Source organism: Mustela nivalis (assembly GCF_964662115.1).
Source record: "Mustela nivalis genome assembly, chromosome: 3".
Lineage (NCBI taxonomy): Eukaryota > Metazoa > Chordata > Mammalia > Carnivora > Mustelidae > Mustela > Mustela nivalis.
The window spans coordinates 40,295,920-40,440,098 of record NC_139022.1 but is presented as its reverse complement, the minus strand read 5'-3'; the positions used below and the strand labels follow the sequence as shown (position 1 = coordinate 40,440,098).

The 144,179-nt window shown below is 38.4% G+C and overlaps 1 long non-coding RNA gene across 1 annotated transcript; it reads right to left on the bottom strand.

The window, feature by feature from the left end:
- Positions 1–57,141: 57,141 nt before the first annotated feature.
- On the bottom strand, positions 57,142–139,038 carry LOC309860992. The gene is made up of 2 exons (XR_014309716.1): positions 138,874–139,038; positions 57,142–57,434 (listed from the first exon to the last, which is right to left on the bottom strand). It is a non-coding gene; the product is annotated as an uncharacterized lncRNA (long non-coding RNA).
- Between the last annotated feature and the right edge of the window lie 5,141 nt (positions 139,039–144,179).

The window sequence follows — 144,179 nt, the reverse complement described above, 5'->3', positions numbered from 1 at the left end:
AGTTTTATTGATAGTTGCCTTTGCTGTGCAGAAGCTTTTTATTTTGATGAAGTCCCAACAGTTCATTTTTGCTTCAGTTTCCCTTTCCTTTGGAGACATTTCTAGCAAGAAGTTGCTGCAGCCAAGGTCACAGAGGTTTCTGCCTGTGATCTCCTCTAGGATTTTGAGGGATTCCTATCTCATATTGAGGTTTTTCATCCCTTGTATATCTTTGTGTATGGTGTAAGAATGTGGTCCAGTTTCATTCTTTTACATTTGGCTGTGCAATTTTTCCAGAACCATTTATTGAAGAGATTGTCCTTTTTCCATTGGATATTCTTTCCTACTTTGTAGAAGATTAGTGGACTACAGAATTGAGGGTCCATTTCTGGATTCTCTATTCTGCTCCATTGATCCATGTAGTCTGTTCTGTTTCACTACCATAATGTCTTGATGATTACCTCAAGCTCTATTTTAAAAGAGAGCTTGAGGTCCAGCATTGTGATGTCCTCATCTTTTGTTCTCCTTTTCAACATTCCTCTGGCTATTCAGGGTCATTTTTTGTTTCATACAAATTTTAGGATTATTTGTTCCAGCTCTGGAAAAAAGTTGATGGTATTTTGATAGGGATTGCAATGAATATATAGACTGTTAGGTAGCACAGGCATTTTAATAATATTTGTTCTTCCAATCCATGAGCGTTGAATGCTTTTCCATTTCTTTGTGTCTTCCTCAATTTCTTTCCTAAGTGTAGTGTTTAGAGTACAGATCCTTTTCCCCTTTGGTAAGGTTTATTCCTAGGTATCTTATTGTAAATGGGTACAATTGTAAATGGGATTAATTCCTCCATTTCTCTTTCTTCTGTCTCAGTGTTAGTGTATGGAAATGCAACTGACTTCTGTTCATTGATTTTCTATGCTGCTACATTGCTGAATTCCTGTACAATTTCTAGAGATTTGAGGGTAGAGTCTTTTGGGTTTTCCACATGGAATATCATGTAATCTGCAAAGACAGAGAGTTTGACTTCTGTTGGCCAATATGAGTGCCTTTTAGTACTTTTTGTTGTCTGATTGCTGATGCTAGGACTTCTACTACTATGTTGAGTAATAGTGGTGAGAGTAGATATAACCTGCCATATTCCTGATCTAAGGGGAAAAGCTCTCAGAATTCCACCCCCCCCCCCGAGAATATTATTCACTGTGCGCTTTTCAAAGATGGCTTTTATGCTATTGAGGTATGTTCTGTTTATCCCAACACTGGAAAGTTTTAATCAAGAAAGGATGTTTGACTTTGTCAAATGCTTTTTCTGCATTAATTGAGAGGATCCTAAGGGTCCTGTCCTATTACTGAGATGTATCACACTGGTTGATTTGCAAATGTTGAACCAACCCTTGCAGCTCAGGAATAAATCCTACTTGGTTGTGGTAAATAATCCTTTGAATGTACTGCTGGATCCTACTGGCTAGTGACTTGGTGAGAATGTTGGCATCCATGTTCATCAGGAATATTAGTCTGTAATTCTCCTTTTTGGTGCAATCTTTCTCTGGTTTGGCCCCATAGAGAGGAAGTTTTCCTTCCATTTCTATTTTTTAAATAGTTTCAGAAGAATAGGTGTTAGTTTTTCTTTAAATGTTTAGTAGAGTTCCCCTCGCAAGTCAACCAGCTCTGGACTCTTATTTATTGGGAAATTTTTGATTACTGCTTCAATTTCCTTGTGGGTTATCAGTTTGTCCAGGTTTTCCATTCCTGCCTATCTCTGCTTTAATAGTTTGTAAGTTTCTAGTAATGCATCCATTTCTTCCACATTACCTAATCTGTTAACATACAGTTGCTCATAATATGTCCTTAAATTTGTTTTTATTTTCCTGGTGTTGATGGCTTAGGCTTCACAAATTCTTTTAGTTTCTGTTTGTCCTGAAAGCTCTTCATCTCTCCTGCCATTCTGAATGACAGTTTTACTGAATAAAGTATTCTTGGCAACATGTTTTTTTAATTTAGTACCTTGAATATATCATTCCAGCCCTTTCTGACCTGCCAGATCTCTGTGGATAGGTCTGCTGACAGTCTATTGTTCCTACTCTTGTACCTTAAGGATCTCTTGTTCCAAACTGCCTTCATGATTTTTTCTTTATCTCTGAAACAGATAAAGTTTCACTATTATATGTCAGGGTGTTGATCTAGTCTTATTGATTATGAGGAGGGTTCTCTGTAACTTGAATGCCTGTTTCCTTCCCCAGAGTAGGAAAGCTCTCAGCTTTGATTTGGTCAATTAATCTTTTCTTTCTCTAGTAATTCTAATGTTATTTCACTTTATGGCATCACTGATTTCTTGAAGCCTCCTATCATGGTTCTCTAATTGTTTTTCTCTCTTTTCCTCAGTTTCCTTCCTTTCCATCACCTTGTTTTCTTATGTGACTGACTCTCTTTTACCCTAACTGTTAGAGGATCCATTTTAGACTACACCTCAGTTAAAGCATTTTTAATTTAGGACTGGTTAGACTTTTTTTCTGCACTAAAATATTCTCTAGTGTCTTTTATGCTTTTTTTTTTTTCAAACCCAGCTAGTAATTTTATAACCATTATCCTGAATTCCAGCTCTGATATTTTACTTATGTGCATATTGATTAGATCTGTGGCCTAGAGTATATTTTTTAAAGATTTTTTTATTTATCTGAGAGAACAGAGGAAGCGGGAGAAACTAGCTCCTCACTGAGCAGGGATATGGAGCTCAAACCTAGGATCCTAGGATCATGACCTGATGTGGCAGGGAGTATTACCATTGGTTCTTTCCTTTGCTGTGAATTTCATTTTGCCCAGAGAAGAATGGATCAATGAGAGAACAAAATAAAAAATATCAATCACAACCTAGGGAAAATACACACTAGACAAGAGGTCAGAAACCAAAAAAGGAAAGAAAAAGAAAAAAGGAGAGGGGAAGAATATAATCTCCTAGGGAGACAAAACAGGATGATCTACATGATCCTGGGTATATTTTCATTTGTTTTTAGAAGATACTAAATCCCCAAATTGTAAAGAAAGTAAAACCTATATATTACAAAAATAAAATGAAGAATATATCTATTAAATGTAAATGTAAAAATTAAAGTAAAAGACTCAACAACAAAGAGGTGATAAAACAGGAAACTAGTTGAAAAGGAAAAAAAGGAAAAACAAAAGGAAAATTTTAAGCTGAGAGATTAAAAAATCTTGAGAAAGAAATCTCAAATTCTACATTCCTTTTTGCCCTAGCACTGGAGCTTTGCAGTTCTATGTGCTCAGTGAAGTTGGTATTCCCCTGATGTTCAAGCTGTTCATCTGTGGGAGAGGCCTGCTGTGCTCTCAGGCCTCGCTGCCTGGATGGAGCTGCACTGTCCCTTGCTATGGGGCTGGGCTCAGTGTAAGCTGCTTGGGGTTGTTCTGTGTGGCTTTTGTTCCCTGAAGGCTTTCGGTGCTGCTTTAGAGACTGAAAATAAAAATGGCCTGCTCTGATCTCCAATCCTGGAGCTGAAAAAATGGAACCCCTTCTCTTCAGTAAACCCTCAGGGAAGAGCAACCTTCACTTTTGTGTGCACCAAACTCTGCAGACTCCTTTGGTGCACACCCACGCCACTCCTCCTGGGGGAAGGCAAAGGTTGCCAGGTTTCCGCCTTTGCAGGGTCTCTGCACAGACAGCCGTCACCGGATGGAGCCACAGCTTGCAGTTTATGGCAAACTGAGCTGAGAGCCCCCTCCCAGGCTCACTGACCTTAGCTGGTTTCCTTGCTCCAATTTCCCTGCTCCAGAGTTGGGAACTCTGCTGTTTCAGGCACCCCCACTCTTTCTGTGACCCCATGGATCCTCAGACCACACTGAACCACCTAGGAGTCTGCCTTGCTTCACCATCTCAGTACCTTTCAGGCAAGGACTTCTATCACTGGAGCGGACGTGGAAAAGTTCTTATTTTGTGCTCTGCTGCTCAATCACTTTCTGGTAGCCAGCTTATGGAGGCTCCGTCCACCCCCATTTAGCTTCCCATATATCCCCTCCAATTCACTTCACACCACCTACCTTGCAAAAAGTGGCCGCTTTTCTATTCATAGAATTTCAACAATTTTTTCTTAGATCTCAGGTTGAATTCATAGTTGTTCAGAATGATCTGATAGTTATCCAGCCAAATTCAAGGGACCAGATAAAACAAGATCCTCTACTCTTCCACCATCTTGCCTTCCTATTCTCTACTCTTATACAGTCTTAATGAAATTTTAAAATTAGAAATATGGACCTACTGGGAAGCTGAGGATAGTACTATGCCTCTGTGCCTCAACAGTTCTTGTGTTGTTGAGGCACTATTAATTCAAGTTCCTCAAAAAAGAAAATCAAGACTCCACTAAAAACATCTCGTTAAAGAGAATTCTGCTGGGTAGCAAGGAAATGCCTCAAATGATATTGTTTGTTCATTTGTTTTTTCTTAAATGATATTGTTGCCTACATCTAGGACTTAACAATAGCAAGGCAAAGGAAAAAAGGAAATTTGTGCCAAGAAGTAATCTAGATTGCTTGTGCTTACGAGCACTTATCTGCCTTTCTTCACACAACTTGCTTCCAAAAAAATCCATTCATGATGATTACTAAAGAAGCAAGAATATAAGAACATGGTGGCAATATTGCATAATTTCATAATCAATAATGTTAGTAATTGGTGCTGAATATATTTTCATAGTAACTACATATCACATTCTTTTTTAGGGGCTTAATTTTTAATTTTTAAGCAATTAAATACAATACAAAATAATGTAAAGCATTCAGTGAATTAAAAATATTATCTTATTTTAATAATAGCTCCTTTAATAACCCTTTAAATACTAAATTTATTAAGAATATAATTTACATTTGGTATGATCCTTAAACATCCTGAGAAGTGGATTTTTCAGTAAAATATTTTACATTTTTTTAAAGTTTTTGTCTTTCTCTTTAACCGTGATTGGTGGTGGAGTGAATACTTAGTTTTTGTTTTTACCTACAATGTAAACCTTACAGGGGAATATTTTATTACTTGTGTAAATTATTCAGAGAGTACTTCATGAGTAGCTATGTAAAACTTTTCAAACAGGGTTCTGTTACATGAAATCTTGGAGTACACCCCAGGTGTATGTGAATAAGCTCTTACAGGACAAACAAAGCAGATTTAATAGGAACACCCAACTTATTCAAAGATTTACAGAAGAAAAGTTAGTTAATATACTTCATAAAAAACTCTTGATGGATCTTTTCAGTTAATAAAAATGTGGTACTCTTTGGAGAAAAATGCAAAGATCAATGTGATTTTTAAAGTGTAAATATAGAAATGTAAAGAAATCTTGAAGCAGGCCACTTCTGACCCCAGACCAAGCCCCTGGCTGACCTTAAAGGTAGGCAGGGAGAACATCTGAGAAACTCAGGTCTAATTAAAGTGGGTATCAGTATGCTGGTATGGTAAGAATAATGTTACTGTTACCCTGTCCCCACAACGAAACCTTAAAAAAAATGAGATCACAGCTTCTAGCATTAAGAAAGGATGATAAAAGTGAATTTATGCCTTCAATCCTTTATGTGTACGGCCACTACATAGGTATTGAGGCTACTATGTGTCTCAAAGAGTCAGTAATGAACAAAATAATCTCAGCTTCTCCTTCCATGGAATTTACATTGTAGATGGCAAATGCTTGGCATAAATGGACTTGCCCACAGAAGACTTTTAGGCAATGAAACAGCATTTCAGTATATACAGCCTGGAAAGACTGATGAGCATGAATACCACAAAGATGGCGGTCTCTTATGCTATTTATTATTAGAATTTTTTTGCAAAATCTTTTTCTGCTTAGACACATGGAATGCACAAACTCAGCTATACCCAGAAACCCATCATCTCGGAACAAAGCAGCTGAAAGGCTACAAACTCAAGCCCACTGCTTACTGGGGTTCAGATTTTTCCTCCTGCTAGCTATACATTCCATAATTTATGAGCAAGGGTCTACTGGGAAATAGTTAATAACTGGCTCTCTAGAAAATAATATATGCTATAGATCTAGATATGGAATTATATAAACAGAAGTTTATCATAAATTTCATTAATATAAACAATGGCACAAAATTTATAAATAATAATGAAATGTAAATACTCACCCCTGTCATTCCATATAGCCTATTAATTCTCACCAAATGTTTTAGTAGATTTTTGCCAAACTCTTGTATTTGTTGTCCACTTACAGTTTCAGCTGATGAGGTGCTGTATTTGCAGCATGAATGGTGCTTAATATTTTGTTTCCTTTAAGGAGTACGATGTAAGTGAAACAAAGAAGACTTAAACTAAAACTGCTCATTTGTTAATTCTGTGAGCTATGTTTTAATTGAGAAAGTTAACAGTTCCCAAAGACTGAAGAATATTTCCTCTTTATTGAGTGTGCTATACACAATGCACCAGCTACAGACATCATACACCTTGAAGCTTAACCTGCATTGTTAACATTTTCCTTATCGCTTTCTGGACCAATAGCAAAACACCTTCCCTCCTATTTCAAGCTACCAGCACAATGCCCCTGAACATATAGCCGGGAAGAGATATGCAGTAGCCCATCATTTGTAGTATTTCTACCATATGGATTAACACAATAAACATAAATAACCTCAAATCATAGGCGTGAGAAAACTACTTCGAAATTAGAAAGTGGTGATTTTTGAATTTTTATTAATATTTTAATATAATTAATTGGATACTTATATAACTGATTCTTAATAATGGTTAACCAATGGCTTGAAGAATTCCTAAAAACATGCCATTCAGTTTTTGTGCACAGTTGTGAACCAGCTTTGGCATAGGGTGGCTCATGAGCTTCTCATAAGCCCTGAACACCTAAATATCCATAAGTCTCCCTGTTTGCTAGGAGGATTCTGGATTTTAGCACTGAAAGTCCACGTTCCAAGGAAAAGGTCAGTCTGAGGCCATCTGGGGCATTCTATAACCCTAATTCATGGATTCTCCCAAATACTTCTAGAACTGCCTAGCTGCTGATAGAGCTGCCATCTTTCTCAGAACATAGAGTTCTTGCAGTGACCTTTCCCCCTCAGAGTCCTTGACCTCTGCTCCAGCTGTGGGCCAGGAGATAGACTCCATAAGATAAACACTGCCATGTTGCCAGTCACTGTCAGACTGAAGAGCACACTGGAATTCACATTCCGAATTTGTTGTAATTCAGGTAGATACCACCTAAACTCATCATCTTTTGTTTTATTGTAACCAAGGCTTTGGCATCATTGAGCTCTCTTTTCTTCACGTAATGGGGGCTCCCAAGATTTACTTCAAAGAGTAACTCTGAAGATTAAATGAGATTATGTTCACACAATGTCTACTTTAGACATTCAGTACGTAGTATTCTTGTAAGTAGTCCTAGTTCCTTTTAAAACCAACCATTTGCTGTCCCTGGTGGTCTCTGCAGAGAACCAGCCTGCCTGCTAGCCTGTATCCAATCATATCTGCCTAAGGATATGAGTCCTATCCCTGGCACTTCACACCACAGCAGTATCAGCCATGACCTTGTACCAATGATTCAGTCCTTAGTTCTGTACCTTTTGTCTAAGCCAGCTCTAAGCATAGCTAATTCTTAGAGTCAACCTCTTTGAACCACATTTTACTTCAAGTGATTCATCTCACAGTTGTTTCTCAAACTGAACTCACGTTCAAATTTAGGAAGAATATGGGACTGTTCCCTGCCACGGTGACAAATACCTCCCACCCTGGTGTTATGATATTGGCTGCAAATCAAACCTAGGAAGAGGAGTGTTAAATGTGAGAAGTGGGGAGTTCTTCAGTTTTCTTACGAAATTGTTTATAGAGCTAACCTGACAGATGACCTAAAAGATAAGCCAAAGCTCTGGAGTAGAGGCCAGCAAACCCTGGGCAGTTCACACTCAGCTTTTGTAAATAAAATTTTCTTGGAACACAGCCTCGTTCATTTATTTACATAGTGTCAAGAGCTGCTTTTATACCTCGGTGGCATAAAAAAGTTGGGTAGTTGTGACAGAGACCATGTGGCCTGTGAAGTGTAATATATTTACCATCTGGCTCTTTTTTTTTTCTTTTCAGTACTTCTCTTTATATACATTTTTATATGTGATTCATTTGATTTTTGCTCTTTTTTATAATTTTTTTATAAACATATAATGTATTATTAGCCCCAGGGGTACAAGTCTGTAAATTGCCAGGTTTACAAACTTCACAGCACTAACCATAGCACATATCCTCCCCAATGTCCATAACCTCACCACTCCCCGCAACCCGCCCCTGCCGCCCCGCAATCCTGTTTGTTTTGTGACATTAAGAGTATCTTATAGTTTGGGGCACCTGGGTAGCTCAGTGGGTTAAAGCCTCTGCCTTTGGCTCAGGTCATGATCCCAGGGTCCTGGGATCGAGCCCCACATCGGGCTCGCTACTTAGCAGGGAGCCTGCTTCTTCCTCCTCTCTCTCTCTCTCTGCCTACCTCTCTGCCTACTTGTGATCTCTGTCAAATAAGTAAATAAAATCTTAAAAAAAAAAAAGGAGTCGACCTGTACCCCTGGGGATAAAAATATATGTTTATAAAAAATAAAAAGTTAAAATGAAAAAAATAAATAAATAAATAAATAAATAAATAAATAAATAAAGGAGTCTCTTATGGTTTCTCTCCCTCCCAATCCCATCTTGTTTCATTTATTCTTTTCCTACCTCCCAAACCCCCCACGTTGCATCTCCACTTCCTCATATCAGGGAGATCATATGATAGTTGTCTTTCTCCAATTGACTTATTTCACTCAGCATAATACCCTCTAGTTCCATCCACATTGTTGCAAATGGCAAGATTTCATTTCTTTTGTACCATCTGGCTCTTTTTAAAGAGAAAAAGGTTTGCAATCCCTGCTCTGGTGTCTAAATGAGGAAATCCTTTGACAGTTTGACCTGGTGAGGGGAAGATGACCTGGGAAGAGGGGAACACTGATCTCTAGCTACTCTTAGACTTTCAAATAAGAGGAAATGTTTACCCCTTCCCCAAATAAAGCCACAAATGTGAGTGTATCTACCTAGAATGACTGGAGACCAAGAGGATGGCTATTGTTTGTTTTGTCAATGTTTCCTAAAAATAAGCTGGAGAGAGTCCTAAGAGCCTGTATTGTCAGATACTGATATGTTTATTCTAAAAATGCAGAGATTATTTCTGTTTGCCATGCAGCTTTCCAAATACCACCATCATTTTCCAAAAATTATACCTAAATTCTCTGACATTGAAGGACTAGCAACTTTTATCACCCTGGGCCAAAATTAAATTAGCTCTTTCATGGAAAAAAAATCATCTTTTGTGTAGAGAAGTAATCGTGAGTATATATTAAGAAATTCTTAGCAGAGGCCGGGATTCGCATAACAAAATCAAGTATAATTTGTTACTCAAAGAAATGTGTTAATCACACCGTTATTCTCTCATTTGGTTCTTTGTAAAGTTGTTTAAATTGGCACCATTTCCTTTTTGGTTGTCACATTGTTTTTCAGTACATATTTTCATAAAATAAAACCAAATCATGATTATTGAATTTTGTGATGTTTCAAGTGATATAGTATAAAATTAGGTTAGACTGTTTGGATCCTTATTATTCAGTGGTTTGTTTTGGGGTTTTGTTTTCAGGATTTTTTTTTGGGGGGGGGTCACTTTAAACAAGATGCCACATTCTTGTCTGAACCATTAGCAATAAAAGAAAACTGTTAGAAGTGGAAAGCTCTTGCAAAGTTAGCATATCATGACTAATTTTTCTTTAAATGATATCATAAGGTTTCCTGGTTGAGTAGGTGTCCTTTAAGGGCTCTCCATTAGAAATGATGGGATTATTGAGTCAGGCTCTCAATAATGGAAGTGGCACATTTCTACATTTCAAAGAGAAAGGAGAAGAAAAAAACAAACAAACAAACAAAAAAAACTGCTGGAAGAGAAGATAGTTTACCTTATGTGCAGATCCTTTTTTTCTGCTGCACTGAACAGATGTGGGAATGAGGGAGGGAGGAGCAAGTTGGCCCTGGTGTCCAGCCAAGCCAGGATAGCTGTGGATAAGTAGCCCTCACACTGATTCCCTTCCCAGGGCTCTAGTGCTCACTTTGGGCTTTGTCTTCCTGCCATACACTCACACACACACACACACACACACACACACACACACGCTGATTCATTCATGGGTTCAAGAAAATGAAAAGTAACATAAAAGTAGTCACCTCACAAGTCAGATTTCAGTGTAGTAAGTACGGGCTCCATCTAATTTTCCTTCTCTGTACTTGAGAGCCCAGAGCATGATCAGTACATCACTTCTACTCCGTCACTATCAATCTAGTATCTTTATACCACCATTTGATGAATGTTTACTGGATTAATTAACTGTTATAAGCATAACACCTATTTAGTGATATGAAGAAGTGCAATCATGAGAGATCCTGTTTGAAAGATTATATTTTTGTTCCCAAATATATAATCTATATAGAAGGATAATGCAGTGACTATTAAATTGAGATAATTTTTTTTTCTTTTCTAAAAAAACACTGTAACTTTCAAACACTGAGAACACTGAATAATGTTTTTAAAAAGTCCATGAACCTGGGGCTCCTGCGTGGCTCAGTTGCTTAAGCATCTAGATGCCTTTAGTTCAGGTCATGATCTCCGGGTCCCCAGCTTGAGTCCCCTGGGCTCCCTGCTCAGTGGGGGTCTGCCTCTTCCTCTGACCCCCCCCCCACTCACTCACTCCCTCTCTCTCTCAAATAAATCTTAAAAATAAATAAATTAATTAAAAGTCCATGAACCCATCTTGCAGCTAAAATTATATTTGTCGCTTTAGAAACATAATTCTACTAAACATTAGACACTGATATGTCTACACTGAGATAAAGATAGATATATATAGATCTGTGTCATTCATTTTAACTGGTGAATACATACAACACATTCTTTTTCATTCCCCTACTGGATGATTTCCACTGAATAATGTCTTTATTTCCAGAAAACTTTTTGTTGCCATGTGATCTTGAACTCATGGAGCCAGTACTATCCACTGATCAGGAAGAAAGACAGTGCTTCCTAGAGGGGAAAGACAGTGCTTCCTAGACTTAACCTTCCAAACAGATTTGGAACAGTGCTTCCTAGACTTAACCTTCCAAACAGCACTTGTCAGAAATAATAGTCTAGAGGGCAATGCACTCATTTGCAAGACCCAGATTCTATTACAAAAAGAAAATATTTAGATTCAAAAATGCAAAAACAATTAGAGAACTGAGAAGGAAAAAGAGGAAGACTCCTGGACTGTAGGGAAGGCTGGGACAGGAGTTCAGAAAAGAGAACCAGAGTTATATCCTTTTACAATAAACCAGTGATCTAGTATGTAAACTATTTCTCTGAATTCTGTGAGCCATTCTAGCAAAGTAATGAAACCCAGGAAAGGAGGGGTTTTTAGGAACCTCTGAATTCTTTTTGGTTGGTCAGAAGTACAGGTAACAACCTGGACTTGCTACTGGCATCTGAAACCTATGTTGAGAGTTGTTGGAACCTCCCATATAGCTGATTGGTCAGAAGCCCAGCCTGTTAACTAGTGTCTGAAGTGTCTTTGGGGATCAGTCTGGTAGTACTGAACTGTTAACCTAAGAGATCTAATATGAGTAGACAATGTCAGAAGTGAGTTGAATTGTAGGACACCCACCTGGTGTCCAAGAATTGTTTGGTGTTTTCAAGGAAACCAATCCCAATCCTCACTGGAATTGGTTCCAGAATACCCCCAAAGATTTGGTAGGATGTAATCTCAGAGCCTATGAGTAAGAGAAAGAATACATGAAGGAGGGAAGGAAGGAACTCCTGAAATGGCCTCAAGGCCCCCCAATGGCTGTGGCTTCACAGTAAGCTACTTTCTAAACAAAGGACATCTCTGGACAAACTCCACAGAGAAACTCTACTTCAGAGAAGGTTTTCAAAGTGAAGAAAAAAATCACGTTTAGCTGCATGGCTCCTTAGAATGTTCTGTTTTCTCCACAGGAAGGTCGTTACCCCCAATACCAAAGTGTATCATTCTGTCACTTTGGTGGCTTATTGTAAAGCTGGATCTCACAACCAGAATGCACTATTCTGCCTGAATCCAGAAGGGGCAACCTGTAAGAGCTCTGACTTAGCAGGCAGTGGCACCTGAGCTGGGCAAATATGCCCAGACTCCAGAGGCCCTGGCTGTAACTGGGGATAAGCAAACTGCTCAGTGCTCAAAGGCAGGAGAGGCCAAGAGAATCCAAAAAGTCACTGAGAAGGCTCCCCCTGTCTCCTCAGAAAACTGAGAGCAACTATGCACTTGGACACATGCCATGATGAGTCGGCCACTGTGCAACAAAGCTAACATCATCCCATCTTAATTCATACACTTCCAGAAAGCCACAGAGGAGACCAAAAAATTTCCTGGACCCCCTCCTGTTGTTGAAATTGAAATTTCCTAGTGTGTGATTATTGAGAATCAACAGATCCTTCATCAGAAGAAATGTGAACTCCAGAACTTGGCTCAGTTCTGAACAAAACTAGTTCTGGTGTAACAGAGAACTAAAATGACACATGTAACTATCTTGAGTTGCAAATGTAAATTTAAACCTGCTTTAGCTACAAATGAACCCAAAGGAGACAAAATAATCCAAACATAAAAGCCAAAGTAAAATGCAAATCAATGGACATTGTGTGCCAAATGGATGGCAGAAGAAATATTACAGCAGTTCCCATGAGAGAAGCCTATTAATGGCTAGAACTTAGCCTATTAATGGCTATTAACTCTCTGAAGGAGAGTTAATAAAGATGGTGTGAGTAAAACCTGGCCTCAAGGAATGGCAGAATTTTGAGAAGCAGAAAGGAGCTCTGAAAGCATACAAGGAAAGGGAAAGGACAGCAAGCAAGAAAGATTTTGCCAGTGAGTCTAATGCAGGTGAATGCAGAAGTGAAATGAGCCCCGATCATATGGTTTTGATGGCCAGACATAAGCAAGTGTTATCACAGACACGTAAAATATCCACAATGTTAAGCAACAGAGTAACATGAACCAAGGCAAGCTAGAGGAGGAATAACCAAGTCAGCACAGGAGGGTCTGTTAGGAATAAAAATGGAAACAAAAGTGACAACGACAATACTCCAGATATGAAATACTAAGTGTCTGAATCACAAAGGATGACAGTGAGTCGGTGAGACTAGGAAGGAAAAACCAAGTATATTACACTTGAGGACTGTACTTGACAGGGGGGTCAACTTCAAAGGTGACTCAATTGTGGGAACGAGTGACCAGGTCATTGTTGACTCAAACCAGAGAATTAAGAATGCCAGGAAGGCTTTTTGAGAAAAACATGAGGATAACATCAGTTTTCAGTTTATTGAATTTGAAAAAAATGGTAAGACATATTAGGAGAAATGCCAAGGTGGCTAACATATACAATATAAGTGGAGAAAGGAAGAGATCAGGTCATGATTAACATTCAGCTGTTCATATTCCATCACATGAACAACAGAAGTCAACAGAGAATAATGGTGACCTGCGTGATGGCTTGGATGATAAAAGTGATATATTAAAACTGAAAACCATCTGTTAAATAAAGTTGAAAAAACGCTCCTAATAGCATCGTAATGGACTGAATGTCTGTGTTCCCCTGAAATTCACATGTTGAAATACTCACCCTCAACATGATAGTACTTGAAAGCAGATCCCCTGGGAGGTGATTAGGTTTTGATGAGGTCATGAGGGTGGTACCCCCATGATGGGGTTAGTGCTCCTATAAGAAAAGGAAGAAACCAGGGATGCCTGGGTGGCTCAGTTGGTTGGACGACTGCCTTTGGCTGGGGTCATGATCCTGGAGTCTTGGGATCGAGTCCCACATTGGGCTCCCAGCTCCACAGGGAGTCTGCTTCTCTCTCTGACCTTCTCCTTGCTCATGCTCTCTCTCACTGTCTCTCTCTCAAATAAATAAATACAATCTTTTAAATTTAAAAAAAAAAAAAAAAGAAGAAACCAGAGAACTCTCTAGAAGCATGATCTAAGAATAGACCATGTGAGCACACAGAGAAAGAACAGCTGTCTACAAGCCATGAAGCCACTCTCTCCAGGCAATGCTCAAACCTTGACTTTGGATTTCCTAGCCTCCAGAATTGTGAGAAATAAGGTCTGTTTTTTAGCTACCCATGCTAAGGTATTTTGTTATAGCAGTCTGCAGGGACTAAAATAAGCATCTCCTGGGGTACCTGGGTGGCTCATTCAATTAAGTGTTTGCCTTTGGCTCAGGTCGTGATCCCAGGGTCCTGGGATCAAGCTCCACACTGGGTTCCCTGCTTAGTGGGGAGTCTGCTTATCCCTCTTCCCCTCCTCATGCTCTCTAATAATAAAACCTTTTAAAATAAATAAATAATAAGCATTTCCTTTCTTTTCTTATTTTTTTTTAAAGATTTTATTTATTTATTTGACACAGAGAGAGAGAGATCACAAGGAGGCAGAGTGGCAGGCAGGGAAAGAGTGGGGGAAGCAGGCTTCCCGCCAAGCAGAGAGCCTGATATGGGGCTCGATCCCAGGACCCTGAGATCATGACCTGAGCTGAAGGCAGAGGCTCAACCCACTGAGCCACCCAGGCACCCCCAAACATTTCCTTTCAATTGCAATGTCAATCCTTCCCACCTCTTCTTGTTTTTTTGAAGACTCTTTTTACTTGATTGTTAACATTGTTTCTAGAAGAAAACATTCCCTTAACTCAGGTCCTAAGGATGCACATTTTTATGTCTAACTGAAGCAAACAAAGAAAAGAAAACAAAAAACCTAAATAAGTTTATAGTAGCTAAACTTTGAAGAATAATATTCTTTTATTTTTTTAAAGACTTTATTTATTTGACTGACATAGATCACAAGTAGGCAGAGAGGCAGGCAGAGAGAGAGGAAAAGAAGCAGGCCTCCTGCTGAGCAGAGAGCCTGATGCAGGGCTCCATCCCAGGACCCTGGGGTCATGACCTGAGCTGAAGGCAGAGGCTTTAACCCACTGAGCCACCCAGGTCCCCCTAAATTTTGCAGAATAATATTCTTAAGTTTTCACATTTGTGTAGTTTTTGTTACACATGAAAAGAATTCCCCCCCATTCACTCCTTACTTTTCTTCAGAGCAGATACATTTTTGTGCTTGGATAATTGGGTTTCCCTAGAATATGAAAACAGTATTTTGTGTTCTAGGATGTCCCAGCACGGCTACAGAATTTCAAGGGAGAAGGGAACGCTTCAACTACAAAGGGAAAGGGAACTAGGTTTCAAGAGTAATGGAGAATTAAGAAGGTTCTTAGAAAAGCAGATACCTTCAAAAAAAATTCCTTCACTGCACCAGAGAACAGAGAGTACCTGTGAGAGAATGACTCTGAGCTACCCATAGTCCCAACATAATGCCCCTCACCCCAGGGAGCCACAGCCAAGGGCCAGCAGTCTGGCTTGGCGGTAAGGAAGCAGGTGTTCAGATGTATGGGGCTCCCTGCTTTGGAAAAGATTAACTCAGCATCATCAGCGGTGACCATCATGGACCTAACATAAGTTCTTCCCTCTAGTTACCTGTATTACTTAGCTCCAAGGTTTGTCTTGGGAAGGGGTCCCGGGAAACTTCGAATGTTGGGTGTTCTGCCAAAAGTGATGACAGGGATGTGAACTGGGTTAAGTGTGAGTTAGCAAAGTAAACAAAACATTCACAGAATAGTACCACCTTCTCTTACAGCAGCATGCCTCGGCGTCGTGAAAGAAAGACGAGAAATTACGAGACAAACCTAACTGCCTAGCATCTTGCTTTTCACAGAGATTTCCAGACTTGATATTTAAATTTAAGTATAATTTTATAACAGGTTATTTTCCTGAAGAGGTGAAGAGTAAATAGCTTTTTATATGTGTGAGGAATGTACTTATTATAATGTAAGCTTTCAAAACTGATCATTTTACCATAATGGCACCTTACAGCTGCCAATCACATTACTGATACCCACTAATGCTAAGTCATTTCTCACATTTTTAGAAATGAATCCAAGTCATAGCTTGTAATTCTTGAAATATAAAAGACTCACACTTACAGAGAAATGTGAAAGAAACCAAATCTACCTAAACAAATCTTTACTTAAGTACTAGGAACCTGTCCTAATATAAACTATACTAAGGGAACCCCCATATTCTCCTTTGATTTGGGTTCATTAGCTGACATCCCTTTCTAAAGAACAGTTAAACATGCACCGCAGGGTAGGCTCCATTATAAAAGGATAAATTATTGTACTTGGCTCCATTTTTTTCTCTTACTTCATGTGAAAATATGCCACTTAATATTTAACACTTATTTAAAATACTCAATTTTGTCAATTTTGTTGCCTTCTCTTAAACATCACCAAATTATAGTTCCAAAACATTATGTTTTTATTATATAGAAATGGTCAAAATAAGCCAGCTTAAAAGGAAACTCGTGTTTTAATTATAAGTGAGGCATATTAGAAACCACAGATGTATTTGAGGTATTTATTTTATTGTGAACTACTCAAATCCAAGACAGGATGTATTAAAATCTCTGTCTGCCTATTTTAAACTCCTCTCTCATTCTTTTTTTCTTTGCAGTAGAGCAAGCAAAATTTCTCAAATCATTTTTCTATGTAACAACAGACACGCTACATTTCTTTTTCTAACATTTGTGTTATTAAGACCATGACTGTTAATATAACAAGAATTCTATCCCTTTGTCCTCTCATGGTACCTTTATCCCATATATACTGTCTTTATATATGTAATAATCATATAATAGCATATGGCTACAAAGGGATTCCTAAAGGGCAGGTAACCCTTTTTCAATAAAAATTATGTATTTTAAGTGATTTTTATTGCAGCAAACCCCAATCCACACATATAAGGAATTCCACTCAGTAGTTGACAGCGGCAGGTAAATTTTCAGAGGCAAGTGAAAAATAGCTTCACCGTGAAAGATACATATTGTGTATTAAAAATTGACAAATATGATAACAGGATGGAGAGAAAAGAACTATAAGGGAAAAGAAATCTATTCTGTGACCTTCAAACACTGGATTTGTTGTAGGTCTACTGTACTTTCTAAAAATCCTTAGCAAGACTGTAAATCATGAACTATGGGATGGAGTGTGAATCTGCCATTGCTTTCTGGGTAGCTACTGCATACCATGTGGGTATTAATAAATGTTCCTTTCTGAGGGCCAAATACAGATGTTTTGCCAAGGTGACATTACTTACTGGTGGAAAATCAAAAATACTTCCTGAACATCTAGTATTCTTCAAGAAGAGTGTATAATGAGTATACGAGAGACAAGAGCTGGTTTGGTTAAATTGTGATTTTAATAAGTTTATGTTTTTAAGGATCTAACAACTTTATTCTTTCTTATAATTATTATATATCTGTAGGTTTTAGCTTTAAATCATTATTTTAAGTCAAAGAGACACAGCTTGTTCATCTTTCTTGCATCAGTTCTTCTTCTTTCCTTTCTTTTTGGAAGTAATGCACATTTTAGATTTTAGCAATGACTTTCCTTGATTTTCCTCAGTTTATTTTTTGGCTATTTAAGGAAGATAAATGATCCTAGGGTCACTGTTATTAAACAAATCAGTGGAAGCAGATAGTTACAAAGTCTTAGGGAATAGGCCAGTAGCAAATCCAAAGGGCTAATAATAAATTTTTGCCCTAGAGCACTGAAAAGGCAACAACCAAAATTTAAATGTAATGTATTTAAAGGAAAATTATAAGTTTACTGATTTTATGAGATAGTTCTATTCAGGGTGGAAGGATAACTTTAAAATGCTTTAATGCAGGTGTGGCAGGGAGGAGTCAAGATGGCGGAGAAGTAGCAAGCTGAGACTGCTTCAGCTAGCCGGAGATCAGCTAGATAGCTTATCTAAAGATTGCAAACACCTGAAAATCCATCGGCAGACCGAAGAGAAGAAGAACAGCAATTCTGGAAACAGAAAAACAACCACTTTCTGAAAGGTAGGACCGGCGGAGAAGTGAATCCAAAGCGACGGGAAGATAGACCCCGGGGGGAGGGGCCGGCTCCCGGCAAGCGGCGGAGCAACCGCGCACAAAATCAGGACTTTTAAAAGTCTGTTCCGCTGAGGGACATCGCTCCAGAGGCTAAACCGGGGCGAAGCCCACGCGGGGTCAGCGTGGCCTCAGGTCCCGCAGGGTCACAGAAGGATCGGGGGTGTCTGAGTGTCGCAGAGCTTGTGGGTATTGGAACGGGAAAGCCGGCTACAGAGACAGAGCCAACAGTAAGCTCGCAGCTCGGGGTGACCTTGAACCGGTCGCAGGCTCGGTGAGCTCGGAGCGCGGCCGGAGGTCAGGCAGACGGGAGTAACTGGGCGCTGTTCTCTGAGGGCGCACTGAGGAGTGGGGCCCTGGGCTCTCGGCTCCTCCGGGCCGGAGACCAGGAGGCCGCCATTTGTGTTCCCGTCCTCCAGGACTCTACGGAAAGCGCTCAGGGAACAAAAGCTCCTGAAAGCAAACCCGAGCGGATTACTCACCCCGGCCCCGGGTAAGGGAGGTGTAATTCCGCCTGGGGCAAAGACACTTGAGAATCACTACAACAGGCCCCTCCCCCAGAAGATCAACAAGAAATCCAGCCGAGACCAAGTTCACCTACCAAGGAGTGCGGTTTCAATACCAAGGAGAGCAGCAGAATTCCAGAGGAGGAGAAAGCCAAGCACGGAACTCATGGCTTTTTTCCTGTGATTTTTTTTTAGTCTTGCAGTTAATTTAATTTTTTCTTTTTCATTTTTTTTTTTTTCTTTTTCTTCTCGCCTTCGGGTAAAATTTTTTTTTTAACTGTTACCTTTTTCTTTTTTAACGATTTTTTACTAGTTTATCTAATATATATATTTTTTCTTTTTTACATTTTTCTCAGGTGTTTTCTTTTTTAAAAAAAAATTTTTTTTTCTTTTTTTTTTTCTTTCTTTCTTTTTGAACCTCTTTTTATCCCCTTTCTCCCCACTCACAATTTTGGATCTCTTCTAATTTGGTTAAAGCATATTTTCCTGGGGTTGTTGCCACCCTTTTAGTATTTTACTTGCCCCTTCATTTACTCTTATCTGGCCAAAATGACAAGACGTAAAAATTCAACGCAAAAAAAAGAACAAGAGGCAGTACCGAAGGCTAGGGACCTAATCAATACAGACATCGGTAATATGTCAGATCTAGAGTTCAGAATGACAATTCTCAAGGTTCTAGCCGGGCTCGAAAAAGGCATGGAAGATATTAGAGAAACCCTCTCGAGAGATATAAAAGCCCTTTCTGGAGAAATAAAAGAACTAAAATCTAACCAAGTTGAAATCAAAAAAGCTATTAATGAGGTGCAATAAAAAATGGAGGCTCTAACTGCTAGGATAAATGAGGCAGAAGAAAGAATTAGTGATATAGAAGACCAAATGACAGAGAATAAAGAAGCTGAGCAAAAGAGGGACAAACAGCTACTGGACCACGAGGGGAGAATTCGAGAATTAAGTGACACCATAAGACAAAACAACATTAGAATAATTGGGATTCCAGAAGAAGAAGAAAGAGAGAGGGGAGCAGAAGGTATACTGGAGAGAATTATTGGGGAGAATTTCCCCAATATGGCAAAGGGAACGAGCATCAAAATTCAGGAGGTTCAGAGAACGCCCCTCAAAATCAATAAGAACAGGCCCACACCCCGTCACCTAATAGTAAAATTTACAAGTCTCAGTGACAAAGAGAAAATCCTGAAAGCAGCCCGGGAAAAGAAGTCTGTAACATACAATGGTAAAAATATTAGATTGGCAGCTGACTTATCCACAGAGACCTGGCAGGCCAGAAAGAGCTGGCATGATATTTTTAGAGCACTAAACGAGAAAAACATGCAGCCCAGAATACTATATCCAGCTAGGCTATCATTGAAAATAGAAGGAGAGATTAAAAGCTTCCAGGACAAACAACAACTGAAAGAATTTGCAAATACCAAACCAGCTCTACAGGAAATCTTGAAAGGGGTCCTCTAAGCAAAGAGAGAGCCTACAAGTGGTAGATCAGAAAGGAACAGAGACCATATACAATAACAGTCACCTTACAGGCAATACAATGGCACTAAATTCATATCTCTCAATAGTTACCCTGAATGTGAATGGGCTAAATGCCCCTGTCAAAAGACACAGGATATCAGAATGGATAAAAAAACAAAACGCATCTATATGTTGCCTCCAAGAAACTCATTTTAAGCCCGAAGACACCTCCAGATTTAAAGTGAGGGGGTGGAAAAGAATTTACCATGCTAATGGACATCAGAAGAAAGCAGGAGTGGCAATCCTTATATCAGATCAATTAGATTTTAAGCCAAAGACTATAATAAGAGATGAGGAAGGACACTATATCATACTCAAAGGGTCTGTCCAACAAGAAGATTTAACAATTTTAAATATCTATGCCCCCAACGTGGGAGCAGCCAACTATATAAACCAATTAATAACAAAATCAAAGAAACACATCAACAATAATACAATAATAGTAGGGGACTTTAACACTCCCCTCACTGAAATGGACAGGTCATCCAAGCAAAAGATCAGCAAGGAAATAAAGGCCTTAAATGACACACTGGACCAGATGGACATCACAGATATATTCAGAACATTTCATCCCAAAGCAACAGAATACACATTCTTCTCTAGTGCACATGAAACATTCTCCAGAATAGATCACATCCTCGGTCCTAAATCAGGACTCAACCGGTATCAAGAGATTGGGATCATTCCCTGCATATTTTCAGACCACAATGCTCTAAAGCTAGAACTCAACCAGAAAAGGAAGTTTGGAAAGAACCCAAATACATGGAGACTAAACAGTATCCTTCTAAAGAATGAATGGGTCAACCAGGAAATTAAAGAAGAATTGAAAAAAATCATGGAAACAAATGATAATGAAAATACAACGGTTCAAAATCTGTGGGACACAATAAAGGCAGTCCTGAGAGGAAAATATATAGCGGTACAAGCCTTTCTCAAGAAACAAGAAAGGTCTCAGGTACACAACCTAACCCTACACCTAAAGGAGCTGGAGAAAGAACAAGAAAGAAACCCTAAGCCCAGCAGGAGAAGAGAAATCATAAAGATCAGAGCAGAAATCAATGAAATAGAAACCAAAAAAACAATAGAACAAATCAACGAAAGTAGGAGCTGGTTCTTTGAAAGAATTAATAAAATTGATAAACCCCTGGCTCGACTTATCAAAAATAAAAGAGAAAGGACCCAAATAAATAAAATCATGAATGAAAGAGGAGAGATCACAACTAACACCAAAGAAATACAAACTATTATAAGAACATACTATGAGCAACTCTACGGCAATAAATTTGACAATCTGGAAGAAATGGATGCATTCCTAGAAACATATAAACTACCACAACTGAACCAGGAAGAAATAGAAAGCCTGAACAGACCCATAACCAGTAAGGAGATTGAAACAGTCATTAAAAATCTCCAAACAAACAAAAGCCCAGGGCCAGATGGCTTCCCGGGGGAATTCTACCAAACATTTAAAGAAGAACTAATTCCTATTCTCCTGAAACTGTTCCAAAAAATAGAAATGGAAGGAAAACTTCCAAACTCATTTTATGAGGCCAGCATCACCTTGATCCCAAAACCAGACAAGGATCCCACCAAAAAAGAGAGCTATAGACCAATATCCTTGATGAACACAGATGCGAAAATACTCAACAAAATACTAGCCAATAGGATTCAACAGTACATTAAAAAGATTATTCACCACGACCAAGTGGGATTTATTCCAGGGCTGCAAGGTTGGTTCAACATCCGCAAATCAGTCAATGTGATACAACACATCAATAAAAGAAAGAACAAGAACCATATGATACTTTCAATAGATGCTGAAAAAGCATTTGACAAAGTAAAGCATCTCTTCCTGATCAAAACTCTTCAAAGTGTAGGGATAGAGGGCACATACCTCAATATCATCAAAGCCATCTATGAAAAACCCACCGCAAATATCATTCTCAATGGAGAAAAACTGAAAGCTTTTCCACTAAGGTCAGGAACACGGCAGGGATGTCCATTATCACCACTGCTATTCAACATAGTACTAGAGCTCCTAGCCTCAGCAATCAGACAACAAAAGGAAATTAAAGGCATCCAAATCGGCAAAGAAGAAGTCAAATTATCACTCTTCGAAGATATGATACTATATGTGGAAAACCCAAAAGACTCCACTCCAAAACTGCTAGAACTTATACAGGAATTCAGTAAAGTGTCAGGATATAAAATCAATGCACAGAAATCAGTTGCATTTCTCTACACCAACAGCAAGACAGAAGAAAGAGATATTAAGGAGTCAATCCCATTTACAATTGCATCCAAAACCATAAGATACCTAGGAATAAACCTAACCAAAGAGACACAGAATCTATACTCAGAAAACTATAAAGTACTCATGAAAGAAATTGAGGAAGACACAAAGAAATGGAAAAATGTTCCATGCTCCTGGATTGGAAGAATAAATATTGTGAAAATGTCTATGCTACCCAAAGCAATCTACACATTTAATGCAATTCCTATCAAAGTACCATCCATCTTTTTCAAAGAAATGGAACAAATAATGCTAAAATTTATATGGAACCAGAAAAGACCTCGAATAGCCAAAGGGATATTGAAAAAGAAAGCCAACGTTGGTGGCATCACAATTCCGGACTTCAAGCTCTATTACAAAGCTGTCATCATCAAGACAGCATGGTACTGGCACAAAAACAGACACATAGATCAATGGAACAGAATAGAGAGCCCAGAAATAGACCCTCAAATCTATGGTCAACTCATCTTCGACAAAGCAGGAAAGAATGTCCAATGGAAAAAAGACAGCCTCTTCAAGAAATGGTGCTGGGAAAATTGGACAGCCACATGTAGAAAAATGAAATTGGACCATTTCCTTACACCACACACAAAAATAGACTCAAAATGGATGAAGGACCTCAATGTGCGAAAGGAATCCATCAAAATCCTTGAAGAGAACACGGGCAGCAACCTCTTCGACCTCTGCCGCAGCAACATCTTCCTAGGAACAACGCAAAAGGCAAGGGAAGCAAGGGAAAAAATGAACTATTGGGATTTCATCAAGATCAAAAGCTTTTGCACAGCAAAGGAAACAGTTAACAAAATCAAAAGACAACTGACAGAATGGGAGAAGATATTTGCAAACGACATATCAGATAAAGGACTAGTGTCCAAAATCTATAAAGAACTTAGCAAACTCACCACCCAAAGAACAAATAATCCAATCAAGAAATGGGCAGAGGACATGAACAGACATTTCTGCAAAGAAGACATCCAGATGGCCAACAGACACATGAAAAAGTGCTCCATATCACTCGGCATCAGGGAAATACAAATCAAAACCACAATGAGATATCACCTCACACCAGTCAGAATGGCTAAAATCAACAAGTCAGGAATTGACAGATGCTGGCGAGGATGTGGAGAAAGGGGAACCCTCCTACACTGTTGGTGGGAATGCAAGCTGGTGCAGCCACTCTGGAAAACAGCATGGAGGTTCCTCAGAATGTTGAAAATAGAACTGCCCTATGACCCAGCAATTGCACTATTGGGTATTTACCCTAAAGATACAAATGTAGTGATCCAAAGGGGCACATGCACCCGAATGTTTATGGCAGCAATGTCCACAATAGCCAAACTATAGAAAGAACCTAGATGTCCATCCACAGATGAATGGATCAAGAAGATGTGGTATATATACACAATGGAATACTATGCAGCCATCAAAAGAAATGAAATCTTGCCATTTGCGACAACATGGATGGAACTAGAGCGTATCATGCTTAGCGAAATAAGTCAAGCAGAGAAAGACAACTACCATATGATCTCCCTGATATGAGGAAGTGGTGATGCAACATGGAGGCTTAAGTGGGTAGGAGAAGAATAAATGAAACAAGATGGGATTGGGAGGGAGACAAACCATAAGTGACTCTTAATCTCACAAAACAAACTGAGGGTTGCTGGGGGGAGGGGGTTTGGGAGAAGGGGGTGGGATTATGGACATTGGGGAGGGTATGTGCTTTGGTGAGTGCTGTGAAGTGTGTAAACCTGGTGATTCACAGACCTGTACCCCTGGGGATAAAAATATATGTTTATAAAAATAAAAAGTTAAATTTAAAAAAAAAAATTAATAAAAAAAAAATGCTTTACTGCAGTGGCTCTCCCTGTCAGATATCCTGATAGGTTTTCTCTTCTCATCATAATATTCTTTCAGTAGGCAGCAAACCCCAAATTCACTTATATATAACTCCTGGATGATTTTGCTGAATAAATTCTGGTTTGTTTTTCTCTCAATCTATCCTTCCTGTATGTCTGTTATATCTCATATTGATTTCACACCTTCTCTCTCAATCTCTCTCTCTCCCCCTCACACACACACACACACACACACACTCCTTCAATTGTAATATCAGGTATAGATCTTTAAATTTACTAATCTGGGTGTATCAAAACATCCATATTTACTTGTTTTCCTTGTAACTATGCTCTGTTTTTTTCCAGGAAAAACATCTAAATTCTGGTAGCCTACTTAATGCCAAGAAGTGGGGCAGGAACATATCATTCTCATGTGGTACTTTCCTTACTTGAGCTATCTGCCTGTCTCCCCTATTTCTGAGCCCCTAAAGAAGAAACCAGAAAGGTCTCATATTATTCTTTGAAATGGACAGAAACGTATAGTAACTTGATCCCAAGACATAGACAGCAAAGAAAACCACAACAAAACAAAAATAATAAAAACAAACAAAAAACATTGTTGGCCAATTTTACCTATGAATTTTTATCCAAAAAATCCTAATGTATTAGCAAACTTAATCCAAAAATATATAAATCATCACCAAGTATAATTTAATCATAGGTAGTAACAGCTATTTTAACCTTGAGCAGTCCCTTTAAGTAATTCACCAAACTGAGCCATAAAAAACTAAAAGTCAAATGGTCATATTAATATATGCATAAAAAAGTTGGTAAAAGTTGAAATGATTTATGATTTGGAAGAAAAATCATAGTAAATAAGGAATAAATGTAACTTTTTAACCAATAAAAGTTATCTGTAAAAAAATTATAACACTACATATAATGGTGATAGGTCAGAAGACATCTTTTAGAAGTTTAGGAACAAGACATGGATGCCTGCTATTATCATTCTCTTCACCATTGTACTATAAAATTCAGGTAGTACAATGAAACAAAGTAAGAGAGAGACTGAGAGAGAGAGAGAAACAGAGATTGATTTCAGGATTAGAACAAAAGAAACAAAAGTGCCATTGTACACTAAATATGTAATGTATTCATAAAAGAAAATCCAGGAGCACCTACAGACAAATTACCACAGCTAGTAAGTAAAATCAACTGTGTATGAAAGTTTACTACACAAAAATTTAAACTGGTAAGAAACATTTCAGAATAGATGTTTTTAAAGTTAGTTTTTAAAAAGATTTTATTTATTTATGACAGAGAGAGAGCGAGAGAGGGAACACAAGCTCGGGAGCTAGAGAGGGAGAAGCAGGCTCCCCACTGAGCAGGAAGCCAGATATGGGGCTGGATCCCAGGACCCCAGGATCATGACTGAAGCCAAAGACAGATGCATAAGGACTGAGCCACCCAGGCACCCTAAAGCTATTATAATGAAAATAAACTTGAAATAAAAGTAACAAAACTCATAAAAAGAATTACTTAAAAATGCATAGAATATTACGGAAGGACATCAAAGAATACTTAAAATACAGAAATATACTATCTTAGCGAATGGGAAAACTATACTATGAAGATGACAATATTCATAAAATATATCCTATTAAATCTAAATTGACTTTCTCATAAAATTTAGAAGTGTCCTTCAGGGGCGCCTGGGTGGCTCAGTGAGTTAAGCCTCTGCTTTCAGCTTGGGTCATGGTCTCAGGGTCCTGGGATCGAGTCCCGCACCCAGCTCTCTACTCAGTGGGAAGCCTGCTTCCCCCTCTCTCCCTCTGCCTACTTATGATCTCTGTCTGTCAAATAAATAAATAAATCTTTAAAAAAATTCTGAAGTGCCCTTCAAATTCATAAAGTTAAAATAATGAGAATGAAGGAAGATATCTCCTAGCAGATATATTTTTTATAAAGTTTTATTTAAACTAAGTGGTATGAGCATACAGATGAACAAATATACCAAAGAACAAAACAAAGAGCCTAGAAAGAGATCTATTCATAATCAGAAGTTTTGTACATGAAAGCTAGCATTACTGATAGTAATTCAAGGGGAGCTGGAAATAATACAATTGGATCACTATTTTGCTCTGTAAAAACAACTAACTGTACTGCAATTATATAACCTGAAATCAAAAGGGGTAGGCAAAAAGGAGCTGACTTGGTAAGTTAGGCTAGCAATGTTGTCACTAGGTGCTATTGGATTAGAAATAAAAAGAACCACACCTGTGGTCTAGAAGGTAAATTTGTTTCTCACTGTGCTAAGGGCTAGCTTTCTGAATTACTTTACATGTTACACCAGGAGTGAAAAAACAAATGATAGATATTTAGAGTCACTTTCTCAGTATCACATAAGGAAGCTATAAAAGAGCAAAGGGAAGGTGAATGAGGAGGTCAGAGATGTCAGTATGAACTCACATCTATTACACTCACATGAGAAAACATCACAAGAACAAAACTGAGGGGCTTTTTAAAAATATCTACCCATTACTTCTAAAAAGGTGCCAATTCCCAATTACTTCTAAAAAAGAAAAACTGAACTGAAACACTTTCACAGATCTGAAGAGTAAGCACACATAACAACTAAATGCAATGTAGAATCCTGAACTGAATCTTAAAACCGAAAGAGGGCAGCAGCAGAAGAAATGATGAACTCTAACTAAAGTCTGTAGTTTAGGTGGTAGCACTGTATCATTGTTAATTTCTCAGTTTTGATGAACGCAGCATGATTATGTAAGGTGCTAGTCTCAAGGGAAGTTGGGGGAGGGTACACTAGAAATTGAACTCTCCGGGCACCTGGGTGGCTCAGTGGGTTAAAGCCTCTGGGTTCGGCTCAGGTCATGACAGGGTCCTGGGATGAAGCCCCACATCCAGCTCTCTGCTCAGCAGGGAGCCTGCTTCCTCCTCTCTCTCAGCCTACTTCTCTGCCTACTTGTGATCTCTGCCTGTCAAATAAATAAATAAATAATCTTAAAAAAAAAAAAAGAAAGAAAGAAAGAAAGAAAAAAAGAAATTGAACTCTCACTTCTCTTCTGACTTTCCTTCAAAACAGCCCTTCCCAAAGTCACCTTTTTCTCTATAAAGTAAGGTTCCTCTCCTTTGATCTCCAGGATTGCCTAGGGTTTGCTAGAGTTTATACGTTTTTAAGTGCAATTCCTCCGCTTTCCTGAATAAACCCATCATCCTGGTAAAATAACTGGCTGTTTTATTTTGAAAGTCAGTGGGTACTTCCACGTAATGTGTTTTATATGATCAATACACAGATGAAAACAGATCTGCAAAGAAAGATCTGACATGTTTACAAAAGTCACTGTTTCCCAAGAATACTAACACAAATTAACTAGCACTTGACTGTACTGCTCTTTATCTCTAGAACAACCATCATTTTGCAAATCATACAGTTACATAACTGTCTGAGCAGAGCATAAATCAGAGAGCTCCTGAGACAGGAAGGGGGTCCTCACATATACTATTCTTCCACATGGCGAGCAATGAGAAACATCTGCTAGTCAACAATTTCAAAATATCTCCATGGACATTGCTTTCTCAGCAGCATATTAATTAGCTTTAATCAAAAGTAGCTTAATAAAGGAAATCTGACATATGGAGTTTTCTATTTATATTTCCAAACTACAGGCACATCTGTATGTGAATTAGTATCATAGCTCTACTAGGGCTTCTTAAAAATTATTATTATTTTTACAATATGTAGTAGCTTAGTAGCACAGATAAAGTCATTATATCATTACAACAACCAGAACCACACACAAATATTTTTGTTGTTGCTTAATGCTTTTTAAAAAGCTTTTTAAAAAGCTTTTTAGTTATAGGTTTATAAGAAAATTGAGAGATACAGAGATTTCTCATATACCCCTATCCCTACACATGCATATCCTCCCTCATTATCGACACCATTTACCAGAACGGTCTATTTTTTCACCACAGATAAACCTACAGTCTATTTTCTCACCACAGAAGTCCTTAATGGACTTCGTTACAGGTGTTCGTTACAGGTGCTATACATTCTATGGGTTTGGACAAATGTATAACATATATTATTATACATAATACAAACAGAATTATATATTTTTGCTGCCCTAAAAAAAAAATTTGTAACTGTATCATTCTAACCACTGATAGGTCATGATCCAAAAAGTCACAAATTTGTATCAAATCATAGGATTTCTAATGATTCCACAGTGGAGGAAAGCATTTTCTTCTTCTATCAGTCTAGGCTCTTGGCTGAGACTGCCTTGTAATAAGATGACAGATTAATGGAAGAAAAACAAACACAAGTTTAATAAGATGTATACCTCCCCCTTACATGGAAGATACTCAGGAATACTGAGTAACTCCCCCAAATGGCCAGAGCCACCTCCTTAAATATCACCTCCAGATAAGGACAAAAGGAATCTGTTGGATGGGAGGGAAGGCCAGTTATGGGAGTTTGCCAGGGAAAACACAGTAAACAAAAATATCGTTTTCATGCAGAGTTAAAGTTGGTAAGTGTAGATCAGTTTTAGCCATCATTTGGATTTAGTCAGCCTCTTCTTCCTCATACAGAGAGGAAAACACCCTTACATATGGAGATTTTTCTTATAAATGTTAAGTGTCTTTTACACATGGTTAACTTCTACCCAGAAGCTTATTTTGGGGTGACATTTTCTGCTGCCCTATAATTTCTTCTAAGGCCTGATGGAGATTATCAAACCCTATGTAGAAAGGTCCTCATCTAGTAAAATGTTTCTACTTGCCCATTCCCTTAAAAAGCATATACTATTTACTTGCACATGATTATAAACTCACTGGAAGTCACAAAAATAAAAGACGGCCTCAGATACACTTTTGAGTCTTACAAATAGCTCTTTGTAAAATTTATTATTAGTAATAACAATCATTTTATTATCTTATTAGGCAATGGCCTGTTGTTTTGTTTTGGTTTTTCAGAGAATTCTTTTATTTTGGTGTTTTCTCTGTACTGGAAAGTTTATAACCACATAATTAAATAAAGCTTCTAAGAGATGGCATTTACTGAGAATCCATACCCCAATATTTTATATGATATCTTAAAATTTTCTTAATACCTTTTCCACAAATTTAAGAACAATGTATTTTAATTCTCGTTTTGTTGATGACAAAAAGAGCTAAAAAAAAATCACCTGCCTCACGTCACACAACAATTATTAAACATCATTAATATACTGGCTCAGGCGCATACTGACTACTCACTGTACAAATAAATAAAGGAAAGTAAGATTGGAACAAATGTTTTATTTTGTACGAAGTAACAAAATTACAGCAATTAACTTGGAACTACAATCTCAAGTTTGGTTTACTTTTCCCTCAAGAAACAATGTTTAGTTTCCCTAAATTCCTTGAGTCAACATATCAAGAGAAATTGCTTCCAGAAAGGCAAAAGGGAGAGTTGTATTCTGTCTCCGGCTTTCTCTTCTGTTTACCTTAAAGTCTCAAGTACATATCAACTGCTATCTTCTTGTGTTTGATAGTGACTTACGATCTCCTACTCTTCAGGAATTCAGCTATTTCTGAATTTTCCAAGCTTTGCCTAAAGGGAATAACTCTTTGATGATATTCTGATTCTGTCACCGGTCCTAGTGTATCTCACTTGACTGGTAAATTAGTGTTGCTTTCAGTTCAGTTAGTTCACATGTGGGAATACACATTTAACTTATTCAATTCTTAGAATGCCATTTGCTAAAGTAAGCACAAAATAAAATTCTGTAGGTCCTTAGTTGACTTAAGAAATTAGCATTAAGCATTCTGTGAGACAGAATTTAAACATACCATCCAAAAATCTTCTTCCTGCCTTCACAATGTTTCTTCCTTCAAATCTATTAGAATTTTTCATCACCATCTTCCTAAGCAAAACTCAGGTATATTCCCTCAGCTGAAAAGTATCACCTAAGTTTGCCCCTGTTAACCTATACTCTCACAAAAAACAGAGAATGGACAAGACAAAGAAAATTTCCCTCTTCCACATATGCCTAAATGTTCTGAAGTCCAAAACACGTTTTAATAGCCTGAGTCCAGAAGCCACTGCTGATTACATCATTATAGTACCATTTGTTTTTTTTGCTATTTTTTTCCCTGACTTAAAATGCTGTTTTTAAAACTTAACTTTTTTTTTTGTTTTTCTTGACAATTTTGTTCCTGGTGGTTATCTCCTAAAACAAGGCAAGTTCCACTACAGTGGGTTGTCTCTATTTCCTAGGGTTTGAGCTATCCAGGACAAACTAATTATAATTGGATCATTTAGCTTCTAGAAACCTACCTATATCTTCCTACCTGTTCCTTCTGCCATCCAGGATATAAAACAGGCAATAATGAGCCTGGTACTACCTCGGAAAAACTCAGAAGATTAAATTCAAGTTGAATCAAAATGTTAATTACTTTTGCTTCCTAAATAGTATTTTCAAGGAGGAAATGAGTGAGAATAAATCCAGGCCCCAGGTAAAAATACACACCAAACAACAGAAGGCAGGAAGACTCAGATTATTCCTAATGATGAAGGTAACAGCCTCAAACTGCTACTGGTCAAGAATGGAGACCCACACACAAAAATAGACTCAAAATGGATGAAGGACCTCAATGTGAGAAAGGAATCCATCAAAATCCTTGAGGACAACACAGGCATCAACCTCTTCGACCTCAGCTGCAGCAACGTCTTCCTAGGAACATTGCCAAAGGCAAGGGAAGCAAGGGCAAAAATGAACTATTGGGATTTTATCAAGATCAAAAGTTTTTGCACAGCAAAGGAAACAGTTAACAAAACCAAAAGACAACTGACAGAATGGGAGAAGATATTTGCAAATGACATATCAGATAAAGGGCTAGTATCCAAAATCTATAAAGAACTTAGCAAACTCAACACCCAAAGAACAAATAATCCAATCAAGAAATGGGCAGAGGACATGAACAGACATTTGCAAAGAAGACATCCAGATGCCAACAGACACATGAAAAAGTGCTCCATATCACTAGACATCAGGGAAATACAAATCAAAACCACAATGAGATACCACCTCACACCAGTCAGAATGGCTAAAATTAACATGTCAGGAAATGACAGATGCTGGCGAGGATGCAGAGAAAGGGGAACCCTCCTACACTGATGGTGGGAACTCAAGCTGGTGCAACCACTCTGGAAAACAGCATGGAGTTTCCTCAAAATGTTGAAACTAGAGCTACCCTATGACCCAGCAATTGCACTACTGGGTATTTAGCCTAAAGATACAAACGTAGTGATCCAAAGAGGCACATGCACCCCAATGTTTATAGCAGCAATGTCTACAACAGCCAAACTATGGAAAGAACCTAGATGTCCATCAACAGATGAATGGACAAAGAAGATGTGTTATATATACACAATGGAATACTATGCAGCCATCAAAAGAAATGAAATCTTGCCATTTGCGACGACGTGGATGGAACTAAAGGGTATCATGCTTAGTGAAATAAGTCAGTCGGAGAAAGATAACTATCATATGACCTCTCTGATATGCAACATGGGGGTTAAGAGGGTAGAAGAAGAATAAATGAAACAAGATGGGATTGGGAGGGAGACAAACCATAAGTGACTCTTAATCTCACAAAACAAACTGAGTGTTGCTGGGAGGAGCCGGGCTGGGAGAAGGGGGGTGGGGTAATGGACATTGCGGAGGGTATGTGCTATGGTGAGTGCTGTGAAGTGTGTAAACCTGGAAATTCACAGACCTGTACCCCTGGGGATAAAAATATATGTTTGTAAAAAATAAAATAAAATTAAAAAAAAAGAATGGAGATCTGGAAGGAGATAAACCATAAGTGACTCTTAAACTCACAAAACAAACTGAGGGTTGCTGGGGGGAGGGGGTCAGGAGAGGGTGGTTGGGTTATGGACATTGGGGAGGGTATGTGCTATGGTGAGTGCTGTGAAGTGTGTAAACCTGGCGATTCACAGACCTGTACCCCCGGGGATAAAAGTACATTATATGTTTATTAAAAAATAAAATAAAAAATAAAATAAAATAATTTAAAGAAAAAAAAAAGAATGGAGAGTTCTTTGGTGGAAAGAAACCCGGAAAGAAAAAAGAAAGAATACAGTTAATTCAAGAAAAGAAGTTCCATTTAGCTATTCTCCTCCATCATCATTCATCCCCTCTTCAAAGAGACCCCCTTCCCACTTTCTCTTTTCTAATTTTCTATGTTTCATGCTTCAAATGCTCAGGTAATAGGTCTTAAGGCAGAAAAGCAGGTTGAGCTATGAGAGGAAGGGGAAATTTGCTAAAATGATTAGAGGCAGCTAGGGAGTGACAGGATGAGAAGTACATAAAAGCAACCAACTTTTCTCACGAGCTTCTTGTATTCCAGCTCAGCTCCTTCCCACTAAGAATTCTGTCTGCTGTGCTCCAGCCAAGGAACTCTCAGCCCTAGGAAAGCACGAATTCAAGCATATTAGCCAAAAGGCTAATTTGTTTCTCCCATATCTACAGAAGTTTTTTTTAGGTATAAATGCCTTCTCCAGAATCAATAAATATGACACACATGTTTTAAATATATGCAAAGTAAATGCAACATGTTTTTCATAGCTTAAAAATTCCTACAGGTAAATAAATAAAGCCATAATTCATAATTTAGCCTGCTACTGTGGAAGGGCTGAAGTGACAGGAATCTATAGAGGCTAAAAAGAGAAAAGACCCTTTCAGAAGGCTGGAACATGACTGTGAGGTTCAGAAATTCTTATGACTATTTGGAAGTGGACCTCAATCTTTAGAGCCAGAGGAATGGCTATCAGAGACCCTAAGGTGCTTCTTATCCTCAGGCATATGAGATGTCCTGGCTTACAAGATTACTGGAACTCAATAAGTAAGTATTTGTAAATTGCAAGCTAAACTACAAAATATATGCTTAAATGGTCCTCGCTGATGACTGAGATTTCTCCAGAATCAATCTACACCACGCTATAACATTTTGGGTGGTTGAATCATATTTATGCTCTATAACATTTGGCGTGATTAAATGGTAATTACACTGTACCCTACATTTCAAGTTACAGATCCATTTCTAAGAGTAGGGTCAACGGAGAAAAGCAAGGGTGACAATGAATACCTGAAAAATCTGGGGAAGGGATTAAGCAAAGTTAAGAGGAAAAAAAAAAGGCCATGAATCTTTAGGGGTTGACTATTTCCCAAGCTGATTAAAAGGAAGATTTAAACCTAAATCAGAATTATATTCCAAAATTGTTTCATTATGCCAGAAACAAACAAAGATAAAAACAAACCAAAAAAAAAAAAAAAAAAAAGAAATTAAACAAACAAGGCAAAACAAAACAAAAAGCCTACCTGATTAAAAAATTTAAAAATATCTGATAGTTTGAGCTATTCTATTTAGGACATTAAGAGAAAAGTTCTGATTATTATAAATTCTTTTTTCTTCTTGCTGCATTATTATGGAACAATCCCAAAATTATAAAATAGTTAACTATAATGTGAGGACCCTATTTTTATTCTGAATTACATAATAGAGCAACAAAAGACAATGAACGCTGTCAGTGGATTTGCATAGTGATCTTATATTCCTTTCTCAACAGAAGTGGCTTGTTTATTTTACAAAAGACATGTTTTATTAGAATCTACATTTGTCACATCATCAGTAGCTGGTAAAGATTTACCACTAATATTATTTTACATTCTAAAAAGACCACAAAGTACTTTTGTAGACTAACTGATATTTGTAATCTTGAATGACATTCATAAGGGATACAACACTAAAAATTTTTTAAAGATCCTGTTTAGTCTCCAGAGAAGCATAGGGTCTACTTGAAATTCTGAGCAATTCACTGATTATTTTAAAGTCTTAAAGTTAAAATTAGTAAACTCTCAAACAAAGACTGTTTGCAGCTGTAAGATCAAATTTTATACATAGTTATGCAACACAAAAGCAGACTTCAGGAACAAAGGCATCACCCATCTTGAAGACAGTCCTAGTTTTACATTAAAATCACAAAGGTTAAGCTTTCCTCTGTGCTGTATTTTGAGTTTACTGTCTCAAAAGAACCTTAGACAATCTGTCTACCCAGATCCCTCTGTGACCTTTCCTTTCATTTAAACCTTTCATGCATAATACATTTTAATAGTGGGGTCCCACAGAGAGATAAAGCAACTAAACATAGGAGCACTGAATAAACATGCCTGAAGACAAACCAACTTGTGGAATGTGAAAACCATTACAAGCAGCACCGCTGTTCTTTCTGATTACAGTACATTGGAAGTATAACATGGCCACGAACCAGGTTTTCCTCCATTTCTAAAGAGGTATATGCCAGCCCCAAATCCATGAAGATAACCCTTTTGATCCAATCCCACATTTTTCCTTTTTTTTTTTTCTTGGCTTTTGACCCTATTCTAGTTATATTTCATAACTACTGGGTGCTCTGCAGCTATTAAAAAACCTAAAGTCATTCTTCCTGGGTTGTCATACTCCTATTCATGTCTTCTACTCAGTATAATTTGTCCCTCAATCTTCCAAAAGGATCTAGATATATTTTTCTAGATCAGCAGTATCCAAAATGGTATTATGTAACTGTCCTATGCAGTTTCTGAGATCCAAGTTAGGAAAGACTGCCATCCACACTTTCTTACTGAGTTACCATGGACATCTTGCATAAAAGATTCTGAGAAAATTGCCATTAAAAAGAAACAAAACTGTTACATAAATTTTTTTTTCAAATTGATCTAATTACAGAACATTCTTTTTTTCCATAACACAAATGAAAATCTCAGGGAAAGACACGGTAACAGGAAATACTACCCTAGATTCTCATCTCTTGAGCAATGGCAACTCTTAACTATTGGCCTCTTATATGCAAAATGTTTAAAAGGTGTATCATTAACAAGAAGGTAGTATTCAAGGCCAAGCAATATTCTTAATTATAGACATACAGAAGGCTGTGTTTTTAATTCCTTCATGTTCAATAAGCAGAGATTCCAGGGACTCAAGATGGCAATAGCCAGAAAGCACCTGTCACCAAGACATACAGGTTAATGAAAGCCTTTTAATTCTTTACTCATTTCCTACAGCCAACTTTCTGTTGTTGCTGCTGTTAATCACCTGAAGATTTTCTATATAAAAAAAGAAGAGGGGCACCTGGGTGGCTCATTGGATTAAGCCTCTGCCTTCAGCTAAGGTCATGATCTCAGGATCCTGGGATCAATCATCGCTTTGGGCTTTCTAATCAGCGGGGAGCCTGTTTCCCGCTCTATCTCTGCCTACTTGTGATCTCTCTCTCTGTCAAATATATAAAGTCTTTGGGAAAAAAAAAAAAAGAGATTATACAAAACAAACAGGGCATAATGAAGCCTAACCAATCAACAGAATTGGACTATCTCAACCCCATGGCAGAGTCTGAGCAAATAATCAATGTAATAACAAATAATATTTTTTTAAATAATAAGCACATTGAAGGTAGAGATATCCATTTCCAGATCCATAAACAACTACTTGAAATCCGCCCCTTATATAGAGAGAGGGCTAGTTAAAAGACTGACATAAAACTATGTATTATCATTGCTTTGCATAAATTTTATATAATATACATAAAAACATATTTATACATATATATGTATATGCACAACAAATGATAAGAAATAGATGGCATCATTTATATCTTTAAAAGAGAAAAAACTGAAACAACAACAAAAACTGAAAATAAATCCTCAGAGGTCCTGAGATCATATAACTGGGACACCCAGACTGTGAGGGATGTGCACTTAATTAATTTAGGGAAGAGACTAGTGTAAGAAAAAATACAAAAGGAAGTATAAGACCAGCAGAGGATAGGCAAAGAGACCAATGAAATAAAATGCAGAGTCCACGATAAACATAAACCCATACATCTATGACCAGCTGATTTTTGACAAGAGAACCAAGTCTGTTCAATGGGGAAAGAATAGTCTCTTCAACTAATGGTGTTGGCACAACTGGATCTTCACATTCCAGAGAATGAAACTGGACCCCTACCTTACACTACACTCAAAAACTAAGCTAGAATGGATCAGTGACCTAAATATCGAGATGAACCATAAAACCCTTAGAATAAAACAAAAGGATTCATCTTCATTACTTTGGATTTGACAATGGATTCTTCCGTAGGACACTAAAGTATGCCCAACAAAAGAAAAAAAACAGATATATCTGATTTTATCAAAAAAATTTTTTAAAAAGCCTTTTGTGAATCAAAGGACATTATCAAGAAGTAAAAAGAGGCACTTGAGGTGGCTCAGTTAGTCAAACATCTGACTCTTGGTTTTGGCTTAGGTCATGATTTCATGGGTTGTGGGATCAAGCTCTGTGTCAGGCTCCTTGCTCAGCAGGGAGTCAGTTTGAAAGATTCTCTTCCTCTGCCCCTCTCCCTGATCATGTTCTCTCTCTGTCTCCCTCTGTCTGACACTATTTCAAAATAAATAAACCTTAAAAAAAAATAAAGTAAAAAGACAGTCAGCAGAATGGGGAAAATATTTGCATGTCACGCATGTGATAAGGGTTTAATGTCCAAAATATGTATAGAAAACTCAACAACAAAACCCAATGTAAAATGGCACAAAAGACTTAAACAGACCAAGGAGGACATACAAATTGCCAATAAGCACATGAAAATATTCTCACCCTATTAGTTATGAGAGAAATGCAAATCAAAACTACCAGGAGGTACCAGTTCACATCCAGAAGGAGGGTTACAATGAAAATATTGAAACTAAAGTGTTGGCTAGGATGTGGAAAATGTGGAACCCTCACACATTGCTGGTTAGAATTTAAAATGATGCTATCACTGTGAAAAATAGTTTGATGGTTCCTTGTAAAGCTGAAGAGAATTAGCACATGATGCAACAATTTCACTTCTAGACATAAACCCAAAAGAATTGAAAACATGGGCTCAAAGAGACATTTGTACATCAAAATTAGTTTCAGCTTTACTCACAATAGCTAAAAGGTAGGAAAAAACTCAGGTATCCCTCAACAGATAAACGGGTAGACAAAACATGTTCTATTTACAGAATGGAACCAAAAAAAGGAACAACATCTGATACATGCTCCAACACAGATGAAGTGTGAAAACATACTAAGTGAAGTAAGTTTGACATAAAAAGATGAAGAGTGGATGATTCCACTTATATGAAATATAGATAACAGGAAAATTCATAGAGATAGAAAACAGATTAGAGGTTATTAGGGGCAAGGTTGAAGAAGTCCTGGGGAGTCAATGCTTAATAGTATTTCATTCTCCCAAAAAATATCCTGAAAGGTTACAGAATTTCTGTTTGGGTGACGAAAAACTTCTGAGAATCGAAAGTGATAATGGCTGTACAACACTGAATATAATGCATGCCTTTGATCTGTACACTAAAAACTAGGTAAATATGGCCAATGTTATATTTTAACAACATTTTAAAACTAAATATAATTAACAAAGATCTGAATTTTCTAGCCAAATTACAAGTTGTCCTTCAAGAATTTTGCCATTTTATGTAATATATTTTCAGAAATTAAATAAATATATAATTTTTAAATATAAAAAGAAAACAATTTTTTTTTTAAATGAAGAGGGAAGAAGGCCCATCCTTTGTCTTCCTTCTAGGGAAATTATTGAATTGCATTTCACAGATGTGCTTACAGTATGAACCATATATAATCTTTAGAAAATCCCTCAAGGAGCTAATAAGCACAGGAGTAAACATTTATTTAGAATAAATTTAAAAAACTACAACTTCCAACGCTGACAAATATCACACAAATCCACACACATAAAATTTATACTAATGGACTGCTTGATACACTTCTATGCTTTTCCTATATCGTTTTGTTCTTTATTCTTTGAAAATCTCTACTCATGATGATTTGCAAACCACTGCCTAGTGAAGGAAGAGAAAGATGATTTAGGATTTCTTCTAGCATGACCTGTATTGGAAAGTCAGCTGTGTGGTGAGAGAGTTCATTTGCAGAAGCCTCGGTGTCACTTGTGGGAATCTTTCTTATCCTCTAGTCACTGTAGTTTCCTTTTGCTCATCATCAGCTGAACTTCCTGTCAGGCAGGAGTAAATACACGTCCCGAAGGCCATGTTCATTATCCCAAGGGACTTAATCTGTATCTCAGACAAAATTCTGAGCATCCCTGGTACATCTTCATGTGGGCTTCCTTGCCATTCCTCATTGGACACTTTAGTCTCTGAGAAGTCTTAGGGTCTCCCAAGAGGAAAGAGATTTCATAAAACCACTGAATGGTGAAGTTCAAAGTGATCAAAAAAGCACCTAGTCTGGAAATGTTTAAACTTCAGCCATCTAAGATCTACCCTCAGTTTTTCTATTTCTATATACCACTTCTGTTACTATTCGCTTACCATTTATTTTCCAATTTTTTACTTAGTCACACACTTCAGTCTGACCGGACATAATTCTTCCCATAAAATTGTGTGTTTGAATGGCAACACATTTTTTTCCCCAATGGATGTTAAAATACATTTATAGCTCAGAAAAGAAGAGGGAAAGAAAGAGTCTGTCTGGGTCGTGCTAAACCTACTTCATGCCCTGCGCACCCCAGCAGATGCTGAAACAAAAGAATTCACAGGGACTGGAGAAGACTAGTATTGGGGGAATTAATGACGCAGGAATAAAACATCCCTTAAGTGATGGAAACTATGTGGAAATCTTGTTATTTTCCAAAACCAATGTAATTATCCTTTTTATTAAAGTGTGGGTTTTTTTCCTCTACAAGTGTGTTTCTGGCTCCCCCCCCAACACACAAAAATAATGCTGTTCATTAGATTATAGCAATGTCTTGTGTGCTCAGGAGTCATTTTTATCAAGTGGGGGAAAAAAAGGCAGGAGGATTAAATAATAAAGAAAGCCAGTAAGGGAACCAGGACCAGGGTGAATGAGGGGCAGAAAACATATCTTGTCTCTTCACGTCCTCCATGAAGCTATGAAAATTTTCCCTCTCATATCCTTCATCTCTACAGATAGAAATAACTGCTCTATAATCCACCTACTACCTTCTCTTCATAGGATCTTTTAAAATTAACATATAATATATTATTTGTTTCAGGGGTACAGGTCTGTGATTGATCAGTCTTACACAATTCACAGCACTCACCATAGCACATAACCTCCCTGATGTCCATCACCCAGCCACTCTATCCCCCCCTGCCCCAGCAACCCTTAGTTTGTTTCCTGAGATTAAGAGTCTCTTATGGTTTTTTTTTTTGTTTTTTTTGTTTTTTTAAGATTTTATTTATTTATTTGACAGAGAGAGAAATCACAAGTAGGCAGAGAGTCAGGCAGAGAGAGAGAGAGAAGCAGGCTCCCGCTGAGCAAAGAGCCCGATGCGGGGCTCGATCCCAGGACACCGAGATCATGACCTGAGCCGAAGGCAGCGGCTTAATCCACTGAGCCACCCAGGCGCCCCAAGAGTCTCTTATGGTTTTTACATAGGCTTTTTTATTCATTGTTTCCTCCCATGGTATCTACATTCCACAAGCTCCTGGGAGCACAGAACAAGCCTTAATTCCACAGACACCCCTGACCCCTGGTATCATACCAAGTACATGGGAGGTGTTTCATGTTGTTGAATAAATTACTAAAAAGTATATATAAAAACAGACACCTAAAAATAAATAATTTTAATACTCATCATTAATAATACTTAATAAAATCGACAGCATTCCTAAAATTAGAGCACCCATGATAAGAAATGACTAAATACAGATTTAAGAGAAAGACTGAAAATATTTCTGTTAAGTTATGTGAGATAACTTCTTGGACTGTATTTCAATGAGACAAGTGCTGCCATACTCAACACTATAATAATATGGATTTTGTGTTTGCTAGCCATCAATAAGACAGATATTACTGTTTGTATTTATATGAGATTAGAAAAGGGGGAGGAAGAGATTTCAAAGTATCTAAAGCCAAGACAGTGTGAGAAGGGCAAGGGTGAGAATAAATTCAACAAGATAGAAGTTCACTTGCAGCAGCAGGATTTAAAACCTGTCTGAGTATATGCAGAAGCAGGCAAGAAGAACCCCCATGTAATCAACCCAAAGGTCAATGGAAGGATACAGGGAGAGATGTGGCAGGTAAGTCTGACACAGCCCTGACATGTTGAAAGAGAAGCCTCTTTGCTGAGCCTCGGGCATCTTCCACCACAAGCTCTCCTTAAGGCTTCACCAGATCCACTGTCAGCAGAAGCTGGATGGCTGATCTCAAGGCCAGTGCCATCAGGCAAGGATGTGCTGACCTGGAGAATGCATGGTCCACATTCAGACAGCATGTACTCCCCAAGAACTACCAAAGCACTGCCACGTAAAACTAGAGGACCCATGTGGCCAGAACTTGCCATCTGCTAAGACTTTTATGTGAAATTTATTGATCCTTCAGTCTTAGTGATTACCTATAATATTTAGGAGTCCCATACAGGCCAGAAAAGACATATCTGCTATTCCAATCTGACCCTTTATCCTCCAGTTTGTAAATCATAGTTTAACTGCATCTCAATAGGGGCGCCTGGGTGGCTCAGTCAGGTTAAGCATCTGCCTTGGGCTTGGATCATGATCCCAGGGTCCTGGGATGGAGTCGAGTGTCAGGCTCCCTGCTCAGCGGCCAGTCCGCTTGTCCCTCTCTGTCTGCTCATGTTTGGACTCTTTCTCTCTCATTCACTTTCTCCCTCAAATAAATAAAATCTTAAAAAAAAATTGCATCTCAACAAAATTCAACTTTTTATAGAGATTATGTTTACACCATCATGGCTCTAAAAAGTTTTCTTGGGATTATAGTGCAAAGTATTAACACACTGAAATGTATTAAAATGCTCAGATGAAGGATCACTTCTAAGCATTATATTATTGTATTGGTTGATGATAGATCTCAAAACTCTTGAATGCAGGGCCTACTGACTTTTACATTCTACATAATTGCATTGTAATTTATATAATTATTTTTGTAATTTAAAGTTCTCATAATTTACATTCTATCTCTGCCTCCCTCTTTCTCTTTGAAAAAGTTAATTATGCACCTTAATTCATAGCAAATCATTACCACTAGTCCCTTTTCCAATTCAATTATTTGGCATATTTTACCTATTTCCCATTCCCATTCCATAGCTCCCTAAAACAGTAAACTATTCCAATGTGTTTGATGAGTATGGTTCTTTTCTATGTGGTCTCATAAAGTGAACAGTTTTCATTCTTACCATTTTAACTTATGAAAACGATGCTTATGAATTAGTTATTTTTACTTTCCTATAAGGTCTGGTGTTTTTTTTTTTCCTTTTTTTTTTTTTTTTAAAGATTTTATTTATTTGAGATAGGGCGAACCAGAGAGAGAGCGCACATGAGCAGTGGGGATGCAGACTGCCCACTGAGCAGGGAGCTCGATGTGGGGCTCCATTCCAGGACCCTGGGATCACGACCTGAGCTAAAGGCAGATACCCAACTGACAGAGCCGCCAGACACCCCAAGGCACTCTGTTTTCAGCATGTATGTTTATTTTGCCCACTATCTAATATAACTGCATAGTATTCCACAGGGTACACCTACCACACACGCCTGTCCATCCTGAAGCTATGAATGCCTAGAGAGTCTGCAGTTTGCTGATACCACAAGCAACACTGCACCAATGAACCTGTGCGTGTTCCCTCATAGACTTTGGGCTCTGTGTCCAGGACTGGGATTGCTGGCCCATCAAACATGTGAGTAATTTAATTTTACTGAGAACTGCAACAGTGCTTTCCAGGAGTCCTGCAGTAATCGACAGCTCCCAACAGAATGTCAGGATTCCTGGAGTTCACATTCCGCCAAACATGTGGCATTATCCAGGCCCATAATATATCCAAAATGGTGCCTCTTTATATAATTTTTATTTTTCCACTCCGGTGGTGGAGCAATGGATGATCTTGCTCCTGGCAAAATGGAGCAGGAGGCCATGAGCAGATAAACCTGCCCAGTGAACCTGGTTGCCTTCCCCCATCTGACCATGGTGCTACTGGCCACTGGCATGTTCTTCACTGCCTGGTTCTTCCGTTAAGAGCTTACTGCCACCAAGAACACTTGGGATTTCTATAAAGAGCTCCTCAGCTCCTTGGTGGCCTCACTCTTCATGGCTTTGTAGTCCTCTTCTTGCTGCTATGGGTCAGCATCTACATTATGACCTTCCAAAGGTTCAAACTAGGTGGTTTCATTGAACCCCTACTTTTGTAAATTAATTTACTATTGCTGGATGTGTCCCAGCTGCTTTTCGCAATGAAGGCAGATGTGTGGGGGAAAAAAATGTTTTTCTATTTACCAAAGAACATGAACCTCTCCCTATAAGATTACCGATTTTTTAGTCTTCTGTAGTTCTTGGTTCAACTGTTTGCAATCTTAGGTCGAAATGTTATCTTTCTCTTATTGATTTATAGTAATCTCTTCTCTAGTAAAACCTACATAAACCCGTACACACACACACACACACAAACACACACACACAGAGAGAGAGAGAGGGAAAGAGAGAGAGAGAAACACCTGCACAGAGATCACTTGGGGACCTTGATAAAATACATATTCTGACCCACAAGGTCTGGGGTGAGTCCCAAGAGTCTTGCATAAATTACCAGATCCCACAATATGATGACAATGATGATGTCTGTCCAAGAATCAAATGTTAAGTGGCAAGGGTTAAGACTATATTTAACTACTTGTTAAGCTTTATTTCTCCATTTATATTTTAGAGTAAATTTATCATGGTTTTCAAAAGTATCCAAGTGGGGGTTTGAATAGAATTGATCAAAGTAACTAATATTAAATATTAGGAGTTTTTAAAAATATATTATCGGGGCACCTGGGTGGCTCCATGGGTTAAGCCTCTGCCTTCGGCTCAGGTCATGATCCCAGGGATCTGGAATCAAGCCCTGCATCGGACTCTCTGCTCGGCAGGGAGCCTGCTTCCCCCTCTCTCTCCACCTGCCTCTCTGCCTACTTGTGATCTCTATCAAATATAAGCTTAAAAAACCTTAAAAAAAAAAAGAAAAAAATACATTATCACTAACTAAAGGCCAGCAGTATCTCTCCACTCATCCAGATCACTTTCTACCTTAGTACCTTCAGAATTTTTCCATAGATTTCTTGGTGTGGTTAAGCTAAATCCTAAATACATTTTAGTTTTTGTGAATTTTCTACAAAGTATCTTATTTATAGTTGGTTATAACTGGTTTATTTTTTTTAAAGATCTTATTTATTTATTTGACAGAGAGAGATCACAAGTAGACAGAGAGGCAGGCAGAGAGAGAGAGAGGAGGAAGCAGGCTCCCTGCTGAGCAAAGAGCCCGATGTGGGACTCGATCCCAGGACCCTGATATCATGACCTGAGCCGAAGGCAGCGGCTTAACCCACTGAGCCACCCAGGCGCCCCAAGGTTATAACTGGTTTAGAGAAGGATGCTACTGATTTTATTATGTTTGTATTTTACCTGACAACTTTGTGGAAAACTTGTTAGTCCAAATACTTTATGATTCTGATTTACTGCAATCGTTGTTTTTAGGTACCTAACCACTAAATTTCCCCCCAAATCACAATTTTATCTTTTTCTATTTCAATTCTTTTTTTTTTAAGATTTTATTTATTTATTTGACACAGAGAGAGAGAGATCACAAGTAAGCAGGAAGAGAGAGAGGAGGAAACAGGCTCCCTGATAAGTAGAGAGACCAATGCAGGGCTCAATCCTGGGACCCTGAGACCATGACCTGAGCTGAAGGCAGAGGCTTAACCCACTGAGCCACCTAGGCACCCCTCTTTTCTCTTTTGATTCTTAACACTTATTTCTTTTCAGAGCACTGATCAAGAAGACATCAAATGCTATGTTATAGTAGCTGTGTTAGTCAATGTCCTCATCTTGACCCATCTTTTAAAAAGAGTATCTAAATGTTTTCAGTAGGTATAGTGTTTGTTGTAGAATTTCAGCAATCATTGCATCTAATGGAAAAACATTTATTAAATGTTTTTAGATAAATTCATTAGGAATGTCTGTCTTTATAGGAATATACCTATACATATCATATATAAATATATATATATATATATATTTATATGTCCTGCTTACATAACAGAAAAACAAGTACATATATATGTCAGCTCCCACATACCCCTGATTTGATGAGTTGTTATCAAAACATTACTAAAGCATTTTTTCTGCATCTGAAGGTATCAAATAATTTTTCCCTAGAAATCATTAATACATAAATGGAGTTACATAAAATACATTGATAAATTTCTGATGAATCATTTTCTAACTTATATAACTATTACTTGACAATTATGTGTTATAAAATTCATTTTCATTTTATTTAGCCCTTACCTTATTTCTGATTTTCCTTATATAATCATAAGAAGAGCCAATATTTTTCCTCTTTATTGGGATTACACTAGTCTCCTTAAATGAGTTTAGAAGTTAGATTTTTCTCTTTTCTTCAACATTTTATGTGGGCACTTTAATTAGTCTTACAAAATAGAATTTCTATGAAAACAGCAGGAACTTGGAATTATCTCATTTCAAAATTATATCATTCTTTTATTAATCTTTTCTATGAAATAGCTTTTAACTTCGTAATCTTTAGCAATCTTTATAATTTCCTTTTATTATAAATTATTTAAGAATGCATGATTTGATTTCTAGACATATTGAATTTTTAATAAAGCTTTAGGTTATTAATTCTTTTTTTTTATTTTAAAAAGATTTTATTTATTTACTTGTCAGAAAGAGAGAGAGAGAGCACAAGCAAGGGGAGCCGCAGGCAGAGAGAGAAGCGGACTCCCTGCTGAGCAAGAAGCCCGATGCAAGATTTGATCCCAGGACCCTAGGAACACAACCTGAGCTGAAGGCAGGCACTTTAACCAACTGAGCCACCCAGGTGCCCCTCGGTTATTAAGTCTTAACTGGAGAATTTCATCTGTATAATATTGACACCACAGATAACTTCGGCTTTTAGTGACATAATCCATAGTCTGGTTTTGTAAATGTTCTGGTTCATACCTTTATAACTAGTAGTCCAAGCAATATTCATTATTTTGCTTTTATCTCAGATACTTCTCATTATTCCTTACTTGATTTGTCAGTCCCTGAGAAGTGTGTGTTAAAATGGCTGACTTATCAACTATCTTCAGCGGTCCACAGTTTCAGTTTTCTTAAGCTCTGGATTTACATGCATACATATTTATACATATCCACAGTTATATCTTCTTCTATATTATTCCTTTTTAGATGATAAATTATTAACTGTCATTCCTCAGAGAAATTAAATCACTGCTTTGCATACAATAAACCTCTAGTAATCTTTTTAATTGAATTAGGTTAGAACTGAATCAGGTAATGTAACTGGTTTTTTTAAGAGTGGGCAAAGAGGGAACAGGGAAGTCGGAGGACTACAAACCAATTAGAATTATCAGTACATCCTTCTGCTCTTTAAATATGACTGAGATTGAATGTCCCCAAGAGTTTCAAAAGCCTATTTATTCTGAGCTGTAACCTAAGCCTATTTATTACTGAGTTTATGAAAATGGGTCTAGAAACTAGATCTTCTAATTCAGATTGAAAAGGTAAGGAAAAGGAAGTCAGAGAGAAAGTCAGAGGCATACACACACTTAAGAGACCAAGGAATGAGAAAAATCAGAAATGGAGCCAGCGAGGGAGAGAGAGAGAGACCAAAAGAGATAAAAAGAGAGACAGAGACGTAAAGACAGGGGGAGAACTCCCACATTCTCTGAACAATTACTGTGCTGCAGGCACTGGGGTTATGTTCTTTACTATTTTGCTGAAATGCACAAATATATTCCACAGAATCATTTTTAACAAACAAGAAGACAAGAAGACCATTTCCAAGAGACAACACAGATCAGACTTTTTCCAATACAGCTGAAATATTTATGATTTGTCTTCATAGTCAATTTAATTCAGATTTAAGGAGATGACTTTTCATAGCCCATGGCATGATCTGTTTTTAGTGCATTTTAGCAAATATTTTACTATAATTTTAGCAGAAATAACAAGGCCAAAATTTATGCCATTGCTAGCTTATTTTTCTGATATTTCTACTCTAATACTCTCCAAACCCCATTATAAAACTACATCTAAATATATAACCAATAACCACATTTGAAAGAAATACACTTAGGATATAATTCATATCTGTTAGTAATAGAAGTAATCAATATTTTCTAATATCATTCAATCTAAAAATCATATAATCGTAGCTATCTAAAATATGAACAATGTTAAAAATTGTTTTATTATGTATATATAGTGTCTACCATGTTACAATTTTTACACTTTGGTTTTCAGTTTCCTAATAAAGAATCCACAGAAACTTGGGTTTTCAAGTGGCATGTTTTTACCTGATCTTCTTAATTTCTTATTAAAATCAGCTTAAATTAGTTTAATATTACTTCAGTTGAAAATAAGAACTTGGATTCTAATGAGTAATGTTTGGGGTCTACAAAAACTCTAAAATTATTTGCAAAAGCTGTATATGTGTGTAAAATCCTAACTGTAAGGGAATTAGTAATGGTAATATCTGCTCTGATGAATGACTTATCAGACCACTGATTTTTTTGTCAATATTTTTAAAACTTTGAAGATGCTAAGTCAAAACTAATTAGAAGTAATTTAACTATTAACATATACCAACTCATCATTTGTTATAAATTCATCTGTGATTATAGGAAGACAAATGTCAGGAAAGTTGTTCAACACTCAATAACCATGGTTGAATGAAAATGTTTATTACTAAACTTTTATCCTCTGAATATGGATTCCATCACAACTATGCCAATAATTTATTACATTGACTTGATTTAGAATAGGTAAATATTTCCTGAGTTCAATTTATCTATGGCATAAAAAATTCATATTAAAAGATAAACATAAAACATATGCATTGGTTCATAAAAGAGTGTCTAATAGTTTGTAAATGAGCCATCTATTTTAAGACTGTCATCTGGAGAGGGGGCGCCTGGGTGGCTCAGTGGGTTAAGCCGCTGCCTTCGGCTCAGGTCATGATCTCAGAGTCCTGGGATGGAGTCCCGCATCGGTCTCTCTGCTCAACGGAGAGCCTGCTTCCCTCTCTCTCTCTCTTCCTGCCTCTCCATCTCCTTGTGATTTCTCTCTGTCAAATAAATAAATAAAATCTTTAAAAAAAAAAAGACTGTCATCTGGAGATAAGAAATTAATAAGCCTCTTGAGGATGGTAAATTGTTCTAGTCACTTAAAAAGAAGTTGGTCCCACAAGAGACATTGGATCTAAGTTTTAGGGTTGTATTTTTTGAAACTGTGAGTAATTGTTACACACACATAAGAATTAGGTATTTGAAAAAGCAATAAAATCTTAACATTTATTGGAAAATAAAAGTAAAGATGAAACTTACCCTTTGAAAAGCTTTATAAAGCTATTTTTTGATAGATATAAATGTTTTTACAGCTGGACTTTAATATTCATATGTGTAAGAATCAGCTGTTGCTCCTTGACAGTTATAAAGAAACATCAAGTTCAAAATAGTGAAAATAATCTACACTATGCCCTTTATAGTATGATACAATTAGGTTGTTATAAAATTTGTCATCCAAAGTGAAAACTTTGAGACTGAGAGGGAATACTAACAACAATTACACTGGGCTAAAAACAGAGGCTTTCTAGGACAAACTGAAACATAGGATTACCTTCACTACAAGGAACTTTGAATCCTTCCAATTTATTTCATTTTCCTAGAAGAACCGTGTCAGTACATGAAGCACTGAGATGCTGTCCTGAACAGGTTTAGGATGGCGAACTGGTTTCAAGGATCACCTGCCCTGGACTGATCTTAGAGCACTGCACTAAGTGAAAGGCTGTGCTGGGACTCAGGGGAAGATCGGTTCTCAGGGAAAGAGGGGGTGCTACAGGTAGGGAGCATTTTCTGATTTTGATGGAGTCTCCCGTTTTACTAGTTTTAACACTTTATTCTGCTTTCCTCGTTTATTGACAGAATTAACAATAGCCACCCACACAATCTACATTAACAATCTTCAAAAAAACTCTACCTGATTCCTTAGAACTACTGTGCCCATTTTACTGTTATGGAAGCCAAGATACTGAGCATTTTAAAAAATTCCCAAACTGTTAACTGGCAGGGATGGGATCCAAAGAGGGGAATCCTAGCTCTAGATACTGTATATTTAACCAGTTTACTAGAATTCCTTGTGGGTAGTGCTTGAGATTTGTGGAACTCTTAGTTAATAATGTCCAAATGAATTAAAAATCCAAGTTGAGGGGCACCTGGGTGGCTCAGTGGGTTAAAGCCTCTGCCTTTGGCTCAGGTCATGATCCCGGGGCTTGGGATCAAGCCCCGCATCAGACTCTCTCTACTCCGCAGGGAGCCTGCTTCCTCCTCTCTCTCTCTGCCTGCCTCTCTGCCTACTAGTGATCTCTGTGTGTCAAATAAATAAATAAAATCTTCAAAAAAAATCCAAGTTGAATATTATATGACTACTTATAAATAACACATATACCAATTCACTCTAAAAATAACAAATTCCTATGATCAGAAAAAAAAAAATAAAAGAAAATATTTAAGTATGGATAAGACTAGGGTCCACATAAGAGGAGGTCTTACAATCACCTTAAATTTTTTTATCCAGTTTGCTTGGAACAATCACTTTTGTATCCACAGCAACTAGAAGGCCCTATTTGGCATATTTATGGTGCTTACCGAATCACTGTAAAATGAGTGAATGAATAGTTACAGATATACCTGTGAGCTTTTTTCCTGTCCTTTATTCCAACTGCTGTCCTTAAAAGCCAAGAGGGGTAAGAGTAAGGGAAGAGTGAGGCTGCTCAACAAGCCATTGGTATATTTCTTTGGAAACAGCCAAGTGAAATGCCATGGGTGGCAGCTGGAAAAACCTTGCCCAAGATGGGAGTCAGGACATCACCATATTCTGCCTCTCACTGGTGGAATTCTTTCTTCAGTCTATTTTGAAAACCACTACTCAGCCTATTTTGTGTCACTGCTGAGGAGTACCACATCATAACTGACCCCATAAATTGTATTGTTAAAAGCTGTCCTCTAAATACTGAAGTGACTTTTACTGGTTAGATACTGTGATCTGAAGAGACAATAACCCCAATGCAATATGAACATTCTTACCCAAAGTTATCAGTTTTACTTCCAAAAATAACCCCCAAAACAAGCGACTGTTTTGTATCTCTTCTTCATTTTTTTCCAAATGTTCTAAAATGTGGATTTCGGTTCCAAATCTGTCTCTATGGATCAGTATCAAAATGGATTCCTCTCTTAATCTCTGTAAGGTTTGGTCTTCTTTTTTGCAAAATGTAGATATAATGATAGTTTCTATATCAGAAGAATGAAATAAAAGAAAGCAGATAATGGTTGTAAAGACCTAGTCACATTAAATAGTCTCAGTAAATACTGCTATGAATAATGTCTGAAAAGCCAACTGATATCTATAGAAGGATTATAATGAATCATTTATATCCAAGAAAACATTTGTAATAAAAGTTAGAACATGATGGAACTGAAACAAACTGGCTTGAATTTAAATAAAATTGGAGGCTAATCCTGCTCTTTTAAATCATGTTACTCATTCCAGCTCTTTCAGAGGATCTGGTTAAAAGATTAAGGAGGGAAGAAGCAATTCTGTGGAAATAGAAGTATTCAGTCATATAATAAAACATTACATGGTAAGTGTGGATTAGTAAAACTCAAAACAAAACAAAAAAAGAAATAATGCTAGAAATAGAAAAGAAATAATGTTTGTGGAATACACTTAAACTCACTTGATTTGTTAAATTATTCTTTTGTTTTTTACTGTGGTAAGAATACTTAACATGAAATCTAACCTCTTCAATTTTTTTAAAGATTTTATTTATTTGAGAGAGAGAAAGAGAGTGAGAGAGAGAGCATGAGCAAGGGAGAGGGAGAAGCAGATTCCCCACTGAGCAGGAAACGAGCACCTTGTGGGACTCCATCCCAAGACTCTGGGATCATGACCGGAGCCAAAAGCAGACACTTAACTGAATCAGCCACCCAGGTGCCCTTCAATTTTTAAGTGCACAAGACATATGGTTAAGAATAGGTGTGGTGTTGAACAGATATCTGGACTCACTCATCTGGCCTAACTGACACCACCTATTGAACAGAAACTTCCCATTTCCCACGTCCCTTAGTCATTCTGCTCTCTGATTCTATGATTTTAACTGTCTTGGATATTTGATATAAGTGGAGTCAAGTAGTATTTGCTTCTGTTACTCCTTATTTCATTTAGTATAACGTCCTCCAGATCCATCCATGTTGCCACCTATGGCAGAATTTCCTTCTTGTTTGAGGCTGAATAATATTCCATATTCCGTTTTATGTATATACCACATTTTCTTTATCTGTACATCTGCAGATGGCCACTTACATTGTTTCCATGTCTTGGTTGTTGTGAAAGATGCTGCAATAAAGATGGGAATACAGACATCTCTTTGAGATCCTCATTTCAACACTTCTGAATAAATATTCAGACATGCAATTGCTGGATTAAATGGCAGTACTATTTTTCTTTTTTTGCGGGGGGGCAGGGGCAGAGGGACAGGTAGACAGAGAATCTTAAGCAGACTCCATGTCCAGTAAAGAATTTAATGAGGGGCTCAGTCTCGTGACCTTGATATCATGACCCGAGCCAAAATCAAGAGCTTGATGCTTAACCAGCTGAACCACCCAGGTACCCCAGTAGTTCTATTTTTAAATTTTTAAGTAAATTCCACAATGTTATCCATAGAGATTGTACCTTTTTAAATTTTTCCAAAAATATACAAAGGTTCCAATTTCTCTACATTCTTTCCCAACACCTGCTATTTTTTTTTTTTTAATAATAGCCTGATGGCTATATAACAGGTGCAAGGTATTAGCCCACTGTGCTTTTGAATTGCATTTCCCACTGATTAAATGATGTTGAACATCTTTTTATACACTTGTTGGTCATTTCTATGTCTTCTTTGGAGAAATGTCCATTCAAGTTATTTGGCTATGTATTTATTTATTCATTTTTTTTAAGAAGATTGAACAACATATTTTATTAGGATTTTTTTCCCCATTATGAAATCTGTAATTGAGATAGTACCTCATGGGTTGAGGGTAACTCCTGGGAAAGAACACCAGGGAATCAGGATAAGAACACAATGAGAGGAGAAATGAAGAGTCAGGATCAAAACTATTGCCATGCATCCATGAAAAAACAATCTAGTTTTCCTGAACAGCTACAAACAAGCCAAATTTGGGACAGTGAAGCATGTCAGGGCACCAAGTTTAGCTGGTTTATCAAATAAATGTTCATATAACATTGTCTTAGCTTACTGTGTGTCATCTTTTTTTTTCTCTTTATTTTTTTTTATTTTTTTATTAACATATAATATATTATTAGCCCCAGGGGTATAGATCTGTGAAACACCAGGTTTACACACTTCACAGCACATATCTTCCCCAACTTCCATAACCTCATCACCCTCTCTGTAACCCCCTCCCCCCAACCCTCAGTTTGTTTTGTGAGATTAAGAGTCTCTTATGGTTTGTCTCCCTCCCGATCCCATCTGTTTCATTTATTCTTTTTCTACCCCCTAAGCCCCCCCATGTTGCCTCTCAACTTCCTCATACCAGGGAAATATGATAATTGTCTTTCTCTGATTGACTTATTTCACTAAGCATAACACCCTCTAATTCCATCCATGTCATCACAAATGGCAAGATTCCATTTCTTTTGATGGCTACATAGTATTTCATTGTATATATATACCACCTCTTCTTTATCCATTCATCTGCTGATGGACATCCAGGTTCTTTCCATAATTTGGCTATTGTGGACATTGCTGCTATAAACATTCGTGTGCCTGTGCCCCTTCAGATCATTACATTTGTATCTTTAGGGTAAATATGCAGTAGTGAGATTGCTGGGTCATAGGGTAGCTCTATTTTCAACTTTCTGAGGAACCTCCATGCTACTGGAGCACTTTTTCACGTGTCTGTTGGCCATCTGGATGCCGTCTTCGTAGAAATGTCTGTTCATGTCCTCTTCCCATTTCTTGATTGGATTATTTGTTCTTTGGGTGTTGAGTTTGATAAGTTCTTTATAGATTTTGGATACTAGCCCTTTATCTGATATGTCCTTTACAAATATCTTCTCCCATTCTGTCGCTATCTTTTGGTTTTGTTAACTGTTTCCTTTGCTGTGGAGAAGCTTTTGATCTTGATGAAGTCCCAATAATTCATTTTTGCCCTTGCTTCCCTTGCCTTTAGCAATGTTCCTAGGAAGAAGTTGCTGCGGCTGGGACAGAAGAGGTTGCTGCCTGTGTTCTCCTCAAGGATTTTCATGGATTCTTTCCTCATATTGAGGTCCTTCATCCATTTTGAGTCTATTTTTGTGTGTGGTGTAAGGAAATGGTCCAGTTTCACTTTTCTGCATGTGGCTGGCTGATTTTCCCAACACCATTTTTGAAGAGACTGTCTTTTTTCCATTGGACATTCTTTCCTATTTTGTCAAAGATTAGTTGACCATAGAGTTGGGGGTCTATTTATGGGCTCTCCATTCTGTTCCACTGCTCTAGGTGTCTGCTTTTGTGCAGTACCATACTGTCTTGATGATGACAGCTTTGTAATATACCTTAAAGTCTGGAATTGTGATGCCACCAACTTTGGCTTTCTTTTTCAATATTCCTCTGGCTATTCAAGGACTTTTTGGTTCCATATACAGTTTAGGATTATCTGTTCCATTTCTTTGAAAAAAATGGATGGTATTTTGATAGGGATTGCATTGAATGTGTAGATTGCTTTAAGTAGCATAAACATTTTCACAGTATTTGTTCTTCCAATCCATGAGCATGGAACATTTTTCCATTTCTTTGTGTCTTCCTCAATTTCTTTCATGAGTACTTTATAGTTTTCTGAGTACAGATTCTTTGCCTCTTTGGTTAGGTTTAGTCCTAGGTATCTTGTGTTTTTGGGTGCAATTATAAATGGGATTGACTCCTTAATTTCTCTGTCTTCTATCTTGTTGTGGTGTATAGAAGTGCAACTGTTCTGTGCATTGATTTTATAACCTGACACTTTAATGAATTCCTATTTGCATTCTTGCAGATTTGGAGTGGACTCTTTTGGGTTTTCTACATCTAGTATCATATCATCTGCAAAGAGTGATAGTTTGACTTCTTCTTTGTTGATTTGAATGCCTTTATTTTTGTTGTCTGATTGCTGAGGCTAGAACTTCTAGTACTATGTTGAATAGCATAATGGTCATCCCTGCGATGTTCCTGACCTTAGTGGAAAAGCTTTCAGTTCTTCTCCATTGAGAATGATATTCACTGTGGGGTTTTCATAGATGACTTTGATGATATTGAGGTATGTACCATCTATTCCTACACTTTGAAGAGTTTTGATCAGGAAAGGATGCTGTACTTTGTCAAATGCTTTTTCAACATCTATGGAGAGTATCATATGCTTCTTGTTCTTTATTTTATGAATGTTTTGTATCACATTGATGGATTTGCAGAAGTTGAATCAACCTTGTAGCCCTGGGAATAAATCCCACTTGGTTGGGGTGAATAATCCTTTTAATGTACTGTTGGATCCTATTGGCTAGTATTTTGGTGAGAATTTTCACATCTATGTTCATCAGGGATATGGGTCTGTAATTCTCTTTATTGATGGGATCTTTGGTTTTGGGATCACAGTAATGCTGGCCTCATAAAATAAGTCTGGAAGTTTTCCTTCCATTTCTATTTTTTGGAACAGTTTCAGGAGAATAGGAATTAATTCTCCTTTAAATGTTTGGTAGAATTCCCCTGGGAAGCCATTTGCCCCTGGGCTCTTGTTTGTTGGGAGATTTTTGATGACTGCTTCAATCGCCTTACTGGTTATGGGTCTGTTCAAATTTTCGATTTCTTCCTGGTTCAATTTTGGTAGTTTATATGTCTCTAGGATTGCATCCATTTCTTCCTGATTGGCAAATTTGTTGACTCATAATACGTTTTTATGATTGTTTGTATTTCTTTGGTGTTGGTTGTGATCTCTCCTCTTTCATTTGTGATTTTATCTGGGTCCTTTCTCTTTTCTTTTGGATATGTCTGGCCAGGGGTTTATCAATCTTATTAATTCTTTCAAAGAAACAGCTCCTAGTCTCTTTGATTTGTTCTATTGTTTTTTTGTTTGTTTGTTTCTATTTCATTGATTTCTGCTCTGATCTTTATTATTTCTCGTCTCCTGCTGGGTTTAGGCTTTCTTTGTTGTTCTTTCTCCAGCTCCTTTAGGTGTAGGGTTATGTTGTGTATTTGAGACCTTTCTTGTTTCTTGAGAAAGGCTTGTATTGCTATGTATATTTTCCTCTCAGGACTGCCTTCGCTGTGTCCCACAGATTTTGAGCCATTTTGTTTTCATTATCATTTGTTTCCATGAATGTTTTCAATTCTACTTTAATTCCCTGGTTGACCCATTCATTTTTTAGAAAGATGCTCTTTAGTCTCCATGTATTTGGGTTCTTTCCAAATTTCCTCTTATGATTGAGTTCTAGCTTCAGAGCACTGTGGTCTGAAAATATGCAGGGAATGATCCCAATCTTTTGATACCAGTTGAGACCTGATTTATGACCCAGGATGTGGTCTATTCTGGAGAATGTTCCATGTGCTCTACAGAAGAATGTGTATTCTGTTGCTTTGGTTATTCATTGCTATTTAATCACAGGAGAACCTGAAACATTCTAGATATTAACTCTTTATCAAATGCATAGCTTCAAATATTTTTTCCCATTCCACAGGTTGCCTTTTCACTTTGTGGATTGTTGGCTTTGCAGCATAGAAACTTTTCAGTTTAAAATAGTCCTACTTGCCACTTTACTTTTGTTGCTTATGCTTTTGGCATTTTAGCTAAGAAATCATGGCCAACAGAAGCTTTACTTCTGTTTTCTTATAGGATTTATACAGTTTAAAATCTTTTACTGAACTCTATAATGCATTTTGAGTTGATTTTTTTATGTATGGTATAATATAAGGGTTATATTAATAAATATATGAAACAGAGTAGAAAAATTTGAAAATCAACAAAGCTAAGAGTTAATTTTTTGAAGAGAGAAAGTACACTATCAAATTTTAGCTAGGCTAACTAAGAAAAGAGAGCACTCAAATAAGTAAAATCAAAAATCGAAGAGAAAACATCACAACTGGTGTCAGAGAGATAACAAGGATAAGAGGCTGCTATTAACAATTACATGTCAACAAACTGGATGTCCTAGAAGAAATGCATAAATTCTAGAAATAAACAACCTACCAAGATTGAATCCAAATGAAATTGAAAATCTGAATGAATTAATAAGTAAGGAGATCGAATCAGTAATCAAAACTTCTAGGAAAAAAAAAGAAAAAAGCCCTAGGGGTGCTTGGGTGGCTCAGTGTGGTTAAGCCTCTGCCTTTGCCTCAGGTCATGATCTCAGGATCCTGGGATCAAGTCCCACATTGGGCTCTCTGCAAGCACGGGGCCTGCTTCCCTCTCATTCTCTCTGCCTGCCTCTTTGTCTATTTTTGATCTCTGTCTGTCAAATAAATAAATAAAATCTTTAAAAAAAAAAAACCCAAAACCCAATGTTTTCCCTAGTAAATGTTGCCAAATTTAAAATAAATAAATAAGTAAATAAGGCCAAAACTTTTCAGACTTTCCAAAAATTAGAAGAATGAGCACTCCAAAACTCATCTTACGAGGCCAGCATTACCTTATTACCAAAGCCAGGTAAAGATACCACAAGAAAATTATAAGCTAAGATCCCCAATAAATAAAGATACAAAATCCCTTAAAAGTCTTAACAAACTGAATTCAACAGCACATTAAAAGGATCATGTACCATGAGTAAGTAGAATTTATACCTGGATAAAGGATGGTTCAAGATAGATCCATTAATGTGAAATATCACATTAAAGAATGAAGAGTAAAAATCATGTGATCATCTCAATAAGTGCAGAAAAACCATTTGAGAAAATTCAATATCCTTTCATGAAAAAATTTTCATCATCCTAGGTATACAAGGAGTTTACTTTACTTTAACATAGTAAAGACCATATATAACAAGCCCACAGGTAACATCACAATCAACATTTAAAAGCTGAAAGCTTTTCCTCTAAAGATCAACAACAAGTAAAGGATTCTCATTCTTGCTGCTTTTATTTAGTATGGAACTATAAGTCATAGCCAACGCAATTAGGCAAGAAAAAGAAATAAAGGGCATCCAAGTCACAGAGGAAAAAGTAAAATTATGTTTGCTGATGACATGTTCTTACATGTAGAGAAACCTAAATAATCCACAAAAAGCCAAGAGAATAATAAACAAGTATAAAAATTTCCAGGATAAAAAAATTTAGTTCATAACTAAATTTAGTTTCATAACTAAAATTTAGTTAAGAAAATTAGTTATGTTTCTGTATCTTTGCAATAAACTATGCAAAGAGGGAATTAAGAAAATAATCCCACGTACAGTAGCATCACAACACAAAACCAAACAAAACTTTGGAACAAACTTAACCAAGGATGCTGAAACTATGCTGAAAATTGATGAAAGATGTTTTGTTTTTTTTTAAGATTTTATTTATTTATTTGACAGAGAGAGAGATCACAAGTAGGCAGAACAGAAGGCAGAGTGCCTGATGCAAGGCTTGATCCCAGGACCCTGAGATCAAGACCTGAGCTGAAGGCAGAGGCTTAACCCACTGAGCCACCCAGGTGCCCCAATAAAAGACATTTTAAAGACACCAAAACCTTTTTTAAAATATCAACATTTCACCAGTAATAATTGAAGCTGTTGTTAAAAACAAATGCCTTTTATTTTATATGTTTATTATTATTCTTAATGACTAGTTTAATATTATATAAACGATGATTCTAGGAAAAGAGTAAAATTAATTTACATTAAAAGTAAAATAATGAAGGAGTGCCTGGGTTCAGTCTTTAAGGCTCAGTCCTTAAGTGCCTGCCTTGGGCTCGGGTTATGACCCGCTGGGTCCTCATGCATTGGGCTCCCTGCTCCTCGAGAAGCCTGCTTCTCCTTCTCCCACTCTCCCTGCTTGTGTTTATATTCTTGTTATCTCTCTCTCTCTCTGTGAAATAAATAAATAAAATCTTTTTTTAAAAAAAGTAAAATAATGAAGAGTCTAAAGATAGAGAAACAGAAAAGGAACTTATAAAGATGACCTTTAAATAGGCTCCAGTTACAAAGTATATTTAAAGTTATCCACTCTGAAAAACCAAATGTCAAAATATAATTAGACTATAGTTTATTTGCAGAAACAGAATTAAATGACTCTAAGAATAGACTTCAAGCAGGTTTTCTTTTTGTATATAATTAAACATTTTCAGAAGATTAATGACAAATCTGCAGAAGCAGGTCATGTTGCTAGGTGTTTTCTTTGCAATGTAAACTACAACTGAATCATTTCAATAAAATGTCAGTTACAAGGGCAAGGATGAGTCACCTAAAGTATTATATATCCACTATTTAGAAGCTCACATATATCAATGATCTTTAATTATAATAAGCATCACAACTGTCCCAAAATGCTCATGAGAAAGTCATCTGAGAGAAAGTTACTCAAGATAAGTGAGCAACAGAGACAGAATTCAAACTTATCTCTGTCTGAGGTTAGAAGGCACTAGAACATATGCATAAAAGTGGGCTTTAAAATCAGACACATGAGATGTGGAATTTATACCATTAAAATTTTATTTTAAATTTCATTTAATCCGAAATTACTATGGTTCTTTACCCTAATCTTAATTCCCAGTTTTGTTTCTAGACTTTTTTTTTTTTCTTGGTCAATCTCTAATCCCATGCAAACTAATGAAGCTTCAAATTTCCTCCTGAGAAAGTGATAGTTAAAATATTTGACCATTTTCAGGGCCTCATTTCTACCCAATCAGAACGTGCATCAGATACAAGAAGCCAGACCCTGTGAACAGACATTTGGTGGATGAATTCAGTATTGCTCCAAGGCATTTGGATCTTGGCTTTTCCTATTTCCTGCTGGCATATTTCCCATTATAGCCACTCTGTTTACTTACCAGGCTGAACCTCCTCTACCATATACACCCTGGGGGCAGAGAATGCCAAGAAGGATTGTCATGTCAGCTTTAAAATAACTCCTTGAAGGACAAAAAACAAAAGATAGATGGGGGTGCCTGACTGCCTCTAAGAAAAGCATGTGAATCCTGACCCCTGGGTTGTGAGTTTGGTCCCCACATTGAGTATAGAGATAGCTAAAAAAAGAAAGATTTTTTTTTTTATATATGTCTCCAATTTAGAAAATTAACAGAAGTAGACACTTAATTGAAAAACTAAGATAAAAAGAGACTATGACTTAACTAAAAATATCTCAGAGTAGACACAATTAAAAATATTTAAGTAGAACTGTACTTGGTAAAGACAGGAATGTTTATTTGCCATTTAAGTTTAAACAACTGAATTTAGCATCTTAAGAAAGACAAAACATTTACCCAGCTCAAAGTTAATACTGAAATTAGAGGTGAAGCTTCCAGAAGGTAAGACATTTACATAATATACTACATAATACACTATGTGGAGTAAATGTATTGGAGTTTTTATACCCAGAAAATACAAACTAAAATGTTTTTAATTTGACCGGCATTCTGTACACTATACCAGGTGTCCTTCATGTGCTATTTATATTCTTATCTTGGTAACGGTGTATTAAGGTTATTACTAGTCCACACTTCACAGCAGAAGAAACTGAAGTCCAGAGAGTCTAAATAACTTCCCTAGAGATTTAAGCAGTACATTACAAGGCATGTTTTTTTCTTTATATTCTGCACTGCTGGGAGAAATGTTCCTAAGCAGGAACTATTGTTCATATTGCAAGGGTGTGGGAAGAAAAGAACAATTACTACTGGAAGATATAACTGCAGATATATCTAATTTCCGAGGGTTTCATCTGGCTAAAACAGTGAGTCCCCAAAAGAATAAACATGGAAATGTCTTCACCTACAAATAAATTTTATGTTAGACTATTTCCTTAATAAGTGAACCATTCTCTTTAGGATCCAAAGCCTTCCCTTTTCCCCATCCCAACATGTTATTGAAACTGATGGCAATAAAATCACTGCATTCCAAACGCTGAAAAATTTAATGACTTGTCATTATAAAATAACATATTTATATGCTGAAAAGGGGTTGAAGAGAATGGTATACATGTGCTTCTGGTGTCTATGGGAAATTCCATGTTTTATAGTTTGTGGTTAATGAAATACACAGTGCCTCCAGAGCAAAATGGGCCACTTCCAAAGGTAAGATTGCTCCATCTTCATCCCATTCCTCTCTTGGGTTGTGTTTTTGTTTTTGTTTTGTTTTGTTTTGTTTTAAGTTTACAGACCTCTAGTAATTAAAAATATTATCAGTCTCATTGGAAAATCTTTGAGCTACAGCTTTCTCTGGGTTCAATCTCTCTAAGCCCAAAATCTCATGAATGCAGTCAAAGGCCTTTAGATATGTTATACTTGAAATACCTCTGGTGTGTTCTGGAGAGTAACATCATTTCTGAGCTATACCGATGTTGCATGTCAAAACTACTGGTCTTTTGGTCTTCTTAGGAGATCCGTACTGTAAACTGAAATATGAGGGGAGTGCTTTTCAGTTTCCATTTAACTGTCATTCTTTGAAATATTTTATGTCTCCTGCCCAACTTCCTTCTACCCTTCTGAATGCTGGGTGACAGAGCCAGACGGTGGCTGAGCAAATGAATGACCTTGGGTTCTGCCAGCCAAGGTCTGGAGTCATCAGCTATCACCTAAAAAGAGCCGGACTGCCAGGATCAATATGAGGAGCAGACTGGAAATCTGAAAGCAAAGACCAGTACTTCACCTGCTGGGCAGGACCTATCTAAAAGGACCAGAGAATAACGGTCATAAATCACAGAGCCAAGAGGTTAGTGATAGGGAAAACAAATCAAAGTAAAAGAAGTCAAGGAATAACTTAGATCAGTTCCACGTAATTTCACCAGAAAAATGACTGGACTTAGCAACTCCCCTTTTGGGATTCTCAAGGGATTTCAACTCAAGTGAAGGGTCCAGTTTTGTTTGAACACCCTCTTCCTTAGCATGTGTTCCAGAGCTTTCTTGAATCTCCCTGGAAGGAATGTGAGGTATGTGTAGAGCTTTCAGAGTTATCATGGCTGCCTTCAAGGCATGTCTTTCCAGTACTGAGACTGGTTTTGGTGCAGATGGGGCCCAATATATTCTCCAATATGGATTCTGGTTCCTGTCACGGGCTACTGGAGATGGATTAATGGCATGGAAACATGAAGCCATATGCATTCCAACAGAGATGTTAAAGAGCCAGTAGTGGGTACCAACAATTTGGTCTGGTTTATAAAAAACAGTCATTTTTTCCTACTAATATGGAGCAGGTCATACAATATAGAAGTAAGCAGTCTACAGAGCCTGGACCTTGTATGAACTGAAAGGTTTTAAGTTTCTCCAAAGCATCCTGATGCTTTCAAATCTATGACAGTACAAAAGCCAAAAATCCAATGACAACTGTACATAATTTCCAAATCATACATCCATTCTTCTCTTCCTTTACACACACATGATTTACCGATGACTGTTCAATAGATGATAGACAAGTCTGAGCCAACCCTCAGCTCATTTACACCCAAGTTGACAATAATGGACCTCACTACTGGGGCGGTGATTACAGCTTACAGGTAGTGGCTACATAACCATTAAGAGTAGCATCAATCTTAAGAATTGTAGGGTAGGCTGCTTTCTATTAATGGAATTGGAAATACTGGGGTTAGGGAACAAAGAAGGCTCATGGAAGCCAATTGCTATCTGAGGGTATGATCTAAAAGCCAGAGGGGATTTAAGCTTTTTAAGAAGATTCTCAACTTTTGAAGTACTGAATATGCTGCAAATCAGACCAAGATATTAAAGTCACAACAAAACTGCACAGGGGACTGAATTTCAATAAGTTTCAGTAAGTCATTTGTCAAATTCAGATCCTTGATAGAAAAAGGAGAAAATGAAGAAATCCAAGATGGGAGTATTTATTAGATAAGCATGGAAATCTTGAACCCCAAAATTCTCTATATCTTATGCCTCAACAGGAGTAGCCTCACCTCATCCCTGATCATGTTCCTGACTAGAAATCGTGCAATGGCTTCAGATGACACTGCTGCCTCTGATGACAGTACCTGTTTATTTCTAGATCTGCCCCAGCTCTCCTCATTGCCTCTGGCCAAATAATGTCATATCTTTGCCTAACTGAAGTGGTAAGTAACATAAAGTCCCTTGTCCAGGAAAAACTAGCTTACATGACAAAGAAATCTGAGTACTTGAGTAAGTCAGACAGGCAGTAACCAGGGTATTACACATTTAAGTGGATCTTAGAGAGCTGGACTGGACTGTGAAGCAGAATATCAGATAGGACAAGGAAGTAGCTATCTTGAGTTCCCTCACTCACAAACTGATACCCAATGTCTGACAACATCTGGAGCAAATCCTGTCTGCTTGTATGACTCCTTGAAGCTGTATACAACACTGAAGCTGTATACAACAATGAGTAGAGATGTTAGACTTCCTCAGTACAGCCACAGCTGTACTGAAAGGGGGTTAGCAGACAGACGTGGCAACGAAGGCTAAGATATGGTGTGAATTTGGAAGAGATACTGTCTCTGGTTTGATCTTTACATATCTGAAAAAGAGAAATAACAATACCCTAGATTAGACTTTACATCGCTTGACAGTAGAGCCTGCTGTAATTCACTCTTATATTTCTTGCTCCTTAAAAGAGATCACAAACATTTCTAAACTCCGCAAATAAAGAAAGGCTTTACTGTGGGGATTCAAGTGGCACAATGTAGAAATATACCTCAAATATCTGACATTACGAGGTGCTCACTACATCAAAGATTTCCCTGCTCCATATGCTTTCTTTTAAATCTGCTTCATATCTCTCCATTCTACTCTCTGCAAAGTGAATCACATGTTCTGCCCTCTTTAGAACAGTTATCATCTTCTGCCATGTCCATTAGAAGGGCCTTTTATCTGTTAATCCCTATCTGTTCCTCCCCCATTATCCACAGAGCTGGTTGTTACAATTTGTTACTAAATCAAAGAACTGATCATGCTAGCACTTGCTTTGCACTTACTTGAGGACAAAGCCAAAATTCCTTCTCCTAGAAAACATTGTCCTTTACTAGTATGGCAGAAACTGTATGAGCTAAGAGTTAGCAAATGCTTAGGGAATGGCTGCTAACAAGTGAGTATTTGTTCAATTTAATCTCTTAAACTCGTTCCTTTGTCTGTAGAAGTTGTGTACAAATACTTAAGGTAGAGATATGCTGTAGTGTAGAACAGAAGAGATAAAATGTGGGAAGCACCTGGGAAAGGATGGGTGCCAGATTAGCTTTAAGTATAAAAGTACTGTTCTCTCTAGCTGTATCTCCTGCCATCTGCTCTTCAACTCAAGGTTGGAATCACCCAAGTATTTCATTTTGAGAAACTCAGTTAATGATGAGACCAGCCAAACCAATTCCCCATTAGTATTTATAAAAGAAATACTAGATGTTGTCCCTGTCACCTTTCTTTTAGACTGTCCCCAAACCCTTCTTCTCCCAGAAGATTTTTCCATTTTATCTGAGCTCACTCCCCAAATGCTATATGTGAAAGCAGTAGTTTCTCTTCCTGATTCTAGAAAATGTGCTGCGTTCACTTTATTATACTACAGATCCCACTGTAAAGTTACTGCCTGTGCCACTGCCACCTGTCACTAGACACTGTGCTCTTGGGGACAGATTCCACTGAATCCTTCCTGAATCCCTCCCCAATCTAAGCAGATTCTGGCTACCACACTCATGCCCGATAGACGTATAGCAGTGACTGAGCGAACTGATGAAAAAATTCAGATTTCATCAATTAAAAAAAAAAATTTAAATCCTTAATGCAAAAATCTTTTCGGGTAACACCTCTGTGTAAAACCTCAAGAATTCTCTATAAAATAATCAACAGAAATGAATACAATGAAATAGGAGAGCATCATATTTAAAGATACTGTAAATAAATTGTTTGGTTAGGTTCTCCAGGAACTAATGAAAATCTCCTTGTGGAAAGCTCAGCATTCCACAAAAGTGAAGAAATGCATAATGGTAAAATGAAGAAAACAATAGTAGATGGGAAGCTTTAAAATGTTTTATTTTAAAATATTAATGTTTACCATATTCTAACCTGAGAGCTGCTGTCTGTTGCTACACCAGTGCCTCTAGTCCATATGTTTGTATTTCAGTTAACAGGAAGTAAGGAAGTAAGAGGAAAAACAAGAGATGGAGATTGGGAGATTGTGCCGAGTCCCAGTCTAAAAGGAATAAAGTGGGAAAATAATAATAAAAGAAAGAGCAAGGATCAACTGAAATGATACACAACATTATCCCATAAAGTTTTTGCTGTCACGTGCTCAGCAAGCTTTTGCAGAGTTTGACAGTTGTGAAAACAATTCTTAAAAAAAAAACAAACAAAAACGTTTTATTTGGCAGGTGGGATAAATTCAGTGCCTGAGCTATTACGTGGGGCTGTCAATATGAAGAAAGTAGATGGTTAAAAAGGCACTTTGGGGATTCAGTTAGATGTGAGCTTATTAAAAATTATACAAAGGATCGCAATACAGAGAAAGTCAGTGGGCCTCTTCAGATCAAGGCATCATAAAGAATGTCCGAGATGTAAAGAAAAATGTAGTTCAAAGTAAAGGAAGCAGATTGTCTACGGCCATACCACCTTGAACGCGCCGGATCTCGTCTGATCTCGTAAAGGAAGCAGATTGCAAGTGCTTGAAATGTTACCCATTAAAAAATATATATATACCAATAGAGCCTTCCAGGCTGTTAAATAGTTAACTCCTGCAAGTCTGGGCACTTTGTCTGGTAGACTAGAGTTGGCTTTGCACAGCACCGCCAGGAAATAGACTTAATGAAAGATTTTAAGTAATAATAAGAACAGTAGCATAAGAGGATGAAATATCCTAAACTTGCTTTCCAGAGTCTCACAGAGAGGGGTGGGGGGAGGGAAAATTTTATTTTATTTTTTTTTATTTTTTTTTAAAGATTTTATTTATTTATTTGTCAGACAGAGATCACAAGTAGGCAGAGAGGCGGGGCGGGGGGAGCAGGCTCCCTGCTGAGCAGAAAGCCCAAACGCGGGGCTCGATCCCAGGACCCTGGGATCATGACCTGAGCCGAAGGCAGAGGCTTTAACCCACTGAGCCACCCAGGCACCCCAAAAAGGGAAAATTTTAAAAATATATACAGAAACTGCAAGTTTTCCTTTCTAATACTGCTCAATTCCAGGAGCAAAAACTTGGTTAGTACCAAAATTAAAACAGACGGACAAAAGTAGATCAGTATACTCTCCTGTCCTTCAAGTAATGATAAAATTGTGATTTTAATTAAAACTATCTGAGCATATAATACAGGCTGCACTTCAATATTTGTTGTCACTTTACAAAGCACTGCCTACAAGATGTGGGTGCTGACCTCTGCTATGAAACTGATGAGGGAGGAGAAGGCTGGCTGAGGACAAAGCAAAAGCTGGCTCCTTATACTCCCCCTTCTTCCCCACCTAGGTGACCTGTGTGACATCCCTCAGGCACCCCTGCCTGCCCTAAAAGGAAAACAAACAATTAACTTGTAGAGATCACAATCCTGCAAGACAGGAGTCTCCCTTGGTTTACAAATGTCCTAGTGATTAACAACAAAGAAACTATCTTATCAATAGCCTAACTCCCAGAGACAAACAACCCAGTTCCTAAAGCCATAACACCGCCCTCCCCTCCATAAAACTGAAGGAGGCTGAGATGAAAAAATATATATAGTTAAATTTCTTCTCAATCTAAAGCTAATTGACAAGGAGCTCATTGATAGGAGGAATATGACATTCCACCAGGAAACTCCCAACTATCTTCATGTTAGTGCCTCATTCGAGGTAAAAAAAAAAAAAAAAAACAGCCTTGGCTTGACAATAACCAGGACTCCAGCATCCTGACAGTCTTCTTTACCCTGTTACCCCTTCTGAACACCCTTTTGTCCTCATCTACCCAACTCTTGTGTATATAATCAGCCACTCCTCAGGACATCGAGGCAGCAGCTCTTTCTGCCCACCGGTCCTGTCCCCGTGCTTTAATAAACCACCATTTTGCACCAAAGATGTCTCAAGAATTCTTTCTTGGTCATTGGCTCCCGACCTCACCCCACTGAACCTCACCTATGTTCTAGAACTTCATCAAAACCACCTCACCCATCAGATTCTCCTTACATATGGGGTTTTACATTATTTTCTGATTTAAGTAAACCAATAAAAGAATAGAAGCATTTGGTTTTCATTTTATTTCCACTGAACTCGACATCATGAACATGCCTAGAAATCTCTAGAACAACAGGGTTCTTCCCCGATTGACATTCAATGATCAGCTCTTCCTATAAGTCCACTGCTCAATGAATCTACCTGTAACAGACATTTACATCCCCTCCCCTTTACTTCTGGTGGGAACTATTCTCAGTCATTTTCTTCAGATTCTAAGCCTTTTAGAGAAGGTACATATTTTTTTTTTTTTTTTTTTTTGCCTCCTAAAAGCTGTTAAGACCTCCATCTGCAACTTCACACACAATAAATCACTTAGATCATCATCTGAAGTCTGTTTGTAAAGCTAATAAGCCTTGAGGCATGTCTCTTGAAATGCAATCTAATCTGAAGCAGATGAATTGAGCTCTAGAACATACTAGAATGTGTACTGGCCCATTGTGAATATACAGACTGAATTACCATAGGCTATTTAAATAGTTTTTAGAAAAGCATCATCATTATAAGTAAAAATGACAAAAGGTTCGTTTTAGAGAGAAGACCCCCTATGACTTTTAGTCATTCTTATCTATTTGGGGTCCTGTGACGAACATGGTATTCTACACATCAGTGATACCATGAGTGATAATATGCCTACCTACTACAGTAGGTAACTTTCAACACTCACTAAAGTCTGTGCTGGGACCCCTTAAGACATTCTTTTTTTGTTCTTTTTTCCCAAAGATTGTATTTATTTATTTGACAGGCAGAGATCACAAGTAGGCAGAAAGGCAGGCAGAGAGAGAGAGAGAGAGAGAGAGAGGAGGAGGAAGCAGGCTTCCCGCTAAGCAGAGAGCCCAATGCGGGGCTCAATCCCAGGACCCTGGGATCATGACCTGAGCTGAAGGCAGAGGCTTTAACCCAGTGAGCCACCCAGGTACCCCACCCCTAAGAACTGGCTCCCTTATCTTGGCTCCCTTAAAGAACTGTGGTTATACAAAACCCTGAAGCAAACCTAGTACACCATCAATCTCTGCCCAAACCTATATTTAAACCATAATTCTGGATTGCTAAGAAAACTGGATCCACAGGCTGTGCCCAGGACAGTTAACAGTCATTGATTCCTTCCTTCCCACTCCACCCCAATACAGAGGCAGGGCTACCTATTAGCTTTATGCTCTTATAGTGATATTTAAATAAGAGAACTGGTTCCCATGAGAGTTCCCTAAGAAGATACACAGGCTTCTGATCCAAGTATAAAGGATTTTTGGGAGATATACCCAAGTTCACAAAGAATTACAGGGTACCAATGATTCCATATAGTGTCTCATAACATATCTTTACTTATACCTGCCTGCCAAACTAAGGAATTCATAGATTCCAACTGGAATCAGGTCATGTATTTCCATGCAGAGTACTTCATGTATACAGACATAAGCAGAATAAGGGAAGAAAATCATTTCCAGTTTCTCTATTAAGGTAATGAGCTGTGTTTCTGAGAGTGTAGAAGGCATTGCATTCTTCACTATTTAAAGTAAGGGGACAATTTCTACTGCAGTCATTAAAAGTTCCCAAACCTGAATTCTTCAGATCACTGCTAGATTGGCTTACTAGTCTCAATCTTTTGCATAAATATAAAGTGGATAGGTTTCCATTTTCTTCTTTCAATCATGCTTTGGATCCTACTAAAATATACTACCAACCCTTTCATGGAATTCTGAGTCTAGCTTTCTAGTTATGTTTGGTTTAAAAAAAAAAAAAAAAAAGTGTGGGCGCCTGGGTGGCTCAGTGGGTTAAGCCACTGCCTTCGGCTCAGGTCATGATCTCAGAGTCCTGGGATCGAGTCCCGCATCGGGCTCTCTGCTCAGCAGAGAGCCTGCTTCCCTCTCTTTCTCTCTGCCTGCCTCTGCATCTACTTGTGATTTCTCTCTGTCAAATAAATAAATAAAATCTTTAAAAAAAAAAAAGTGTAATCTGTTTAAAAGTTCTAATCTCATATCCAAGGAAAAATTCTATATAACATTCATGCTCCCTTTTTTGGATGCTTGCTTTTCTAGGTGGTTGAGAATAGGAAGGATTAGGGTCAAAGTCTCTTTACTTGGTTTCAGACCACTGCTTTCAGGAGGTCATTGCTCTTAGGACATGTCCTCTGTACAGCCAGCACTTAAACACAAACCCCCTCATAGGAAGCACAGTTGGCTTCTCTAATATGTACAATGAGATCACAGACCTATAAAATGTCCTGACATGGGTTATATGGATCCAGCTTCAACTCACACATGTGTAGCTCCCATTTGTACTGGATTGTTTCTCCCATGAGCAGCCCACTTGGGTGGGATCTTAGCCCTAAGACTCACCAGAGCCATTTCTTTGTATTTGGTGTCTGGGGAAACCAGGCCTGCATCACGACCAGTCCCTCCGCCATCTCTCTCCATTCTCTGTCCTTGTTCCCCTTGGAACTGGGCCAGATCTAAGAAGATTCTTAAAGAGAAATCACATCCTAACTTTCCCTTCTTTCAGAAGTCCCCAAATGTTTAGAACCACTTTTCCTAGTGTTCTATTTTTCCCAACTGGCTTCAAGGAAAGCAAAGAACCATCTCCCTTTCTACTGATTGGAGAAAAAAAACTCTCTCAGCAATAATCCTGTTAGGGCACAGGTCCTTTTCCCTGCACATCAAGCCCCCTCCTCCTCCTAAGTATGCTCATGGTAGTGGTGGGGCCACAGGAGCGCCCATGTATTGCTGCTTCGGAACATACACATAAGTCTTTAAACTCAGTTCCTGACTGCTGTGACCTCTTGAGAGTTAAGGAAGACTTATTTTCAAATTTGGGATCTGGTAGCCAATTCTAGGCATGTGGAAGAGCCCCCAAAAGCCTGTTAACGAAGGTCTTAGGAAGAAAGACATTTCCACCATCCCCCATGGCCACACCTCATAATTAACCTCCTCAGTGGTGAGATTAGTTCTGTCTGCACCCATCTTAGTAGCCGAACATAGAGAACAATTCCCAGTCTGATTTTAAATTAAAATTTTGTATCAACAACGGCACTGCATACACTGTTTTGTTATACTTAAGACTACACTTACCGGGTTTCCAGATTACTAATCTCGCTCTATCCTACTGAGAGCAATAGTCACAAAATCATCATGACACAGAACATTGAGCTGGGGTCTAGAGAGCATGTAGTAAGTCTTGGCATTAAGCCTTTGTCTACTAAGCCGGTTATTTTTGTTTTTTAATCTGCAGATTACAAAGATCTACGTGAACTGGTTGGACTAACCCCTCTTCCCTGCTATAATATAGGAAAGGACTGGGTTTTAGGTATCATTCTTCTCATATCATTCAAACACAGCCATCTGATGCTTACGTTGTGGCACTTTGTAATAAAAGCAATTGTAGGTCTTCAGAACGAATCAAAATCGTCCTTAGCACAACAGTGAGATGTTATTTAACCAATGACTAGAATAAAAGCTATAAAAAGAGAAAGGATTTTTATTTTTCAAGCAGTATATTATACTAAATTAAAATAAAAAAGAAAAATGCATAGGAATTACAAAGATATTTTGAGAGAGGACTGATAGCTTGTACTGGTAGAAACTGGGGACTGGAACTAAAGCCTTCAGGTGTGGATGCTCCTCCCATTCCTGGGAGCCCAAGCCACCTGTCTCTGCTTCTTCCCTGCATGCTGACACACATTTTTTGGAGATGTATACTACCTAAGGATGTCAAAGTGAAGGGCGCCATTTATACATCGCACAGTTATGTATCTGTGCCAACATATGGTTATCAGTGCAAAGACAGGTGCAAAGATTCTGAATCTCCCAGATGAAGTCTAGAGCTAGAAGAGGAGAATCCTGCCTGCACATCTGGGGCCTGCAGCTGTGGCCACAAACACAATCCAGCAGAGAACGTGCACAGATTCGTCCACACACCTGTGCACAGGAGTAAGTCCTGCCCCAACCACACTCTGAATTCTCAAATAGCTCTTCCCTCCCAAAGCTGAAATGCATGTCTTCGTTGTGAGGAGATGACTCCGCAGCTGCCTGTAGAGCAAGCACTCTGGAGAACCTTTGTCAAATCTTTACAGGTCCGAGGCACAGGCTCTAACCACGGATTGAAAACGGTTTTTTACATATGAGATGATCTTTCACGTCAACTAAATATGATCAGTAAACCCCTGAGCTTGTTTCCTCAACCTAATAAAGTGAGCCATAGTATGTGGTCATTCAAATTTTGCAACAGCATACAAGCTTTTTCCTTCCTTCCTTCTTCTTTCTTTTTTCTTTTTTTCCTTTTCTTTTCCTCCCTCCCTCCCTTCATTTTTTCCTTTCTTTCCCTCCTCTTTCTCTTTCTTTCTTTCTTTCTTTCTCCCTTTCTGTTGAGTTAGGCAGACAGTACCACTGGATAAGAATTAGCCAAGTTTATACTTCAGGAAGCCTGGTCTACAGGGCACTAGAAAAGGAAGTGTTCCAGATTTCTTCAGGAAACAGGGATGTGCCGAGTTTTTGGAGGAAGATCTCTGATACCAAAGATGAGGATGAGAGGATTTCAGGGGAACCAGTGAAAACAGACTAAAGGAGACTGGAGTGATCTTGTGAGGGTCTGTGGCACACACCCGCAGGGCCTGCACTGTCAGTGCTCGTTCTGCCACCTCTGACCCTTTTTGAAGCACCTGGGAATGAGTTGGTTAGGTCCTAACTGGCAATCCCCCTCTTCTGAACAGCCCTGGGATGCAGATGTGACTGTTCACTTACAAAAAACAAAACCTACTTTAAATATCTTTCCGAGTTAGTGGTGTGTGTTCTCTCTGGAGGAGACTAAGGAAAAGGTAGCATTTCCCTCTAGTCACCTGACCACAGCCCTCCCTCCCTGAGCTGGGGGACAGTGCCTGTCCTCCTCACATGCATTCCCAGGTGAATACACCACAAGAGCAGACAACTCCACGAGCAAGAGAAACCACAGGGCAGGTGCCTATGTCTTCCTCTCATAGCCCTTCCAAAGACATCCGGCTCTGGGAAAGACAGAACCAGTCCCAACAGAGGGAGCCTCCACAGATTTAACAAATACATTGCTGAACACATTGATGTGTTCTCTTTAAGTTGCTAACTACAATAAATAAGCCAGCTAGGTTATGCCATTTAGCACATAGCAAGTATAAGATAGAACAACATTCTCACTGCCTCTTCTGTCTTTCTATCTGCTAGGTCTTTCCCCAGCACACACAAAATTCACGTTTCTCCCACACTGAGATTCCCGGCTGTGCTTCTCTACCTAGCTCTGTTTTTCTTGTGCTATTGTTTCTTCCATGTTTCTTGAAATGGTTGTTCACATCCCTATTTCTGTTTCTCTCAATTCCCTCTTCATTCATTTGAAAGCCTCCTACAGTCTGCCACTTTCTCTTTCCCTTGTCACTCTCATTTAAGTCATCACAGACATCCATATTAGCCAATCCGAAGAATATTTTGGGAACTTTATTTTTGTAATTGGTCTACTATCAAAATTCTCTAAGGTCTGAGTTTCTCACATATTCTTCTACGTTTCTGAATATATAGTGTCAATATCTTCCGAATTTTCTATGCTCACACTGGGATCCTAGAATGAGGCCCTTGGCCTGTGTTTTTGCACAATGATTTTACCCAGGTTTAGGGTTTTCACTACACCACCCACATGCTAATTAACCTTGTAAGCCCTAATAATACACATTCCACCATTGCTGGACTCATCCATGTGGGATGTCCTAAAAAAAACCACACATCAACCTGTCCACATTCATATTTATCATCTTCCAGCCAAAATCTTCCTTTGTTTTAAATTCACCTCTAGTCTATGGTTTAGTCTTTAATCCTCAATGCCACCCATAAACACTCTATTTATTTATTTATAAAAAGATTTTATTTATTTATGACAGAGAAAATATAGCAAGAGAGGGAACACAAGCACAGGGGAGCTGGAGAGGGAGAAGCAGGCTCCCTGCTAAGCATGGGAGCTGATATGGTATTTGATCCTAGGACTCTGGAACCATGATCGGAGAAGAAGGCAGACACATATTAACAACTGAGCCACCCAGGCACCAACCCTCTACGCCCCATAAACACTTTAAATGAATGAATTTGTAATGTTTAATCAGAGTCAGTAATGGGTTCTCTAAATTGGCTGTATGAACTGAAGTATTTTATATGTTCACCCAAAAGCATCAAGTTATTTGAGTGTAAAGACCTAACTCCAAAGATTCAAAATACAAAAATCCTAACAGGGCTCCTTCCATGAAGACCTTCAAGGCTCTTCCTGTTCTGCTACCATCCTGCCACCACCCTGCCTCTCACAATTTAAACACAGCTAATGAAAATAAAAATGACAACTTGTGTGCCCTACTGTATTACTTCATATATAAAAAGTGTAGAAGCAACCGCACTGTAACATGGTTAGTTACTATGTATCTTTCTTACTATCATTTGAGTTTCTTAGGAGCAAAGACTGTACTTACTTAGTTTGATCTGTGCCTGACATAGCTGGCACTTGGTATTTTGGGGGAAATTATCATATCCAATAGATTTACTTTCAAATGGAGAATTTTCCAGGGTGCCTGGGTGGCTCAGTGAGTTAAGCCTTGTCTTCAGCTCAGGTCATGATCTCAGGGTCCTGGGATCGAGTCCCACATCGGGCTCTCTGCTCGGCAGGGAGCCTGCTTCCTCCTCTCTCTCTCTCTCTCTCTCTCTCTCTACCTACCTCTCTGCCTACTTGTGATCTCTGTCAAAATAAATAAATCAATAAATCTTTTTTAAAATGGAGAATTTTCCTCTTGATTTAATTTTTATGTAACATTTTATTAAACAATGAAATATTTGCTTTTACATATCTTTTTTTTTTTTTTTTTAGAGGTGGGAGAGGGGCCGAGAGAAAGAGAGAAGCCTAAGCAGGCTTCACGTCCAGCATAGAGCCCAACTGGGACTCCATTTCATGACCTTAGATCATGACCTGAGCCAGAATTAAGAGTCCGACACTCAACCATTGAGGCACCCGGGCACCCAACTTTAAACAACTTTTAATTAGCATGTTCTAAGCCACCTACTCTGCTTAAAAGAAAGGACAGGTAAACTCTAACACCACCTGTTTGAAGGCAACCCCACAACTGATGAATGGTAGGCTCTTACATAGTAAAATAAACTTGGCACTATTCAATACTATACAATATTCAATACAATATTCAAAGTGATACAAGTATCACCTACATGGAGAACTTTTCAACTACACACCACAGACACTGGTAGGCAATTCCAAGCACTTTCCCCTTCACAGCCCTCTAAGAGTCAGGGCCAGGAGAGTGACATTTATCCCTCAGCTGAGCTAGAATCAAAACACATCAGAAGGGGATAAATGTGAGAATCCCCACAAAATATTATTTTCTCCATCTTCAAGAAACATGTAAATGGTAATTATTTTATAGGAATATTCCAAGAGTGAATGGTCACCCCAGATAAATTACTAAACCTACTATCATCATTATCTTAATCCCAAACCAGCTTTGTGCCAGGGTAAAGGCATATTTTTATGAAATGGATCAGACTATCCTTGCTTGGTCAACTGTAATCATTTCGATGTCAGGCCTTAAGAAGACCTTAAATTTTTAAGTGACCCAAAGAAAATGAAGTTACTTATACAGCAATCTAAAAACTCAGTCAGCATTCCCGCGTTCCTGTGGCTAAGATACAAAACTGGCAAATAATCTATTCAGTGATGGGTGGCTTAAATGGTTTTATAGTCTGAAACGTTTTACTTATATAAAACTTCTGGTTCATTTATTGTGGTCAATAATCTAAAATTTTTTTCAAAATGATCCAGTAACTTCATATGATATTGTTACAGCAAAAATGCACTTCAGGAGAAAGTGACACCCAAATTATCTGTGATACAGAGACAATTAAAGAGAAGTTAATACTTTGGTGAATAAAGTTAAATTCTATTACAAAAATATAGCTTTCACACTACTAAAAAAATATTTATGCCTTCAGAATCCACCAGCTACGAGGGTGATTATATACTGATAGAATTTTATTTTTTAGTATTTACTCCCCAGAATAGACATAGGTCAAATTCCCTTGAATAAAAAAGTAAAAGCCATGGTTTCATAGAAATAGTACCTCCAAAGAAAAGCAAACATGAGTTTATAAGCATTCCTTTGGCCTCCAGTAAGAATGTATCTCAGATATTCATATACCTAACACTGAGTAGCTGAGCCACTGACTTTCAGTGTTACAGGCTCCACAAAACAAAGACATAAAAAGTCATTATTTGCTACAATCCAAATGAAAAATATCCCCCCCCAAGTGAGATAATTATTCTTAATTCTACTTATGAAAAAAATAAATGTTTCATAGCAGAAAAAATGAAACATAGTTGATTACTGAAGCCTCATGACAGTAAGAGTTTATCAACAAAATTATTCAGTGCTATTTGGAAATTTCGGCATAATGCAATCTTCTAGGTATTACTTAAAGCCAGAGGCTATGGATCCTGATTTTTGCAGTGTGAGTCCCCCCACAACAGCCAATGTGGTGCAAGCTAACTTCACCTTAGCTTTCCTTGTACGTATTAAGGAGCTCATGACTATGCCATAACTCAATACTCATCAAGTGTATTACAGAGCTGAGGCTGCCAGATTTTCATTTCCTACTGTCTAGACAGCCAGTCTAAACACTGTATTATGAAGCCTCCATGGAACATAATTCCCCGAAGACTTCTTAAAGCTCCTGGTGGTGTTAACTATGCCAGACACTTCCATTTTATTGCCTTTCTTTGGTACCGTTTGTGTCCAGAAAGAGTAGAGGATTCCTTGGGAGGACAAAAAGAAGGAGGAGGAGGAGGAGGAGGAGGACTCAGTCATTCTTTAACTTGTAAAATCAATAAAGTCTTAACAACCAAGTACCCACTCCCAGCCTACAATGCTCCTGATGGCTTTTAAACTGGGTTCAGCAGTCAGGCTGCATGGTTTTCAGAAGAGAAAACACTGCATTTTCATTAAATACAGAGTGCATAAAATATTTTGTGAGAGAGAAACTCCTGGAATTAAAATGAATGTTTTTAAATAGATTTTTACATATTATTCAGTGTATTGACATACCAACACAAAATGTTTTATAAAAAAATAAAATAACCTTGTCTTCAGTTTTAACACCAAAGTGAGGAGTTATATAGAATCACTTTTAAACCAAAACTAGAAGAAATGGGTGAAATCTGAAGATAACCAAAGGATGACTGAAGACCATCAGCCAAACTCAGGGAAGGCTTCCAGAAAAGGGTTTAAAATAAGAATATAACCAAACAGTCAGGTACAAATCTACCATGGGATCAAAAGTCAGAGAAAGAAACTGGTTGGAAAGAATCCAGGCAAATAGTCTGTCAAAAAAACACTCAGAGCTCAGAGAGTGAGCAGTAAATACACCGAAATGTGTGAGCAACAGTTTGATATTGGGAGAGCTTCTAAAACTATTAGGGCAGGTTATACGGAAATGAATAGTTTTGCGTAGGCCTTCCTACAAAGCTGTGATCATATATGTTGCGATCTTTTTTTTTTTTCCCCCTAAATCCTTACTATAAAAACTACAGTTCCTGGAACATAACAATATGTTCACAAAAAGCTGAACGACAGGAGGGGAAAATGGCAGATATCAGATATAATTACAAAATGCTTGATACCTGACTCGGCTCTCCTGGTAAGATCTAGAGTTTCTAAGTAAATTAGGCTACACCCTGAAAAGAGGAGATAGGTAGGAGTGCACGGCAGAAATAAAACATAAATCCATCAACTTACATTATGTAGAGCCTGACATGACCTTTCCATGTAAAATCAGAAGGACAAAGCACAGGTTGCTGGGCTTACGGGATATACAGTACACCAGCTCCCTACACACCCAACACATCAACAATTACAAAACATCTTCTGGTTTTCAGTACTTATGTCTTTACGGTATACATTTTATTAAACCCATCCCAAAAGAGTTCATGTTGCTGGATGCTACTGTCAATGTGATTATTTTTTTCATTTTATTTTTCAGTTGTTTATTGCCTTTGTATACAAATACAACTTATTATTTCAATCACTTAAATGGTTAACATTTGTTTTGTGGCCCAGAGTATGGTCTATCTTGGTGCATGTGTCATGCATGCTTGCAAAGAACTCATGCTCTGCCATTAAGTGGAATGTTTTAGAGATATCAACTAAGCCATGTGGGCTCATGACAGTGTTGTTCAAATATTCGTTTCTCATTCACAATTTATAGACTACTTTTCTATCAATTTCTAGGATGAGGATGTTAAATCTAATTGTAATTGTTCATTTGTCTGCTTCTTTTCACCTCTGTCAATAGATGCTTCATGTGTTCTGAAACACCTACTTTTAGAATTTAATATATATGTAGGATTTTTAGGTTTTGATAAACTGACTCATCACTGTGCATGTCTCTATCTCTGTTAATATCCCCTGTCATGAAATCTACTTTTTATGATATTAACAGCAATTCCAGGTTAAGTTTAGTGTTTCTATGGTGACTCTTTCTTCATTCTTTCAACTCAACTCTGTATTTATATTTATGTTAATTTTTTCAAAGTATATAGTTATATCTAAACTTTTATTTACTCTTAAAATTGGAGAATTTATACCACTTATATTTATAGCATTTATTAATATGGTTGGGTTAAATATACCATCTTGCTATTAGTCTTCTAAATTTTATACTTGTTCTTTCTTCCTTATTTTTCTCTTTTTCTTTCTGCTTTTTAGATTACTTGGGTGTTAGTATGTCATTTAATGTCTGCATCTGGTTTATTAGCTATATGTATTTTAATTTTTTAGTACTTTCTCAAAGTTTACAATGGGTATTTTTCACTTTTCAGGGTTGGAGGTAAAGAATATGTTTATTATCTTGACTATGGCGATGGTTTTACAGCATGTGTTCGTGTAAAAGATTATCAAACTTATAACTTTAAATGTTCCATGCATTGCATGTCAATTATACCACACCAAATCTGTGGGAAAAAAAAAAAAAAAGAGGAGAAAGAACATCAGGGTAATTGGCACCAACCACATTTTAACAAGGTTTTAAGTCCACTACATAGTAAAAAGTGTGGTACTGGACAAAATCCTGCCTAGTATAATAATGTATAACAAGTAATATTCTTGAGTTTTTCTTCTATCTGGAAAATTGGAACATACCGTTCATTAAGATCTAAGACAAATCTTGAAACATCAAAAGCATTTTTGAAGTCCCTCTAGCTATCTTACCCATAGAGGTCATTTGGAAGAAAAAATATAACCAAAACTTCATAATTTAAAAGAGCCCCAAAAATCAAACCTTCAACTGTGAGTATTCCATTCCAGAATGTGCTCTTATCTACATTATATTCACCTATTCCATTTTTTTCTCTTATTTTTTCTCAATTTTGCTTCTGAAGATAGGATGGTATAATTTTTTTTTTCCCCTGCTAAGGGCCACAGAGTAAATATTTTAGAGTTTTCAGATTACACTCCATCTCTGTCTCCTTTGTTTTTCTTTTTTATAATGCTTTCAAAATGTGAAAACAATTCTTACCTTGAGGGCTGAACATAAACAAGCCACAGGCCACAATCTGCAAATCCCTTGCTCTAAAGTAAATTGCTTTTGACGTGATTTGGGACCTTATCAATTGCTATGGACCACAAGCACTCCAAAGGCAGAGACACAATAATTGCGTATGGTAAAATACATTCAAAATGTTTCCTTCTTATATTTCACCACAATATGGATTAGGAGAATATTCAAAAACTTTAAGCATCTATTTCAGTTGGCATAGAGTGAGAACTGACATGTTAACATTTTAGTCAGTCTCTCGAATTCTAGGTTTGGTTTCTAAGTATTTGTAACTTAATGGAAACCCTGAAAAACCTTTAACTAAGCTAAGTAAGTCAACTGTTTTGTGCCTGCAAAAATATTTTATTTTTTTAAAAGATTTTATTTATTTGACAGACAGAGATCACAAGTAGGTAGACAGGCAGGCAGAGAGAGAAGAAGAAGCAGGTTCCCTATCAGCAGAGCGCCTGATGCACAGCTCAATCCTAGGACCCCATGATTATGACCTGAGCTGAAGGCAGACGCTTTAACCCACTGAGCCACCCAGGTACCCCTGCAAAAATATTTTAAATGAATTGGAAATATTTAATCTGTATAGCTTTCCCATTAGGTTAATAATTCATTATTTCGCAAATAAACGTCAATATAAATGTTATACAATAAATGTTAAACAATAATCTTTGTTTTAAACTACATGATTTTTTAAATTTGCATTAAAGGCATATTTGGAAAGGTGTACAAAAATATATTCAACATTTAAGCAGCTGCCTTCGGCTCAGGTAATGATCCCAGCGTCCTGGGATCGAGTCCCACATCGGGATCCTTGCTCCGCAGGGAGCCTACTTCTCCCTCTGACTCTGCCTTCCACTCTGACTGCCTGTGCTCATTCTCTCTCTGACAAATAAATAAAATCTTAAAAAAAAAAAAAAAAGGGGACGCCTGGGTGGCTCAGTTGGTTAAAAATATTATCATTTATTTCCATAGGGCACCAATTCTTAAAACTGTCTCTTCTACCATTTTGTTTGAGTGAATGTTTCAGCATTATTATTCACATATTTGACAGATGTTCACTCAGCATCTAAGTTTTCTACTTAGACTATACAATGGAGAATAAGATAATCATGGTCCTTACAATGATGGGGTCTATTACCTATGAGGTTGAAAGGTGATGAAAAGGAAATAGACAAAATAATTACAAACTATTCAAAGTGAAGAAAGTAAACAGAACAACCTGGGGTAGACAAAATAGCCTCTAAAATAAAAGAGTTTAGTGAGGAATCAAAGGTAGAAGAAAATGCAAAATTCTGGAGACATGTAGCCAAAAAACCTCACAGCTTAGGAAGGACAGTGAAAAGATATTAAATGAAAATGATGAAGTCCCAGAACCTAAGTCAGGTTCGGTGGGGTGAGGTTTGGAGCTGACGACTAAAGGAAGAATTCTTAAGACATCTTTGGTGCAAAATGGTGGTTTATTAAAGCACGGGGACAGGACCCGTGGGCAGGAAGAGCTGCTGCCCCGGGTTGTGAGGGTAGGCATGTTATATACCTTGCGGTTGGGGGAAGGTGAGGGGATGGGAGGTTTCAACAGAGTTTTCACATGTTAAGGAGGGCCTACAAGGTGCCAGGGGGAGGCCTTACCCTTATGGCTTGATCAATGTCGTCTTTAGGTCAGGCATTGACATCAAGATAATTGGGAGACTCTTGGTGGGGTATTATGATCCTGCTATCATTTACATTCCCTTCTACATCAGTCTCCTCCAGTTTATGGTGGGAGGGAGACATTAGGGCTTCAGGAACCGAGAGTTGTTTGCCTCTGGAAATTTGTGCTATTGATAAGGTAACCTCCCTGTTTAGGTCTCTAGGACATCTGTAGAGCAAGGGAGATTCCTGTTCTGCAGGATTGCGATTCCTGCAAGTTAACTATTTATCGTTTTATGGCGGTCAGGGGTGCCTGAGGAATGCTACACATATGGAGGGGAGTGGGTGAAGAGGGGGTGCAAGGCGCCAGCTTTTGCTTTGTCCTCAGCCAGCCTCCTGCTCCCTCATCATTCCTCCCTGAACAATTTTGACCCTTAAATCTTTAAGGTGGTTGAAGGTGGAAGGTCTCATCTTCTGTAACTTCTTCGTGCTGAATAGGGGCGTAGAGCTGTCCCTATCTGCTCGGGTCAATATTGATCAGGGTAGGAATGTATAAGGGAGTTACAAAAGGTGGAGGAAGCTGAATCCAGCGCTGACAGTGAAGAGGCGTCCTCGCGTGCGACAAGGATCATCTGTCATGGTGTAGTCATTGTAGCAATGGAGTCTCGGCACCAAGTAGAGAAACATGGAACAAAGCAACATATTAAGGTTAATAAGGTGATAAGAATGAGAAGCCCGAAAAGGAGATTTTTAATTGTGGGCCATAGTCCTCCTTCAAACCAGGAACTTATCCATTTCCTGAGAGAGAAAGACCTTGTAGAGCCTTAATCTGGGCATTCATATCCTTTATTAGTCCTGTGATATTTTGCGATAGTCTGGGATGTACACACAACATTCTGTTTGATAACTGCACGTGTGCCACCCTGGGCTGCTGTCAGGACATCTAAGGCCATCCTATTTTGTAGGATTGCCTTGAGTATTTGTGAGACTTCGGTATTAAGTAGGGAGATACTATTTAGTGAATCACTAAGCACCTTTGTAGTGTATTTATTACGGGCTTCTACATGCCACATGACATCCTCTAGTTCCGCAGATGGAACAAAAATGGATGCTAAGTGATCATACCATTTAAAAACAGATCGTGTCCATCTTTGTTTCAAGTTGGGGAGATTAGCTGGAGTTGTAATGGTTTTAGTAATGCGCCCATGAATCCAGGCAAATCCTAAAGTACAGCGACCTATCCATCCTGGAGGAAGCCAGGGCCACAGGTTGGTTCCACATATCCAGTGGGTTCCGTTTGGAGCTGGCCATCTAATGTCAGGTCGCCTTATCCAGTCAGTAGCAAACCAGTCAGTAGCCTGGAGTACTATTACTTAGGAACACATTTCTAGTGATAGCCATCCCAGATATCGTGTGTTATTTGCCCAAGTATCATATGTATGATTCTTTTGTTTCCAGCATAAAACTGCCTTTTAACTGAGCTGTCCAATCATGGGTGTGAACCACAAATATGTATCCTGGATCTGAGGGTTTTGTAACTTAGGCCCATATTTGATTGGGGAGTTATGGCTTGATAGCAATCCCCTTTCCTTCCAAATAACTCCATGGGCATGTAGTACCAGGAAAGCATATTTGGAGTCAGTATAAATGTTAATTCTTAGGCTTTGGCAATTGCAATGTGCTAGTAAGCACTATGGCATATCTACCTTTTCTTATTCTTTCTATGAAAACTACTGTCATCAGAAAACCAACTGTCATTGATATTTTTAACAGGGGCAACTTAAATCTGGCCATATAGAGTAAGCAAGATCAATAACCTCTGAACATTTTTGCTCTATAAAGAAGTACAGTGGTCAGGTTCAGGCATACAGGTAACTAGGTTTAAAGTTTGACAAGTTTTAAGTATTATTTCTGGCATATCTGTTAGTGTAGCCCAGTATTTAATAAGTCGGCCTCCATCATCCATTGGTGGCCTTTGGCTTCTAAGACAAATCTGGACCTGATGTGAAGTCATTACAGTCAGGGACTGTCCCATAGTGAGCTTTAAGGCTATTTTTATGAGGAGGGCTGCTCTATGCTTAGCTAAAGCATCTGTTTGCAATTGTAACTCAACAGAGGTGGCCTCTAGGATAAATATGACTAAGAGATGAAACCAATAAGAAGACCTTTGAGTGGTCCAGGCTTAACAATATCCTGATTACAGAGGATCACTGGCAAGTGAGAAAACTTGTCAAGAGATAAGGGGAGTTTCCCATGCATCATCCAATCCACTCATAATGAAAGTGGGGTCATCCATTGCCTCCACAAGTCCATAGTTAATCCTATGGAGTGTAGTATGCTGGCTTTTAGGCAATTTCATTATCCCAGCCACACATAAGGTGTTAGTTAAGTTATATAATTGTAGGGGAATCAATCCCATTTTCTAGTTGTTTAATCATGTGTGAGGGGGTTCTACTAATATCCCCACAAAATAATAAGATTGACTAAAGAAGCTATTGTGCAACTTTTCTCAAGCTTACCTCAAATTGTTTAGCTTAAGTAAACAAACATTTAAAGACAATCAAATCTAGAATTTAATACCCATAAAGGTGTGTTATTAAAACGTAATTTTTCTCTCTAAAATAACCCTCATTTCCAGAGATAGCCAAATCAGGACTAATTCATTTGAGAAACAAGTCCAGTTTTAACAAACTTGGCCCATTATTTACATAAGCTCAGCAAGAAGAGTTGAGTGTGATCATATAGATCTTTTAGAATCTGCTTTGCTGGAACTTTGTATAAGGAATCTCTAGGTTGAACTTTTAGTATCCTCTCCGGGCCAGAAGCCAAGCCCTGTACTTGCCATCAGGCATGCCTGCAGTACCTTTGGGCGAATTCCTCTTCCTGAGACTGCACCTACCAAGGAATGACATTCTTTACTCACCTGGTGAGGCTGCTGGGAACTCTGTAAGCAAGGTATCAGGCCAACAGTCCCAAGGGGCTTTATGGCTCCAGGTTTCATAAAGTCAACCTTAGTTCCTTTAAACTGTCTGGTCATACCCGAGTCTTTTCAAATATGACATCCCAGCCAAAGCCTTGGTAAAATAACCCGTGTTTCCAATTCTTTCCTGTTACAAGGAGAACAGATTCTTATAGAACTTATGCAAATGACTGATTGCCATGGAAGAAAGAATACTTACTGAGACCTTTTGGTTTCAGAGGGTTCAGATAGAGAGAAAGGGTGAATGCTTTGATTTGTTTTTTTACATCTCTGTAAGTTACAGATAACTTAAGAAAAAGTATCCCTAGTCTGGAAGAGCAAACATTAGAGAGAACCAGCAATGTTTAAAGTAAGACAAAACACTAAGAGACACAACACTATAATCTTTTAGTTCATTTAGTCCCATGTTACTAATTCTGGTGAATGCACCTTTAGTTAGTTTTGGAAATTCTTACCCATTTCAGTTTTAGGATTTTCAAGTATATCAAATATCTGTATTTGTCCTGAAAGTTCTTTATAAGAATCTCCTTGGAGATAAAACTCATTTTACAAGAGAATTAAAACAATTATAAATGACAAAAACTCAGAATGGATATGGTTAGAGCTAAAGAGACACGGGAGTTTACAATTTAGCTGCAAGGAAATAGGTTATTTCTGTGATACATAACATTTCCATAATTACAGTATCAAGCGGTGATCTCTCAAAACGTTAAAACTTTAGGAAGTGCGTAGAATCTCTAGAATAGTTATAGTATTTTCCCAAATGTAACCCAAGGTTTATCATTGGTTCAGTAGTACTTCATGAGCAATTTCACATACCAAGGAAAAGCCTGAGTTACGATTTAAATCTTGTCAACATTTGCTAAAATCTTAGAAAGTTTTGAAGCACATGCCTAAATATAATTAGGGTTGTTAAACACCTGATAAAACTGAACATAGAAACTGGTTTTTCTGGGCAGGCAAAGAGAAAACCATTTACATTTTCTTAACAGCAGATCAATTGATCTAAGAAAACATTGTCCTTTTGAACAGAGACAATTTCAGTCTTGTACCAATGTACCTTTAAAACCCATTCATTTCAATCTTAGTCCATTCTTGACCATAGCTAAAATTCCTTTTCTGAAGATTTCCCTTCACAAACCTTCTACAACTTTCCTTTGCATTCAGGTTTTGTCCCAAGCCATTTCCTTCCAAACAACTATCTCATTTAGGACAAAATTACCTTCCTTTACCTTCAACAAAATGTATTCCCATTCCTTAAATCTTTCTTACATATCTCCTACTTTCCTACATACAGAGTTTCCCTTTATTTCCATCAGTCTTAGTTACACTAAGCAGAACTTCGTATTCTTAGAAACACCTTTAGTTATTAACCAATTGTGAACTGTTACAACAAAGTTTTTCAGGTGGCAATTTATGAATCAGTTAAGTGGAAAACAAGTCTACCAGTAGATTTAAATACTCTTAGTTTCTTTGCAGTAAGAAGTCAAAAGCACAACCCTACATCCAGTAATTAATTTTTTTATCCTGTTTGGTTAAGATATAGATGTCCACAATTCAATTCCATTTGTCATCCTAGCAAAACTTTAAAACTTTCAGGTTACCAAAGACTTTGAAAGCTACTTCAGCAATTACCCATTAGAATTTTGAGACAAACAATTAACCATCAGTTTAGTCATTTCTTTCCTAACAAATTTTAACAACACAAGTTTATTTGACCTTCAATAAACTTTGATAGAATAAAAGCTTCACATTTACTGCTGTTACTTTAAAGACGCATCTTATCTTAATTAAACCAACAAACTTAACTTAGTTCCAATAGTGATTCATGTTCCACCTGGGGCCACTCCACTTTGAATGTTTACCTGAGACATGCGTGGGAAGATCTGGAGTGGGGGTGTTAGGTCCAGGGGGTGCTCTTCTTGCTCCTTGACAGTGAAGAGAGGAGCCATGGTGCATGATCTAGAGGCTAGTCATGCAGGCTGCACGCATGTTGGTGCAGAAACAGAAGGGGAAAACAGAGGAAACAAAGTGCTGCCAGGAGGCAGAGAAAGGATTCCCGGTTTTAGAGCTCATAAGCCCCAACAGAGGAGCAGACGCCATGCTTTCCCACCAGCAAGGGGGGGAGGGGTTAGGCAGTCCAAGTCAGGCTAAAGAACACAGGGAAACTTCCCCGAAACAAAGAGAGTTTCGGCAGCTGCTTGAGAATATTCCTTATAGTCTCTGTCTCGAGTTAGACTAACCCCAGTTGGCTCCAGTTATAGCCATTACCACTGGAAGTGAGTGAGGGAGAAGACCCCACATCTATTAGAAGAAACAGAGAGAAATAAAGCCAGAGTCCCCTTTGCTAGGGATGGCCCAACAACCTGGGTTTACTAGAAGAAGGCTTATTTACGTAATTATCATCAAATATGTCAGAAGAAAGTTTACTAGAGGACTCATTTGGGCAAACACATTCCACAAAAGCCCCTTAGTCTGGGGTCCTGGTGCAGAGCAATGAAGGCCAAGGTAAGAGCGGTGAAGGTATCCTAGGTCCATTTGCCCTGTTTCCTGCAGAGGAGATCTAACTGATAGATCCCACTGAGGCCATGCAGTGTTACAGGAGCTCAGTCCTTTCCTAAATTTTGCAATCCAAATTATTTCCAGTGGGTTAAAAGGCACCCCAAGGTAGAGTCCTTGGGAACTGAAGCCAGAAAAGTAATGAAGGTCCCTTACCAAATCCCCAACTCCTGGGTGGCATCCCACACAGGGTATGTCAGAGGTTTTAGGTGTCAAAAGTGACCAGAGGCGTCCCTCAAGATACGCTATTGATCACCATCATGCCTTAAAAGGCCCTGGAGGGGTGCCGGCGTCCCTCCACTTCCCCATCACATCCTAGGCTATAGATGGGTGCCTGGTGAATGGACTAGGAAATTGTGCCATGCCAAGCCATTGTCTATCCTGAAAACTGCATACTGTTTTGCCATATTAACCAATGGAAATACTAGAAAAGTTTGGCAAGGGGAAATTACCCAATTTCATAGCTTTAGGCAGTTTGTAGAAGACACTGACAAGAAACAGTAAAGTCTGAAATCCATCATGGTCTATGCGACATTCCAACACATATGGTCCTTGCAGCCAACTTCCCTAGGAAACGGTCCCCAGTTGTGTTTTAATTCAATCGGGTACTGGTTTCTGCCGGCTCCCAGTGGAGGTCTCGCGGCCAGAAGTGGCTAGACCAGGGATGTGGAGGGGATCACATTAGATCAATCAGGAGGAAACCTAACACGGGAGTCTTAAGATTGGCAGCCGTCCTGGTGACTTAGGTGGCTGTCCCGTGCCCAAGAGAGACAACTTTCTATAAGAGCAGGAATAAAGAGAGGCCATCAAGTTTCTGGGTCTTATTGCCATTCTGGCCAGGGCACTAACTTACAGCCAAAAGGCAGACACTCTCCTCCCTGTAGAGTAGCCACGGGATAGAGGATTACAGCCTGAGCAATTGACATGCAAGTGTCCAATAAGACCATACTCCTTGTAAAGCCCTGAAATCAGAGTAAAGGAAAAGGAGAGAAAGTACTCACCAATTTGCACCGAAGCTCAGAGTCCAAATGTAAAGACTCACAAATCTCCTGGCTGGCTCGCCAAAAATGATGAAGTCCCAGAACCTAAGTCAGGTTCGGTGGGGTGAGGTTTGGAGCTGACGACTAAAGGAAGAATTCTTAAGACATCTTTGGTGCAAAATGGTGGTTTATTAAAGCACGGGGACAGGACCCGTGGGCAGGAAGAGCTGCTGCCCCGGGTTGTGAGGGTAGGCATGTTATATACCTTGCGGTTGGGGGAAGGTGAGGGGATGGGAGGTTTCAATAGAGTTTTCACATGTTAAGGAGGGCCTACAAGGTGCCAGGGGGAGGCCTTACCCTTATGGCTTGATCAATGTCGTCTTTAGGTCAGGCATTAACATCAAGATAATTGGGAGACTCTTGGTGGGGTATTATGATCCTGCTATCATTTACATTCCCTTCTACATCAGTCTCCTCCAGTTTATGGTGGGAGGGAGACATTAGGGCTTCAGGAACCGAGAGTTGTTTGCCTCTGGAAATTTGTGCTATTGATAAGGTAACCTCCCTGTTTAGGTCTCTAGGACATCTGTAGAGCAAGGGAGATTCCTGTTCTGCAGGATTGCGATCCCTGCAAGTTAACTATTTATCGTTTTATGGAGGTCAGGGGTGCCTGAGGAATGCTACACATATGGAAGGGAGTGGGTGAAGAGGGGGTGCAAGGCACCAGCTTTTGCTTTGTCCTCAGCCAGCCTCCTGCTCCCTCATCAGATGTAGTCTAATGTGCTTTAGAACTTATTTAGATGTCAGTTGTCTGAGGTGGTGATCATGAGCAAGTGCTGTGAAATTAGGATGAGGACATGGTTGGGAGTAAGACTCCTATGGCTACTTTGAGAAAAGACTAGAGGGGCAAACAGTAGAAGGGAAATACCAGGAAAGAATCAATACAGACCCTTTCCCCAAGAAAAGATAGGCTTCATTTGAGAAAGGATAGTGGTTTAGAATAGACTGGTAGCAGAAGGATGAAAAAGGGTGAATGGACATGGAGATGTAGATCAAAAGGAAAGCTAAATACCCCAGTTCATTAACATATCTGTAGGAATGATCTAGTAGAAAGAGGAAAACTAATGAGGCAAAAACAAGAAGAAATAAAGATTCAAAGCATCTTAGGACTTAAGTTACACTGTTTTATTTAGTATGTGTTTTTAGAATAATAAAAATGAGGGGTAAAGTTGTTAGTTTTTTTAAAATCCCACAAAATTTAGAAGGGGAGCTTAAAACTCAAACCATAAAGTCACCCCATTCTTAAAAGTTCTCATTCATTAATCATAAATATTTGGCATGTGCCAGACCATATGCTAGATACTGAGAACACAAATATGGAGATATATGTACATTGACATCTGTGCACTTCTACTTCTGACACCACTTAGTCATCACCAGTGTAAATATTTAAAGATTTTTCCTTTACACTTTCAGTTGTACTTTAATGAAGCAAAGAAATGAGCTATCTTCAAATTGTGCAAGTACTCTTCCTCTTCTTCCTCTTCCTTTCCTTGCTTGAATAAATCATTTATCAAACCATTAAGTGAAGGAGAACAGGGTCTACCTGGACTAGGGCATGGGGATGCTGTGGTAGCTCAGAGCAGCATGTTAGAAGAGAAGCAAGATGACAGACATGGGGTGGGGCTGGAGAGAAGTGGCTAAGTGGCTAGGAGAGGGTGAGGAAGATTATCCAAGCATGGAGAGGGGGTATCCAGACATGAGATTAGGGTGAGACTACATAGCTAGAAGAGGGCGAGGAGGGTCTCCAGGCATTGGAGAAGCCCAGTGAAGGAAGTCAGATCTTAAGCAGGATGGAGAGAGTCTCCACCAGAGTGCATCTTGCTGCAGGGCTTTAGAGCCAAGTAGGGTAGGAAGGTATCCACACAAGGGGCAGCCCTGGGTATGGAGTCAGAACCAATGCTAAGTAAGGAAGGAATCCATTCCAGAGTGAGCCCAGCAGGGGGTATCTGAAAGGTTAAGGAAGGAATCCCTGTATGGAAGGCTGCCCAGTGTAGAGATTCAGAGCTTAAATCGGACAAGCCATGTGTCTATGTGGGCAGGCAATCTGGTATAAGGAATCACAGCCTTAGAGGAGGAGGGAAGGCATCCATGAGACAATACAGCTCAATGCACTGGGAATAAAGGCACATGTCCAATAGGGTTCAGAGGGCACCCACATGGGAAAGGAGTGGCCATGAAGATGAGTGATAAGTTACATACACAGAAATTGACTGACTAAGTATTATTGATAGTAACGAGAGCCAGGATTCTCATTATCAGAGAAGAAATAGAGAAAAAAACTAGAATTATACCCTGAGGTGTTGAACTGGAATCAGAAACATCAGCATAAACTCATGATACACAATGTTTCTAGATCAAAAGAGAATACACATGGGACACCTGTGTGGCTCAGCTGGTTAAGCATCTGCCTTTGGCTCAGGTCATGAGGCCTGAGGCCCAGGGCAGGCTTCCTGCTCAGTGAGGAGTCAGATTATACCACTGCCTCATCCCCCGGCTCCTCCCCATGCTTGCATTTTCTCTCTCAAATAGATAAAATCTTAAGAGAGAATACACAATAAAAGGATGTATAAATGGACAGATAGGTGTATACAAACGTACTCCAACTCTGTCTACTCACAGACCCTGAAAGTAGCAACACCCTAATGACAGTAAACCCATCCATCATCTAGAGCGTGGCTTCTGAATGCATTCTTCTCTAAAATACCCAAGGTTCCTTGAAGATATGGCTAATTCCACTAATGGATCAGGAAAAACAGAAAACAAACTTGGAATCCACTGCTGTACCAGAAAAAAAGAAGTGCTGAAATACAAAAGTATATTAGAGGGATACAAAAACCAATTTAAAACAGCTTCTTGGCCAGGACAGCAATCACGAGAGTATAACTTTAAAAAAAAAGAAAACAAACAAACAAACAAACAAAAAAACACAATGGATTGCAAATCACTTATTAAAATGCCACAAGTTTATACTGACATAAAAAGGACATAATTTTAAATTTTGAAAAGGAAAGAGACAATTATACAATTCTAAAATATATTCCCATAAAATTTATCTTGTTTTAAAAGGAGGGAAAACCTTCACAATAGAGAAGTTAGAAAAATATCCCCTTAATCAATGATCAAGCAACATCATTTTCAGTAATAGGATATATCAAAATTAGGTACCATCTGGTTGGTTAAAATAAGAAGTTTTAGAAAAGCATCACTTCTGTGATATTCCTACCAAAAGTATATAACCTAAATCAAATCTGGAAGAAACATCAGAAACACATGAATTAAGTAATATCCTAAAGAAGAACAAACAACAAAACGGTTTATAATCTTAAAAAGTGTCAAAGTTATGAAAAACAAACAAATGTTGACAAAATATTCCAGACTGAAGAAAACTAAGATGCATTACAACTAAATGCAACACTTGATTCTAAATGGGATCCTTTTTGCAATATGTAATTTTTATTGAAAAAAAAATCTCCCAAAACAAACTGAGGGTTGCTGGGGGGAGGGGGTTTGGGAGAAGGGGGTGGGATTATGGACATTGGGGAGGGTAAGTGCTTTGGTGAGTGCTGTGAAGTGTGTAAACCTGGTGATTCACAGACCTGTACCCCTGGGGATAAAAATATATGTTTATAAAAAATAAAAAATTATATAAAAACAAAAATCACTGAAATTTGAATGGAGTATGTAGGCCGGCTGACAGAAATGAATCAGTGTGAATTTCCTTGATCTGAATGGTAATCTTGTGGGTATGGAAGAGCATTCTGGATGGTAGGGCATCAGGTCAGCAACGAACTTTCATGTATTTCAACAAACAAATGATCTTGTACAACTTCTTTGTTTCAAAATATGAAAAAATTAAATAATAGTATATATGTAGTGCTGAGGTTATGATTTCAGTCTTATCATCCCAAAACTGTATATGTATTATTTTAATTTTGAGTTTACAAATAAAAAAACCTATTTTAATAATGATCCCTCTGTTCTCTCAGTTCATTCATTTATTCATGTATACTGTCATTCCTTATTCATGCAGCAATGTATTTTAACAACTACTCTATGCCAGATATGGAGTGACATGCTCAGACATTTTATATACATTTTTTCTTTAATCACCATAATATCTCTGCAAGGTATGTCCTATTACTATAATTTGCACATGGCAATAATGCTCAGGCAGTTATGTTGAGCAAGGCCAAATATAATACAGAAAAGACTGAGTAAAAGCCCAACCCTTAAAGATGCCACTCACCTGTTAACACCTGACTCAATTAAAGGCATTTAAAGACAAATCCTTAATCCTTTCAATTGAATGACCAATTAAAATAATTACGGCATTATATAAACATACCTTAAAACCACATCTTCATTATGTATTCTCACTGCTTTTATTCAAAACAGTACTAGAAGTCCTAGCCATAGCAATCTCCTAAGAAAATGAAAGTATCCAAATTGGTAAAGAAGTAAAACTGTCACTATTTGCAAATGACATAATACGACATATGGAAAACCCTAAAGGCACCAGCAAAAATCCAGTAGAACTAAAAAGTGAATTCAGTAAAGACAAAGAATAAAAAATTAATATACAAAAACCTACTGCATTTCTGTATACCAATAACAAAGTACAGAAACAAAAATTAAGGAAGCAAACTCATTTACAATTGCATGGAAAAAATAAAACACCTAGAAATAAGGTCAAGGATCTGTACTCTGAAAACCGCAAGACACTGATGAAAAAAACTGAACAAGACACAAATGGAAAGCTATTCCATGCTCCTGGATTGGAATAATTAATACAGTTAAAATGTCCACACTACCTAAGGAATCTACAGATTCTGTGTAATCTGGCAAGCATGCGGAAAAAGGATACACTTGTGCACAGTTGGTGGGAATGTAACTTTGTGTAGCTACTCTGGAAAATAGTGGGACTTCTTCAAAAAATTAAAAATAGAAATACCATATGATTCAGAAATTCAACTTGTGGAATCCACTATTTACTTAGAAAATCAAAATACTAATTTGAAAAAATATATGCATGCCTATGTAAGTAATATCCTTTGCATGCCTATGTAAGTAACATCCAGCGTTACTTACAATTGGCAAGATCTGAAAGCAACCTAAGTGTCTACTCGTAGATGAATGATTAAAAGAGATATGATATACAATCATGATGTAGTATTATTTAGCCACGTAAGAGAATGAAATCCTACCATTCACAACAACATGGGTTATTATAGAGGGTATAATGCTAAGTGGAATATGCCATAAAGACAAAGACAAACACCATATGGTTTCACTTATCTGTGGAATCTAAAAAATAAAACAAACAACAACAATGACAACAACAACAAAAAAACCCAGAAACAGATTTATAAATGTAGACAACAAACTGGTGGTTGCCAGAGGGACAGGGGTGGCTGTATGGGTAAAAGAAATGAAGGGGTTAAGAGGCAGAAAATTCTAGTTTTAAAATACTCAAGAAGATGCAAACTACAGAATAGGGAACATGGTCAGTAAGACTGTAGTACCTCTGTATGACACCAGACAGTAACTACACTTCCACAGTGAGCATTTCATAATGTATGCAATTGCTGAATCACTATTTTTTCACTACTTGAAACTAATATAATATTGTATGTCAACTATATTTCAATTAAAAAAATAAGTTCTGGGGCGCCTGGGTGGCTCAGTGGGTTGGGGCCTCTGCCTTCGGCTCAGGTCACGATCCCGGCGTCCTGGGATCGAGCCCCGCATGGGGCTCTCTGCTCTGAGGGGAGCCTGCTTCCTCCTCTCTCTCTCTGTCTGCCTCTCTGCCTGCTTGTGGTCTCTGTCTGTCAAATGAATAAAATCTTTAAAAAAAAAAAAAAGTTCTGGGGATGTAATATACACCTTGGTGATTACAGTTAATAATACTGTATTATATATTTAAAAGCTGCTAAAGGAGTAGATTGCTTTTTAAATCTCCTTCACCTATTTTACCCATCCCCCATTCACCTCCCCTCTAACAATCATCAGTTTGTTCACTAAAAAGTCTATTTTTTGGTTTGTCTCTTTTTTTTTTTCCTTTGTTCATCTTGTTTTTGTTTCTTAAACTCCACATTTGAGTAAAATCATATGCCATTTGTCTTTCTCTGACTGGCTTATTTCACTTAGCATTACATTCCCTAGACCCATGTGGTTGTAAATGGCAAGATTTCATTCTTTTAATCGCTGAATAGATTTCCATTGTATATATATACCACATCTTCTTTATCCATTCATCAATCAATGGACACTTGAGCTGCTTCCATAATTTGCCAATTGTAATAAAATCTCCAGGATGGAGAGTGGGAGACAGAGCAGTGTTATTTTGTTTTCTTTTTTTCAGAGCAGTGTTATTTTTCTTCTGCAATAAACACAAGCATGCATATATACTTTCAAATCAGTCTTTCTGTATTCTTTGGGTACAAATTGGTCTTTCTGTATTCTTTGGGTAAACAGCAGAGTGATTGCCAGATCACAGGGTAGTTCTATTTTTAATTTTTTGAGGATGCTCCATACTGTTTCCCATAGTGGCCGCACTAGTTTGCATCCCCATCAGGAGTGTACAAGGGTTCCCTTTCCTTACCATCCTTGCCAACACCTGTTGTTTCTGGCCATTCTGACAGGTATAAGGGCTAAGAGAGTAGATTTTAAAAGTGCTCCTCAGGGGGGAAAAAAAAAAAACTGTAGAAAAAGAAAAGTTCTCATCAGAATGCAAAAGCTAAGTTTATAACTATGTAACTTGATTTATGTTAATTAAGCTTATTGTGGTAATCACTTTACAATATATACATAGAGCATAGCACTATCCTGTATACTTTAAACTCACACAATGTTACATATCAATTATATCTTAATAAAAATGGAGAAAAAATGCTCCAGGATGGAGAGTAGGAGACAGAGCAGTGTTATTTTGTTTTCTTTTTTTCAGAGCAGTGTTATTTTTCTTCACTTGGTATTACTGCTTTACAGTAGCTCCTAACAAAGAAATAGAAACATGAAATAAAAATGTAACCAGGGTGGGGCGCCTGGGTGGCTCAGTGAGTTAAGCCTCTGCCTTCAGCTCAGGTCATGACCTCAGGGTCCTGGGATGGAGACCCACATCTGGCTCTCTGCTCAGCAGGGAGCCTGCTCCCCTCTCTCTCCATCTGCCTCTCTGCCTACTTGTGATCTCTTTCTCTGTGTAAATAAATAAATAAATAAATAAATAAATAAAATCTTAAAAAAAAAGTAACAGGGAAAACATATTACTAAGTGAAGAAGTCAATCTGATAATGCTAGACACTGTAAAATACCAGCTCTTAAGACACTGTGAAAAAGGCAAAGCTGAGGAGAGAGTAAAAAGATCTGTGACTCCCAGGGAAAGAGGGATAAACAGGTAGAGCAGTGAGGAGTTTTAGAGCAGTGCGACTACTGTGATACTGTAACGATGGACATATGTTCTTATTCATGTGTCCAAAGCCATAAAACAGACAACACCAAGAAGGAATCCTAATGTAAATGATGGACATTGGATGATAATGATGTGTCAATGTAGATTTACTGATTGTAACAAACATATTACTCCAGGGAAGCTTTGGTAGCTTAGTTGGTTAAGCATCCACCTTCAGCTCAGGTCATGATTCTGGGATCCTTGGATCGAGTCCTGTATCTGACTCCTTGCTCAGCGGGGAATCTGCTTCTCCTCTGCTTGCCACTCCCTCTACTTATGCACTCTCTCGCTCTCTCTCCTCTCTGACAAATAAATAAACAAAATCTTTAAAAAAAAAGAAGTACCACTCCAGTGGGGTATCATGAGGTGGCTATGCATGTATGGGGGTAGACAATATGCAGGCAATCTCCTTCCACCCACTTAGCTGTGAAACCAATACTTCTGTAAAATAATGTCTAAAAAAAAAAAAAAAATGTGATCAAGGACCCAGCCCTGAGCTTCCATTAGGTCACTCAAGATCTTCAATCCTGATACTCTGGCCCCATAACTAGCTGGTAAGTTCCAATTCTGAAACTACTGTTACAATGAACCAGGCAAAGATACCTAAAGAGATGAGAAGATTCCCCACTAACTTCCCAAGAAAATTAGGAGAGGATTAGAATGTCGCCAAAAGCCAAAGGAAGCTGAGCTACCACCCATAAATAGACTTCAGCATTTTCCTTTCTCCACTGAGAAAGAAATTTGGACATCATCTTATTTTCAGGAGATAGAAGGGGCTGCTTACCACTGCCACCCCTGAGAATGACTGCATTTCCCAGGGAGTCTGAGCAGCAGAGAAAACAAGTGAGGGAGGGCTATTTAGCCCAGAGAAAGAAGGCAAAGATGGGGAACCTGGGGATGAGGGTGCAATGCTGAGTGGGGTAAGAAGAGCTCCCTCCCTGGCTGCCCACTGACCTTCAATAAATAAGCCAAAGAGATCAAGGGACAATTAGTGCTTGAGTTCATGGGGAAGCTAACAAGAGACAAAGAATGGTACCCATCTGCCCTTGGGGTAGAGGGTGTAGGAAGGTATTAGACCTGCACAGTTAGAACACTGTGGTTACAGACCTCATCTTCCCTCATCTGCAAGGGCCAAGAAAGTCTCAAGGGTCCTTGGGTTGTGTAAAAAGTGGTCCATATTCTATCATAGATTATCATGTTAAATGGAGGGGAAGGCCAGGAGAGAAGCAGAAAATGAAGTCTGCTCATTCAAATATGAAGTGAAATGCAAAATAATAATAATAATAAATAAATAAATCAGCTTTTCTCATTGCGAAGAATTTTCAAAATTTTCCTCATCTGAAATCACTGAACATAACTGAGTAATATCGATATACCTACACATATATATACACACTATCACAGATACCGACTTATTTTCACACATGTAAATGCATACATACCCATATGCAGTAGATTATATACTGAGAGAGAACAGAAATAATGAAGTCTCATTTTATGATGAAGTAGGTTATACAAGGAATAGTGAAAAGCTCTTGGAAATACTGAAGGAAGTACTGCCACATCATAAAACATAGATCTGCCCTCCTCCAGTATCTGCAAAACAATAAAGATTCCCAAATAAGGAATAAGACGTAATTTATTTGATTGAGGACCACATGATGTTGGCTGACATCTTTGTACCTTTAAACACAGGAATGGCACTTACAATGGTGGATTTATAAGAAGATGTGATCCTCAGAACCGAGGTGGGCTCTAACACAGAATAATCAACTCCCATCTCTCACTGACATATTAAGGAAGCTAAGGTGAGAAGAATCTGTAGTACCTAAATTATAATCATTTTCTTTGGGGGGGGGAACTATATAGCTATAGATTCACAAGACTATGTGTTCATACAGAGAGTGTCACAAATCAAAGTGAAGATTATAAAAAATCCATTAAAAAAAAAAGAAAACCTTTAAAAATACACCAGGAGGAAAAAAAAAAATACACCAGGAGGAAGAGTGGTAAGAGAAGGAATTTTACCTTGCCAGTCACTTCAACAAATAATTACTTTGTGCTAATCCTACTTATTACATGCCATGTACATGAAAAGCCTCTTCCCTAAAGACAGAAGAAAACAAAATTAATTGGGATATGGGGAGCTAACTAAAGGAAAAAAGCTCTACTTTAAAATAAAAAAATACATCTTAACTTTTTTTATCATATTTATAAATTATATCAGATTTTTAAACCCATAGAACTCTTATTAATTCAAAAAAAATTAGAAATTCTGAAGACTCATTAGGCATTACTATAAATAAAAAAGTCTGTGGGGTGCCTGTGTGGCTCATTTGGTTAAGTGTTACACTCTTGATTTCAGTTCAGGTCATAATCTCAGGGTCCTGGGATTCAGCCCCAAGTAGGGCTCTACATGCAGCAGGGAGTCAGACTGAGAATTTTTCTCCCTCTCTCTCTGCCCCTCCTCCACTCGCAGGCTCTTTCTCTAAAATCAATCAATCAATCAACCCTTCAATAATCTGAAAGAAAAATCACATTAGAAAACTGAAAGCACAGGCAGTGGTTTAAATAATGGGTTAAGGAAGATGAGATTGAGCATGTATGAGTGCAGAACTGATGAACAAAGGAAGTTCACTGCTAAGTATATGTTCGTATATGTGTAACATAACATCCATACTACCCATGCAGCTTAGTACACTGGAAATATATCTCTTTGAAATTTAACTATAGAAAAAAAAAAAAAAAACTTTATTCCCTATCAGAAAACCGATTAAAAAAAAAAAAAAAAAAACATAACCCCAACTTGGACCATTCTGTGAAATCTGATCCATTTCATCTTCCTTCCCCTGCAGGATCACAAAACAATCCCCCACCTTACCCCCACATGCAAAAGGCCCACCACTGATGTCTGTATGGCAGCAATTGACAGAACAGACCCATATAAATTTTCCACAGGGCAGCAGGATGGTTATTAAATCACTGCTGAGTCACACCTATGTTCATCTTCTAGAAATGCAGAGACAAGTGCTCTGGCTGGTAACTGTGTGTAAGCTCCTGGCTCCAGTTCAGTAATTGCAGGGAAGCCAAATCCATCTTGCTTCCTGCGGAGAGGATCAGGATAAAGGAAAGTGCTGCCACAGGTCTGCACCTGAAATCTAACAGAGGCTGGGGTCTCTGTAGCCCTTGAAAGGAAGGTCTGGGTGCTAGGAAACCCTGTGTAGAAAAAGCTTCATCTCCTTTCTGCTATAATCTGAGAATTACCCTCTATTTCTGGTATCTATAGTTTCATGTGTGTTTCTCTTTCACACTGCGGTGTTTCATTCCTTCCAAATACAGGTGTCCACGAAGTTCTTGAAAAGTATATAATGTATTCTAGTAAATTTTAAAAGCAATGAGAATGTACAGGGGAAGTGGGCCAATGATGTCTTCACTGTGAATGCACACCTTTCTGTCTCATCCCCCCCTTTCCATAATACCCTTCTCCCACTCAGAAATTAAGAGAAAATTCTTATCCCTTAGAAAATAGATTCATTTTCTTCTCCACAATGCTGGTATTATCTGACATACAGTCTCACATTGATTCAGAGTCTATCTTAAATGGGTTTATCAAGAAATCACCCTCAAATAAATATAATGTGCACTGTAGGAGAAATTCTTGTAAATAGAATGTTCTCAACCTTATTATCTCTTATACAGAGATGTAAAAGTCACAGGTACTCGGTACAAGTATAAAAATCTATACAGTATGCCAATCACCAGGCATTTCCTGGAAAACCAAGTGATATCACAAGGGGTTGAAGAGACTCAAAGAAGTTTAACCCATGACTTCTGCCTCCAATATGCCTACTGATATGTTGGAGTGACAGATCTGAACCTAGATTTGGTGGCCAGCTTTTCCCATTTTATTCATTTCCTTATGTAGCTAAATTTACCCATCCCTTCACTTTGAAAATCATCACAAACTATATGACACAAGAACATTCTGTCTGGACACCTATTTGTAAATATTGTTAAAGCTGGGCTAAGTTCCTATATTAAAGGAAAACCTATAATAGCTATGATGTTCAGCTGCCCCTTTTGATATTCAAGTGTTTATAAAATATGGTTCAAGTGTTTATAAAACTGGTCTCCTAGCAATGATCTCCAAATACAATGAATGTCACGTTAGAGGTGGCCACTCTTACCCTGAAATCATACTTTTTGTAAGATTTCTTCTAAAATAATGCTACTGGCTCCTCTCTCTCTCTCTCTGCCTTATTCTGAGATTCTACCCAAGTTTGGAAGAGGGAACTGAATAGACCTTGAAAACAACTAAGAACCCTGTGCCATCTCTGCTTCTTCACTGAGAGGGGCTTCCTGTCTCTCTCTCTACACTGCTTGGGACAAGTACCCTGCCCTAAAAAAGCAGACCTGAAATCATCCTGTCATATTGTTTCAATATGTTTAGAAAATAGATAAAGCATTTGGAAGCCCATCGTCAGTACACATCTAAAACCACATTCTCCTTTCTATGTATAAAGTGGATAATGTTACCCTTCCTCATCCCTCTCCCATCTCCCCCTTCCTTCTGGTCTTACTCATTCCTATGTTCTAAACTCTGAGTACCAGAGTATAAAGACAAGAATAAGTTCTCTCTCCACAATGCCAACATGGTGTAATGTAGCTTCATGGAAAACATTTATTTTATGATAATTGTGAACTCATCAATGACCTGATGATTGATTTGAAATAACCTAGAATTTCCTAAGTCTACAGGCTCAGTACAAATACCTTTTTTAAAAAATATTTTATTTATTTATTTGACAGACAGAGATCACAAGTAGGCAGAGAGGCAGGCAGAGAGAGGGAGGAGGAAGCAGGCTCCCCGCTGATCAGAGAGCCCCATGCGGGGCTGGATCCAAGGACCCTGGGATCATGACCTGAGCCGAAGGCAGAGGCTTAACCCACTGAGCCACCCAGGCGCCCCAGTACAAATATCTTTTATCTGCAACCCCATCCTAGCTTTTTTTTTTTTTTTTAAATAAACATACAATATATTTTTATCCCCAGGGGTACAGGTCTGTGAATCTCCAGGCTTATACACTTCACAGCACTCACCAAAACACATACCTTCCCCAATGTCCATAACCTCACCCCCTTTCTCCCAACCCCCCTCCCCCCAGCAACCCTCAGTTTGTTTTGTAAGATTAAGAGTCACTTATGGTTTGTCTTCCTCCCAATCCCATCTTGTCCCATCCTAGCTTTTTATATGACATCCCACTGCAAACAACTCAAGTGATCATTTGCCATGTTTTAATTATCCAGTATTTTTAGAAGATCCCTTTTCTGTTTAGAAAATACCCCAAATTCTAAGTTGTGGGGTTAGTATGTTCTTCTCTGATGAACACTATCAGCTTCTAAGTCTGGCTCTTCAGCTTTCTTGAAATGATGAAACTTTGACTGATTCTTTAGCTACTTTAACTATGCTGCCATCTCTTAAATACAGTAAAGAGCCCAAAAAAATCCTCTGAACCTTTTCGGGTTAGCCAGAACTGCCCCCTCCCCACCAGTGGCAGTGGCCTTCGTTAACCTATGGCTTTGCTCCTGAGAGTATCATTGAATTCAAGAGAAGAGTCTTTAACGGAAGTTCAATGTACATTGGATTTTTTTTTTTCACTTTTCAAGTCTAAAAAAAATTTCTACCTTCTCTAAAAGCTTCTGCCTACATACATCAACCCCTTATGTTTGTTTCTTATTTCCCAACTCCAAAAACACAAACTGTCTCTACAATAAAATTATCCCTATCAAAAGTAGATTGCTCTTAAAAGAGAAGACAGGGAGTTAATCATCACTGAGTATGCATTATGGGACAAACAATGAAATAAATGCTTTATCTACATTATTATCTACATTATGTCCTTTGACTTTCCCATTCTAACTCCAAAAATAATATGAATTTTCTATCTGTTATCTTACAGATGAGGAAAGAAAGGTTCACAGAAACGATGTTAACGTGCAGCAGGTCACGCAGCCACGACCTGCACACAAGACTGCAGAAACCCAGCTATTTTATTTTACTACACACTGGAATACAGAATACTGGATCCTATGTCAGGAATAACATGCTGCATTTTAGACAAATGCCACAGGGCAAGATGGTTTCCATGGAAACACAGGACAGCAGAAAAGGGAAAAACACTAGGAAAGGACAGGTCTGGTTGGTAGGTCCTTAGGAGGAGGTTTCTAGGTACATCACTCAACACATAGCAGCCTCATGCACACTGCAGAAAATGGTTTGCATGACAAAGATGATGGCCAGTAAAGCAATTTCTACAATGGCTAGGAGCAAGAAACCTGGACCACAGCTATCTACAAGCTATAAATGAACCGTAAGGTCACTTCTCATTCACTGAGAAATTATTAGGTATTGAGGACATAGAGAATAATTTGATATTTGGGATATCAGGCCACTGAGTCTTGAGATCACAACATAATAAAAATTCTAAAGGAGGGGAAATCTAGAGAGTCAGACTGAAAAATAAGTTGTAACCTAGAGGTAGGATCTCAGACACAGCCAAGAACTGGAATGAGTATGGCAGCCCAATGTTTTGAGCCAGTGATCACCACTTGCACGCCAGATTCCAGATCTAATTATAGAACCAGTCAGAATTTCAGTAATGACCCCTTTACTCTTAGATCCATGCTTCAGGAGAGAATTCCAATCTCAGACTCAAGAAGAGAACACATGGTTCTCTATGGTGTGTTTCACATCCTTCCACTAAACTCACTATAAAAACAAAGTACTGAATATTTTACTATTTAATTATACTTTTAACTCTTAATATATCTCCTATGGCCAAGGTTGTTCTAATACTTCATTATAATATTGTCTTGCCAATCCATTGCACTTGGTCTGTTTCCCTGGTGTAGGAGAGTGAATATTTCATTTTAAATCTTTTGAATACAGGCTTCATACTTGGGATTGGTCAACCATCACCCCATAATGACTGGTGGTCATTAGAAGAATAGTATTTTTTGAAGATCATCTTCATGCTTTTTAAATAAACATACACCTACTATACTGCTGTTAGGTGTGCCATCTGAGATGACTGTAGAGCTCCTTAAGTGTAATATGTGTTCTTCAAATGGATTATCAGGTACTTTTAGACTTTCTAAGTATCTATCAAATTTCCATATGGACAGAAGTGTCAAAACTCAATCAAGAATTAAGCTGAATATTCAATCATCACCATATCAAATGGCTGTGATTTCTCTAAAGTAAATTTATTCTTATTATCCTATCCCCAGGATTGCCTATATAGAGACAGTACCCAATCACTGATCTTATATTGTCCCTTTCTTTCCCTTGTCCCTTCTATAGCATGCACTGGCTTCTGCAGAAATTAGTAACACAACACAAAAACCCAAGACACAAATGTACCTCTCCTTGGTAAATATACTCTAATTTTATGCTGGGTTGTATTATGAAAATTTTAATAGTGACAAACAGAAAAATACACACAGAGATGTGATTTAGATCAGGGATCAGTAAATTCTCTCTGTATGGGTTCAGATAAAAATCAATCAGGCTAGGAGGGTCATACAGTCACTATCACAACTAATCAACTTTGTTGCTATAGCACAAAATCAGCTACAAACAATAACCTATGCTCCAATAAAACTTTTTACACAAAAAACATGGGAAGCAGATTTAGTCTGTGGGCCATGTCTACAGACCTCTGATTTAAACACTGTCTCTAAAAGCACTATCATTTACTTAACTGTAATAAAATTATAGGATGCTTTTAACTAGAGCTCAAAGACTGAAAGTACAAGTGTGGATTATTGCACATTTAAGACCTGCGAAACATAACTGAGACAGCCACAGTGCCTGAGCGCATAACAAGGGTCAATAAAATCACATCTACTCTCATCATCCACATGTTCCTCTCTTACAACAGCCCTGACCACTTCACACCCTACTTCCTGGTAAACTTAAGGGAAGGAAAAAAAGAGGAGGGGGAGAGAGAATTTTTCAATACAAATATAAAAGCTTTCCACTACACAGGAAGTAAGCATTAGTGTTAAGAAAAAAATGCCTCTCCAGGTAAAGTGAAGAAGCATTTTTCCCCAGCCTCGAGTCAAGTCTCACAGGACGTAGATCTAGCTGAACCACTCACAGAGATTTGAGGTACTGAGAAGAAAGGAAGATGATCACTTCATTCCCTGGCTAATTTATGAGCTGCAGAATCCTGAATTCTATCCTTGTGTCATAGTTAGAATGAGATTGATCACTGGAGGTCATTCTTAGGAGCACCTGACATAGAACTCCTGCAATTTGTGGCAGTATGTAAACACTGAGCTCAATATCCATTTCTAATCTATGGATTTCTGAGCCTTACAACTTGGGGGGCAAGCCTGGATCAAAGGAGTTACCAAAAAACAACTTACAATATTTTGTGAAAAAGTAAAATCCTCCTCCTCATCTCAATCCTAGTTTTTGGAAGGCATCCCTCAAAACCCTTGGAAAAGGAACTTGGTATTTCTTCTAAAGGGGCACAAACCTTAGAAGAGGTGACAAGTATTAGCAAACACCCAGGGTCATCAAGTAGATTAACATTTATTTACACAAGAATGACTTGAAGACATGCACCATGGGTGAGACTGAAAGAGAATCAACCAATCCTCTCTGAGAGTTCTACAGTAATGGAAGAGAACTGGATGAAACAACATCCTCCCAAAGAACTGTGCACACATTCCATACAAAGACAATAGCACTGGTAGAGTCAGGATCCACTAGCTGGAGATGAACTCAGACAGGTTGACACTTCCCCATGACCATTAAAACTTGCTTATAATAAAAATACTTTTTCTTGTGTTCGTTTGACTCCAAAACCGGTAAGATAGCTAAAATATAAGAGATGTGTTTATCATGGTTACCTGTTCCTTTCCTCTTTACTCCAGGCCACTCAAGCCTATGATCGGGGGGAGAAAGAAGACAAATTTAAGTTCAGTTTAAGACTGAACTTTAAAAATGACCTAATTGTTACTAATTAAAGAAGAAATGAGAACTGTGGAATTTCACAAGACACTAAGGGGTATGAAATGACGTACTTTGCATATCATGCCTAAAGACAAATATTCAAACATTTCGTATATATTCAAAATATGCCAACTCAGTATATACTCCATAGGATGATAGATCACTCAGAACATTATAACAGATAATATTATTTACAGAATACTTGTTTTAAAAACAGAATTTTAGCCATAGTGAAAATTACTATATGTAAAAAAAGTACACATTTTATCTAGACCACCAACCCATGACACTAATCTCAAATATGTCTAATGCTTTAATGTGTTCCTTCAAGAAAGGGAGAAAATTGTGAATGTATTTCTGTTGCACCTAGTTAACATGAATTCTAGAACATCCCAGACAGATTCTCCTAGAAACATTTCATTTACATTTGTCCCCTGTGCCTCAAGTAAAAGTCAAGGAGGAGTCATTGAGATCTGGGCATGCTGAAGTAGCACTGCATTCCCAAACTACAACCACAGCCAAAGTTTACTCTGTGACAATGTAAGAAAGGCAACATCATCATCATGTGTCAAGGTGACTGGCATAATACAGCCACTGGTTGGTTACCCACTATGTGCTAGCTCAATGAAATTTTTTTCAGTCACTATGGGATCAGTTACTCAGTATGAGCGCAGTAAAGGAACCAAAACTAAAACATCATGTATTTAAGTGCCTTGTCCCATAAAATCCTTTAACCAAATAGTTCTGCTTTTACTAACAATTTTAATTCTAAACACTGCAATCTATTACCCTTAGAACATGACATAAAAATTATATATTGTACCCAGGAAGGAAATGAAAGATTTCATAACACGGTTGTATTTTTTTCTATTACCCAAGGAAATAATTTTAACAGAAAGTGTTATCCTGAGGGCATCTGGAAAAAAACATGGTAGACTCAGAGGTACATAAAAACAAAAATCATACTATCTTATTTTCCAACCTAACTCAATATTGTAGGAATCCAATATAAGGGTGAATATTCTAGATATCTGAGCAAAGATATAAGACTGAATTTAAGGCTATGAGTAAAACCAATAATATATTAAATAATCTGATAGAATAGTGTCTTCTTAATACTTTGCTGAGATATATAAAATACATAAAAGCAACAAACAACTGAAGGTATAAGTGTAGATGCTATGTGATTGGACAAAAAGGCATGATGATAAATAAATGTGTGGTGATTAACGTGAGGCTTTTAATTAAATGTGAGAAATCAAACATATGGCTGTTTATCTTTCTAAATCCCTACTGAAATAATATTCGAAATACATAAAGCCACATGGACTAAAATACAGGAAATAAAATGACAAAAATGACAGATTAAAAATATCAAAGAAGTTTTGTAAACAGGAAGAATAGCTAAAGAAAACCATCTTGTCAGAATACACACACACACACACACACACACACTCACACACACACAATTACTTGCAGATGAGTAAGCCACCCAGAAACAAACTCATGACCACAGCATAATTCAGAAGATAGACATTTCAGAACCTCTGAAAGGAAGGGTGTGGGCTCTGTCTGAAAACAGGAGAATTTTCTGAAAATGCATATATGTGCATCATAAGCTCTTCTCCCCAATTCTACCCAACACAGGCCTCCTTGTGGTCTATCCTGACAGACACTTGGAAATTTAATGGATCAAAATCAAGTCCAGAATGTTTCTGGACTTATGGAAATCAGACATAACTGAATATGATACAGTTATACTGAAAATGTGATAGTTAGTTATTAACTCTAGATTGTGAAGGGTACAATTCCCAAGATTCCAGGCTGGAAAGCAAAATTTTTAATTCTAAAAAAATATAACCCAAAATGCAATTAAAATTTAAAAGTAGTGCGATCGTGGCAGGACTTGGTATGAAAAACTGTATCTTACCTACTATATGTCCTTCCCTGTACTGATGATGGCAATACTACTTGATTTTCTTTGTTCAATTCCTTGTGACCAGAGGTAGCACTTCCTAGCAGAAGTAGTTAAAGCTATTTCTTTAAAACAAAACAAAACAAAACAAAAACTAGTTCTTGATTTGCCATACATTCTGGCAGACCTATCAGCCTGGGTCCCACAGTAAAGACAGTATCGAGTAGAGCCACAGCAGGGCTGCTTCAGATGAGTGGCATGAGTGAAAAGTAAAGATATGACCTGCAACAAAACAGAAACACTTCAGGACCCAATGAAAAAATATAAATATTTTTTAGAAAGACATAAGGTGGCAGGGCAGAAAGGCTCATTTAGATAATCAGTTTTGTGAAAAGCATCAAATTACTCAATTGTAACACTGGAAGCTAGAAGACAGTGAACCAATGCCTTGCAAATCTTGGCAGACTACTCTTTCCAACACTAACACCTATTGTCCTATATACTGTCCGTGAAGTGTGACAGAAAGATCCATTTTTAGATAGTATCTCAGAAAAACTGCACTTTCCTATGAACCATGGAAAGCTTCTCAAAGATACATTCCACCAAAATAATTTAACAAACTAAAAGACAGGATGAAATGATGTTGGATAATAAGAAATCTGTCCTTTATTTCTGGTTCCTGGAGAGAGACTAAGTCCTTAGAATTTACCAATAATAGGAAGGTCTTCATTAAGCATGAGTCCCTTAGATCACACCTCAGTATAGGTTAATGAGGTGATCAGTGCTGAAACTGGTCAAGAGAAAGACCAACTATGTGATCAGAGGGGTCAGAATCTGAGCCAGACCAGACTCCAGGGAAGTTCAATCATGTGGCCTACGATTACACTAATCACACCTACATAATGAAATCCCAATAAAAACTTTGTGCACCAAGGCTCACAAGAGCTGTCTGGTTGGTGACATGCTTGGAGGTGACTCCATGGGAAGAAGGCAGAGAAGATCTGGGTTTGGTATCCTCCCAGACCTATACCATAGTATCCTCTATAATTAAAACGTAATTCTAAGAAGAGTAATTTTCTGAGACCTAGGAGTCATTTTAGCAAGTTATTGAACATAATCACACTACTTTTAAATTTTCATTTCATTTTGGGCCACATTTTTTCAAAAGAAATATTTTATTTTCCAGCCTGGAACATGTATCTTTAGGTATTAGCGTTTTGGGAGTTGAATAGGGAATCTGGGGATTTCACTCTTCCCAATCGAGAGTTACAACTTATCATTGCATTTTCAGTATAGCTATATCATATTCAGTTCTGTTGTTTCCCCAAGTCCCCCAAATCCTGGGAAACCCTGAATTTGTAGTCAGAGTTGTGGGTGGCTTTGGGAATCCCCAAATGGAGCTGGTGTCAGAAGTGAGGGCAGATGAGGACCATGTCCTTTAACTTGAAGGGTCCATGTTAACTCTGAATGATTATCAGAACTGCACTGACACCAGCTGTTGTCAAAACATATGAAATCCAGGCAATATAAAAGGCATCAAAGAAAAAGAGTCAAAAAATTATAAGCTTGCTTATGAGAGGAAGCCCCAGCTTGGTAGCTTGTAGAAAGCCTAAAGAGAAACCAGCCCAGAGTGCAAGATGAATGAGAGCTTCAAGAAAAGTGAACTGATAGATGACTTCACAGTTCTGGTCAAACTTAAAGGGCATTTTTGATTCTTTGATAAATTTTGATTAAACTGGTGAGAGTTACATTAAAAAAAAAAAAAAACCTAAGCAAATTGGGGCACCTGGGTTTCTTAGTCAGTTAAGCATCCATCCAACTCTTATTTTCAGCTCAGGTCATAATTTCAAGATCATGAGATTGAGCCCCACCTTGGGTTCCACACTCAGTGTGGAGTCTGTTTGAGATTTACCCCTCTCTCTTCTCCTCTGCCTCCCACCCCCGACTCATGTTCATATGCTCGCTCGCTCTCTCTCTCTCTCTCTCTCTCAAGTAAATAAATAAATAAATAGCTTAAGGGGAAAAAAATCCTAAGCAAATAATTAAAGGCAATTATTCACTCCAGGTAAGTCTCAAAACTATGAGAAATAAAAATCATAATATGTGGGGCACCGGGGTGGCTCAGTGGGTTAAAGCCTCTGCCTTTGGCGCAGGTCATGATCCCGGAGTCCTGGGATGGAGTCCCACATTGGGTTCTCTGCTCAGCAGGGAACCTGCTTCCTCCTCTCTCTGCCTGCCTCTTTGCCTACTTGTGATCTCTGTCTGTCAAATAATAAATAAAATATTTAAAAAAATAAAAATCAGAATATGCTATATTTCTAAATTCCACATTATAAAGGCATAAAATTTAAACATCCCCCAGATACAATTCTTCTAGAACTATAAGAAAGTAAGGTTTTCTTTGATATTAGAGAAATAAATGTCCATCTTCCATATTCCTATTAGTAAATCAATATTGTCCAAAACTGGAAATTCAAGAATTAGTAAAAAGCACATTATTTAGAAATATTAAGGTAAAAATTGTAATAGTGTTTGATTAAAACTTTTGTTTTTAAAACCATATACATGCTACCACTTGATAACAATGTAGATGCACTTTTAAAAGGCAGACAGATAAAGAGTAAAACTACAATCAGGAAAAACAAAAAATAGCATGGGTACTCATTTTCAGATAAACAAGCAGGCTGATAAAGCTGCTGAAGAAAGGCAAGGAAAGATGAAGAAAAAGTTCTGAGTTTTGTGTCTTTAAGGCTAAAAGCCAGATAAAGGATGAACCAATCCAGTTAGTATAAGGATAGATCAATAAATTTTACTACGAAAAAGTACATTTTTAGAATAATAAAACAAATTCAGTTCATCTTCAAAGAAAATATTAGAAAAATGTTAAAATGCATTACATTAAATATATAAAAGACAAATGATCAATATATACAGAGTATCTGAATGATTTTACAAGGGCCGAGAGGAAGCCAGGCTCGAAGAATATTTCTTCACTTAATGGTTTTAGTATTTCTGCGTTGAAATAACATAGTGTTATTTATTATAACATAGCAGGAAAGGGCTAACCTAGCCTTTGTTCAGGACTACCCTGAGCTGACTCATGATGGCTGAGATCTGAGCCTGTGTAAGATTTTGCCTGCTAAAGAGTATTTTTCCTACAGCTTTGGACTAGAGTATACCAGTTCACCAGATAGTTTATGCTACCAATGTGATTTACAGTAGATCTCTGCTTTTTCCCTTTGGTGGTATGAAATCCAGTGAGCAATGTAGCTACATGTAAGTCACACGCAATGCCTGCCTGAATGACTCCGGATAAAAAACCCTGGCAAAAAGGCTCAGGTGAGCTTTCCTTTTGTTAATGCTCCACACATGTTGTCCTCTCAGCAGATCCAATACCTCACCAATCCTCCACATAAAATCCAATCCCAAGTTTCGCCATGAGCCACAGTAACTAATAGGTACCATATAGGAGAAATGTTCAGAACAGGCAATCTAGCAAAATCTCATTTTTTTTAATTTTTTTATAAACATATAATATATTTAGATCCCCAGGGATACAGGTCTGTGAATCGCCAGGTTTACTTCACAGCACTCACCATAGCGCATACCCTCCCCAATGGCCATATCCCCACCCCCCTCTCCTGACCCGCCTCCCCCCAGAAACCCTCAGTTTCTTTTGTGAGATTAAGAGTCTCTTAAGGTTTGTGTCCCTCCTGATCCCATCTTGTTTCATTTATTCTTCTCCTACCCCCTCCATATTTATCTCCACTTCCTCGTATCAGGGAGATCATATGATAGTTGTCTTTCTCCATTTGACTTACTTCACTAGGCATGATACCATCTAGTTCCATCCACGTCGTCACAAATGGCAAGATTTCATTTCTTTTGATGGCTGCATAGTATTCCATTGTGTATATATACCACATCTTTTTTATCCATTCCTCTGTTGATGGACATCTAGGTTCTTTCCATAGTTTGGCTATTGTAGACCCTGCTGCTATAAACATTCAGGTGCACGTGCCCCTTCGGATCACTACATTTGTATCTTTGGGGTAAATACCCAGTAGTGCTATTGCTAGGTCGTAGGGTAGTTCTATTTTCAACTTTTTGAGGAACCTCCATGCTGTTTTCCAGAGTGGTTGCACCAGCTTGCATTCCCACCAACAGTATAGGAGGGTTCCCCTTTCTCCGCATCCTCGCCAGCAACTGTCATTTCGTGACTTGTTAATTCTAGCCATTCTGACTGGTGTGAGATGATATCTCATTGTGGGCAAAATCTCATTTTTGCTGCAACTAAGGTAAAACTGGTAGCAAGCCGTATCAAAAATGATACACATTTCTCTTATCTAATTCACAGTACTCTTTAGAAGACTGACCAAGATAAAGTGTATGAGAAGGGCTTTGTAAACTCAATAAAGCTACCAGTTAACACCACTATTATAGGTTTGTGGATTAAAGCAGTTGCCAACTCAATCAAATGGTTTCTTTCACTCATGTCTGACTCCCTATCAGCTTCATAACAAAGAAAGGATTGTCTGAGATATTTCTGTGTCTCAGTGATGTCCCAGGAACAAGGGAAAGGATTTTCAGAGTAAAATTCTGCTTAAACAAAGTAGCACAGGATGTGCCATGTGGTTTTCCCAAAGTCAGGATCAATAAATCTCTCTTGGGCAGTTTTTATCAGATAGCTGCAATGAACCACAATCCCTAAGGAATTTCTAATTTGAAGAATTATAAGAGCAGATTCTTTCTGACTAATGAGACTGTGTTTTCAAGGTTGAACATAAATAGTGGGGAGACTAATTTTTTTGTGTGTGTAAACAAAGCTGCATCTGCTGTGATCATTAACTGAACACCTTTCGCTAATATATAATTGATGTGTTGTGTCTTTTGTCTTTGAGCTGTTGTCTCTGCCAAGTGTGCCCTGCCCCTTGCTGTGTTTCTGGTGCTTCATCCTCTTTTATAGTAACAAGAGGCAACCCTGCAGGGAAACCATCATGTCTTCTCCTTCCTGCTGTGCTTTCAAAAATCAGCTTCCATGAGAATGTATGTTGCATGCAGAAAAAGATTACCGTAACTTGTGAAAAGCCTATCTGGAAATCTTCTAAGTAAAATAAACGCTTTATTTTCCTAAAGAAAAATGGGCAATTGTAACGTGGAAAGGGAGGACTACAGATCATGAACCCCTCTCTCCTTCTTCCCCTGGTGTCTCACATACAGACACTAAAGAGAGAAGAGTTCAGCCCACCTTCCTCAGCCAGGAACTAGGAAGGTACCTCTTCAAAGGCAGAGAAAAGTATTGGTATGACTGAAAATACAGAATAACAAAAAGTGTTAGATCTTTCTCCTCTCCCCCTTGTATTTTCTCTATCCTTACCCTCCTGTTTGTATCCTGCAAGTTTTAATAAAAGATGAAGGTATTATTTTAGAAGATACAGAGGCCATTACCAATGCAAATTCAGTGAGTAAATATGATCATGAATTGTTTATACCAAAAACTATCCTATTAAAATGAAGAGAAGCCTAAGAAAAACAAAACAAACAAAATCAACTTTCTTCAACATTATACAAAAGTATAAAGCCAATACTTTGACAAAATGTTGATTTTATTTTCCTGTACCAATATTCAGTGATCAATTTACAATCTCATTTGTCTCCAAAACAAATTCCCTCCTTAATCTGCATCATATTTATTCATTCAACAGTAGTTACTGAATAATGGATCTGCTTTGGGCCACACACTCTCATGGGCACCAAGGATACATCATTTAACAAAACAGACACATCTCTGTCATGAATTTGTGCTCTATGAAATTTATGTTTCCCACGGAAAAGGTGAGACAACACACAAAATGAATTAACACATTAGATAAAGTATCTTCAAAGCAACAAGTGCTTTGGACGGAAAGAAAGCAGGTTTATGCGCTACAGAGCAAGGGGGAAGGGCACCCAACCTGAGGTCAGGGAATTAAGGGAACTCAGCACAAGGTGGTCTTTGCAAGCCATCCTTAGGACTCTGGCTTTTCATCTGAATGAAATGAGACAACCATTGGGCTGTTAAACGAATGAGTAACATTATCTCAATTACGAATTTTTCCTTTAAATCATTGTGACATGAAAGCACAGTAAGAAAATTCTTCATAATTTCAATTTCTTCTTCCTTTTAGAAGCCTGGGGAATCAACATTTTTATGTTGTTAAATTTGAAGTTACACAGCTAATATCTAGGAGAAAGACATGCAAGGCAATTTCCAACCCTTCAAACAAAAAAGAAAAAACTTTATAGGAAATAAAACCATTATCTTAATTAACTAATTAAAAAAGTTTTCATGGGCTGCATAATACATTTACATACAGTTACTGTTCTAGAGTTTTATGCTTGAAAATGATATACACTCTCAGATTTTTAGGAGCTCACAGTCCAGTCAAGTATAAAGAAAATAAATAGACAAGTATTGATCAGAGGCATAAGAGGAGGGAGAGGAACACATAGGATTAGTACCTTCCACACACTTGGCAGACAGCAGTAGGGAGCCATTGAGGGGAAGATTAATTCAAAATGCAACTAGCAATAGAGATTAAAGACAGAACAAGTTCCATGAGGTAGCTTAGGGAAGTTTGTGGATGCAACTGTGTTCTCCCAAACCCAAAGGATCAAGTTGCAACCCAAAATATGCCTGCATTTGAAGATAAAGGCCTTTAAGGAGGTACACAGAATTAAGTATGGTTAGCAGGGTAGGGTTCTAATCTGTTAGGACTGGTGTCCTTAGAAGATGAAGAGACGCCAGGGGCATGTGATCAAGAAATGACTATCGGCGCACCAGTAGGAGAGAAGCCCTCTGCTAGCCAAGGTGAGAGGCCTCAGGAGAAACCAAACATGCCCACACCTTGACCTCAGATGTCCAGCTTCCAGAACTGTAAGAAAATACATTTCTGTTGTTTAAACTATGCAGTCTGTGGCATTTTGTTATAGCAACCTGAGATGACTAAGATGAAGAGAATCCAGATAGCCAAGACTTCAGTAAATATGACTAGAGAACAAGGTCCACACCTTGTTCAGATTTGGAGAAAGGGGACCAGCTAGCCTCATCTCTGGTAAGAAAGGGAATTAGCAAATCATGAAGATGGTTTGGGAGTAGGGGTTGGGGAAGACTTAAGCAAGTTAAGGGAAAGAATACGATGCTAATTACAACTTCTTATGCAATGCATGCCTGCATCCCTAAGAATTTCTCATGTTGAATCCCTAACCCCAGTGGAAGGGTATTAGGGGGTGCAGCGTTTAGGGTTAGGGTTAGTGCCTTCTAGAAAGATAAAGAGACCAGCGCTTACTCTCCAGGTCACGTGAGGAGGCAAGGGCAAGGCAGCCATCTATAAGTCAGGAAGCAGGCCCTCACGAGACACGAGATCTGCTGCCACCTTCATCTCAGACTTCCAGCCTCCAGAACTGTGAGAAATCAACATCAGCTATTGAAGACTGGTACTAAAAAATCTACAGTATTTTTGTTACAGCAGCTCAAAAATGTTGTGTGACTAAGAAACAACTTTTAAAAATCATGTGAAATAGAGGGCAGAGAAGTAGCAGGCTAAGATGACATCAGGTAGCAGGAGATCAGCTAGGTAGTTTAACCATTCCGAACACCTACAAATCCAACAGGAGATCAAAGAGAAGAGCAGCAATTCTAGAAAGAGAAAATCAACCACTTTCTGAAAGGTAGGACCAGCGGAGAAGTGAATCCAAAGCCAGGGGAAGATAGACCTCAGGGGGAGGGGTCAGCTTCCAGGAAGCAGTGGAGCAACAGAGCACAAAATCAGAACTTTTTACAAGTCTGCTCCACTGAGGGACATTGCTCCAGAGGCTAAGCCATGGTGGAGCCCATGCGGGGACAGCGTGGTCTCAGGTCCTGTGGGGTCATAGAAGGATCAGAGTGTCTGCATGTGGCAGAGCTCGCAGGTATTAGAGCGGGGAAGCCAGCTACAGAGACAGAGCTGAGGAGTGAGCTCTCTACTCGGGGTTACGTTAAGCCATGATCTGTGGCACAGTCAGGACCCTGCTCTTTGTGCAGGGACACCACAGTGGCAAATCCGGGGACACCCCCCTGGAAGAGCGGCACGGATCTGCTGGGTTTGGAGACTCCAGGCGGGGCTGTGTGCCAGAGACAGAGATGCTTTGTTACAGGCTGGGTAAGCTCAGAGCACAGCCGGAGACCAGGGATATAGGAGTGATTGAGGGTTTTTCTCTGAGGGTGCACGGAGAACTGGGGCCCCAAGCTCTCGGCTCCTCCAGCCAGAGATGGGAAGGCCACCATTTTCATTCCCATCCTCCAAACTCTATGGAAGAAAAGCACCCCAGAGCAAACTGGAGCAGATTACTAAGCCTGGCCCTTGGCAAAGGTGTTGCAATTCCACCTTGGGCAAAGACACTTGAGAATCACTACAACAGGCCCCTCCCCCAGAATATCAGCAAGAAATCCACCCAAGACCAAGTTCATTTATCAAGGAGAACAGCAGAATTCCAGAGGAGGAGAAAACAAAGGATGGAATTCATGGCTTTCTCCCCAAGATTCTTTAGTCTTGCAAAGTTCATTAATTTTTTTTTTAACTTTTACTCTTTCCTCTTTTAACATTTTTTAACTAGTTTATCTTAACAATACCTTTCATTTTAAAAAAATCTTTTTGAACCTTCATTATTATACTATATTTTATCTTTCATTGTATCTAATTTTTTTTTTGTATACACATTTTTTTTTTGTGTATACACATAGGGTTTTTCTTCTAAAAAATTTGGGATAAAACTTCTAATAGATCAAAATATACCCTAAATCTAGCATAGGACTTTGTTCTAGGCTCCAGCCTGAGCAAGTTTTCTCCACTTTCTATTTCTTTCTTTTCCCAACCAGCTTATCAACTCCTTTTTTCAGAATTGTGTTTTAAAATTTTCATCTTTATACTCATATTCCATCCCTTCATCACGTTTACCCTTATTTTGTGTGTGTGTGTGTGTGTGTGTGTGTGTGTGCACAAATATATTTTTTCTTTCTTTCTTTCTTTAAAATTTTGGGAGGTAGTTTCTTCTAAGAGACCAAAATACTCTCAAAATTAAGTGGGTGGCTCTGTTCTATTCACCATTCTAATATATTTTTTTCTTTTTCCTTTTTTTTTAAATTTTTTTTTCTGAACTTCTTTTTACCCCCTTTCTTACCCCAAAATTTGGGGTCTCTTCTGATTTGGTTAAGGCACATTTTCCTGGGGTCTTTGCCAACCTATTAGTATTTTATTCTCACCTTCATATATTGTTATCTGGATAAAATGACAAGGCAGAAAAACTCACCACAAAAAAGAACAAGAGGTAGTACCGAAGGCTGGGGACTTAATCAGTATGAACATCGGAAATATGTCAGATCTAGAGTTCAGAATGATGATTCTCAAGGTGGTAGCTGGGCTTGAAAAAGGCATGGAATATACTAGAAAATCCCTGTCTAGAGAAATAAAAGCATTTTCTGGAGAAATAAAAGAACTAAAATCTAAACAAGGTGAAATTAAAAAAAAAACAAACTATTATGAGGTGCAATAAAAAATGGAAGCTCTTGGGGCGCCTGAAGGGCTCACTGGATTAAGCCTCTGCTTTTGGCATGGGTCATGATCCCAGGGTCCTGGAATCGAGACCCACATCGGGCTCTCTGCTCAGCAAAAAGCCTGCTTCCTCCTGTCTCTATGCCTGCTACTCTGCCTACTTGTGATCTCTCTGTCTGTCAAAAAAATAAATGCAATCTTTAAAAAAAAAAATGGAGGCTCTTACTGCTAGGATAAATGAGGCAGAAGAAAGAATTAGTGATATAGAAGACCAAATGAGAGAGTATAAGGAAGCTGAGCAAAAGAGATACAACTACTGGACCAGGAGGAAAGAATTCCAGAGATAAGTGATACCATAAGATGAAACAACATTAGAATAATTGTGATTCCAGAAAAAGAAGAAAGGGAGAAGGGAGCAGAAGGTATATAGGAGCAAATTGTTGTAGAGAATTTCCCTAATATGACAAATGGAACAAGCATCAAAATCCAGGAGGCGCAGAATACCCCCTTCAAAATCAGTAAGAATAGGTCCACACCACATGATCTAATAGTAAAATTTACAAATCTTAGTGACTAAGAGAAAATCCTGAAAGCAGCCCTGGACAAGAAATCTGTATCATACAATGGTAAAAATATTAGATTGACAGCAGACTTATCCACAGGCCAGAAAGAACTGGCATAATATATTCAGAGCACTAAATGAGTAAAACATGCAGCCAAGAATACTATATCCAGCAAGGCCATCATTGAAAATAGAAGAAGAGATAAAAAGTTTACAGAGCAATCAAAAACTGAAAGAATTTGTAAACACCAAACCAGCTCTACAGGAAATATAGAAAGGGTTCCTCTAAACAAAGAGAGAGCCTAAAAGTAGTAGACCAGAAAGGAACAGAGACAATATACAGTAATAGTCACCTTAAAGGCAATACAATGGCACTAAATTCATATCTCTCAATAGTTGCTCTGAATCGAAATGGGCTAAATGCCCCAATCAAAAGACATAGGGTATCAGAATGGATAAAAAAACAAACCCATCAATATGTTGTCTGCAAGAAACTCATTTTAGACCCAAAGACACCACCAGATTTAAAGTGAGGGGGTGGAAAAGAATTTACCATGCTAATGGACATCAAGAGAAAGCTGGGGTGGCAATCCTTATAACAGATAGATTAGATTTTAAGCTAAAGACTATAAGAGATGAGGAAGAACAGTATATCGTACTCAAAGGGTCTGTCCAACAAGAAGATATGACAATTTTAAAAATCTATGCCCCTAACATGGAAGCAGCCAACTATATAAACTACTTAACAGCAAAATCAAAGAAACACATCGACAATAATACAATAATGGTAGGGGACGTTAACACCTCCCTCACTGAAATGGAAAGATCATCCAAGCAAGAGATCAACAAGGAAGGAAAGGCCTTAAATGACACACTGTACCAGATGGACATCACAGATATATTCAGAACAATCCATCCCAAAGCAACAGAATACACATTCTTCTCTAGTGCACATGGAACATTCTCCAGAACAGATCACATCCTTGGTAATAAATCAGGTATCAACTGGTACCAAAGACTAGGATCATTCCCTGCATATTTTCAGACCACAATGCTCTGAAACTAGAACTCAATTACAAGAGGAAATTTGGAAAGAACCCAAATACATAGAGACTAAAGCGCATCCTACTAAAGAATGAGTGGGTCAACCAGAAAATTAAAGAATTGAAAAAATTCATGGAAACAAATGATAATGAAAACACAATGGCTCAAAATCTGTGGGACATAGCAAAGGTCGTGAAAGGAAAGCATATAGTAATACAAGCCTTTCTCAAGAAACAAGAAAATTCTCAAGTACACAACCTACCCCTACACCTATAGGAGATTGAGAAAGAATAGCCAGGAAAGCCTAAACCCAGTAAGAGAAAAGAAGGAATGAAGATCAGAGCAGAAATCAATGAAATGGAAACCAAAAAAAACCAGTAGAACAAATCAACGAAACTAGGAGCTAGTTCTTTGAAAGAATTAATAAGACTGATAAAGCCCTGGCCAGGCTTATCAAAAAGAAAAGGGAAAGGTGTTGGGCCCCAAGAGGCTAAGATGGCGCCAGGTGGCCTTCTCTTCTGGATCGGGAACCCACATGGCCGAACACAAAGGCGCCAAAGTGGCGGTTTCGGTTTCCCATCAGTTCTGTTTCCCGCGAGCCTCCACCCCCTGCAGGGCGTGTCTCTCCCAACTCCCGCCGGCACGGCACATCCCCATTGGCCCCCACTTTGCTGACCTCACTTCCCTTCCCTCACCCCATATAAGTCGCTGCCCTGCTCAATAAAGCGAGATCCTGCTTCGACAGACCTCCCGAATCTGGTGTGGTTTGTTAATGCGCCTGGACTCGCGACACTCGCCATCCCGCTCAGCCCCTAGTGGGGGTCTCCGGCCGGCCCGGCGACGCACCCCACAACTGGTGCCCCGTGTGAGGCGTCTCTTTCGCTGACGGGCCAATCGATCTTCGGGTGAGTGTATCCCCATAAGTTATGGGGCAGTCCTCTTCTAAAAACGACCCCCCTGTTGAACCAAAGAGGTTCTACCCCACGCTAGACCCCTTTGATGCGGCTCCTTGGCCCCCGGACCTCCAACCCGGATCTCTGGCTGAGGGCCCCCCTGCGTGCCCCCCTTCTACTAACCCCTTTAACCAACCGTCAGCGCCTACCCCTCCGCCTCCATACTGCCATCCTCCTTCAGAACACCACACCCCCGAACCCCCGGGTTACGCCTCCCTGCCCGGAAGTGCGCGCGCCGGCGACATGGCAGCTGCGGCGGTCCCGTTGTGGGCGCTGCGCCGCCTGTGCCCGGTGCTGCTGTTCCTCTCCCAGTTCTACATCTTGTCGAGCGGGGGATCCTTAAATTTAGAGCAGTCGCAGCCACTGGCTCAGTCAATAAAGGATCTGGGCCCAGCACGTACTTTCACAGTAGTTCCCAGGGCAGCAGAAAGTACTGATATCCCACCTTACCCATGGGAACCTAGGGACCTCAAGGAACTTAAGAAGGCAGTTCTGGAGGATGGGCCTAATGCCCCCTGGACCGAAACCATCCTCCGCGGACTTGCATATTCTCCCTGTACGGCGGCAGACTGGCACTCGCTGGCCAGGGCCGTACTCCCGGGCGCCCTGTATATAAAGTGGACTGCCCTATACAAGGAGGAATGTCAACAAATTGCAGAAAGGAATGCCCATGCCAATCCTGCCATCCCGATCACCATGGGAATGCTTACTGGAACGGATGGCGAATATGCCTCCGGTATTCAGCAGGCTGCCATTCCTCCCCCGTACCAAGATCAGGTGTGAGCTGCTGGGCTCGCCGCCTGGAATAAACTCGAAGAAGGGCCTTCTGAGTCGCCCATCGCGGGGCTACATCAAAAAGCTAATGAGGACCCTCCCTCGTTTATCAACCGGGTGGAAAAATTCATCAAAAAGAAACTCCCCCCGGGGGAACTTAGGGACCATTTTCTAAAAATGGCAGTGTGGGAAGGTATGACCCATGACCATAGAATGGCCTGTGCGGGCTTAAAAGAAAGGTCCATGGACCGCTGGGTTATTGCAACCAAAGACATTGGCTCTACATCGCATCAAGCGAGAGCTATGGCCGCTGCCCTCAAGGAGCACCAGCAGGAGAGCCTTGAGACCCTCGTTTGCGCCATTCAGCAAACATCCCTGCAGTCCCGCCCCACGGACTCACCTCGTTTATGCTTTGGTTGTGGACAAGAGGGGCATTTCAAGAGAAACTGCCCACAGGGCCGTAAGCCCGTCCAGCCTCAATCTTCTGTCCTGCCACGGACCCCATGCCCTAAATGTAAAAAGGGGTTCCACTGGGCAAAGGACTGCAAATCCAGATTCAATATCCAGGGAAAGCCTTTAAACTCCAGTCGGGGCAATCCCCAGCCCCGTTAAATAAGGGGAAGGCACCTGTTCGAGCGCATTGGACCGTCCCGCTGGTCCCGGGCCTCCACCCCAAGATGCGCCTCACAATCGGAGACAAATCTTTTAAGTGCCTCACTGACACCGGAGCTGAACGTACCGTCCTCCGACAGGAGGAGGTCCCCCCTTCATGGAAACTTGTTCCTGGCCCCCCCTTAGTGGGGGTTGGAGGCCAAGCTGGCTCCCATGAGACTGCCAACTTAATGTGCTGGGTCGATCCAGACGGCAACAGAGGACAAATTCGTCCCTTGGTAGCCTCTGGGCTCACCGCCAACCTCCTTGGTCAAGACATTCTAGGAGCCACAGAGGCCTTCATTACTACTGATCATAAGGCCTTTTTTGATGATATACTGGATGAGGAGGAATACCAGCAACAATTCCGGGAGGGAAGGAGTGCCCACTCCAACTACCGAGATGACCCCTACCTGGAGAGTATAAGGCAAAGACACCAGTCCCCCCAATCCTAAAGGCCACTGCCCTGCCTCAGGTCCCCAAAATTAATTGGAAAGAGGGTCCTCCCATTCGGGTAGAGCAGTGGCCTCTCCCTTCTCACAAAAGGCAGCAACTCCACCTTCTGGTACAACAACAGCTTGACCTTGGGCATATCCGCCCATCTCTTAGCCCACATTTTTGTCATCAAAAAGTCTAACAACTCATGGAGGTTGTTACAGGACTTACGACTAGTGAACAACAGGATGATCCCCTTCGGGACCCCTCAAAGGGGGCTCCCATGGATCCCTGCTATTCCATCTAACCATTTAATTACCACCATTGGTATTAAGGATTGTTTCTTCTCCATTCCCCTTCATCCCGACGACACAGAAAAATTCGCCTTTTCCCTGCCTGCTCCTAACTTCTCCGGGCCCGACCAGAGATTTGAATGGACCGTTCTCCCCCAAGGAATGGCTAATAGCCCCTCAATCTGCCAAAATATATTGGCTCAAGTCTTTGCATCATTTCTTAGGGACCCAGACATCCTTTTCTATATCTACATGGATGATATTATCCTGGGGGCCCCTGACCCATCTCCACTTGATCTCCTCACTTCTAAATGTCTCTCCATCTTGGCCCACCATGGTTTTAAGGTTGCCCCTGAAAAGATTCAAAGGGTCCCCCCTTTTAAAATCCTTGGGTCCCTGCTCTCCCTGGACATAGTATCCTCCATTAGACCTCAATTACAGATTCTGTCCTCATATACCCTGCCTCAATTACAAAAACTCCTGGGCGAAATAAACTGGATGAGGCCATGGATCTCAATCTCTACTGAGAGACTCACCCCCCTATTTGACCTACTCAAGGGCTCCTCCCTCTCGTCCGCCATCATTCTGAACGCTGATCACCTCCAAGCGCTTACTGAGGTTCAACAGGCCATTGACAAGTCCACCTTAAAGCGGTTCACCCCCTCTGTGCCTCTGGTTTTGTACATCTTCCCAGGGGAATCCCTGATGACTGTGTTGCTTGCCCAACAGGGGGAACCCATCCAATGGATCCACCTCTCGGTGGGGGGCACCCCACGGGTATACGCAACAACGGACCAACTCGCTGACTGCATCACAAAGGGGAGGACCAACTCACTTCGTCTTTTTGGACAGGACCCAAGTGCTATTATTACTCCCTATAGAATTCAGGACTTTGCCTGGCTCCAGCGCAATAATGCAAGGGTAGCCATAGCTTTAGAAGGGTTCACTGGCGACATAGACTGTCATTATGGGCCCTATAAATGGATGAACTCCTTCGGTAAATTACCATGGAAGTTCCCCACATTGTTTGTCCCCCGGCAGACCCTTCCTATCACACGGCCTTCACAGATGGAGGCAAGATAGGAGCCTCAGCAGTAATTTTCCCGCCTCATCCTAGCGACAAGGGAAGCCTTACACCTCAAGAATCCCTCACCCATGAGGTACAGGGATCAGCACAATTCAAAGAGCTATATGCCGTGGTCCTAGCTCTCTCCAGAGTTGAAGGTCCCCTCAACCTGTTTTCAGACAGCCTTTATGTGGTCAATCTCCTGCCCAATCTGATTGATGCCCACATTAGACTTGATTCTAACCCTATTACCCCACTCATGATCCAGACCCGTACCCTTCTAAAACAGAGAACCAACCCAATATACGTCCAACACCTTAGAGGACACCAGGGACTTCCAGGATTCCTTTCACAGGGAAACTCCCTGGCAGACCAACTTGCATCTACCCCCCAATGTTACTCCGTTGAGGAGGCCACTCATTTTCATAGACTCACCCACGCCAATTGGAGGGGACTCCACCACCGTTTCCCCCTGGTCCCCGTCAAAGATCTTAAAAAGATCATTCGAACCTGCAAATCCTGCCAGCCTTTTTTGCAGGTCCCCCCACTCCAGGGACCTGGGTGCAACCCCAGAGGGCTACGCCCTAATCACCTCTGGCAAACAGACGTAACTCATTACCCCTCCTTTGGTAAACTTAAGTATGTTTTCATGTCTGCTGACACCCACTCACATGCGTGTTGGGCAACGGCCCACGCCAGTGAAAAGACTAAACATGCCATTAGCCACTTCCTACAATGTTTTGCCACACTAGGACTCCCAGAACAGATCAAGACTGATAATGGCCCCTGCTTCACTAGTCAGGCCCTCAAGGATTTCCTTACTACCTGGAATATCTCCCACTCCACGGGAATCCCCTATAATCCCAGGGGCCAAGCAATCATAGAAAGACAAAACCGTACACTTAAGGACCATTTACAAAAACAAAAGGGGGAATCACTCCCCCCACACGACCAGCTTAAGAAGGCATTATTTACGTCTTGGGTGGCACTGCTTCTTCTTCTGTTGGCTCATGGACAAGTCACTCGCGCTGGCCTACGCTTAAAGAATGGGCCCCTACTGGCCCAGGCTTTCCTCGCCAATGTCTCCCTGCTCCTTCCCACCACGAACTGCCCTCTTTGGCCTCCCAGAGACTATGTGTACATATCCCCCCTCTCTTCTAATGTCACCTGTCTTTGGGCACCCCCGTTGGCGGACAATGGCTCTAATATTGACCTCGGGGCTATTGACCCCAGCTACTGTGACCAAAACACCACAGTAAACAATACTCAACTCTGCCCCCCCAATGCCACTGTATTCGTCTGTGGGGACCAGGCATTCAGCTTCCTCCCCACTAATTGGACTGGCCTTTGTGCCTGAGCTTGGCTTCTGCCAGATCTCAACATTATTCCCAACAATCAGAGCCTTCCGATTCCTGCCTTCGATCATCTCGGAGGGCGATCCAAAAGAGCCATCCAGGCCATCCCCATCATGCTGGGATTAGGGATCACTGCGGGAGTTGCAACCGGCTCTGCCGGGATAGGTACCTCTCTCCACTACTATAACACATTATCCTGACAGATGATTAATGACTTGGGTGCAGTCTCGGAGACCATCCTTGACCTCCAAACATAGATGGACTCGCTGGCTGCGGTAGTCCTCCAAAACCGGTGAGGCTCAGATTAACAGCCAAAAAGGGAGGCATATGTTTGTTTTTACAGGAGGAATGTTGTTTCTTTGCCAACCGGTCGGGTATTGTACGAGACAAAATCAAGAAGCTACAGGAGGACCTAGAGAAGCGCCGCCACGCCCTGATGACCTCCCCCTTCTGGACAAGCTTTAATGGCTTACTTCCCTTTCTCCTCCCCCTCCTGGGGCCCATCATAACCCTACTTCTCCTGCTGACCTTTGGCCCCTGTATTATCAATAAGATTGCCCAATTCGTCCAAAAAAGAGTGGAGGCCATTCAACTCATGAACGTCCATGTTCAATACCAGAGACTAGCCACCCGTGACGACGAGTCCTACGAGGGGCCCCATCAATAGTCTCACGACCTATGGCGGATGGGATTCCTTGCAGGAACAACCCACGCCAGGTCAGGGACCAAACCCCCATACAGGCATGATATTCAATGACGGGTAAGACTGGCGGGGGACGCAGAGCAACCTAAGACAGGGGGTACACCAAAGCAGTGTGATTCCCTAATGACGGGTAAGCCTGAAGGCCCGCCGCCGGCGACCTAAGACAGAAGTCATGCATACAAAAACAAAAGGGGGAGATGTTGGGCCCCAAGAGGCTAAGATGGCGCCGGGTGGCCTTCTCTTCCGGATCGGGAACCCACATGGCCGACCACAAAGGCACCAAAGTGGCGGTTTCGGTTTCCCATCAGTTCTGTTTCCCGCGAGCCTCCAACCCCTGCAGGGCGTGTCTCTCCCAACTCCCGCCGGCACGACACATCCCCATTGGCCCCCACTTTGCTGACCTCAATTCCCTTCCCTCACCCCATATAAGTCGCTGCCCTGCTCAATAAAGCGAGATCCTGCTTCGACAGACCTCCCGAGTCTGGTGTGGTTCGTTAATGCGCCTGGACTCGCGACACTTGCCATCCCGCTCAGCCCCTAGTGGGGGTCTCCGGCCGGCCCGGCGACGCGCCCCACAGAAAGGACCCAAATAAATAAAATCATGAATGAAAGAGGAGAGATCACAACCAACACTAAAGAAATACAAACAATACGGGACGCCTGGGTGGCTCAGTTGGTTGGATGACTGCCTTCGGCTCAGGTCATGATCCGGGATCGAGTCCCACATCGGGCTCCCAGCTCCATGGGGAGTCTGTTTCTCCCTCTGACCTTCTCCTCGTTCATGCTCTCTCTCACTGTCTCTCTCTCAAGTAAATAAATAAAATCTAACAAAAAAAAAAAAAAAAAAAAAAAAAGAAATACAAACAATATAAGAACATATTATGAGCAACTATACACCAGCAAATTTGACAATCTGGAAGAAATGGGTGCATTCCTAGAGACGTATAACCTACCAAAATTGAACCAGAAAGAAATAGAAAACCTGAACAGACCCATAACCAGTAAGGGGATTGAAGCAGTGATCAAAAATCTCCCAACAAACAAGATCCCAGGGCCAGAAGGCTTCCCAGGGTAATTCTACCAAACATTTAAAGAATAATAATACCTATTCTCCTAAAACTGTTCCAAAAAAATAGAAATGGAAGGAAAACTTCCAGACTCATTTTATGAGGCCAGCATCACCATGATCCCCAAACCAGACAAAGATCCCATCAAAAAAGAGAATTACAGACCAATATTCTTAATGAACAAAGATGCAAAAATTCTCACCAAAATACTAGCCAATAGGATCCAACAGTACATTAAAAGGATTATTCACCACGACCAAGCAGGATTTATTCCAGGGCTGCAAGGTTGGTTCAACATCTGCAAATCAATCAGTGTGATACAATACATTCATAAAAGAAAGAACAAGAACTCTCAACAGATGCTAAAATAGCTTTTGACAATTACAACATCCCTTCTTGATCAAAATTCCTCAAAGTGTAGGGATAGAGGGTACATATCTCAATATCATCAAAGGCATCTATGAAAAACCCACAGTGAATATCATTCTCAATGGAGAAAAAATGAGAGCTTTTCCGCTAAGGTCAGGTACATGGCAGGGATGTCCATTACAACCACTGCTCTTCAGCAAAGTACTAGAAGTCCTAGCCTCAGCAATCAGACAAAAAAAAGGGAATTAAGGGCATCCAAATCAGCAAAGAAGAAGTCAAACTATCACTCTTTGCAGATGATATGATACTATATGTGGAAATCTCAAAAGACTCCACTCCAAATCTGCTAGAACATGAACAGGAATTCAGTAATGTGTCAGGATATAAAATCAATGCACAGAAATCAGTTGCATTTCTCTACACCAACAACAAGACAGAAGAAAGAGAAATTAAGGAGTCAATCCCATTTACAATTGCACCCAAAACCATAAGATCCCTGGAATAAACCTAACCAAAGAGGCAAAGAATCTATACTCAGAAAACTAGAAAGTACTCATGAAAGAAATTGAGGAAGACACAAAGAAATGGAAAAATGTTCCATGCTCCTGGGTTGGAAGAATAAATATTGTGAAAATGTCTATGCTACCTAAAGCAATCTACACGTTGAATGCAATTCCTATCAAAATACCATCCATTTTTTCCAAGAAATGGAACAAATAATACTAAAATTTATATGGACCAGAAAAGACCCCGAATAGCCAGAGGAATGTTGAAAAAGAAAGCCAAAATTGGTGGCATCACAATTACAGAATCCAAGCTCTATTACAAAGCTGTCATCATCAAGACAGTATGGCATTGACACAAAAATAGACACATAGATCAATGGAATAGAATAGAGAGCCCAAAAATAGACCCTCAACTCTATGGTCAACTAATCTTCGACAAAGCAGGAAAGAATGCCCAATGGAAAAAAGAGAGTCTCTTCAACAAATGGTGTTGGGAAAATTGGACAGCCACATGCAGAAGTATGAAACTGGACCATTTCCTTATACCACCCATGAAAATAGACTCAAAATGGATGAAGGACCTCAATGTGAGCAATGAATCCATCAAAATCCTTGAGAAGAACACAGACAACAACCTTTTTGACCCCAGCCACAGCAACTTCTTCCTAGGTACATTGCCAAAGGCAAGGGAAGCAAGTGCAAAAATGAACTATTGGGACTTCATCAACATCAAAAGCTTTTACACAGCAAAGTAAACAGTCATCAAAACCAAAAGACAAGATATGAAGATATTTGCAAACAACACCTCAGATAAAGGGCTAGTATCCAAAATCTATAAAGAACTTATCAAACTCAACACTCAAAGAACAAATAATCCAATCAAGAAATGGGACATGAACAGACATTTCTGCAGAGACGACATCCAGATGGCCAACAGACATGAAAAAGTGCTCCACATCATTCGGCATCAGGGAGATAGAGATCAAAACCACAATGAGAAAGCACCTCACACCAGTCAGAATAGGCTAAAATTAGTAAGTCAGGAAATGACAGATGCTGGTGAGGATGCAGAGAAAGGGTAAACCTCCTACACTGTTGGTAAGAACGGAGGCTGGTGCAACCACTCTGGAAAACAGCATGGAAGTTTCTCAAAAAGTTGAAAATAGAGCTACCCTATGACCCAGCAATCTCACTACTGGGTATTTATCCAAAAGATACAAATGTAGTGATCCAAAGGGGCACGTTCACCCAAATGCTTATAGCAGCAAAGTCCACAATAGCCAAACCATGGAGAAACTAGATGTCCACCAGCAGATGAATGGATAAAGAATATGTGGTATATATATACACAATGGAATACTGTGCAGCCATCAAAAGAAATGAAACCTTGCCATTTGCAACAACGTGGGAACTAGAAGGTATTATGCCTAGCAAAATAAGTCAATCAGAGAAAGACAATTATCATAAGATCTCCCTGATATGAGGAAATTGTGAGGCAACATGGGGATTTAGGGATAGGAAAAGAATAAATGAAACAAGATGGGATCGGGAGGGAGACAAACCATAAGAGACTCTTAATCTCACAAAACAATCTGAGGGTTGCCAGCGGGGAGGAGGTAGGGAGAGGGTGGGTGGGTTATGGACATGGGGGAAGGTATGTGCTATGGTGAGTGCTGTGAAATGTGTAAACCTGGCGATTCACAAACCTGTACCACTAGGGCTAATAATACATTATATGTTAATAAAAAAAATTTTTTTAAATCACATGAAAAAAGAATTAATACAGTTCTACATAAATTGTGTCCAAATGGACAGGATAATAAATTCCAGTGATGTTAACCACATATAATAAATTGAGATTTCCATAATTACAAAGCATAGAAAACACATTAGCTCTTTGAACTTCAATTTCTTCATCTACATTGGTTATCTCATAATTCCTGTTCTTTGTTACCTCCATCATAACTAAGCAAATCAATATATCTGTATACATTAAGCAATGTAATGAATATTTTAAGGAGTTTATGAGTCTGATACAGGGGTAAATAATACTTAAATAAGAAAAATCCCCAAAACACTGAACCACCTGGTCTACCAGAGATAAGAAAAATATGGTTGATTTAAGATCCAAGGTTAAGGCACTCACAGAAGTTTGGGGAACAGTGCAATGGTTTGAACTCAGATGGGCTTACGCTTCCCACATCAGTACTCTGCTTACGGACTCCAAATATGCACACACATAGATTCCAACAATTCTTACCACTAAAGATTAAGCAGTAGTAATTCAGAGAACAAATTTTAGGAACCATGTGACTGGATAGTCTTTATCTTACAGATGCCAGAACTGAACCTCAGGTGTGCAACTTAAGGGACACAGCATCACAGACCAATCTCCTTGTAAATAGGGAACTAGAACTAGGGTCTATTGACTTAGAGCCCCATTAGTTAACACAGGTCTCTGTGTCTAATGTAGTGGCATACAAAGACAAGGTGGCTAGAGCAGGCAATAACAGGATGTACTGTCTACACAGAAATTAAGAGGAGTAATAAAATGGACTACAATTCAGTGTGTTTCTAATTATCCCCCTGCACCATTAGCTCTAAATAATTACAAATGCCAAAATACTACACCCGTCAGGGTGTCAACATCCTAAATAATTGTTGAGAATATGGTTTAGTTTTAATACTGGATGCATAAACTTCAAAACTGCACATTTTATCCTTCAATAAACACTGTGTACTACATGCAAGCAGACCTGGAAAATTCCCAGATGCTCAGTGAGTTCCTTACACACTTAGGCTCATTTCATATATCAAAACCTAGTTAGACTATAATAAGCTGATAAGAGAGTAAATAGGCCTTTTGGGTAACAACTCGCCTTTGAAGATAATATAAGTATCGCTTTTTGGCTTTCTGGCTAAGATCAAGTCGGAAGATAATTTGAGTATATTCACCCCTGCTTCTAAACTGGGTTTCATCATAAAATAAGTAAGATCATAGTTGGGAAGACATTCAACAAACCTTTCAACAAACATTTCTGGGGACAGGAAAATTTCACTATGACAATTTTTTTTTTTTAATGTGGAAATTTTCCTAAAGATAATACTTATTTTTGTTTTGTTATGTTTTTTGTTTGTTATATATTTTGTTTTGTTTTGTTTTGTTATGGCTTACCATAGAAGAAACCATGAAGGCTCACCTAAGCTGATCACAGTGAAATACAATGTCTAATGACCTGTCTTCTCCAGTCTGGTCTCCATATTCTGTCAGAGGACAGCCTGAAATAACTCATGTAAACACAAATACACATACTCGCCTGCCCCTGCATGTCTGTAGGTACATGTATTTTTTGACAGTATTTCACATTACTTGAAAAAATTTTCTGGACTTTACAACAGGATCATTAACTTACTATTTATTTAAACGATATTATAAAATTACCTCCTTATTTAAAACTTTTATAATTTTTTAATCTAAACATTCCAGCTGCCATTTTTTTTTTTTTTAAGTATCTGTGTCACCCTTCAGTCTATTCACAGTGGGTTATCCAGACAGATTCTTCTCAGTTTAGAATTTTTAATTTAGACTTTGCAAAGTCCATAAGCACAATCAGGCTGGATATAATTTTCTATATGTGCAAATTTTCTTGAAAGAGGATCTGTAGCTGTCACCACATTCTCAGAGGTTGGAAATCCTGAAAAGTTGGTAAGTCAAAACCACCAAATACCATTAATTCCTAGATTCTAAGTGGAAATACAGTTTCGTCTATTAAATGTAGGTGGTAAGTACATGGGACATGAAACATTTTATCTTTTGCCTATTTCAAATAGTTCATAAGCAAATTCCTAAGAATGAATTTCCATAAGACAAAAGCAATCAATAAAATTTTAAATCATAACACTGTAATAACATTTTAGAGAAAGGTGCTAATGAATATGTGGAGCTTAACTACCCAAATAGGTGGATATGAGAATAAAACATCTACACTACAGTCTACATTTCTATGTTAACCCATTGCAAAATACTTAAAAGAACCGAAGCTTCCACCGCTGTGTCTTGGGAAGAGCCATCATTAAAGCCCCGGGTACCCTGTGTGTGGGTGCTGAGACCTTTGTGAGGCTTCATTTCACTTCGCAGCAAAATGTATGCCTTAGAAAAGGGCTGCCACAGAGAATCAACTCAAAGCTGCCTGAATTAAAAGTAGCTTGCCCCTGTTTTTTAAAAAATTAAGTGATTTCTTTTTTGATAAATTGAGTACTTCCATTTACTTAATAATGAAGTAATTCTGTTCAGTTTCTCTGTACAAGTGAAGTCTTGACAGAGACAGAGACACAGAGAAAAGCACTAGCACTTGCATTTCTGATTAAAGGAAGCAAAATCCAATCCCCTACACAATAAAATCACCATTACTATCTTGCACTTAATTTAATCAGCATAGCTAAATTTACTGATGACTAGCTTCATGCATTAGAGAATTATTAAAAGGTGTCTTAAATGCCCAGGTCACTTAAATCACTATAAATTCTAAATCCACAACTTAAGGATCTTCCAATTCAAAGCAACATCAAATTACAGGATCTTTTATTTGTGACGTTTAAACAGGGAACAAACCAAAAATGAGTAAGGCATTTTTCCCCCTAAAAGATTATATTCTAGTAAGAAAAACATCCAAGATAAAACTTCTGTTAAAACTGAGGGGGAGGGGAAAAAAAAAAAAGCATGCAACCTAATACAGTGAAGTATTCATTACCCACCACCCAGATTTAATGGGGGGTTAAGCTTTGGTCATATCTCTTTCGCTTTTAAGGTAAAACACATGTGGGGGGAGCTGCCTGGGTGGCTCAGTTGGTTAACCATCCAACTCTTGATTTCAGCTCAGGTCATAATCTCAAGGCCATGGAATTGAGCCCCATGTTGGGCTCTGCACTGAGTCTGCTTTTCGCTCTCCCTCTGCTCTTCCTCCTGTTCATGCTTGCAAGCTCTAGCTCTAAAATAAATAAATAACATCTTTTAAAAAAATAAAGAGAAAAATAAGATGTTTGGTATTTTAAAGATGTGAGATATATTTACCCTTTATTTCCTTCACCTCAACCCCTTCCCACCAAATCATCATCCTAAAGTTGAGCTTATCCTTCTGTGAATGTACTTACAGCAATGTGTAGTATGTTCTATGCAGTTTTTACATCCAATGGAAAACACAGCTCTGCTTTAGTTCCTAAAAATTATTCTAGCCTTCTGTTAAACCCATTAGCAAGTATCAGTTATCAAAATTCCAGTACTTCCAAAAATTTTCTATTTTGGGTAAGTGTTTCAGTATCTGTGGATGATACAGGTTCAGAATTAATCCACAGAAAATGGGGGAAAAAAACCGTTACAGAGTTTAAAAAAATAATTAGGATGTTACCTTACAAACAAAAGCCATGAAAATATGCTTATTTTATACTGATTGTATTTTAGGTGGTGATTATGATTTTTACCCTTGATCTTAGCCAAAAGGCCGAGAAGCGATGTGATTATGATTTTTAAATTTTTTTAAATTATGGTTTGTTTACATCTAAGGTGTACTTTACTGACAAATGATATGACAGAGTAAAGCTACAATCATTATTTTACATTTGACTTTATCCTCATCTTTTTGTTATTGACTTTTATAAGATCCTCAACAACTGTTTCACCTATTGACATTTAAATCATTCTCTGTTCAAAGTCAATTATATCAGTACTCATGCAGATTCTTTTTTAATTGTTAATTGCCTATCTCTGCTATAATTTTATCAGTGGCTTTGTCTGTAATTACACTTAATACCCTTTTTATTAACTGTCTGAAAGTTTTTTTTTAATTTGTAATTAGTTTGCATTGTCTTTTCTTTGTATCCTTCCATATTGACCACTTTGGATTATGGGGAGAGGCCGATCAACAAAGATTAAAACAGTTTAAGTGATGCAATTAGATTCCCTTTATAGTAAATCAATTCATCAGTAAGTAATGTCACAAGTTTTTTTATTATGAAATACAAAGATGGACTTATGCTTTCTTTAGTTTGATTAGACTTCAGACACATTTCTTCCTGACCATAGGGCCCACAATCTTCCTTTTCTTAGAGCATTACTCTAGAAAATTTTAACTGCAAAGTCTTTGTCCCCTTTTACATACATATATATAAGTATATATGTATGTATATGTATATATATATACACACACATATATTTATGTGTGTGTATAAACATATACATACACACACACACACACACACACACACACTTTTTTTTTTTTTCCCTTCAAAAATCTCTAGGAAACTTTAGTGCTCGCTTTGGCAGCACATATACTAAAAATCTCCAGGAAGCTTTAGACCCAGGAAAAGTCTTTCTCAAGTACCTGGAAACCATCTTTTTGAAATGTAACCATCCAGGAAGATAACAACCCCATGTGCCAGTCTTTCTAGAAGCATAGGAGCCTAACTTCAGGGGGCAGTTAACTCCAAAGTCTGTATGGGCTAGAAGAGAATCTTTACATCCAGACAAGGCCAGTCAGCAAACTCAGGTGGCCTGCAATCTCCCCAGCGCACCATGCTCTTTAAACTCTCTTTCCTTTACTTGAATAACTCCTTGCCAGTTTAACTTGCCTAATACAATTTTTCTTCAAACAGTATTTCCTCCAATTCACTTTCCTAGTTGTCAGAACTCCTATAATTAATATTCTGCTAACCACAAATTCCTGTATTTCAGTATTAGGCAACTTGGAGAGCCCTACTGGTTTCTCTCACAGGTAAGTCAAGAAATCATGAAACAAATACAATGTCTTTATCAATGTACTTACTATTTAACTTCAATAGTTATGCAGCATTTTTATCACTCAAATAGCAAATGTCTGATTTTTAGAAACAGGTGCCCTGCTTCACCTTCTTTTTATCTGTAAAATCTAACATAATACCTACGGCATAAAATTTTTCTAAAAAATGTGTGATGTTCTCTGGTTGTGGCCATTTGATTCTTAGATTCTACAGTTTTGAAAAACAGCTAAAATATAATCACAAGTTATATTAAGTTCAATAGGTTTACTTGTGTTTCAGATGGCACAGCTATGCAAGAAGTGAAAATAACCTGTGTCCAGTTGTAGAGAACTGCCTGAGTAACTGATAATAAAAACATTCACTGGGATCACCTACAATATATACTTTAATATATTTAATTATGGAAAGGGCTAATTACAAAGCTGGGGCAGGAAATACACAAGGTGAGACCAGGATATTTTATTACTGAAAAGGGAGGCCATCAAGGTATTTGGGTCCTAACAAAATAGCATAGATTCAACTTGAAGAGGACAAAAATGGAACAATTTGAATACACAATTAATTAATTATATATATATATTATAAATATATAGGTATATATAATTTCATACTTACATATAAATAGAATATAATTATAGGATCAAATATACTAATATTAAAAACTTTTAAGGTCCTAATGATAATTTTAAAAAGGAAAAAGAAGGAAATCCAAAATCCAACTAATTTTATGAAGGCAAAGTATATTAGCTTCAACTCCTTATTCTGAAAATTATTTAAAAGGAAATAATTAAATATTTATCCTGACTTTCCTATACAAATTATTTCAGTGTAACCAACCAACTTAATTCATATATACATGTATATGTATATGGGGCACTGGGTGGCTCAGTTGGTTGAACCTCTTGATTTTGGCCCAGGGTATGGTCTCAGGGTCACAAGATCAAACCGCATGTCAAGCTCTGCAATGGGTGTAGAACCTGCTTAAGATTCTCTCTCTCCCTCTCGCTCTGCCTTTCTCCACACTCAAGTGCTCGCTCCCTCACTCACTCAAATTAGTAAATATTAAAAAATATATATATACATATATATATATATATGTATATATGTATACACACACACACACACACACACACACACACCTACATAGGTAAATTCCAACTAATACAAGCACAAGGATGAAGTTGGAAATCATTATGTTGTAAATGCTAGTGAAGTAAGTGCTTCAGACAGTGTTTATCAATATATTAAACCATTAGATGAAATGGTAGGATATTTACAAAGGAGAGTTCAAGATGCCACCACCTGAACCCAACAACCAATCTTTTCTAAAGATATGATAAGCAGACACTGCATGTAGGAAAACTCCATGCAAAATGGAGATTAAAACCCCTTTATGAAGTATTTTGCCAGAAAAAAAAAAATGTCTAATCTATATATTCAAGACTCTAGAACCAAACTACATTACAATAAAAACAAAATAGGAAAAGTTAACTGATGTAACAGAAAATCAAACAGACAAACCCAGAATGGAAATACCCTGCAAAACAACTATATTAATTTTCTGTGGCTGGTATAATAAATTACAAAAAAAACTTAGCGGCTTAAAGCAACAACAAATTTTTTGCATTACGGTCCTCTAAGTTAGAAGTTTGAAGTAAGTATCACTGAACTAAAGTCCAAATACTGGCAGTGGTGCATTCATTCTGGAGGCTCTAGCAGAGAATCCTTTTCTTGTCTTTTTTAGCTGACAGAAATAACCCAAATTCTTTGTTTTGTGGCCTCCTTACAGCACTTCCAAGTGATAGCAATATAACATTTCTCTGAATCTCCTCTCCTGCTTGTCTTCCACTTCAAAGTACCTTTGTGATTAACTGTGCACACCTAGATAACAAAGGAAACTCTTCCCACCTCAATATCCTTAACTTAACCACAACTGCAAAGTCCCTTTCTCCCTGTAAAGTAACATATGCACAGGTTCTGGAATTAAGATGTGGACATCTTTGGGGGCTACTATTCTGCTGAACTCAACAACTGACTCATTTTCTTTAATGAGTCAATAGCCTTAAAAAAGCTGAGAGGACAGATCATTGCTCTAAGTTTAGGTATATTTAACAGACCTAACAACAAAATATTATGTATGGTCCTTTTAAATACTAATCCAAACTTGAATAGATAATTTTATGAGGCGCAATGCTTGCACTGTGATCAAATGAGAAAATGCCCCTCTATTTTAGAGATAATCATTCCACAGTTAATACATTATGTGCCTTTCCATGCACTACATGCACATACATGCAGACACATTTGTTAAAAAACAAGAATGGATTTAAGTATGGTTATTACCTTGTGTAGTAATTATAGATAACTTCCTATGTTTATTTATCTATGTTTTATGACTAGGCTACAATAAGAATGTGTAATTGGAATGATTAGAATTAATGATGAAAATGAGAAACCCTACCAACAACGTAAGTTTATATATTCCAAGGTACAGAAAAGGAGAAGCTAACATGTACTGAGTATGTAGTTTGTGCCAGACACTATATCAGAAGCTCTGTGTGTATTTCTTATAATCATTATGGCAGTCACATGAGATTTACCCCATTATTCCCATTAGGTAAATTTCTCAGCATCATACTTGGAGCAAGTAATCAGTTGAGTTCTAAATCCCTCTCTGTCTGGTTTTGAATCCAATTATTTTTTGAAATGTTGTGCTGCCACGACTCCTTTTGCCCTGCACGTCGATCAACCTGGCTTATCAGAGACTGAACAGAAAGGGCTCCATTCATGGGTTCCAGCTATTTGTTGATCTAGAAGGCTGTGTCAGTTCATTGTGAACCCAAGCCTTGCACCATGGTTCTCAGGAAGCTTCAACAAACTTGCCATCCACTTAAGTGTCCTTTAAATGACATTGCCAAACATGCTCCTAGTCTTCTAGAGCAGCTGCACTCCAAGAATTACTCAGGACTCCCCCAGCCTGCTGGAACTCTGGGCTGTCCCACACAGCTGTACACTCAAAGAGAGATGGACTGAAAAACCACCTCCTCCCCACAAAGCAGTGGCATCTGGTCCCCGAAGTCCACTCACTGCTCCACTACTCTCCTGTTGGATGCAGAGCATCTGGGTGAGATCTCATCAGTCATGATGCTCCACAGAAAAACTGGTGTGCGTTTTACATAATCATAACAGGAAAAGGGAATACTGCCTGACAGAGGAAGTGTTAATGACAGAGAAAGCAGACTGCTTCTACTTATTTTGTGTTTGTTTTTATTTTCAATTTTTTTTCATTTTTATTTAAATTCCAGTTAACATACAATATAGTCTTAGTTTCAGGTGAAGAATTTAGTGATTTATCACTTATATACAACACCCAGTGGTCATCACAAGAGCATTCCTTAATGCCCATATAACCCATCCCCCCACCCAACTCCCCCACCAACCCTCAGGACAGAACCTGCCTCTTTTGCGAATCTTCAGACCTTTCCACCATCATTAATAGCTCAAAGAGCTCCTATAACACATTAAGTCTCAACCCAGCTATCACCTTCTCTGAGAAGGCTTTCTTAATTATCTCTCATGGAGAAAAAACTCTTGGCTCTATCTGCTTCTATAGCCCTACAGTCCTACTTTTGTCATCTCAGGTATGTATTCTTGCCCGTGCTTGCTAGACTGTGAACACCTAGAGGTCAAAGGCCCTCTTTTATACATAATTTTTAATAAGGGACGAGAACATACCTGGTGCTTTCTCAATATATTTTTGAATTTACTTGAAAAAAAAAATCATGGCAATCTTACGTCTACTTACTGCTCTCCTGATCATTCTTCTCACCTCAGGTTCTATGTTACTAGTGCCTTGGGTTTCTACACAAAGAATTACAATTGAATGACAAGATATGCTAAAGTAATTTGTGTGGAATCTAAGAGGAAGGCAGGAATTGGTCAATATTTCTTTTATAAAATACAATGAAGAGATGATTTTATTAACTTCTGACATAAGAGAAAGTATTATATTAACATAAGTGAAGCCCCCCCCATCTCTTATGAAAGATGCTGCCCAAACATAGTCCCACCACTATGGAAATACTGGAAGCATTACATGGAATTACACGCAGCTAATTCAAGCCAAATAATTCATAGCCCTGAAGTGATGCATTACAGTATTTATACTTTTTGTTGTTGCTAGCACAGGAAACACTGCTTCATTAAAAATGTATACAATGGTGATATGGGAAACAAATATCAACATAATCAGTTAGCAATTTTTTTAAATTGCTGCACTCCAGTTGAAGAACATTTTTCATCTGCGGGTATCCATAAATCAGAACCTGATGCTTTACAAAAAGGAGAACACTCAGGACAGGGTATGGGGGGACACACACACACACACACTCTCTCTCTCACACACACACACACACACAGTATAGGAGAACACATTGTAGAAGCTCAAAGTTTTAAAGGGCTACAGATAACATTTTCACCACTCTGCTTCCAGTCATTATATACTCAAACCAGAGTTACCAGTATTCTGCCAAATACAGGCTTAACTTAGAAAAACAATAGTTTGAAATTTAATAAAATTAACAGGACCTCTAAATTCTGAAGAGCCAAGCCAAGAGGTTAAATTCCTCAAGTTTCCTGAGATTAAACGGCCTCTCCTTTATATGCATTGATGGCCTTTTTCCACTCTAAGCAAAATCATGTTATCTAACTTAGGGACTCTTGGGAAACAGGTGCTATATACACCCAAACTGACAATAATGGGTTTTGATCTCATGATGAAACAATTTGAGTGGAAATGTACTCCAGAAGCAAAGTAGTCCCCACTGTAAGGACCACCTATACTGAGGGTGTAGAGGTGGATAAGACCCAGACAAATGGAAGCATCTCTTTTCACAATAAACTCCTGATTTTCTTCCACTCTAGCAATTTCCCCCATGTATTTCTTTCTACCAATTGCACTTCTGTGATTTCTAGGCTCCTAACAGCTCATCCATTCCACGAAAAGCATCACATATGTCACCTTCGTTGGCTATGCCCCTCCGACCCACAGCTGGAGTACAACTGTTTTACAACCTCCATGATCTAAACTCAACAAATATGACCAAAGTACTCACAGTCAAAATTAAAACACCTCTGGGAGGAGGAAGGGGCACCATGAAAGAGACTATCTTTCAGGAAGTCTCCCACTGGGAAAGACCATCACTCTTCAGCTGAACATCAGTGCAGGGATTTTCTAGAGCTCATGTCCAACACAAGAGCCACTGATCACATGTGATCACAAGAGCCACTGATCACAGTGATCACAATGATCACTGATTATATGAAATGAGGCTCATTCTATAGCTTGAAATGATAGTGTACCACATTAATCTAATCAAATAAAATAAATTATTTTTACTACTTCCATCCCTGCCTGGAGAGCTCAGAAGTTCCCACTCTGTTCTATCAACAAGTAAAAATCTGAAAAACTAAAAAACTGACAATTCTTAGCTTCACAAAGTAAACCACTGCCCTCAAAAGACAAAAAGGTGAAAACAGAGAATTCCAATCCACTTAAGCAGAAACCCCTGAAGAAAAAACAAAAAACAAAAACATTGTCAGCTAGGGAAACCTAAACTGTAATTTATGGATTATTGGAGGATCAGGGTACACTAGTCTAGAGGTTAAAAACCCCAATAAGACCAGTCATAGGGAGACCCCCACACTTCGGGTTTTGCCTTCAGGAGTTCAAGCAGTGATAATCTGTGGGGGGGGGGGTAAAAAAATGTTTTTTCCTCATGCTTTTATCAAAAAGAAAGGAAAAAGGAGCCATTTTTAAAATATTCCAGGTCCTTCAATTCTTATAAGGCCTGCCCTCAGAAAAAATTATTCTAACAAAACCTACCCTACTAGGGTTTTAACAGAGCTTAAACTATCTGGAAGGAGGGAAATGCCCAGGCACTGCTAGCCTTCCACACAAAAGGAAATATCCAATTCCAAGCTTCTTCTAGCCATTGAGAATGGGCCATTGAGAATCTGGACCACTGAGAATCACTGGTGAAGTGCACAATTCAAGGACTCGGGCTCATCAAACAATCTGAGACCTAATCATAAAACCACAGAATGCTTCCCCTCACCTCACCGCTATGTACATTGCTAAGAGTCTAATTATCTTCCACCCTGTACATTACACCCATCTTGCATCAAAAAATTACAAAGCATACTAAAAGCTAAAAATAAAACAAAACAAACAAACAAAAAAAACAAACCCACAGTCTAAAGAGATTAAGCAAGCATGAGAACCACACTCAGATATGGAAGGAATGTTGAAATTATCAAACTAAGATTTTAAAATATATATTATATTTAACATGCTTTTCAGTTTTGGAAGTTTCTATTGTTATATCCAAAAGCTCAGAATCTCTCCTCAGCCATGTCCAGTCTACTAATGAGCCCATTTTAAAGTATTCTTCAAGGCTCCACTATGCTTACAAACTCCAACGTTCCTTTTTTATTCTTTCTTAGAATTTCCAACTCTGCTTACATCATTTTTCTTGCACATTATCCACTTTTTTTTATCAAACCATTACCACATTTTTTTAAATCCCTGTTTGAAAATTTCAACATTCCTGATTCCTGTCATATCTGACTCTGGTACTTATGCTTGTTTGTTCTCCTTCAACTGTATTTTACTGCCAATGTAAATCAATAATATGATACACCACATAAACAGAATGAAAGATTAAATTACATAGGCAGCTACAAAAATGCAAAAAAGCTCTTTACAAAATATAACATCCTTCCAAAATAAAAAAGTTTTAACAAACTGGGTATAAAAGGAACAAATCACAACATAAAGAAGGCCAAATATGACAAGCTCCATCAAATATCATATGAATAGTGCCAAGTTTTTAGTGAGATATAAGTGACATATTATATTAGTTTCAAATGTACAACATAACTCAATATATGTATATGTCTCAAATAATCACATTAGGCCTACTTAACAACCATCACCACACAGTTACAATTTTCTTTTCTGGTCCTGAGAAATGTATTGTATGGATTGAGATTTCTGTGATTTGTCCTATATAACCAACCACCTCAACCTGCATGTACACAGGCAGGCTAACCAATATTTTTATGAGACTTGTGCTGCATAAGTGACCTCGGCAGACTGATTAGTTGACATTAGCAAGCCTCCAGGTCAGAATTGGTCCTTCTGGTCTCGATGTCAAGAGCTATAAATTTTGCCTTGCATCTCCTCCAACTCCAGGATGGGCTGGCCCTTGCAATGGAATCCAGGATGGAAGCAAGCACAACTAGCCCAGGGTCCTTGAATAAGTTAAGACATGGTAACACAGGGATGCCGTTCTCTTCCAACTGTAGGTTGGATGTTTTAAGTTCCTGATTTGATGTAACTCTGTCTTATCTCCTTTCCAGCTAACTAATGCCCTCAACCATTGCAGATTTCCCTTTTCTTCTTTCTGTTTCTATTATAGTTTTACTTATGAAAAAGTGTTTTTTCCCCTTCAAAACTCAGAGTATGGCTGCCATAAATCATTTATTTAGAACAAGAACTTTTAAGATCTACTCTCTTAGGAACTTTGAAATATGCAATAGAATATTATTAACTATAGTCATCATGCTGTGCATTACATCCCCAGATGATATCACCATATCCTGTATGAATATGAATAAAATCCTGTAAAATCCTCACTAAAAAGCTGTTAAAATTAATATAGGAATTTAGTGGTTTCAAGATGCAAAATCAACAAAGAAAACCCACTTGAATTTCCACACACTAACAATGGACTATCTCCAAACGAAATACAGAAAACAATCCCATTTACAATCACATCAACAACAATAAAATACTTAAGAATGAGTCTCACCAAGGAAAAGAACTATATTCCAAAAACAGACATTAATGGAAGAAATGGAAGAAGATACAAATAAATGGAAAAAAATCTATATTTATAGATCAGAGGAGTTGTTATTGTTTCTATGTCTATGTTCTCTAAATCCATCTATCAATTAAATGCAGCCCCTATCAAAATTCCAATGGCATTTTTGCAGACACAGAAAAAAATCCTAAAATTCATAGAGAGCCTCAAAAGACTTCCAAGCAGCCAAAGCAATCTTGAGAAATGAATACAAAGGTGAAGGCATCACACTCTTTTTTTTTTTTTTTTTTTTCTTAAGGGTGGGAAAGGGCAGAGGGAGAAGGAGAGAAAGAATCTTAATCTTAACCAGACTCCACACCCAGCATGTAGTTTGATCTCAGGACCCTGAGATCATGACCTGAGCCAAAATCTAGAGTTGGACACTTAACTGAATGAGCCAACCAGGTGCCCCAGAAGGCATCACACTTTGATTTCAAACCATATTAAAACCATATTTAAAAGCTAAAGTAATAAAACTAGTATAACAGTAGCATTAAAAACAGGCACACAGACCAAAAGAATAGAACGAGAACCTAGAAATAAACTTCCCTTATAGGGTCAGCATATTTGACAACAGTGGTTTTGGGAAAACTGTATATTCACATGCAAAATATTAAATTTGGATCCCTATCTTATACCATTAACAACAACAAATCCTCAAAACAAATTAAAATCTTGAGACTTAAAACTGCACAACTCTTAGAAGAAAACAGGGGAAAAGCTCCATGAACTAGTATTAACAATGAATTTTTTGGATATAACACCAAAAATAGAAGCAACGAAAACATAAATAAGTAAGCACAACTAAAAAGCTCTAAAGAAATAATCAGCAAAATGAAAAGACAACTTACAGAATGAAAGGAAGTATTTGCAAAGCTTATTATCTGACAGGAGATTCATATCTAAAATATATAGAACTTACAGGGACACTTGGGTGGCTCAGTTGGTTAAGCATCTGCCTTCAGCTCAGGTCATGATCCCAGAGGCCTAAGATGGAGTCTGCATCGGGCTCCCTGCTCAGCCAGGAGCCTGCTTCTCCCTCTCGCTCTGTCTGCTGCTTCCTCTGTGGTACACTCTTTCTCTCTCTCTCTCTGACAAATTAATAAAAAAAAAAGAGAGAGAGAGAGAGAACTTATAAAACTCAATGGTGAGAAAAACAAACAGATGAAAAAACCCAAAACAATATCAATAAAAATGACAAGAGGACTTAAATAGACATTTTTGCAAAGACAACCAAATGGTCAGCAAGTACTTGAGAAGATGCTCCACATCATTAATCGTGTAAATGCAAACCCAACAATGAGAATGGCTATTAGAAAAGATACAACAGATAACAAATGCTGGCAAGAATGTGACAGAAAAGGAACCCCTGTACACTGTTGGTGGGAATATAAACTGGTACAGTCACATGAAAAACAGTATGAAAGTTTCTCAAAAAATTAAAAATAGAATTACCATATGATCCAGCAATCTCACTTCTGGGTATATATCCAAAGGAAGGAAAAGCACTCTCTTAAAGAGATACTACACTCCCAGGCAATCTCATGCTCCCTCAAGCATGATTCACATAGCCAAATCACGTAAACAACCTAAATGTCCACCAGTGGGTGAATGAGTAAAGAAAGTGCTATGTGTATATCTACATAATCAAGTCATAAAAAAGAAGGAAATCTTGCCATTTGTGACAACAGGGATGGACCTTTAGGACACCATGTTGGGTGAAATAAGACAAAAATAAATACTGTATGATCTCACTTACGTGTGGAATCTAAAAATACCAAACTCACAGAAACAGAGTAAACTCATGGTTACCAGAGCCTGGGAAACAGAGGAAATGTGAAGATTTTCATCAAGTGATACAAACTTCCACTAATAAGATGAATAAGTTCTAAGGATCCAAAGTACAGCATATTGACAGTTTAGAAAACATTTTGCCAATTTTTTACAAGATTAAACATACTTTTTACCATAATATTGTGTGTGTAGTTGAATTCAAAACAAAAAGACATTATTTATTATTATTTATATTTTAGCAATGCACATAAGATTGAGTTATTCCACAACAAAATAATTTTTGCATCATTCATTGGAGGAAAGAAATTTTGCCACTGTTCCAGAAGTCCTTTTTCAAAACTGCTAACCTGAATGAATGTTCCGTAACAATGCCACTTTCAAATAGGCTACTTTTGAAAGCAGAACCATTATAGGTGTCAATATTTATCTGTTTGATATGTATTAGCAGGTTGATTAATATTCTTATTAAAATAATATTTACTCATTTCATATTTTGAAATGTTAGTTGAATTTAACTATTTCTGATAATAGTGAAATACCATGTAGCAAGCACACTTCCCAACAAAAACAACTAGAAAACAGCTACCAAGGGAACTAGAAAATAAGAGGTCAGAATTCTGCAAAGAATTAAAGTTCACTGAAGTGAGCCTGGCAGAGAAGTGACTTATACTTTTCCCAGAACGCTTCTGCATTATATAGCACAGCAGACAGGCTAAGAAACTGAGCAGGGAGCATCGGCTAGAACATTTAGAATATGAGATAAACTTTCAGCATCTTACAGGGCTGGAAAGCCAAACATTAAAAATTCAGGACTACTGATCAGCCAGGATCTCCAGGGCAATAATTCCAGGGAGAAAGAAAGTGCATTAAGGTAAATATAATATATTTTGCTGTTTAGGCATTTACTGATTTGTAAGCAGCCTTGTGGCCAAAATGTTCAGAAAGTAAGCAGAATGTTGGCTAAGAATAGAACTTTTGGAAGATTCATGGGGCAAGGTTAACAAAAATTATCAATCAGAGCCTGCCAAGGTAAAGGGACTTTGGCATACAACCAAGACTTCCACAAAGGGCTCTGGTAGCTACAGCTTAGGAATAAGACGAGACCAGAACATGGATCATCTACCCAAACAAAACACTTGAGCCGAACTTTGCATAAATTGAATCCCAAAATGAATCAAAGTAAATTGCCTCTACTTTAGCTACATGTCAGAAAGTAATTTCTTTCTCATAATAGATAACATTGTCTCATGTTTCTAATGTTCTCTAAAAGTGTCATAAAGAATGTCTTGATTCCAACCAAAGATCACCAGCTATATCAAGTTAAAAAAGCAAATGACTGAAAACCAAGGGGAAAAAATAGAAAAAGATTCAAAGGTGACCCAGGTTTCTTACACAAAGATGTAAAAGTAACTGTGATTGATAAATTCTTAAAAGATGAAAAGAGTAAAATTTAACCCAAGAACTGAGTCTATTTTAAAATATTGCATGGATATTAAAAAAACTAATGTATATTATATCTAAAATTAACATGTGCTTAATAGAAGATTAAGGCAGAGTAGAAAAGAGGAAGTGACAGGGAAGAGAGGTAAATAAAAAATATTCAGATTAGGGGCACCTGGGTGGCTCAGTGGGTTAAGCCTCTGCCTTCAGTTTGGGTCATGATCTCAGGGTCCTGGGATGGCTCTCTGCTCAGCGGGGAGCCTGGTTCCCTCTCCCCCTCTGCCTGCCTCTCTGCCTACTTGTGATGTCTCTCTCTCTGTCAAATAAATTAAAAATAAATTTTAAAAAATCTTTTTTTTTTAAGATTTTATTTATTTATTTGACAGAGAGAGATCACAAGTAAGCAGAGAGGCAGGCAGAGAGAGAGAGAGGAGGAAGCATGCTCCCTGCTAAGTAGAGAGCCTGATGCGAAACTCGATCCCAGGACCCTGAGATCATGACCTAAGCCGAAGGCAGTGGCTTTACCCACTGAGCCACCCAGGCGCCCTAAAAATCTTTAAAAAATATTCAGATTGAATCATGGACAGCAATAAAGAAGGGAAAATATGTAATATAGCTAAGAGACACAGGATAATAAAAACATTTAACTGGAGACCTGTGGAGAGGGGGAGAATTACTGATTAGATCTTATTTAAAATAATTTAAAAATGTAAGCTAAAGACGCAAAACTCTTTAGAAACAAAGCAGGATAAATGTAAACAAAAGCACACCGAGGCACAACACAGTAAAACCCTTGAAAATCAAATACCAAGAAAGAATCTTAAAAACAAACAGAAAAAAACTTAATCTTGCTGTCAAAGAAGGGACAACAGGAATGATAGTTCTTTTCAACAGAAACAATGGAAGCCAGAAGTCAATTAAATGACATTTTTAAAATGTTGAAAGAGAATCAACTGAGAATTCAATAGTATTCATCCAAATTAGATGTGAAACAAAGATGTTTTTAAGTAAAAAAAAATTAGACTATGTCACTAAGAGATTAATACAAGAAATAATTAAAGAAAATCTTTAGGCAGCAAGAAAATAATTTCAGATAAAATTTAAAACTTGCAGTAAATAATGAACAGGAACACAAAACACGTCCTTGTCTAAAACCATAATGATGGTGATATCACTGTGGGTAGTTTAAAATGTAGAATTATTATAATTCACATCAACAGCTGCATGCAACCACAGCAAAAGATAGTGTGTTAAAAGAAGACAGAAGGGTATATTGGACAAGAAGTGGTAAAAGTACTAAGTTATATCTATTAAACCAAAAATTCATGTTATAATCTCCTGGGTAATCACTACAGATGAGTAAAAGAGCTTTTAGTTAAAAAAGTTAATTAAGGGCAAAAATACAGTAATTCACACCAAGAACTCAAACCCTATACTGACAAGGAGGTAAGGAAAAGAACACAGAGCATTAAGGAATACAGGGGAAACCTGTAAGATGGCAGATTTAAACCCAAATAAAAGAGAATTTTATTCATTAAAGGCCTAAAGATTTCCAATAACTTGGCAGTCCCTGGTAGGCTAAACATAAGAATAGTACGTGAACCAGTAATTATACCCATACAGCCCACAGAAGTGTATGTGTACTCACGTCAAAAGACATGTACAAGAAGCTTTAATAGCATTATTTCTAATAGCTGAGAATTGGACACAATCCAAATATCTATCAACAGTAAGAGATAAATTGTGTAATATAAGCTATTCAACGAATTACTATGCAGCTGATGAAAAAAACAAAACCACTGTCAGAAGACTTACACAGCTGAATCTAATAGAATTTGAAGGTTAAAACAGGCATGAAAGAACATGTAATGCATGATTATATTTAGTTCAAAAAGAGTCTAAACTCATATATGGTATTTAAAATCAGGAGAGTGGTTAACCTGAGGAGGATGGAGAGGTATTACCTGGAAAAGGTGCCAGGGATGATTTTCTGGTGTGCTGGTCATGTTCTGGTTTTCAATCTGGGTAGTGGTCATGTGAGATCCCTTTAGGAAAATCCGCTGAGCCAAATATATATATACAGATACATAGATATAGATATAGACATAGATATGATTTGTGTTGTTTTCTGAATGATGTTATATTTGAACAAAAGAATTTATTTTTAATGTAAATAGGTTAATAAGTGGTTCTTGACATAAAGTAAATTTTAATATGTAGGATTTAGAAGTTAAATAAAATGAATTTAACTTCTAGCTCAATATGTGAACTTCCTTATCTTTAAAATTGTATTTTCTTGCTTGTCATCAAATTAACAAAAATATCAGTCTTGTTTTCTAACAGGGATGTTTTACAGCAAAAGGGATAGGGAAATAACTTTCTTTTCACCTACTCCTTTTATAAATATTCACTTTCTCTTCCATGTAAAACTTCAGGGGATTCAATGAATACAAAAATGTGAATGGCATATCACTCCAGTGTATGTGAAATGGGCATGAGAGAGAAATATGCTTCCATATTTTCTGTTCCAATCTACTTTAATATTTTATCAAGCATCTCCTCCAAGTTTGATATATCATGTCAGTCTAGGAAATTATATCCAAACTGCTCAGCAAATTTTATTTCCTGACTTACAAAATCATATTGGAGATGTCTAAAAATTATAAAATTCAAAATTTATTTTCTACATTTTTTTTCTACATTTTAAATAAACTTTACTGGGACAGGGTTCCTGGGTGGCTCAGTGGGTTAAGCCTCTGCTTTCAGCCCAGGCTGTGGTCTCAGAGTCCTGGGATCGAGACCCACATCAGGCTCTCTGCTCAGCAGGGAGCCTGCTTCCCCCTCTCTCTCTGTCTGCCTCTCTGCCTACTTGTTCTCTCTCTCTGCCTGCCTCTCTGCATACCTGTCATCTCTCTGTCAAATAAATACATAAAATCTTTAAAAATAAAAAATCTTTACTGGGACAAATTTATCATATCTTCCTGCTAATAGTAT